The sequence below is a fragment of the Peromyscus californicus genome, unplaced genomic scaffold, assembly GCF_007827085.1.
Source record: "Peromyscus californicus insignis strain IS unplaced genomic scaffold, ASM782708v3 Scaffold_17__1_contigs__length_78620276, whole genome shotgun sequence".
Lineage (NCBI taxonomy): Eukaryota > Metazoa > Chordata > Mammalia > Rodentia > Cricetidae > Peromyscus > Peromyscus californicus.
This window is the reverse complement of record NW_026294469.1, coordinates 59,056,887-59,179,176: the sequence shown is the minus strand read 5'-3', so window position 1 is coordinate 59,179,176 and position 122,290 is coordinate 59,056,887. Positions and strand designations below refer to the sequence as shown.

At 39.1% G+C, this 122,290-nt stretch overlaps 3 protein-coding genes and 1 pseudogene across 18 annotated transcripts; 2 read left to right on the top strand and 2 right to left on the bottom strand.

Annotated features, from left to right (window-relative positions):
• The first annotated feature begins 1,003 nt into the window (after positions 1-1,003).
• Positions 1,004-20,611, top strand: Poli (DNA polymerase iota). 6 transcript variants are annotated; one of them, XM_052742463.1, is made up of 10 exons: positions 1,004-1,128; positions 2,471-2,596; positions 4,794-4,958; positions 6,643-6,795; positions 7,858-8,094; positions 10,318-10,496; positions 11,247-11,338; positions 17,443-17,570; positions 17,973-18,178; positions 19,524-20,611. In XM_052742463.1, exons 1-10 carry the CDS (start codon positions 1,029-1,031, stop codon positions 20,340-20,342), a joined length of 2,205 nt encoding a protein of 734 aa, XP_052598423.1. In that variant the 5' UTR covers positions 1,004-1,028; the 3' UTR covers positions 20,343-20,611. The 6 variants fall into 6 exon arrangements, with proteins under 6 accessions (XP_052598423.1, XP_052598424.1, XP_052598422.1 ...); XM_052742464.1 differs by having other exon boundaries at positions 1,014-1,128; positions 2,474-2,596; XM_052742462.1 differs by having other exon boundaries at positions 1,014-1,143.
• A 5,605-nt stretch (positions 20,612-26,216) lies between these two features.
• On the bottom strand, positions 26,217-53,222 carry Stard6 (StAR related lipid transfer domain containing 6). Of its 7 annotated transcripts, none has more exons than XM_052742474.1 (9): positions 52,244-52,970; positions 51,118-51,201; positions 49,256-49,349; positions 49,026-49,108; positions 42,435-42,561; positions 37,931-38,048; positions 36,126-36,219; positions 34,698-34,944; positions 26,217-27,099 (listed from the first exon to the last, which is right to left on the bottom strand). In XM_052742474.1, exons 3-8 carry the CDS (start codon positions 49,343-49,345, stop codon positions 34,746-34,748), a joined length of 711 nt encoding a protein of 236 aa, XP_052598434.1. In that variant the 5' UTR covers positions 49,346-49,349; positions 51,118-51,201; positions 52,244-52,970; the 3' UTR covers positions 26,217-27,099; positions 34,698-34,745. The 7 variants fall into 7 exon arrangements, with proteins under 7 accessions (XP_052598434.1, XP_052598438.1, XP_052598437.1 ...); XM_052742478.1 differs by lacking the exon at positions 26,217-27,099 and adding an exon at positions 53,119-53,222 and having other exon boundaries at positions 30,614-34,944; positions 52,244-52,400; XM_052742477.1 differs by lacking the exon at positions 26,217-27,099 and having other exon boundaries at positions 30,614-34,944; positions 52,244-52,400; positions 52,936-53,007.
• CUNH18orf54 (chromosome unknown C18orf54 homolog) lies at positions 53,080-75,646 on the top strand. 5 transcript variants are annotated; one of them, XM_052742468.1, is made up of 9 exons: positions 53,081-53,259; positions 54,025-54,351; positions 56,109-56,428; positions 57,389-58,174; positions 58,446-58,596; positions 61,819-61,921; positions 67,867-67,998; positions 70,189-70,259; positions 74,351-75,646. In XM_052742468.1, the coding sequence occupies exons 3-9, from the start codon at positions 56,146-56,148 to the stop codon at positions 74,421-74,423; spliced, it is 1,599 nt and encodes a 532-aa protein (XP_052598428.1). In that variant the 5' UTR covers positions 53,081-53,259; positions 54,025-54,351; positions 56,109-56,145; the 3' UTR covers positions 74,424-75,646. The 5 variants fall into 5 exon arrangements, with proteins under 5 accessions (XP_052598433.1, XP_052598430.1, XP_052598431.1 ...); XM_052742473.1 differs by lacking the exon at positions 57,389-58,174 and having other exon boundaries at positions 53,080-53,259; XM_052742470.1 differs by lacking the exons at positions 67,867-67,998; positions 70,189-70,259 and having other exon boundaries at positions 53,080-53,259.
• Positions 75,647-77,350: 1,704 nt separating this feature from the next.
• LOC128112378 (vacuolar protein-sorting-associated protein 25-like) lies at positions 77,351-78,656 on the bottom strand (annotated as a pseudogene).
• Positions 78,657-122,290: the final 43,634 nt, after the last annotated feature.

Sequence of the window (122,290 nt, the reverse complement as noted above, 5' to 3'; positions counted from 1 at the left end):
GTTCTACTGAACCAGGGCAGGGAGAAATGTATTGGAAGATGCACACACGCATCCCAGGAGAAGGCAAGGATACTTTGAGCTCCTAATGTGCCATGTGATTTACAGACATCAGAATATCAAACTATGTTGTTTTATCTCTGTTTATGTAATCGAAAGTGTGTTTGCCTGTTTTGTTTGTTTTTACAGTGCAGGTTCAGATCAGTTACACACCATACTTAATTATACTGTCAGCAAAATCAGAGTCTGGAATGGTGACTTTATGACCGAAAGCAAGTGTGTCAAAACCTTATTTATTGATTTATTTTAACATAAACCATTCAGGGGTTCAATGCATTAGAGCCTCTTTAAATAAAACAAACAAAACTCAACAAACCTTCACATCCTTGTTAATCATGTCCTTTACCTGGTTACCTCGATCTAAATATAATTTATACTCTTTCCCCAATCCCGTTAACACATATCACTCATGTTTAGGGGTTAGAGGTTTTGCTAACCAATCATCAGACAGAGAATACACTTAAAAAATTACAAATTTTGGTATGAGCTGAAAACACTGAAGCCTTCAGGGAAAACCGAATCAATACAAGAAAAGAATGGAGCTGAAGAGATGTCTCAGAGGTGAGGTACTTGGTGCTCTTTCACAGAACCCAAGATCAGTTCCCAGAAACAAGGGGCTCACAACCACCGGTTAACTCCAGTTCTAGGGGTCCAAGGCTCTTTTCCGGCTTTGGCGGGCACTAGCACTCACATAGCATTCATTCTCACACACACGTTAACAAGACTCTTTTTAAAAGATTAAAGAAGAGAGATGGGAAAAAGAAAAAAAGAAAAGGCCATTTGGTTTCCTCCTCCTCCCTCCTCCTCCTCCACTTAACGACCTCCATCAGTTTGCAGAGGTCCTGCCCGTTCTCCCGCCCTCTGCCACTCAGGCCGCTCCGCTCGGAGTGCGCAGGCGTGAGGCCGGAGGCTGGGCCGTGGTTTCCTAGGAGACCGTGCAGCAGCTGCTCTGCGGTTGGCCCCCGGTGAAGATGGGGGTGGAGCCCGAGGAGGAAGGCGGCCCCGCGGAGGAAGAAGACGCCGCTCGCGCCATGGAGCCCTTGGACGTGGGGGCGGCGGGCAGCTCGCGGGGTGTGCCCCGCCCCGGTGATGGCGGGAAAGGAAGGGAAGGATGGGAAGGGCGGGCGCCCGGGGCGGTCGTTGAGGCGCGGCCTCTCGGTCCCGCTAGGGCCTGGGGAGTGCGGGTACTCTGCGCCGGCTCCTGCACGCTTGGGCGACCCTGCATATTCCTGCACACATGGGTAGGGCGCACCTGTCTCCGGGGTGGGGGGGCGGGCAGGCTTTCCTGACCTCCCGAGGGGACCCCTGATGCTTCCGGCGGCTTCGAGTCGGAGAATAGGAGGACCTTGGCGTCCGTTTAGGCGTAGAGACCTGGCCTCAGTCCAGGTAGGAAAGGATGGCCCTGGATCTAGCAAGCTGGCTGGAGTCCCAAGGTGACCCACTTCCACCCCAGCCTTGTGGCTCCAGGCCCGGCGTTGGATTTCCATTCCCTGACACCCCCACCCCCCAGTGAACAGAAAAGTTGTGGCATACATGTTATTTCCCTAATATCAATATCTTTAATATCTCCTTGATACATATATCAAATGTCAAAGTTAAAGTCAGTACACAACTAATCCCCTGAAGGTCACACTAAATTCAGAATTTGTCACTTTTCCTACAAATGTGCTTTTCCTAGCCCAGGGTTGCATTTAGGCTGCTTTGTTCGTAACTAGAGAAGGGAACTGTTCCTATTGCCTCGTTTACCACCCATAACATGAACTATTTACTCACTGGCCCCAAGGCATCAGGTACATCCTTGACCCTAGTTTTTGAAATCAGATAACTCTGTTTTTCAACTCAGTGATTAATTATTTGTTGTCTGTTGCGCCCCAGGCACTGTTCTGGGCACTGGGGACTTCAGAACAGGAAATCTTATTCTCATGGGAGCTAAGTTTAGTGTCCTGGAACCCACAGGTTGTGTTGTGCCGTTTGATTATTTTTTTAAATAAACAGGCCACGTTGAGTAATTCTCAAGTTGGTTGAAAATAACATTGTTACAACTTACTGTTTAAAAGTTTATAAAAAAAAAACCAACTTACAATAATATTAGCTTTTGTGCCAGTTCATTATTGATCGAGAGTTTCTCCCTTAAATTAACTACTCCGAGGAGGGAAAACATGAAGTACCTGAAGAAGTGCTGGTTAGTTAAACAGGCCTGAAGACATTTTTTATTGAGCTTCATGCCTTTATGATTTATAGATACTTTGGGGTATCCAAAAAGTTGGCATTTGACACATCATAAAATTCAAGTGGAAAAAACTCTTCCAGTCACTGTACATTCTTTTCCAGATGAAATATTTTAAGGATCTGTTAGTTGCTCACTGATGATAAGCAGCCTGAATATATTTGTTTCCGTTTGTGTATTGTGCAGCAGTTTTTGATCGAGGGGTGCCAACACGAATCTCTTCATCCAGAGTCATAGTCCATGTGGATCTGGATTGTTTTTATGCCCAAGTAGAAATGATCTCCAATCCAGAATTAAAGGACAAACCTTTAGGTAATCCACACTGATGGTGTCTTTGTTGGGTGGTAATAAAATTAGCTTCAAGTATGATTTGTTTTTTTCCGATTTATTAACCATATTAAGACAGTTCTTGGAGTCCATTTTATAGGGACTTGGTCAGCAGTCGTATTTGCTCTGGTAACAAGAGTGAGTGTACCAAGTCTTGCCCCTTTAATAAACGTGACCACACCAGCACCAGCGTGGGTGGCACATGCACAGAAACCAGAATGAGCTCTGAATAGATGTCATAGCTCCCCTCTGAAGGCACTTACCTTCAGTAAGGAAAACAGCTTTTCCTTCACGCCTGTTGGGGAGGATCTTTTAGTGTAAGCATAGAGGGCAGTGCTTGCTTCCTGCTTTCATCTTGTGCCTGGCTCGGTTTTCCAAGTCACAGTCCGCCCCATTGATTCCCTGAAGAACAAAGGGATGACTAGGTTTTAGTTCTCTGAGGTGAGGCTAAATCTTTAAACTTTCCAAAGAGGTCAAGGATTTAAATTAGGAGATCAGGTTATTTTGGTTTGTTTTTTGTTTTTCCTTCTGAAATCATTTCTAGTTAGCACAAGATGCCCAGTAGTTACTTTGTACTAAAAGGTATTGAATGATTAAGATGTAGCAATAGTGGTTATCCTGAACTGAGGAGTGTGAGTGCTCAGTCAGCTTTTATTTATAAGTGTGCAACCAACTCAGGCCAAGACATGCTCTGGGGAGTCCTTTTAGCTAAGGAGTTTACCAGTCTGACCTTTTTATATACTTACTGAGACTTTTAGGCGTTATCAGATATATGAAAGATGTACCTGCAAAACTAATTTTGATTTGTCTTTGTATAGATTTTTTCTTTTCCATACATTCATTCTACATACACAGACGAATGTGACTTACAGTGTCATGAAGCAATCAACTTGTGTAAAAAGAGAAAAGCAAATAATTTTAGCAATCTTAAATGCCTGGTGATTTTTTTTAATGTAATCTGTAGGTAGTCATAATGGTGTCAGTTTTTAAAGGAAGCCCAAAATAACTCCTCATGGTAAAACTACAAATTATTATGAGCTATAGTTAGTTCATTGCTAAGGTTCTTAGTGGGACAAGATCTCTCATGATTGCTGCAATTTGGCTCTTAGAATATTGCTTATATTCATTGGCAGTTTGCTCAGAAGATAAATGAGTTTTTCTACCAGCAACCTGTATTTAATTGTTCTTTGTTATTTTCATTGGGCTTATTGTTTGGTAAACATACCCGAGTGTATTACATGACAATATAAATTAATTGGGCTTTGAGTTGTCTAAAAAAAAAAAAAAAAAATCCTTGAAGGATTTAATTTGTTTTATCACTGAAAATTCCTTAGAGTATATTGACTTAATGATAATTTAAATTTGAGAAACATAGCTTCTCTTTTGTGTATGAGTAACTGCCCATATTCTTCTATGCAATTTCTGCTACAATTATTCTGTGTTTTCTTATTTAATATAATTTTTTCTTCTCCAATTGGAAAAATCTAAAGATAAAAGTTAAGATATGGGAGAATAAAATTGGTATTTTATAATTTGTAAGTGAGAGATAGCTCAATAACCTGATGTTTCGCCGGGCGGTGGTGGCGCATGCCTTTAATCCCGGCACTTAAGAGGTAGAGGAACTCTGTGAGTTCTAGGCCAGCCTGGTCTACAAAGCAAGTTCCAGAACAGCCAAAGCTACACAGAGAAACTCTGTCTTGATAAAAAAAGCAAAAAAAAAAAAAAAGGAAAGAAAATGAAAAAAACAAAAACCCTGATTGATGTTTCTTCGTAGAATTTTGATAGAGGTTGTTGTTCTTAACTCAGATATCTTTTCATTCTTGTCAAAGCCCATTGTGAGCTGGGCAGGGTGGTACAATTCTGTGATCCCAGCACTTGCAAAAGGGAGGCAGAGGTGGGAAGAATACAAGTTAGAGGGCAGCTTGGGCTACATGGTGAGTTCAGGGCCAGTGTGGAGGGTGGGAAAGTAGCAAAGCCCCGAAAACTCTGATCGGAGCAGTGGTGGCGTGCTTGACCAGCATGCACAAGGCTGTGGGTGTGAACCTCATTGCTGCAAACAACCACAGCAGCAGACAGTGGGTTACCACCTACGCTGTTACAGCACCAAACTAGGAAACTGTATTTTAAAGTGCTCAATTCCACTTCATTTCCTCAGGTGATACTTATTTTTTTTTTTTTATAGGCGTTCAGCAGAAGTACTTGGTGGTTACTTGCAACTATGAAGCCAGGAAACTTGGAGTTAAGAAACTTATGACTGTCAGAGATGCAAAAGAAAAGTGTCCTCAGTTGGTCCTCGTGAATGGAGAAGACCTGAGCCGCTATAGGGAGATGTCATATAAGGTTACAGGTACAAGTTAGTTGCCGCGTATTTTAGCATGTGGGATGATTATTCACTATACAAATATTGCTAGTAAAGTGCCATATATCTAGTATCTTTTTTCCTAACACTTAAAAAAAAACATCAGGCCTTGCTCACTTCAAAAATTATTAAGGAGTTGGCAAGATGGCTCAGTGGATATGTGCTCTTGATGTTAGGCCCCACAATAGGAGTTCCATCCCTGGCACCCACATGATAGAAGGAGGGAACTGATTTGGACAAGTTGTCCTCTGACCTCCACACATACTGTAGCATATACCCCTCTGCCCCCACCAGATAAATAAATGTAATAAATTTTAAGTTATATAAGAAGGTAGCTTTATGTGTTCCAAAATAATTAAATTTAATACAAATACTTAATTTTGTAAGAAGGTATCTTTCAGTATTATAGCTGTGGTGAGAAAATGAATAGTTGAATGTAATTTAAATTCGGTCATGAATACTATTTTATGTAAGTAACAGAAAAATGTAAAGTTTTAAAATATAAAATGAAAATAAATATTATGAAGAAAGACATTTTTTGTGCATATGAAGTTTATGTGTTTGTGTGTGTGCACGCACACTAGTGTGTGTGTGTACGTGTGTGTGCACCAAAGGTCAACATTAGTGTCTTCTGTTACCGTCCAGTTTTTTAAAAATATACTTGGTATATGCGAATGCCATGGAACTATTGTACTTTTCATCATCTAGTTAAAAGAAGATCCAGGGGTAAGTAAAAATGACTCTAAAGTTGTAATTAGTGACTAGTTTTCAATTTAATTTCAGAATTGATAGTCCTTTTGAATTCATTCTGAGTTTTGGTTCAGGTCTGTTTTTGTTCAGAACATTTTAATGGCTAAATCTTGCCTTGATGCTAGCGATTTGAATTCTTGAAGGTGGTGCCACTTCAGCTACTTTATCCTTAGGGAATGTACTGAAGGAAGGATTCATCAAAATACTTCATTGTAGTGTATTTTCAAAACTAGTTTTAAATGTCATTTTGTTTAGTCTATTGCAAGTGCTTGTGGGAATATAACTAAAATATATTATCACTTGGTTATACTTTTCTAAGATTATAATTTATTCCTTGACATCCACTTCAAGATTTTAACTACCTCTAAGCATGGATTTTTTTTTAAAGTATACTACAGATAAAAAAAAAAAGTTATAGATGTGGAAGATTGAATTAGATGTATTATTGTGATTAATTATCCTGGGAATATTATTTCTGAATTTTTTCCTTTAATATTGCCTCTACTCAAGTCTGTTAACTGAGGATGTTATCAAAGGTTGTGGGACTGGGCTGGAGATATGGCTCAGTGGTTAAGAGCACTGGCTGCTTGTTCCAGAGAATCTGGGTTCAATTCCCGGCACCCATATGGGTGCTCACAACCATCTGTAACTTTAGTCCTAGGGGATCCAGTGCCCTCTTCTGGCCCCTGCAGGTACCAGGTACAAGCATGGTACACAGATGTACATGCATATAAAACATGCAAACATATAAAGCAAAAATTTAAGTTAAAAATTAAAAAGGTGTGAAGCTGTGTTACATATGTATCATACATAAGAAGTACACATTTTTATATGCTGCATTTGATATTTTAATCATTAAACAGTGAATTCTGTTCTAGTTATAACTTAATTATATCTGTGCTCCAATATTATTTCAATTTAGAATTGTTGGAGGAATTTAGTCCAGTTGTTGAGAGACTTGGATTTGATGAAAATTTTGTGGATCTAACAGAAATGGTTGAGAAAAGACTCCAGCAGCTTCCAAGAGATGAGATTTCGTCAGTGACTGTGTCGGGCCATGTTTACAATAACCAGTGTGAGTGCTTCCTCCCTGTTCCCATCGTGACCATAACTGTGTACATCCCATAGTCAGTGAGGTCACTGACAGATGCGTGGCCTTTTTGGAGGTATAGTTCTGTTTAGTATCTAAGACAACCCAAATGTTGGTCAGCAGGGTGGAAAGCCAGTAAGATTCCAGATACAGCTTTTAAAGCTGATGTAGACCTTGCTGTATAGAACAAATGCATCAGTGTATAGAGAGCTGGATTTTATATTTCAAGTAAAAATTGCCTCATTCCTCACTACTTTTTCTTCTATATAAGTGACTTATTGAAATGGGTCTTTCTATGTAGCCTGGCTGGCCTGGAACTTCGTTGTTGACCAGGATAGCTTTGAACTCAGAGATCAGCTTGCCTCTGCCTCCCAAGTGCCTGGCTCCACACAGATTTAAAAGCAGTTTCTTTCCAATGAGTTTAGACATTGGCAGAATCATGGTGTGAGCAGTCTTGTCTGTTATAGACAAACCAGTTATTATTTTGGCACATTTATTTTGTCTTTTCTGCTGACTGTGTGCTCGCTCTGGGCTAGGCCGATCAATGAGCTATGAGGGAGTAAATTGCAGGCTCTGTGACAGTCATCCCGGATTCTTTGAGCATGAGTCCTAAGGATAAAAATGGGTCCATATAACAACCATTCCACACCAAAGAAAATGTGTTTATAATTTCCCTATAATGTCATAAACAGATCTTCCAACTTGTGAGCCAGTCAGACATGGGTTTCATTAGGGTGTTCAGGTAGTGCATGAATACATATTTATTTCTAGTTATTTATTGGTAAATGTGAATAACAGTTTATGCACGTCAGCAGAACTTCTTTTGAGCTGTGTTTTCATAGTCTGTTAATGATTAAGCACTTCCAGCATGTGTTCATTATCACAGACCCTAGGTATCTGATCACTTTATAGAAACTTATGGAGAACTAAAGAAACAGGTAGAAGAGTGGTGGGGGATGGGCTGGATACAAACAAAATCCTGGGCTTGTTAAAGCTTTTCGTGGAAAAGAAAATAAGTGTTTTGTGGTAATAACATTGTCATTATAGCGGTAAACCTGCACAACATCACCCACGTGAGACTTGTGGTTGGATCGCAGATTGCGGCGGAGATGCGGGAAGCCATGTATCATCAGCTTGAGCTCACTGGCTGTGCTGGAGTGGCTCCCAACAAACTATTGGCCAAGTTAGTTTCTGGTGTTTTTAAACCAAATCAGCAAACAGTCTTGTTACCTGAAAGTTGTCAAGATCTCATTCACAGTTTGAACCACATAAAGGAAATGCCTGGTAAGACAAGTACATTTGAAGACTGTATATTGGCTTTGCTGTAATTTCTTTAATTTAAATATGCATTTAAGTCCTAGAGGTACACACTTGGCTTTTGGAGAAAAACCGAAAAACCTGAAATGTTTTCTGGAACAATTCTGTATGAAGCTATATGTTAAAGTACTTTTCCACGTAAGGTTCTGAGTGGTGCCCTGGAGCCATATGGTCCCATACTTACAGTCTCCGTATGTTTCACAGAGAGGGGAGTTCATTGTTTGCAATGTTTCTTTGTAGAAGGTCTTTCTCATCAGACTTCCTTTGGACTGCCAGCCCCTGAATAATGACATAGAGACTTGTTAATTATGGAAGTTTGGCCTTTAGCTTAGTCTTGTTCCCAACTAGCTCTTATAACTTAAGTTCCCGTTTCTATTGGCCTGTGTTCTGCCACGTGGCCCTTTACCTCTCCTCCATTCTGTGTGTCTGACTCCCTGGCATCTCTGTGAACCTAGATTCATCCCCCTGAGCTCCTCTTTTTGCCCGCCTAACCTCTCCTGCCTATCTCTTGGCCATTCAGCTTTTTATTAAACCAATCATAGTGACACATCTTCACACAGTGTAAACAGTATCCCACAACATCTCTTTGTGGACCTTGTATGTATAGTGGCACAGTGAACTTCCAGAAGCTTCTAGGCCAACCCTTTCATTTAAAAAAATGTTTTTGTGTCTCCTGTATTTTTGTGTGTATGTGTTTGTGGGTGTACAAGTGTGTACCGAGAGGTCATCCTCAAGTATCTTTGTCAATCACTTCATATTTTTTGGGACAGTGTTTCTCACTGAACCTGAGCTCATGGATTGGTGGGATCCTCCTGTTTCTGCTTTCCCACTTATGGGGTTATGGTTATGCACCAGAGCTCATGGCTTTTTATGTGGATGTTGAGGGTGTGAACTGAGGTCCTAGTGTTAGTGCAACAAGCGCTTTACCAACTGAATGGTCTTCCAGTCACTGAGTTCCTCATTTTAAGGACAAGTGACCTACTCAGTAGTCATGGACAGATAGGCTATTAATATTAACGAGTATGTTAAAGTTCATTTTTGTAGGGATTTGGGAAAATGGATTTCTGAGACAACAGAAACTTCACCATAAATGACACAACTTCCCTTTTTAGACAAATGTTGGTATGATTTAATTTGTTTTATATCCTGACTTACTTTCTTGAATACAGTATAATGGAAATCTTGAGTTTGTTCTGAAGAAGCATGTTAGGTGTTAGTTTGTAATCAGCTGAGATCTCTATACTCATACAAAACATTCTTGCTTGAATTAATTTTTTAGTTAAGGTATCTGTGTTTTGTTTTGAGACAGGGTCTCATGTAGCCCAGGCTGGCCTGGAACTTGCTGTAGCTGAGGATGGCCTTGAATTACCGGTCCTCTACGACCACATCCTGAGTTCTGCAACCACACCTGGTTTCATGCAGTGCTGGGGATAAAACCCAGGCCTTCGCAAAAGCTAGCCACGTACTCAGCCAGCTGAGCCTGCATCCCCAGCCCTCATCTGTGGTTTTTATACACTTTTACCTTTTCTTTTATTCTAATTGTCAGCCTTTAATTCTGCTGTAAAGTGATCTGTCACTCCAATTTAATAATTCCCCCTACATGCCTGTTTTCTGCACTTTACGGCTTTTACTGGGAAAGGAAACCAGATTATTATTTTTAAATGAAATTAAAAAAAACATTTCACAGCTTATTTCTCCTGTGCATAAAATATAGGACTAGTTTAATGGAGCTTGGTTAGCAGGACAATTTTTGCGGTCTTTTTTTCTTTCTCTTAGTTTGTCCTGGATGGCAAGTATTACTCAGCGTGACTGCGGATTCCTGGGTAGTGTGCCATTTATGAATTTTTCTGGCAGTTCTAATGGTTGTAGTGCAGTCTTTTTTGAATACATGAATTATAACTTATTTTTGAGTTTTTCCACAGTATCACATCCCAGGCTATAAAAAGTATGTTTTATTCAGACAGAACACATTGGCTGTCTCTTAGACGATGCTACATGTTAGGAGGGCTTCAAAGAAGTTCGTATAACTCACAAGCCCTGAGTGGAAGAAAATCAATGTATTTTGAAATGAAGTTTGATCTTAGTAAAGTATTAAGGAACTTACCATATGGTGGAAACATTTTTAATATTTAGAGTAGTTTTATTTTCAGAAGCAAAGCCTCGGTAACACAATGCATTTCTGTTGTTCAGGTATTGGCTATAAAACTGCCAAACGTCTTGAAGTACTGGGAATCAACAGTGTCCATGATCTCCAGACCTTTTCAATCAAAACATTAGAAAAGGAATTAGGAATTTCAGTTGCTCAGCGCATCCAGAAGCTCAGTTTTGGAGAGGATAACTCTCCTGTCACACCCTCAGGACCCCCTCAGGTATGTACTTGAGCATGGTGTTTATTTTATGAGGTGCTGGTTATGATGCCACTTAAGCTAAAGATGTGTGGCTTCAGTATTCACTACCCTAGTTGCTTTGCTGCTTGTACGTGATCCCTTCCCCATGAGAGGTGATTTATGTGAGATCTGAAATTGAAACCTCCCTGTCGGTAGTTTTAAATCATTACCTATTTTCTTTTTACTACTGCCTTAAAATCCTGACACACACACATACAAACATGTGAAGAAAATATTTTTATCTTTTAAAACATCTTTGTTTTCAGAATAATCCAGCGGCTTGGCGAATGGGGAAGGTATAATTATCCAGTTAGTGTGGGTTTTTTCTTATATGCCAGGCACTTTAGAAAGTGCTCCACATATTTGGTGCATTAATTTTCACCATAAACCTTGGAGATAGACAGTGCTATGGATTCATACCTTCCTTCTTGCCTCCCTTGCTTCCTCTTTCCTCCCTTAAGAGCAAGGCACTGTACCTTCAAAAGGTTAAATAACTTACCCAAGTAGAGACTCAGAGTTTTAGGGCCATAGGAGCCTTGCTGTGGTCCTATAGAGAAACTGGAGTCGGTCCTAATGCTTTCAGATTTCATGACTTGTGCACAGCAACTGCACACACCGAGAGTTAAGGAAAAAGAGAACCACGTGTTAAGTTAGGCCCTAGCATAAGGTGGTAAAGATGATTTGGCACAAGCACTGTGTTTGAGTTTCTATTAATTGATACTTCCGTGGTAGTCCTTTAGTGAAGAAGATACATTTAAAAAGTGTTCGTCGGAAGCGGAAGCTAAAGCTAAGATTGAAGAACTACTTTCCAGCCTTCTGAACAGGTATTTTTCATCTTACCTTGTCATCCTTTACATTCATCCTGTGTACACCACATGGGAAAAACGACCTCATATTCTGTGTTGGGTTTTACAGATTAACTGTATGCAAGATAGATCATTTGCTATCAGATTTCTCTCATCACGTGTGTTAATTAAAATTACCTACTTCTGTTAGCCTTCATTCACATAACATGGTGGTTATGTTGATCTCAAGCCACAGTAGTTACCTGAATGGTTTCTTAGGTATTTCTAATATTCCTAGATTTATAGTCTTTAGGTGAGAAGGACATTTTAAAACTTCTGTAACTATTGCATAGCTTCTGCTCCTGACATCATAATAACTTGCTGTTCAGTTAAAAGGGGAAGATGCAGAAAAGAGGAATTCTGCCACAGTTCTAACACTCCTTATGTAGGCATGGGTATTCGGGTTCGTGATGGTTCAGAACAGGAAGATGCCGAGGTGGCAGTGCTAGAGAAAGCAGTGGAAACCTCCTCCTTTTCCCCTAGCCTCAGACTGTTGGAAAGATAGTGGAGTCAAAGGAAGGGATGGCTAACTGGGGCAGTGCGTGGGTAGATAGATCCGAGTGTGCTCAGGGACTCTGGCCTGAGAGTTAACAATGATGTGTCAACTGGGGTCTAAATATACAAAAATACAACATAAACTGAACAAGAAATGTTTCCTGGTGCTCCTTGTTATCTTTGAAATGTTTACTTCTCATTTCTCACAAGAAAATGTTACTTTTCCATCACTTCATCTCCTTAGAAGTATCTCACATTGGTTTAGAACATGTGTAGTTCTGGAACGATCCAAGGAAGACTAGCCATATAAAGATGAAACAGCTTGATGCTTGTCTCAGAAAACAGATGATCCGAAGTTGCCTTCCGTATTGCTGTCACGAGCAGCTTGCCTCATGTCTGGAGCAGAGCCATGCAGCTCACTGTTGGCTGCATGCTCAAGGCTGTGCATGACTCAGCTCCAGTGATGTGGCTCATTCTGTTCTGGGGAGTCTGCTGCTGAAACTGGGTCACCACTCCACCTCAGCTCACGAGTACTCGGAAATGTGTGGCTGTGGAGAAGGGCCTTGCATAGAAAAGCCACAGGAAGTGTGTGTTGTATATAAGTGCTTGGCCTTGAAGACTCAATCCTGAAGAGAGTCGTTGCTTTAAATCTCTGAGACACCAGCTTTTTGCATCTGTCCATGTCTTGGCTTACCAGTGCCCCCAGCACCACACCACAGCACCTTGTTTGTATGAAGGAGGGATAATAGAATTTAAGTGACTGGTGTAAACATCATTTCATGTATCTTGGGTCTGTGTGTGAAATACATTTTTCTTCTAGAGAATCTATTGATTAATTCTACAGGTAGGAAAGGAAGGTAAGCTGTATTTTAAAAAAAGCCATCCTCTGGGCACTAGTTTAAAATTGCTTTCAGCTTTTTCCTAGTGTCCTGTTGAGTGGACCTTAAGTCCAGTTAGGCAGCTGTTTATCACCAAAATATAAGGACCACCATTACACCACTTCTAAAACATGGCCAGTCTAGTCATAGTTTAGATTCAACCAGGCGACAGCTGGTTAGCACGACTAGATGCTCCCTTCCCTTGCCAGTTTGCGTTGTACTTTCTGATACGGGGAGAGCCACTCCTTGGGGATGAGGCTTCTGGATCAGTTCCAGCTCTGTTACTCCCAAGACCCGTGTCCAAAGCACACGGTGTCTTCAGAAATAGGCCCTTACCATAAAATTCTGGGAGGCTGTCTAGGGAAACAGCAATAGCCTGTATGGTTTTGAAAATTTTGGACTGTCCTGACCAGTAACTTGGGAGGAGGTTTCTCATGCATGCTACTGGAGTTTTTGTTAGACTATGGCTCTTGGGGGCCATCATTGTTCCAAGTGGTATAATTTCTTTAAACCATATGTATATGTGCATATATGCATATATACTTTATATAGTTTATGTGTGTTGCATATATATATACATATGTATAAAATTTTAGGTGAATATAAGATATTTTCCTGTATGTCTTTTTTTTATTATATCCATTCTCCCCCCACCAACTCTTCCGACACCCTCCTGCCATATCCCTTTAAGTTCGTGTCCTCCACTTCTGCTTACTCCCTCAGGAGCCATCTATTGCCTGCAGCTCCCTGTCTTAGGTAGGGTTTCTATCACTGGGAAGAGATACCATGACCATGACAATGCTTAAAAAAGAAGACATTTAATTCAGGCGGCAGCTTACAGTTTCAGAGGTTTAGTCCATTATCATGGCCGGGAGCATGGCAGCATTCAGGCAGACATGTTACATCTTGGTCAGAAGGCAACAGGAAATGGACTGAGACACTGGCTTGGGCATATATGAGATTTCAAAGCCCTCCTCCACAGTGACACACTTCCTCCAACAAAGCCACACCACACTTCCTAGTAGTGCCACTCCCTATGAGAATATGGGGGCCATCAAACTACCACACTCCCCAACTGGGAGAGGGGCTGTGTAACCCCTTGCGCTGTCCAGCCAGGACCACTGCTGTGGTCTTGTGTCGGCAGTCATAACTCTTAACAGCTCATGGCTGCATAGCCCTGCATGGCCAGAAGGCATGATTTTGTAGCCGTCCTCCCAGGCCTCTGGCTCTCACTGTCTTCTCCCTCTTCTGCACTGCTCCCTTTGCCCTGGCATAGGGATTTTATTGTCGATGCCATATTTGGGGTGGGGCACACCACAGGTGCTTTTAGTCTCTGCACTTTGTCCATTTGTGATTCTCTGAAGTGACCTCCATCTGCTACAGAAGGAAGCTGCTTTGCTGTGGGGTGAGAGCTGCGTTCATCTATGGGTACACAGATAAGTATTTAGAAGACAATTAGATGTTATACCAGTTTTTGTTGTTGTTGTCTTGTTTTGTTTTGTGTTGTTTTTTTTTTTAAGACAGCGTTTCTCTGTATAGTCCTGGCTGTCCTGGAACTTGCTTTGTAGACCAGGCTGGCCTGGAACTCACAGAGATCTACCTGGCTCTGCTTCCTCAGTGCCGGGATTAAAGGCACGTGCCACTGCCTGGCAACGTTATAGCAGTTAAATGAGATGGTAGGTCTTCCTCTAGGGTCTGTGGCCTCTCCAGCCAAAGGTTTTTTGGCTGGTCTTACAGCACCAGGCATGAAGTTCCTCTGTTCAGCAGACTTTAAGTCCAACTTCATATCTAATGCCAGTGAAGGAATGGACTTGCCCATGAGAGTGAGAGCACGCAGGCAAAGAGACAGCCAGCTGCGAGCAGGGGTGACCCAGTTGAATTCAGTCCTTCCTCGTCCCCCTATGTCTAAACTTTCTTGTCCTCTCTTCTTCATGTTATACTGTACCCACGTGTACATTTGGCTAGATTCTGCATATGAGGGAGAACGTGTGCTTTATTTCTTTCTGAGATGATATGACCTTGCTTAATATTGTATGTCATAAGTTCATCCATTTTCTTCACACATGCCCCAAATTTTCCTTATCAAGGCCTTTGGTTATATGCCCAGGAGTGGAATGGCTGGATCATATGGTAGATTTGCTTTTAGCTTTCTGAGGAATCTCCACACGGATTTGTGTGTACAGCCACGGATAGTGGCTGTACCAGTTTGTACTCTCATCAACAGTGGATGAGGTTTCTCCTTCCTACACATCCTTATCAGCGTTTGTTATCATTTATCCTAATTTAGCCATTCTGAGTGAGGGAAGATGAAATGGCAAAGTAGTTTTAATTTACTTTTCCCTGATTGCCAAGGCTGTTGAAATCTTTTCTTTTCTTTCTTTCTTTCTTTCTTTCTTTCTTTCTTTCTTTCTTTCTTTCTTTCTTTCTTTCTTTCTTTCTTTCTTTTTCTTTCTTTCTCTTTCTTCCTTCCTTCCTTCCTTCCTTCCTTCCTTCCTTCCTTCCTTCCTTTCTTTCTTTCTTCCTTCCTTCCTTCCTTTCTTTCTTTTTTGTGGAAACAGTTTATTTTACTTCTTTGCTTAAGGGAGGGAAACAGTCCCTCCAAATGGGGAAGACATGGAGGTAGGAGCGTGAGGTGGCCCGAGGCAGGAAGGAGCATGAGGTGGTCGATCCCATCAGTCTGCAGTTAGGGAGCAGAGACGAACTTTTTTTTTTTTAAAGTGGGGTTGTTTTCTTGATGCTTTGGTTTTTGAGTTCTTTGTATATTCTGGCTATTAGTCCTCTGTTGGATCTGTAGCTGGCCAACATTCTTGCTGATTTAATAGGCTGTTTTCTAACTATGTTTTGGACTATAGAATAGATCGCTCCATTTCTGACAGCACTTAATTCTGAGGGACTCTCCCATTTTAAATGTCAGAACTTTGCTATGTTGACTTTGAGATATTTATTTGCATGTTCTTGAACATGCATTGCTTATTATGTGCCATTTTCTGTGGTACTTGTAGATACCATAGTTACCCCATCTGACACTTCAATAAATAAGTGTTCTATTGGGGACTCTGGGGGTCCAGCCCCTCGATAGTCCCCTCCCAGGGTCCGGGAAGAATCTACAACCAGCTGATAATTAATCTTTGATGAGAAGAAATGAATCTATGTACACGAAACTCCTTAGTCCATATACTTTATTATTCTGTGTCAGTTACAAGCTTATATTCTGCTCTCATATTTAGCTCATTTCTAGCCTAATTTCTCTCTACACTTATCTGCTGCTCATTCTAAGTTCTATCTTAATTCTCTCATCTTAATTCTGCCTTATCTAGGTCCTTTTTAGCTTGTTCTTACCCAGCTAGTACTTCCCCATCTGACTCTTCCTATTCTTCCATCTCGTTCCTCTAGTACTCTCTTCTAGCCCTTCAATCTAGTTCTTCCTCATCTCAGTTTGTTCCTCTCAAGTTCTTACCCATCTAGTTCTTCCATTCTCTTTTCTCTTCTCTCCCTCTCCGTGCCCTGGAAGTCCTGGTATATAAAGCCAGGCTTCCAGGGTCAAACAGAGGGGTGATAAGAATCACATTGAGAGGCAATAACCATTAACTATCATTTGCAACCCCAAAGGGAAGTGACCAATGGGGTAATGAATTAACTAAAGGCTAAATTCGGGTAATATCTAAGAAGAGGGATCTTATGTGCCTAACTATTAAACTCTTAAATGTGATTAGTAGAAAATGTTAAGAATCTATAAGTTGCTAGGTCAATGGGAGAAAATAAAACTGTCTTCTTTTTTCCTGTGGCTCCTATCTGTCCAAGCTATCTGCCATTTTTTCTGCAGGGTGGGGGAAAGTGTGCTCAGTCGCTAAGCAACCTGTGTACAGCTAGATGCCTTTGGTGATAGTTAAAGGGAGATCTGGAACCAGAGGTAAGGTTTGGGAAAGGAGAAAGTAAAGCTTAATTGGCACATCCGCCAGGCCTTCTCAAACAGGTAACCTGGATGCTTAAGTCTATTCTTAGAAAGTATGGAGGTATCTCTGATAAGGTACTTTCCTCCATCTGGGGATGGACCTGGCCGGATGCTGCCAATGATGATAATTACAGGGAGGCTTGAACTGGTTTTCTGGCTGAGCATAGCTGTCAGCGCAGAAGGTTATCTAAATATTCCTAGAAGTGGTTAGGTAAGGAGTTAGAGGTCTATAAAGTTAGTAAGGCTATAAGAAAGGAGGGTCCGAGCTAAATTGTGTAAAGCTATTACTGAACATCCACCTGACCTAGGCGGTGTCTCCTTGTGGAATTTGTCTTAAATCAGGAGACTTGCATGTGAACTGTTATTACTGCTAGTCCTTGAAAGTGGCCAAGGGAGATATCTGATTCCAGAGAAAGCCTTTCCTGAGGCTGTTCTCCAAATTCCTGGAATGTGTATGTCCAGAGAGTGATCAGTCCACACTGTTAGCCCTTCTTAGGGAAAAGTCAATTGGGAAAACTATGAAGGCACACATGATTTTCATAACAGAATACAGCTGATATATAACAAGCCAAGTAACACCAAAAACTCCTTGGAATTTGGCTTCCTCTGGAGGAATTCCCTGATTCCTCCAGGTAGTGACTTTGCCATAACCAGCTGAGTTCTTAGGATATATTCCTGCGGCCTGCAGCAGTGTGTTCTATCATCTTAAAGACATGTTAACATATTTTATAATTCTGTTTTTCCATTTATAATTTCAGAGTATGCCGTGATGGAAGGAAGCCCCATACAATAAGATTAGTTATCCGTCGATATTCTGAGAAACACTGTAATCGTGAGAGTCGACAGTGCCCTGTTCCATCCCATGTCATTCAGAAGTTAGGGACAGGTATGAGCTGGTTTTCTAAGAATGTAATTGGCATATTGAACTCTTCAAAAAGTAAACTTTAAATTAGAAACATGCTACATAGAAGTATTTTCCTATGGCATTCAAAAATTACTTGAATTTTACCAGGAATTAACATTAGGAAAACTTTTTAATAGATAATAAAAGTAAATACTCAGTTATTTACTCAGTAAATACTTAGTTAAAAATATATCCCAGTTTCAAAGGGTACAAAACTATTGTGTAGAATAATAATTATGTAGAATACATTTAGTAAATAATGTCAAATGCCCAATGATCCCAATTTAGATTTTAATTTCTTAATATAAGTCATGTAAATAATATTGTGCTTTGAATATTAACTAAGATGCAGGTGCTTATTATATCCTTCAACATTTGACTTAGGAAATTATGATGCAATGACTCCCCTGGTTGATATCCTTATGAAACTTTTCCGAAATATGGTAAATGTGAAGATGCCATTTCACCTTACTCTTCTAAGTGTGTGCTTCTGCAACCTGAAGGCTCTGAACACTGCGAAGAAGGGGCCCATGGATTTCTACCTGACGTCCTCCCTGTCAACCACATCCCACTCCGGCAAGCGTAGTTTTGTGAGTACACCCTTACTGCACCGCTGTGGCTAAGCATGTAGTACACACTTGTATCTAGTGCCATTTGGAGATTCTTTGAGGTGTTACTGTTTGGATGGTTTACTTGTTTGTAGTTCCTATCATAGGATGGCCACTGGCCTTAAATATATTGTAATCCAGGAGGAAAGTGTAAACATCACAATAAAAGGGATAAGGAGTATGGTGCTTCTGTTCAGGAAGTGTTAACACATTTTTTAGAGGAATATAAAAATATTGTGGATTGGCTTATAAATATAAACATATCTAGAAATTTATTACCATTGCATTAAGATTGGCATAATATTATAATAATTGTTGAGCTGTAGTTCAGTGTGTGGACATTTTATGGTACATAAAACTGGAAGGGGGCCGGGCGGTGGTGGCGCACGCCTTTAATCCCAGCACTCGGGAGGCAGAGCCAGGTGGATCTCTGTGAGTTCGAGGCCAGCCTGGGCTACCAAGTGAGTCCCAGGAAAGGCGCAAAGCTACACAGAGAAACCCTGTCTCGAAAAACCAAAAAAAAAACTGGAAGGGAAATTCAAATGCAAAAATTTTAAGAAAAATTGTGCAAACTTGGGTTGTGAATGTTCAAGTTTTATATAAAAATAGTGTTATGCTTAAAAAAATAATATATTTGGGAGCTGGAGAAATGGCTCAGAGATTAAGAGCAGGGGCTGCTCTTCCAGAGGTCCTGAGTTCAATTCCCAGCAACCACATGGTGGCTCACAACTGTAAAGAGATTTGGTGCCCTCTTCTGGTGTACAGGGACACATGCAGACAGAAAACTGTATACATAATGAGCAAAACCATCTGCACAATGTGTGTGTGTATATATATGTATGTATATAATATATACAATGTGTGTGTATATATATGTATGTATATAATATATACAATGTGTGTGTATATATATACACTTTTATTTATTTATTTTTGTTTCTGTCTGTTAAATTTTACCTTTCAGACAAGAAATTTTTGGAAAATCAGCCCTTGGTGGTCTCTGCATATATTTTTAATAACATTGTATCACTTTAAGTTTTAGAATTGGATGTTGAAACACATGATTGTTGAGGTCCTTTCCTTTATTTTGTCTCCTACTCAGTGCGAGCTAGCAAGCAAAGTATGAATATCATGATAAGCTGCACAGTAGTGTAACTCACCGGGGTAGATTAATCATTTGTAGCTACCTGGCACTGACAACCAAAGACTGAAAGTGTTGAGCAGGTTGGAAATCATTTGGGAGACACTAGCCATAGGAGTACTTCAGCGGCAGTGACATTTAAGGCATGTCGGCCTTCTAAGTTCTGCTGTTCTCCTTGTGTTCTAGAAAGTGAAAGACACTCACAATGAAGATGTTTCCAAGGAGAAAGAAGCAACCTTGGATTGTCTACCAAGTAGAAGAATTGAAAGTATGAGACCTGGGGAGTCACCTTCGGAAGCCAAATGTCTTTCTAAAGAAAAAGACACAAGTGGCTTTTCACTCCAGGCACTTCCCGAGGGTGTTGACCAAGAAGTCTTTAAACAACTTCCAGCAGACATTCAAGAAGAAATCCTTTCTGGAAAACCTAGAGAAAATCTTCAAGGGAAAGGAAGCTTAAGTTGCCCACTACATGCCTCTAGAGGTGTATTGTCTTTCTTTTCTACAAAGCAAATGCAAGCTGGGTCCTTAAGCTCCAGAGATGCTACGTTTCCTGGCAAGCAGGGGTCAGCTGTGTCTCCCAGTGAGCCAGGAACATCAGGCTTGAGTACCAGCAGTTCCTCCCATCCATCCTGTGGAAAGGATTGTTCCTATTATAAAGATAATCGGTTAAAAGATGAACGCATGAGCCAAGGACCTAAAGAGTGTCAAGGATTCCACTTTGCCAATACAAATCCTGCTGTTTCAGTTTTTCATTCATTTCCAAATTTGCAGAGTGAACAACTTTTCTCCAAACACCGCACTGCAGACAGTCACAAGCAGACGGTAGCCACCACCTCTCGTCAAGGACTAGTAGAAAATAAAGAACAAGATTGTGTTGATGAAAAAATTACTTTCCCATCTGACATTGATCCTCAGGTTTTCTATGAGCTACCAGAAGAGGTCCAAAAAGAACTGATGGCCGAGTGGAAGTCAGCTGGAGCAGAGTTCCACTCTGGACATAAATAAGTGTGCCCAGGAAAAGGCCCAGAAGGCAAGGGAGTCATCATTCTCAGATTAGCTTTCCATAAGCTCTTCTTAACTCAAAACTACCATTCTGTGATGTAGAAATCCCAACATAAGATGTTCCAGATAAAGCAAAAATGGATGCAGGAAGTAAATTCTAGTACAAAGGGAAAAATATCCATAATGTGATAATGTAAAAAAAAAATGTTATCTTCCTGTTATTTCTACAGCTGTTTTATATCATTTTGCAATAAAAGGAATATCATGGTCAACAGTAGGCTATTTACCATAAGTTGTGGGACAGATGTTTATGTCTGCATGCAAAATACAGGTTCATCACAGCATCTCTATGCTATAGGTAAGAACAGAATTCTTGGTTTTTGTTGTTGTTGTTTGTTTTGTTTCATTTTTTGTGAACTGTGCCATGTCTCAAAGTAAGTTTCTAACATCCAAATAGGAAATAATCTTGTCAACTTCAAAAAGGTAAATATCTCTGGTCAAATTACATATAATTTAACAAGTTGGTTTGGTTTTTGTTTTTGAAATAATATTCTACTATGTAACCCAGACCAGCCTCGATTTTGTGATCTTTCTGCTTCAGACCCCTTATTTTTGAGACCACATCAGTATGCACTAATCAGCTTTTGAAGAATTTATTTTGTGTGTTCAAGTGTGTGTGTGTGTGTGTGTGTGTGTGTGTGTGTGTGTGTGTGTGTGAGTCCATAGAAGCCAGAAATGGGCATGTAATCCCTTGAAGTTGGAGTTGCATATCTTTGTGAACTACCAAGTATTGGAGCTGGGATCTGAACTCCAGTCCTCTGATAGAGCTGTAAATACTCTTAACCACTAAGCCATCTCTCCATCCCCATCATTTGCTTTTAAAATTGCAATTGATTTTTCACACAGTTAGAACATACCACAATGCATTTTGTAAACATTGAATGAATAAATGAACATTGTGGCCTGTTGCCTTAGGGATTGTAGGTGAGAGAGATTTATATGTTGTAGAGCAGTGGCTGTCAACCTTCCTAAGGCTTCCATCCTTTAAAATGGTTCCTAATGTTGTGGTGACTGCCAACCATAAGCTTATTTTTGTTGCTACTTCATAACTGTAATTTTGCTACTGTTATGAATCATAATGTAAATATCTGTGTTTTCCAATGATCTTAGGTGACCCCTATGAAATTCGCTTGACATCCAAAGGGGTTACGATCTACATGTTGAGAAGAACCATTGTTGTAGAGGATAGTGGTTGAAGGAACATTTTTTACATTATTAAGGTCAACGTAGACATCAGGAATGCAAGGTGGTGGGTCTATTAACACTCTTAACAAAGTCCCTTTCCTTATAGGCAATTTATAGGGTCTAGAAACAACTGATGATGATGTTTTATTGTTTTCTTCTCTTGTATATTTGGACATGATACTAAGATATGTCAAAAACAAAGAGATCATTACTAAATGGTGGGTGTTCTCTTTCTCCCAAAGTTATTTTACTTTTCTCTTCCCTGGCCAATTTAAATACAAGATTTATGATTGAGGATATCTTAAATTTTAAGGATATTTCTAGAATATCAAAGTATCCGTCAACACTGATTTAGAGGAATCATCTCAAGGTTGTAATTTTTACAAATACTGTCTAGAGCAGTGGTTCTCAACCCGTGGGTCTCAACCTTTACCTAATCTGGTTTCATCTCCTAAATTCAGGCATATAATAATTTGCACAGTAGTTTGAGATTAGCTAAAACTATTTACCTATTTGTGCTCAAATCCAAGGTTGTTCGCCAAACTACTATTTAGAACTAATACAGTAAGTATTAACTCACAAAAGGAGTAGTATTTCACTTTTTGCCATTTTATTTTTTATGTGTTGTTTTTTTTAATTCCATTTTTAAATAGCATGTGTATGTTTTTCAGCATGTATGCATGTGTGTCATACACATACCTGGTGCCTGTGGGAGCTGGAGTTGAAGGTGGTAAGCTACAAGAACAACAGGAGCTGTTAACTGCTGAGGCATCAGTCACTCCAGCCCACCATTTTATTTTTGATTTGGTATGCTGGGGTAGGTACTTGACTATTGTGCAAGGTCTGGAAGGATAAGATTCCATAGGATGGGGAGGCGTGGAGATGGGGGGCAGCAAGCTGAGAGACCACACCTTCAAATGCAAACAGAGTCACTACAAGTGAGGTGAGGCTGTGAACTCTAGAAGCCTGCTCCCAGTGACATAATTCCTGCAGCGAGGCCATGCTTCCTTAACATCCTCAAACAGTGACACCAATTGGTGACTAAGTCTTCAAATGCCTGAGCCCACAGGGGGACATTTCTAATCAAACCATCATAGCTGGTATCCCTGTGCATACCTTAACCCCAACTTCTAAGAGTGCAGACAGGATGTTTGTTGGGGCTTGCTGCTGCCTTCCTGCCTAGCTGAGAAGTATGAGCTCCGGGTTCAAGGAGAGACCCTGCCTCAAAGGAACAGGCAGGGAGTGTCAGAGGACACCTGATGCCCCCTTGTGGCCTCCTTGCACAGGTGCACACACCTTGAACACACCCACCTGTATAATCACACAGACATACACACAAAATCTTTTTTAAAAAAAATGTATTGTGAATGAAGTATGAATAACTCTGGCCCTGGAACAGATTCAAGTCACTGTGAATGAATGGCATGTTCCACTGTGGAAGTAGTTGTGTGAACTCTTATAGTCACAGAACAAAAGAAAGTCACAAATCAGTGTATTTAGTAATTACTTGATGTTATCTGTCTTGTAGGGACTGTCGCTGCTTCCATCAGATGATGATAGGTATTTGGTGTTCTGAGTGAAGTGGTCCCCACTGGGGGCATCACCACCTTGGCATCACTGTAGTTTAAACACCCCGATTAAGCTGCCGTTTTGAAGTTTTGTGTAGAAGTCAGTTATCAGCTACTGTCAACCTTGGCTGGCTGGTGCCTGTAGATCTTTTCCAACTGGTTTCAGTTCAGTGACTGCACCCCCATGTGACTGTACAGGGATTAGGCCTAAGAGGTGTCCCTATTTGGTACATCAATGAATTATTAATAAGATGTCTGCTTTTCCCAGAACCTACTGCTTGGAGTTAGAGAAACTCTTCATGGATGATCTGGTACCACACAAAATGCAAGTCCACTTAGAGCTTCTCTAGAGACAGGGTCTCATTATGCCTGGAACTCACTATGTAGACCAGATTGGCCTCCAAGTAACAGAGGTCTGCTTTCCTCTGCCTCCTGCCTAGTGCTGTGATGAAGGGTGTGTGCCACCACTACTTTCTGTTGTATTTTTTGGTACCATTTTTCCTTTTCTTTTTCTTTTTTTTTTTTTTTTTTGGTTTTTCGAGACAGGGTTTCTCTGTGTAGCTTTGTGCCTTTCCTGGAACTCGCTTGTAGACTAGGCTGGCCTCGAACTCACAGAGATCCACCTGCCTCTGCCTCCCGAGTGCTGGGATTAAAGGTGTAAAGGTGTGTGCCACCATTGCTTGGCAAGGTGGACCAGTTAGAAAGAAAGGGTTCATAGGGACTCAAGAGGCCACTGAGACAGATTGTTCCAGTTAAAAAGTTCATTAGAAAGAACTGAGCTAAAAAAAAAAAAAAAAAAAAAAAAAAAAAAGTTCATTAGAAAATTACTAATGCTACAGACAAACAACAGCACAAACAGAATTCAGGCCCCAGCATCAGAGCCAGACAAAGTGGAGGCACTGTGAAGAACAGTCAGGGCCCGAGCATCACAGAGAGACAGCATGGCATGGGAGTGGGGTGACTCTGAAGGAAGGAATCAGGCTCAGGCAAGATCAGGGTCTCTTCTAAGAGCTCTCTGAGGAAGGGGTGTGTTTGATAGCACAAGCCTGCAGTCAATTTCCTGGATTCCCCAGTAGGAGGCAGGAAAGAGGGTGGGGTGGAGGATGGGTGGCCTCCTAATACCCACTTTGCTATAAATTCCCTTCTGCTGGTGAATAATTGGGGCAGTTGGAAGTTAGGTAGCTAGAGATTAAGGAGAATGCTCTCAGCAGTGTGCCTGTGAGGGTGAGTGTGTGTGTGGGAAGGGGGGTAGTGGTGGGTGGTGGAGTGGGAGGGTGGAGGGCTGCTACAGGGCTTGTGGCCTGAGCAGCAGCCTGGTCCAGATTCTATGATTGGTTTCCTTTGCTATGCAGTCATTTTAAAAAAAATATATATTTTTAAAGTTCAGGTCATTCTGTCAATATTGGGATTCTTTGCTTTTCAGCAAAAAATGATCCAATTAGTAAGTTGGGTAATGAGCTATAGTTTTCAAATAACAAAATACAAGTGGCCAATCAATACTTGAAAAAAGCTTTCGACATCCTCTTCATCAGGGAAATGCAAGGATCCTCTGCTTTGCCTATGCCTATACCCGGAAGTGTCTCCTCCTGTGTCCTACAGCAGCTTCAGGCCTACCATGGTCCTTGACCCATTTTGAACTGATTTTTGTTCAGGGTGTGAAATGAATTTCCTCTAATTCTACATTTGGAAATCCAGTTTTCCCAGCACCCTTTGAAGAGATGAACTTTTCTCCAGTGTGAATTTTGGCATCTTTGTCAACAGTGGCTGTACTTGCTGTGTGTATTCTAGATATTCTCTTCCCCTTTCACTGACCTACACATCTGGTTTTGTGCCTGAATCATGCGGCCTTTTTTTTTTTTTTGGTCACTATGGCTCTGTAATGTAATTTGAGATCACACATGTGTCATGGTACCTCCAGCTTTGCTCTTTCTGCTGAGGATTCCTTTGGCTATTTGGGATCTTTTGTGTTTCAGTATCAATTTTAGGACTGTTTCTCTAGTGTGAAGAATGTTATTGGCATTCTGATGTGATACTTTTGAACTGTAAATCAATTCCAGAAATAACAGCAATGTAGCCATGTTTACAACATTAATTCTGAAAATCCATGAACATGGGAGGTCTTTCTATCTTCTGGTGCCTGCCATAAGTAGTTAAAGTTATTGGGCCATGTGTGTGGATTGAATTTGAATAGGTAAGCGGTCTATAGCAAACTATGTTGATAAGCAATCAATTTTACAATACCATTCAACCTTCCTGGGATTGACCATTTGGGATCAAGATCCAGGGGCACTTAGGAAGAGTTGTGCAGGCTGGCAAGTCACTGAGTCAATCTCCAGTCAGCCAAGATCTGATTGTTAAGAGTGGAGGATTTTGCTTTTATTTTTAACCCATCTCCACAGTGTCTCCTTCAGTTTTCATTAAACTTTATATAGTGTATAGCTCCTTGCATCCTTGCTTAGGTTGATTCTTAGGTATTTTTTTTGAAGCTATTGTGAATGTGAAAAATATTGTGATATTTCTTTCATGCCTAGTTCACTATTGGTGAACAGAAAATAAACTGTGTGTTGGTTTTTGTATCATGCTGCTTTGCTGAAAAAGTTATCAAGTTTCTGATTTTTGGGGAGTGTCTTTTAAATATAGTGTCATGTCCCTTACAAACAGAGATCTTGATGTGTTCCTTCCCATTTGTATCCCTTTTATTTCCTTCTTTTCTTATTGTTCTACATAAAAGTTCAGTCACAATCTTGAGCAAGAATGGTACTGATTCCCCTGTTTTGGTCTAGATTTTAGAAATGTTTTTCTTCGTTTAGGAAATGTTAGCTACAAGTTCATCATATAGCCTTAATAATGCTTAGGTATAGTCTTTCTATTCCTTCTGGGATTTTTTTTTTTTTTTAAGTGAAGGCTTGTTAACTTTGTCAACTGCCTTTTTTAAAAAAAAAAATCGAGATATGCATGTGGTTTCTACCCTTAACTCTATTTGTGTGCTGAATTCAATCTATGAATTTGTATATACTAAAGCAACCTTGCATCCCTAGAACAAAACCATGATCTATCTCATTACTGTGTTTTTGAATTCAGGTGGTGATAATTTTATTAAAAAAATCTTGTATTAATTTCACAGTAGAAATTCAGAGGTCTATAGTTTTTTTTTTGTGTGTGTGTGTCTCTATCCTATTTAGGTATCAGGATAAAACTGGCTTCATATTGAATTGCTGGTATTCCTTCCTTTTCCATTCTGAATCCAGTTCCTCTGCAAGAGCAATGTGCACTCCTAACTGCGAGCCATCTCTCTGGCCCCTAGAATCTGTCATACTCGCTAATGATTCTGTGTCTGGCATCTGTGGTAGTTTCTCCTTTTTCATCACACATTTGACTTAGTCAGATCTCCTTCTTTTGTTGGTTTGTCAATCTTGACTGTATCATAGACCCAGATACGCTATGATGCTACTTATACTAAGGATACTGTAATACAGCTCTACTATGTGTAGTCACCTCAGTCTCCATTTGATTACTTCCTCTACAGATCTTTACTTCTTGCCATCTGCTCCTTTGTGGTTTGGGGTATTTTTGTTTTTCGAGGACACTAAGGTGCATCATTATTTATTTGAGATCTTTGTTTTTTGTATGTAAGCACAAATAGCTGTAAACTTTCTTCTTATACCATGTTCAAGTAAGTTGTGGTTTCATTGTTATTTAGTTTTAGGAACTCTTAAATTTATTCCATGATTTTTCTTCAATGACCATACTATTCATTCAAGAAAGTATTTTGCCTTCTCAAGTTTCTTGAGTTTCTATGGTGAGAGTGCACATTTGTTGGTTTGGCTATTTCTTCTGTTTCTTATGGTGATGGTGGTGGTGGTGGGGGGTCTTCTCACTGAAGAGTGTACTCTGGAAGGCTCCATCCCTAGAAATGCTCCATGAGGAGAAGACTGCTTTGGCAGCAGCTATGTCCAACCATGCAAGAGATAGAAATGCACTTAACATCAGTTATAGCCCACTACTAATACATGACTAGCGATCAAAAACTGAAACAGTATTGCAGAATATGATAATGTTAAAAACTGCTTGGAGTTAGTTTGGAAAGAGTAAATGAAATAAAGGAAGAAGACAGGTAGGAGGAGAAATGGGTAAATGAAAGTGAAAGAGCAGCAGAGAATAATGTTATGGAGGGCAAGAGATTAGAAAAACAGGGCTGGAGGGATAGCTCAGCCGTTAAAGGCTAGGCTCACAACCAAAAATATAAGAGATTAGAAAAACAACAAAACATATTTACTAATAATGAGTAAGTGTTGAAAGTTCTGATGAATATAACAAAGTAAATAACAAACTTAAGCATAAAAAAATTGATTGTGTGCTAGTGCAGTTCACCCTGTGACCACCGGACATCATCTGTTCCCAAATACATCCAACTACCAGGCCCAGTCCTGCCCAGGACAACTTGCACAGTGGCCCAGCCTGGTGACTCTTTCTAATCCCAACTTCCCACACCCTTCCCAATTCCACCCTGAAGATTAGCTTTCATAATACAAGTAGGTGCTCTGCCAGCTGCCAAGGGAGGGAGCAATGAGTAATCCTACCCAGTGTGATGCCTCTGAACTACAGCAATGACCGGCATGGCAAAATAGCCCAAAGGTGCAGTAGTGGTGCTGACATTGGGTGGGAAAGAGCGGCTCTCTAATTGGACTGAAGGCCCACACAACAGGATATCATGATTGGTAATGGAAACTGAGCCAGCTGCCCAGAGCTAGTGAAATCATGATCTTAGTGGAGAGCGACTCCTGCCACGTTACTGAACCAATATAATCTAAACGGTGTGTGTCTGCCCTCTGGCTAGGACCACCTGACTTTCGTCAGGCTTACTTTTTGGAAGTGGATTCTGCTCCTCCATCTCCACCAGTGAACTGTGGCTGAGGCTGTGTCTAGTTACTTCTCTGCATTGCCTGTCCACGCCTCACCCCCACACACTTCCTGGTTTACAAAGCACTTCCTCTAGTTTTCCTTATTCTGTCTTCCTTCACATACACATTATGGAAGTCACATCTGCCACCTTAACCTGAACATCCTACAATTAATATCTGATATGACTGATAAGTTTAAGTTTGCTCAAATGTTTATCTTGTGGGAGAGGGTCTTTTTTTTTCTTGCATCTCAGAAATACAATTTACTTTTGAAATATTAGAACTATGGGTTTAGAAACGGTCTCTCTTGGCTCTGCGTTTTTTATTATAAGTCTAGTTATTGGTCTCCCTCCCTCCCTCTCCTTTTCCCTCCTTCTCTCCCTCCTTCCACTTTTACTTTTAGACAAAATCTCCAGCCCAGGATGGCCTTGACTATTGAAGAAGACCTTGACTTTCTGATTCTCCTGCCTGTACTTCTTGAAAGCTTGGACACAGGCTACCAGCCTGCAACCCTGCACCACACACAGCTCCCAGTTTATGTGGTACTAAGGATGGAGCCTAGGGTCTTCTGCATGTTGGGAAAACACTACTGACAGCTACCCTCTAACGCCTAGATTTCTTTTTTATTGTCAAATTTGGAATTTAGAACTTTCTTGAATTTTCACATTTATTCAGATTTAAGTTTTTAATCATCTGGTGTAGGTGGAATTTTCTGTCCCACCAGTCAGCTCTCAAATAATCATTCAGGCTTATTATTAATTATAAATGCTTGGCTGATAGTTTAGGCTTGTTACTAACTAGCTCTTACAACTTAAATTTGAATATGATAAGATAAAAAGGTCAATTTTTGAATCTACTTTTAAAAAGGAACTACTTGTTTTAAATAGGATAAGTTGTCTGAGTTTATCAAATGTTACTGGACTGGACATTGTTAATACATATAATGAAGTTTTTTGTCTGAATCTGTCAAATGTTAATGGACTATGCATTGTTAATGTAACTCTTGACTGTATATATTGTATATACTTACTGGATAGTTTTTCTTGTATTAGTTATAAGCTTTTTTAAATTTTAGACAAAAAGAGAGGAAATGTGGTATTGTGTTCCCCAAAATATTGTGTACCCTAATAAATTTATCTGGGGTCAGAGAACAGAAAAGCCACTAGATACTTAGGATAGGCAGTGGTAGCACACACCTTTAATCCTAGCATTCCAGAAGCAGAAATCCATGTGTTCAAGGATACAGCCAAGCATGGTGACTCACGCCTTTAATCCCAGAAAGTGAGCCTTTAATCCCAGGGAGTGATGGTAGAAAGCAGAAAGGTATATAAGGTGTGAGGACCAGAAACTAGAAGCTTTTAGGTTTTGAGCAGCACAGTTCAACTGAGAGCCATTCGGATATAAGGACACAGAGGCTTCCGGTCTGAGGAAACAAGATCAGCTGAGAAGTTGGCCAGGTGAGGTTAGCTGTGGCTTGTTCTGTCTCTCTGATCTTCCAGTGTTCACCCCAATACCTGGCTCAGGTTTGATTTTATTAATAAGAACTTTTAAGATTCCTGCTATATAAATTAACCCATATTTATCAATCTACATGCTGCCACATGACTTTTTGGGAGAGAGGGGATGGTAGTGCTGGTGACTGAGCCTAGGGCCTCATGCATGGCAAATAAGTACTCTACCACTGAACTATATAGAGCCCTGGCCCTTAGGTCATTTGATTTGATGATTATATTACATTCTTACTACCCTAGTAATGAAAAGAATTTTAAGGCACATACTTGAAACATCTCTGTTTACTGAGATACCTACTTAAGCATTGGTGTTCAGCTACATTCAGTATTTAGTTTTGGGTAGATGGGTAAGCATATGCCTACTTCAGCATCATTAGTTGTATCCTATGAAACTATGCATGCAATTGTCATGTAATCATTGAAGCTTTCCATTATATCTGGTCATTGATTCTAGTCTCATTAACAAATAATGATGTCCATTTGGATATTTTAACTCCCAGATATTCATTTCTAAGTACAGATAAACATCTTAACTACTATATGGTAAAATTTGATGATTATTCACTTTTCATTATATTCCATCAAACTATAAACTTAATTTTTATTGCAGAAATATTGATATATGAATGTAAAATAATTTTATGTAAAAATAAGAGCTTGAAAAGGATTAGAATTGACAATATCAAAATATTCAGAGAATACATTATATGGTTCATTTTATAATGGAACAAAATTTTTTTTGTGTGTATTTGGAAGTAATTGCTACAAAAGTTGGTATCTAGAAATGCTGGGCTGTCCCACAAAAATACATAATATATGATATTTAGGCTTCTGAGTAACAAGAGTTTGAAGAAATTGTTAGTAAAAGTTGCAATAATGTTGAGAAGGTTGCTGTAAGAAACTAGTATGTTTTCCTTGGAAAACAGATCAAATGTTTGCTTTGGGCCTAAGGTATCTACAAGCAAAATGTGGAGCGCGCCACCTGGTGGTGTTTAACTGCATAGGATTAAGGTATTAAACTTTCCGTTTTTTTTTTTTTTTTTTTTTTTTTTTTTTTTTTTTAAGAGTTCTCGTTTCTCCAACTTTAGTTAAAATGTCAGTTGCCACTTTGTTGTTCTCATCGTTGTCTTCTTCTCCGTCTCCTCTTCCTCCTTCTTTCACTTTTTCTTGTAAAAAAATTTCTTTTATATGCTATATTCTGGTCATAATTTCCCTTCCTTTATCTCCTCCCAGATCCTCCCCACCCTCCTTAAACTGTGGGCTTGATTCCATGTGGAGTCACATGACTGACATTGTGTGGGAGTCACTAATTCAGTAATAGGAAAAGGTTTCTGAATGTGCACTCACCAAAACTTTGAACTCAAACATGAAAAGCATTTGAGGTGTTTCTGTGATGGCCTGTGTTGAATGTAAGACTTCTTTCACTCCAGCCTTGGTTCTCAAGATGACACAGCATACTGTAATGCTGATCTTGATTTCCTCACTCAGCGCTGTGTTGTTTAATCATGAGTTTCTGAATGTTCTATGTTCTTGTGGTTTTATTCCACTGTGCTCAAACAGAATACAAGGAATTATGTACTTTTCCTGTATGTTAAGATTTGCTCTATGTAGGGGTGTGTGTGTGTGTGTGCGCGCGCGCACGCGTTTTAGAGAGTTTCATGAGCTGTTCATTCTTAAGTATTTGTATGAAATGCTTTGCCAATACCTTTAAGTTCATTTGGTCTATTATGCCATTTAATTCAGGTACTCTTCCCGCCCCCTACCTTTTTTGCCTGGATGGGAGTGGGGTACTGAAGTCACACATTACTGTCATGTCAGGGTTAATCATCTCTAGTAGTATTTGTCTCATAAAATTAGGTATGCCCATGTTCTATGCCGACTGTTTGGAACTGCCACGTGCTCTTGATGGATTCTTTACTAAGTCATTATGAAATGATTATTTCTGGCTTAGTATCAATTTTTTTAGATATTAGAACAAGTGACTTACTTGTTTTCTAGTTCTAATGTGCTTGGATTACATTTTCCACCATCCTTTAACTCTAAGAATGATAGTTTGAATGCGATATCCACCGCCCTCCCATATATTCTCGGGCTCGGGCATTCTGAATATTTGGTCCCCAGTTGGTGACACTGTTTGGCTAGGTTTAGGAGTTGTGGCCTTGCTGGAAGAACTATATCCCTGTGGGTGGGATTTAGGTTTCAAAGTCTTGTGCCTTTCCCTGTGAGCTCCCTGCTTCTTGTTGGTGGTTCAGGATGCGAGCTCTCTGTTGCTGCTCCAGCTAGCAGGTTCTTCCTGGTGCCACACTTCTCTGCTGTATGGTGATGGATTCTCATAAGTCCAAATAACCCCTTCTATCTATAAGTTGATTCAGTCATGGTGTTTTCAAAAGGATAGAAAAGTAGCTAATAGGGTAGCATTTCTCTTTTATGGTGAGGTGGTTTCTCAGAATAACAAAAAGATCCGGCATTTAATCCAATATACTAGTATGTGCCTCTTGAAAGCAAAATCAAGACCACTGATATTTAGAGTTATTATTGAAAAATGTATATCATTTCCTCTCATTTTGTGGATTTTGTAGTATTTGGTGTTTTCTTACTCCTCTCTTGTTTAACTATTATTGAAGAGTGGTTCATTCATCCCTATTGATGTCTGTCTTTCTTTTCATTCTGAAGATTCAGTATGATGTACCTAGTTGGAGGCTGAGAGGTCCCAGTGGTCACTCCTTCAGTGAACCAGCCTTGAGCTGCTGAAGGGTGAGGGTGGCTATGAGAACGTGGGTCCGTGGAGTAGTGCAGACTCTTTTCTTCTAACCATCTGAAGGTAGAAATGAAGACTGTATGCTCAGGAAGATCCAACTCCATCACTGCCCAGGCAAGCATCACAGCACACCCAGGAAAAATCAGTAAAGAAAGCACTCCAGGGAGACTCTAGTCCTGTCAGTCACTCTAGTGAGCTCAGCATCCCACTGATGCTGCATATCCCCTATCCCATGGGGTGTTAGCAATAATCTGGTACCCCTTGAACAGTGCAAGTTTCTCTGGAAGACCAAGGGTGAGCAAAAATACCAAATAATTAATTCAACCAATCAATGACCTAACACCAAATGTGCGAATCCCAACACCAAAGCACCAGTAACAGGAAAAACCAAGACAATCTTTGTCCTCTAAAAAGTATTAATCCTATAGTAATGTCCTCCATGACAGTGGAGATTTTTATCTCAGAAAAATGAATTTAAAAGAATAAAAAGAACTCTTGGAAGAGTGCTGAGTATATAGACAGCTGAATGAAATAAGGAGGTGGACATTCTCTGAATGTATGCCAACACTTGATCCTATCATTATTTTTAAAACTTTCTGCCATTCTGGTAAGTGTGCCAGCATCTCAGTTTGAATTTTACTTGAATTTACCTAGCGGCTAATATTGTGGAACATGTTTTTCTTTTGAGTTTGTTTTTCAATCACGTATCTTTCTCAGGGCCATTGCCTTTGGCTACTTTTCAACTGGATTGCTTTTATACTACACATTTTGAAAGCTCCCTGTTTATTTTAGGTGAGAGTTCTTTGTTAGAATGGTCCTTAAAGAACGCAGATTCACCGCTAGGTGTTATTAGCACAGGAGCTGGGTAGTGTTTATTTCTACCCTGGAGAAAGAAGAGCATTGACTGAATCTCATGGCAGAGGCATGTCACAGTTCGATGCCATTTCCGCCCCTGCTGATACCTTCTTGGTGGAAGTGGACAATGATTTACATATGTATGTTGCTTTTGCAGTGGGGGCATGAGCTCGTCTCTCCAGGTGCCACTGATGACACCATAGATGAAGGAAATGGAAACAGAATGAGACCAGCTTTGTGACTCTCAACCTTGTTGATCCCCAAGTGGAAATAGAGTGTTACTGGTTTCTTGTTGCACGAATCTTAAAAGGTCTTATTAATAAAAACAAACCCGGAGCCAGGTATTGGGGTGAAAGTTGAAAGATCAGAGAGACAGAACAAGCCACATCCAACCTCACCTCGACAGTTCCTCAGCTGATCCTGTTTCCTCAGACTGAAAGCCTCTGACTCCTCCCTGGAATGGATCTCAGCTGAACTGCTGCTAAAAGCCTAAAACCTTAAAAGAGCCCTAGTTCCTGGTCTTCAAACCTTATATACCTTCCTGCTTCCTGCAGTCACTTCCTGGGATTAAAGGTGTGTGTCACCATGCCTGGCTGTTTCCAGTGTGGCTTTGAACTCACAGAGATCCAGATGGATCTCTGCCTCCAGAATGCTAGGATTAAAGGTGTGTGTGCCACCATTTTCTGGCCTCTATGTCTATTTAGTGGCTGTTCTGTTCTCTGACCCCAGAAAAGTTTATTAGGGTGCACAATATATTGGGGTTCACAATATCACCACAGTTTCTGGTGTGAAAGATGGAATCCAAGGTCGTTATATGGTAGGCTATTATTCTATCCTTAGATGCACTCTGAGTTCCCTAGTGTTCAGTTCTTATGTTCAAGTTTCCGTAACTCTCAATTCAAGTAGTAAATGAGGGAAAGGTAATTTTTTTTTTTTTTTTTTTGGTTTTTTTTTTTTGGTTTTTTTCGAGACAGGGTTTCTCTGTGTAGCTTTGCGCCTTTCCTGGAACTCGCTTTGGAGACCAGGCTGGCCTCGAACTCACAGAGATCCGCCTGGCTCTGCCTCCCGAGTGCTGGGATTAAAGGCGTGCGCCACCACCGCCCGGCAGGAAAGGTAATTTAAAATACACTTTTTATTTATTTTTGAGATAGGGTCTTTCTGTGTAGCTCAGGCTGCTCTCATGTGCTGGTCCCATCTCAGTCCCTCCAGTGTCGGGATTACAGGTGCTTGCCACCATCCCTAGATGAATACTTAATGAACTTCTAATTACTGTCAACTGCTGACTATATCTGCTTGTTTATAATCTGAATGTGAAGCATATTCAGGTAGGCAAAGTGTATTAATAGCACATTATTTCATGTCATGTGAGATTAAAAGCTATATCTAATGGAGTTTTGTAAAATGAAGTTCTTATTTTGACAAAACATTCAAGTCCTCGGTACAAGGATAATGTCTACAGACATATAATAGATTTACACATATTGACTTAGAAGTAATCAGCAGGGACAAACTACACTTACTAGCAGTTTGTACGGTCTGCAATCTCTATGTTTAATGGCAGAATTGCTTTATTTCTTTTTGTGTACTGATGGGTGCCTACTGTGACGTCTCCGTGCTGATGGAGTTTCATACGCCTTTATGCCATCTTTTGCATTGAGGAAGAAGCTCACTAAGTTGGATGGCATAATTTTCTCAATTATCGATGTAAGCCATTTCCCTCTCATGTCTATCTGGACAAATACCACGAGCTTGGAATATGCTGGGTTTCTGTAAGCAAATAAAGAGTTACAAAAGATAAAGCATTCTTAACTCGACCTTAGCAAGTGACAAGTTTATAGAGAGCAGAAGTCTTCAATTAATTTTCTTTGATTCTTTCTATCGTGCATATGACAAGACAATTAACTAAAAGGGGAAGGGACAGTGACCTTATAAAATAAAAATTCTACATAGAATATTAAGTAGTCAGAAGGTATCTTAAAATCTCAGCTTTAGTTACCCTTTCCTCTTGATATTTCTTTTATCCTTTGAGTAGATACGTAGTCCTCAGAATGCATACCTTTTCTTTTCTCTGAACATTTGTTCTACTCCTGTTTATGTAGCATTTATCAACTTTATAGAGCCCTTATATATACCTTCTTTAGTTAATAAGAAAAAACAATATCTGCCTCTATTAAAAATGAAAAAATAAGGAAATGAAAATTATATACCTATGTTCCTGCATATATGTGCAGTTTTTTTCAATGAGATATATTTATATTTCCCCTTTTGTTAAACATAGATTCTTTTCTCATACAATATAATCTGAATACAGTTTCCCCGCCTCTGCTCCTCCCAGTTCCTCCCCATCTTCCCTCCCATTCAGATCCACTCCCTTTCTGTCTCTTATTAGGAAAGAACAGGCTTCTAGAAGAGAACAACAAACCATAACAAAACAAAATCTAACAAGATAAAATGAAAATCATCATACAGAAGTTGGCCAAGCCAACATCATGCTTATAGTTATATAATTACTTTTATTAATTTGCCCTTCTCTGAGACAGAGTTTGGCTATGCATCTCAACTGGGCCTTAAATTCACTGTAGTACAACCAGCCTGGCCTTGAACTCATCATGGCAGTCCTCCTGCTTTCACTGTCTGAGTCCTAGGATTACAGGCTTAAATGACCACACCCGGCTACAGACATCATGGAAGGTTTAGTTGTGGGAAAATATTTGTGTGTTTCATTATGCCCAGAGCCCTAGAATATACTTCATAGTAAGTTATCTGTTCTTATATTTAAGACAAAAATATAAAAAGTTATTTTTAAAATTGCTTATGGGGCAGTTTTTTTTTTTCTCCCAATAAAGTATGTTGGTACATATTTCTATTAGTAAGCTAGGGATCCTAAAGTAAATCCTAAGTGGAAGTGAAAAACCCTGTTAAAATAGACACCTATAAATAGCACTTACTCTTTGAGAGGTGAACATACATAGCCAGAAGGGTAGTTATAGCCACGGACATAATATGAAGTCGGAGGATATCCTGGGAAGTCCACACTGTGAGCTGTGATTACAAAAGGTGAAATGAGACAATTTCACAAGGACAAACATTATTTCTAGAAGCATAATTTTAAAATAAATGATGGCATTGGACTTCAATGTTAACACTAGTTTCACAGTGTACATATATTTATTTATACTAGTATCCCTAAAGATGCTTGTATATTTTTACACAAGAAAAGTTCTTTAAAAGTATCATTTAGTTACTTTCTGAGGTTTGAAACAAAAGAACAAAGCATAAAAGATAGTTTTATTTACTTACTATTTTTTGAGACAGGATCTCAATATGTAGTCCTGGTTGGCTTGGAACTCACTATGTACACAAGGGTAGCCTCAAATTCATATAGATTCACCTGCCTCTGCCTCCCAAGCGCTGAGATGAAGGAATGCTCCATCATGCGTTTGTTTAATTATTTTCTAATTTTGCTCTGGTGGGATGGAGCCTAGGGCCTCCTGTGGCTGTGACAGTACTGTGACATTGAGCTAAAACCTCAGCTGTTGTTTTTCCCTCCCTCTGACTCTTAATAGAGGCTAGAAACAGCTTGTTTTTAAAATGGAAAATTACAGACCTTACAATTCAGACAAGGCAAAATTTCATATAGTAGGTAGTGAAAACATTTTATGTGATGAAACTTTGAAAATAATGATTAAAATATGTATACATATTTTATGAGAACATTCATCTTTTTTTTTTGTTTTCTTTTAGTTTTTTTTTTTTTTTTGTTTTTTTGAGACAGGGTTTCTCTGTGTAGTTTTGGTGCCTGTCTTGGATCTTGCTCTGTAGACCAGTCTGGCCTCGAACTCACAGAGATCTGCCTGGCTCTGCCTCCCGAGTGCTGGGATTAAAGGTGTGTGCCACCACTGCCCGGCGAGAACATTCATCTTTAATGATCTGCTATAAGGCCCAGAAAACTGGCTTTGAGTCAGAGGGCTGAAAAGTTTTGTCAGTGAAACAGAATACTGGAGTCATCCCATTGTAAGTACTGGGAAGTAATAACACAGCTTCACTGTCTATCCCTGAGTAGCTTACAGGAGAGAAAATATTCTTATAGAAATTATAGGATTAGATCAAATTCAAGAAGAAAATTGGGATCTTCACTGGTATTCTGTCAAAGTACTTTCATCAAACATGATCTTAAGCTTTCAGAGTCCAAACTCTTGTGTTGTGAAAAGGTTTTTGTGTCCGTAACACAATTTAGCAAATAATGATATATTTGTGTTCCACAGAGTCACATTATTGCAGAGTAGGCTAGGGTTATATCCAAAATTGCATCCCCTAGAAGAGATATAGGCACATTTAAGGAAAGACCCACCCAGAAGTACTCAGTATTATCATACTTTATACTCAGTACTGTAACAATTATTATATATGCCCATTTTAAATGAGCCAAGTATAAAATTATATATAAAAGGCTAGTTTTATTTCAGAGGATTAAAAATGTATACATTGAAATTTTAGTTTACAGTCTCTATCTGTATTGATTCCACAGTTCATACTGCAAAAGTCCAGGAGCAATTTATCTACACAGCACCTCTTGGATTAGGTGAAATACCTGGCCTGTGTACATGACACAAGCTTTTTGGTAGCACTGAATAAACAAACAAAAGAACTGAAACTATAGTTTCTTCTAAACTATTAATACTAACTATTAAAGGCAAAACATTTTTGATGACACATAGTAATTCTAAAACATGGGCAAAATGTTTCAACTCACCACAGATAATGTCAACATTCCCTTCATAGTGTTTGATGTATATTACGTCGATAAAGTCTCTAGGGGAAATGGAGCCCATGGCAAAACTATTCGTAATGGTATGACATATAAATGTGTCCTGCAACAAATCAAACCAAAAAGGTTGCAAAAATTACTGAATGTCAATGATTTATTGTTCCCCAAGAACTCCATCATGTATGTTTAGACCGTCTTTAGACGGTCCCACCAAATCAGCCTGCACTGAGTGTTAAGGAACATCAGAGTCACAGTTAGGTGTGCACAACATTCGGCAAGAAATCTGAAGATCATGTATTCCATTTGTAGACAGAGAGGACAAGGCCATCAGATGAAATCCTAGGCGCAGCTAGAAAGCAGTTCAGAATTAGAGCTGGGGTCTTCTGATTTCTGTACAGCACTATTTTGGCCCTCTGTGGGGTTGGTAAAATATTCTGAAAAATATATGGATTTGGCACTTTATGGCATAAGGCCTAAAATTAATGACCAGTGTTTGAAACCATCTGGTGAAACTGAATTTCAAATGGCTTAGCTGCAAATTTTTCCAAGTCTGTCCTGCGTGTGAGATCCCACAGTCACTATCCCTTTCAGTGATTTCAGTTCTCTGTTGGCCTGGGTAGCATGACAGACTTTTTCTGGGGAGACATAAAACACAGGTCTACTCATCCCAGAAAGGGTGCCCACGAGAGAGCAACATAAGGATACACCAAAGTCTGACTTGATGAACAAAAGGGTTACTATGGAATATAGGTGGGAGGTTACTTATTGACAGGAGCAGAAATGACTCAAAGATATCTGCACTACCAAAGCCCACCCAGCACAGTTAATCAGCTCATAAAAGCCGGAAACCTGGAGTTCACTGCACTGCTGGCAAGAAGCTCAGAGTCTGAGAGTGTCTGTTCCAGGTGGCTCTGTTTGTCTGGGCCTCTTCCCGGCAGTTCAGCTGGTCTTTGTCTCTTCCAGGCAGTTGGGCAGTTCTCTGCTTCTTTCTGGCTGCTTGGTTTGTCTGACTCTCAGCAGTCTTTACTATTCACCTACTCGTGAAGAGGGAGGAACCTACTGAATCTTGTTAGTTTCAGGGACTTCCTGAAGCTATTTGAGTTGCTTACTTCCTCTCTTAATGGAGCTTCCCTTAAGGATGGAATGTTTCACTTCCCTCTAGAACATCCAGTTGTTTCACTTCCTTATAAACATCTTGTCATAAAGTAGCCTGTTCACTTTCCCTTTATATCCCATGTCTCAAGAAATTTCTCTCCAAGACGTAAGGCTTTAAATTGGAGAAAACGCTACAAAATATTTTGGCACCACAAGCCTGCCTCCCACAGCCTCTGGTTATTAAATCTATTTTCATGTTACCCTGTGTGGTACTATGCCCTCTTCTCCTGGTACAGGATTCATGATTATATACCACTGTTTATCTCATTTGCCCATTGTATTGTATATTTGTTTTCAAGAGTGACAATTCTTCATCCATGGGCTGCATAACAGGCAGTTAACACTCCTGGAGGTGAAAGTAGTATTATAAATATGAACAGGAAGGTGAAATGACATTATTCAGAGATAAATGGAGCATAGACTGGAAGGGGCAGGAATGGTGTACAAAGCCTTGTTCTGTCACATATTTGCAGCAGCACATATTTGCCGTAGGAGTCTTAGGCAAGTCACACGACCTCAGTCTGCTTTTTAAGCTTTTTAGTGCCCATGAAGCATTCTTTGCTACTAACTTGCAACAACAACAGACATTTTTGAAGTGCTAGTGGACCCTTTAAACCAGTTAACTCTCATATCTGGGTTTTCATTAGTGAGGCACACTGTTTCTCAAACTGACTGCTCAAATCAGTTTGAAAAGATCATGGACATAATTTGCTTTTATTTTTAGAGGATAGGAAAATAAGGTCTCTCTACAGATACAAGGATCTATCTTTCAGGGCTTCCCAACAATTTGTCTTTCTAGGCTTTAAGGTAAGTTTAATAAAGCAGGTAAAATTACAGAAGCATAAATACATGATAATCTGAGGAGCATGCACCTAAGGTATTTGCTCCTTTGTTCTGCAGGATGAAGACTCAAAGAGCCAAGGACCCAGTAATCTAGATGTTTACAAATATTCAGCTATAAATATCACGAAAAGTTAGTCTTATCATTGCCACATACTAGTTCTTTTTATGTTAATATTAACTAAAACCCTAGCAACAGTTTTTTCCCTCATTCTGGATTTTAATGTTTCCATAGAAATGTCAGCTGTTTTTCTTATAGAACTACCTTTACATGTAACTCAACCTTTCTCACTGCTTTGAATACACTTTCTTTCTTTCTTTTTTTCTGTGTATTTTGTGCTTTAACTACAATACTACAGGGAGTGTTTCTTTTCTGGTTCTATTTGGTGTTCCATATGCCTCTTGTATCTGGATAGCTATCTCTTTCCTTAGATTTGGAAATTGTTTCTTCTAGGATTTTAATTGAAAATATTTTCTAGGCTTTTGGCATGGAATTCTCCTACTATGCCCATAATTTGAAGGAGATCTCAAATATTCCATTTACACTTAAATGTTATTTAACTGAGTGATTCATTTTTTTTTCTACCTTATCCTCAAGCTTTGCTATTCTATTGTCTGTATGATACATTTGATTGGTTAGGTTTTTTTTAATTGAGTTTTAAATTTGACTTGAGTTTTCATTTTCAGCTTCACAGCTTCATGGATTTTCTTTAATGTTTCTATATCTTTATTGAGTTTTGTTTTCATATCCTGAATCGACTTTGTTATTTTATTAACCTGTTTGTTTTGTTTTCTTGGAATTCATTGGAGAGTAATTTCTTGTCTTTAAATTCTTTCTGGTGTTTGTGCCCTTATTCAGTTCTTTGAATTTTTTATAATTGTTTTAAATTTTGTCTATGTTGTTCTCATTCAGGACCATTACTATAGGATTGGTGATCTTCAAACAAGATATTTTATTTTGTTTTTCACATTGCTTGACTAATTACATTGGGATTTCCCATATTTTAAAATATGGAACACTTCACTAGTTTGCATGTCATGCTTACATAGAAGTCATAAAATTTTCTCTGTATGGTTTTTAGTATATGTGCTGCCATAAAATGTTCTTTCATTAGTTCATACTTTGTCTTGAGTCTGTCAAAACGTTTTGATTTGCTTTTTTAGTGTGTGTGTGTGTGTGTGTGTGTGTGTCTGTGTGTGTATGCACCTGTTTACAACAGTGCATGTGTGGAGGTTAGAGGACAACCTTGGCTGTAGATTCTTGCGGTCCACTTCGGTTGAAGCAAGACATCTCTGTTGTTTGTTACCGTATACAACAGGCTAGCTGGCCCATGAGTTCTGACTCATCTCTAGGCTGTGTCTTCCATCCTCTGATTCTCCTTGCTCCATACTGTTATCACCCCAGCGTAAACTACCATAAGATTCCATATAGATTGTTTTGATAGCTTCCTAACTGTTCTAATTTCATCTTTTCCCCTTTCAGTTGTCACGGGAAGTTTTATTGGGCATCTTAATCTGACTTAGCATCTGTGATCTTTCAGCACCTACTCTTTAGGCTAACTCACCAGTCCTGGCCTTTAATTTTTAACAGTACCTACTCTTTCTTCTTAAGTCTTTATGGTGCATATCAATATTGTACCTGTTCTCTATTGTCATATTCATACACTGAACTCCGCCAGGAAACTTGTAGTCATATTACTGATGAGCCAGGAGAATCTCCAGTTCCAGGCCAGTATGGGCAGTGTAGGAAGGAAGCACTGGGGCCATGTGGGTTTCTTAAAAACCAAAAACAGCTGCAACAAAATCCCAAAAGTCATGGCTGGAAAGATGGCTCAGAGGATAACTGCACATACTTTTCTTTCAGAGGACCAGAGTTTGGTGTCCAGTATCCACATGAGACAGCTCACAACCATTAGTAAGGACAGCTCCACAGGGATTCTCTGCCTCTGTCCCCCTTGAGCACCTGCACTCGTGTGGATATACCATGTTCTCCCCCAATACAATTTTGACTCCTCATCAACAAGGCATGTTTAAATTTGTTTTCAGTAATAGAGGTGAATAGCTAAGTTTAATTCCCTCATAACAAAATGTACATATCAACAAGAGACTGGCAGATAATGAATGTGATATTTACAAACAAAACTAAGCTAATTGGAATTAAACTCTTGACTAATAAAAATGGATATTTTAAGGCTTTAATAACATTCCAGCTAGGTGTAGTCCATGCTTATAATTCTATAACTCAGAAAACAGAGGTTGAGACTATAAAAGTAGTGGTATATGTGTATGTTGTTTGTGTGTGTGTGTGTGTTTAGTGATACAGTGTTTGCTTGGCATGAAAATGGCCCTTGGCTCAATCCCAAACCCTGTAATGAAAAACAGCTAATTTGAATCTATAAGACACTATTGAATACTATGTAGATTTAATAACTCACATTAGTTAAAAAATATAGTAATACAGTAAATAATTCTTTACTATTCAATAGTAAATTACCGAATCAATCTTGTGTAATACATTGTATGCTTTCAATAATTTATCCCACTTAATTCTGCTTTCAGGTTGGTAGAGGAAATTGGAGAGCTTAGCTGTTGATACTGGAATGATTCCTTCAATGCGATATCTATGGTTTCAAAGTAAAGAAAATTAAAAAATTTACTTTAAGCTGAGGATACAGTGCTACTGAAATAAAAGATAGCAAACAATAGTTAAGAAATTGTGAAATTGGTATCTGATATCAAAACACCTGGGACCAAAAGTGCTTTTTATTTTCACTTTTTAATTTATTATATTTTATATGTAATATATAAACATACTTTATTATCTACAATTTATTAATATTTATATTCTTTTTTATTATTTGCATATATAAAAAATGAGATATCTTGGGGATGAGAGCTCAGTATAAGCACAAAATTCATTTGTACTTTAGATTCTTCATCTTACATATTCTAAAAGGAATTTTATATAATATTTTAAATAATTTTATTTAATACAGTGTATTGAATTGGATCTAGCATAGCTTATTTAAATAAACATTGCAGCAATTATTTCAAAGTTTACGTTCCTATCCAGGCCCGAGGGCACAGGCCTGTAATCTCAGCTACTTAAGAGGCTGAGCAGGCAGGAGAATCATTATGGATGATTTCTGCCTAGGCCACAAGGTGAGTTCATACCAGACTGGGTCATTTAGTGAAACCCTGTTTTCTTTTTTTAATACAATGACTTTTAAATTCTGCATGATGTTGTTATCCATCAAGAAATTAATGTGGTGGGAGAAAACTGGATTCAAATCCACTATTGCAGAAGGTTGCCAGCTGAAAGTGAAATCAGAATGGTGGCCACGCCCTTACTTTTTTTTTTTTCAAAGAAGGAGAACAGATGTTTTGAGGTAAAACTTTTAAGTCTCTGAAAAATTAAAATTTCTTCAGCGAGTGTGAAAAGAACAAAAATGTCGTTACTAGAGAGAAGAGTAGTCACATGTGTGGGAAATTATTACTCTCTACTTTTTGTTTACTGAGGCAGGGCCAAGCTGTGTAGCCCGAACTGTGCAACGTTTTATGAAGCTCAGGATGGTCTCAAAGTTATGCACACCCCACCTCAGCCTCCTGAATGCCAAAGCTAGAATTACAGCATGTGCCCGTGTATCTGGCTGGCTTCCATGATCTGGTCAGACAAGGAATTCTTTAGACAACTTCCTGTACACTTGACTTTTTCTTTAGAAGCTTAGCGGGTTCCCAATTTCCTCTATGAGATATTCTGAAATTCCTTAATGTAAGGTTTATTTCCTTCATGTCAAAAGTATGTTTTATTTTTTTGGTTTCTCGAGACAGGGTTTCTTTGTGTAGCCCTGGCTGTCCTGAAATTCGCTTTGTAGACTAGGCTGACCTCGAACTCACAGGGATCTGCCTGTGTCTGCCTCCCAAGTGCTGAGATTAAAGGTGTGGGAGACCACTGCCTGGCCTTTCAAAAAAGTTTTTTTAAAAGATTTATTGATTTAAGTGCTATATGTATATGGGTGTTTTGTCTGCATGTACATTTGCACATCAGAAGAGGGCATCGGAACCCATGTAACTAGTTATAGATGGTGGTTGCTGGGAATTGAACTCGGGACCTCTGGAAGAGCAGCCAGTGCTCTTAACTGGTGAGCCATTCCTCTAGCCCCCAAAAAATGTTTTTAAGAGGTTACTATTTGAGAGAGAGAGAGAGAGAGAGAGAGAGAGAGAGAGAGAGAGAGAGAGAAAGAGAGAGGGAGGGAGAGAGGGAGAGAGGGAGAGAGGGAGGAGAGAGAGAGAGAGAGAGAGAGAGCGCAAGCACGAGCCAGCGAGAGAGCTCAGTTTTAAGCCTGGGGAGAAATAAACCCAAATAATCACCATGTAATGCAACAATGTCAGACATGAAACCGTTAAAATTTACATACAAATTTTTGTTCAGACGTTTGCACACACTGCCACAGATTGTCCTTTACTTATCTAATGTCTCTCTGTAGTAAGACTGTAAACTCTAATGATAGTGATAACCTTTTTGCATTTCTAACCTATACCTAACAACACCTAATCACCCTTTCATAAAGCAGTTATTTCTGAAATGTAATTACTGATGATGACTAACACTGTCTTTTAATAGCTGTTCACCAAGTGAGACCAAATGTAAACTATTTAATGTACTTCTGAGGATCTAGTTTCTACCCTTATGGACTTCATCCTGCTGGATAGCCAAATATATAACCCAAGGCCTCACTGGAGAGAATGAGAAGTGCAGACAAACTAGAAAGCATAGGAATATGGAGGGCAAAGAGGGAACACTGTGTCGAGGTTCTTTTTGGGAGACTTGGAAGTCTGTTTTTTGATTATTTATGACAATATTATGAGACAATGGAAAATAGTAAATAAGCATTAAATGTTAAAGCAGAAGGTAGACTCTGGTAGATGCCTTCTCTGGATAATGTGCCTCAATTATTCCATACATCCATGGGATAGACGTAGGGTTCCGAAGAAATGATGATTAAGGTAACCCCGGGCAGCCTTTGAAGCCAAGTCCTGCTTGCTTCTGAAAGTTTTCCCTTCACTATTACAATGTAGGTTCCTTGGGGACAGTCACCTATGTAGGCAGTTACTCACCTGAAAGGAGGAGGAGGAGGAGGAGGAGGAGGAGGAATGATATTTATATTGTGGAATATACGGGAGTAAATTAAAATTGTATTTGGTGTAATGCCTCACAACATTAGAGGAATGGATAGTTGAGAGCAGAAGGGGAAAGATGTGCCTTTCTTCTGATGCATAAAACCAAGTGTTCAAAACTAATCACTGAAGGTCCTTCTGGGGGCAGTAAATTACTGACAAAAAGCACAAATGTTAATAAAACATATAGATTACCTTTTTCTTTGGTTTTTCGAGCCCCAACTGTCCTGGAACTTGTTTTGTAGACCAGGTTGGCCTCAAACTCACAGAGATCTGTCTGCCTCTGCCTCCCAAGTGCTAGGACTAAAGGCATGCACCACCACCAATTTTTTCTCTAGCCTGTTTTAAAAATACATTCTTATTAAAAAGAAAAACGAGTGAGCCAGCTTTGTGCTTGTGACCGCAGACAGAAGTGCTGTAAGGATCCAGATTCAGCAGTGCTGCACCTGGCTGGGAATCCAAATCAGGTGGACCTGTCTCCAGCAGAGCTCAGGGAATTGACAAAGGAGGGTATGCGAACCGGAGATTGAGAGATTACCAATGCTCATAATCCTCCTCTCCTGCTACAGTCCATGGCAGACAGTGATCTAACCCAGGCACCATGGCAACACCAACTCTAAGAGGAGACTAGAAAGTCGCCAGCAAATGTGAATGGCTCAACAATCCAGGGCCACTGCTCCAAAGAAAAAGACAGAGAATTCGTCAGATGAGTTGGTTGTTTGAAAAGAATAAAATTGACCAACTCTTAACCAAACTGACGAAAAGAGTAATGCAATCTAAATGAAAAAGATTAATCAAAATATACACTTGAGAAAAGACAGCCTTTTAAATAAATGGTGCTGGAAAAGCAGAGTATTAGCCTGCAGATGAATGAAATTGGGTTTGTATCTTTCACCTTGCACAAAAATCAATTCAAACTAGATCAAAAACCTTAATGTAAGACATGAAACTCTGAAACTGGTAAGGGAAAACACTTCAGGATGCAGGTCTAGGAAATAAACTTGTGACTAGAAGCCTGCCAGCATAGTAAGTAGCCACAGCATTGTCACACAGTTAAAAAGCTACTACAGAGTGAAGGAAACCAGCCGAGAAAACGGCAGCCCACAGAGCGAGAGAATCTTGGCCAGCTATACTTCCAACTGTTAATGCCTACACTGTATTAAAAAAAAAAAAAAAAAAAAAAAAAAAAAAAAAAAACACCTGCAATGATTAAACACCAAAACCTTCCCTGCCTGTCAGTGAATGGGCCAATAAACTGAGCAGATATCTTTCATGAGAAGATACACAAATGTGCAATAAGAAGGCGAGTTATGGAACTAGGCAATGTTCTGGGCACCAGCTGCTCCTAACCCTGTGAGAACAGAGCTCTTCTTCCACCAGCCCTTTCACAGCCTCCAACACCATGGAGCCCTGCTTCCCTACTACAGATATGTCTTAGCTGCAGTTCAGCAGGCCTTGTAGCAGGACAATACTGCCACCTACTGTTTGAACCTTTTACTGTCCTCTTCTCGTCCCCTTTTTGATTCCTTGCTCTTCATTCTGTACTTATTCTTCTCATTGTTACTTCTCCAGAGTCCAGAGGCTGGCCTGGTTTATATCTGGGTATGTATTCTCCACATACCTATGCCATTTCTCCTTTATGCAATCATTCCCACTCCTGTGTATGGCCCTCTCCTCAACTTCCCACCTAACAACCTAGTACCTATCACTGGTCTCACTGTGATTGATTGCCCCCTTTTCTTTCCCTTTCCATCAACACTAACAGATTAGTATATACAGTACTATCGGGGTTATCTCGGCTTCTCAAATTAATCAGTATTTAACAAGGGTTGCTTTGCTAGTCTATTTTCAGAATGGGTTAACTACTGGACAGTGACATGCTGCAGATAATACTTAACCCACGAGACAGACAGACTACAGACAGAGTCCTGTGCTGGAACAGCAGCCTAACAAATAAAAATATCAAACAGCTGTACTACAGTCTAGTCTCCCCCAAACACTGCATATAGGTCCATGAACAGAAGAAAGGCAGATTGAATTAGGAGAACAACAACAGAAATCTTAACCAATGTTCTACTTCGAGATAGGTTGATCCCATTGAGAAAACACAAGGAGCATGGAGCCAAGACAACCTGACACCTCCAAACATTACCAATTCCACAGTAATGATCCCCAATTAAAATGACTTTAGATGAAATTCCAGATACAGAATTTAAAAGAATGATTATAAATATGGTAAAACAACTCAAAGAGGACTCCCATATTTACCAAGAAAATATTGACAGCTGAATGAAATTATGAAGTCAATTCATAATATGAAAATAGGATTTAATAAAGATGGAAATTCTGAGAAAAGCTCAAATCAAAATGAGGATGGAAATGAAAAAATACAATAGATAAATAAAAGTACAGTTGAAAGCTTTGGCAATACAGTGGATCATGTGGAAGAGAAAACAGCAGGATATGGAGATAAACTATAGGATTGGATCAATCAGTCAAGGTCAATGATAAAAGTTTAAAAAAGTATGAATGGATTATGCAAGTTTATGAAAAGGCAAGCCTATGAATTATAGCCATACAAGAAAGAGAAGAATTTCATGCAAAAGGCATATAAGATATTTTTAATAAAACCATAGCAGAAAATTCTGGAAATAGGGAAAGAGAAGCCCCTACCCCCAATACAAAAGACACAAAGAACACCAAATAGAACCAGGCGAAGGAACTCCCTAAATCATTATAGTTAAAATACTAAATTTATAGAATAAAGGAAGTCTATCAAAAGCTGTGAAAGAGAAGGACCAAGTCACATATAAAGGCAAGCCATCAGAACAACTGCTGGCTTTTCAATACAAACCAAGAAGGGATGGGACTGATGTCTTTCAGACTCTAAAAGGTCACAATTGCCAACCTTGACTTCCCAGGTATGCCTGGACTTGAGTATACCTACACCTCTCCCACCCTTGGTTCACTTTGGAAAGTGCCACTGTTAAGGTCATTTATTGCTTAGACAACAGAAAAAAGAATTACTTTCTTGGTACTTATTAAAATGACTAAGAGAAATTCATGTCATCCTTATCTATTAATAAAAAAAATGGCATGCAGGAGTCTAAAGCAGGAGAAGCTGAGTTAGTGAGAGCTATCTCCAAAACAACAACAAACTAACAAAAACTGGTGTACAAATACAGGTACACTTTAGTAAGATGAAAAACCAACAAAAAAACAACCACAAAAATCGCACTGACAGTCAGAGGTACAAGTATAGGTTTTCAAAGAAGTGTTTTCTAAAAATTTGGTCATGGTTGTCTCAATAACACAGTGATCTGAGGGAACAGATGTGATACCAAGAACTGTATGTGAACACCTAAAAAAAAAAGTCAGCACATTCACCTTTAGTGTACTTGTGTTTGAAATAGTCCAAGCTCAAAAACATGCTTCTAAAGCACTTTATAGGAAAAATATCTGCACTTAAGAGCAAGAGAAAAAGACTGATGGGGAAATTACTTTTTAGTGGTTTGAGAGAAAAGTGAAGCATTCTAAACATCTTAAAAATGCTACTGTTGGCAAGAAATGTCAATGCACTTTTGCAGAACTTTCCCATCCTCCTGAATTAGGAGTATTTTGTGCACATATTGTAGTTTTCTGGTGTTAGGGATGGATCTCAGGGCCTTGTGCATATGAACAAGTTGCTCTACACTGTCCAGAAGCAATTTACTTTGTGACTGTATTCATGTCTGAAAATTGTTGCACAATACACGATTGCTCTAGCTTATGAAAAGCACATGACTTCAGGCATCATTTCCCGGTGACTATTAAATAGTTTGTTCTAGTTATGAAGTGGTATTGACTTCCAGATTTGGTAATGCCATTGAACTTAAAACAATGCCTGTAAATGGGAAAATGTACTTACAGATTTCCGAGGAATAATTTAGAAGTCTTCTTGGAAACAATTATGCTTTTCTCAAAGGGGAATAAAATCCAGAAATAAATTAACTGTCAGATACAGAAAACAAAACAAACAAAAACAAAACAAAAGTAAAACTATGTTTTTCTGGCTTACAGAAGAACATATTATTTTAAAATATCTTTATAGTAAAAAACAATTTAAAAATAAACTCTTGAAAAATACTTTTTTCTTACTGAAGATTTAACAACTTTCCAGCCAGATATATCTTGACTGTAAGCTAAAATTTCTTCAGCAGTTTGTTGGGCAATTGCCTTAAACTCCATCTACCTGTGAAAATTTAAAAACAAATGGTTGGTAAAATAGAATCATATAAATAAGAAAGTGCCATGTTGCAGAAAATTTTGAATTCATAAACTGAAGCCACTCTTCTGTCCCAGTCTCTCAACTAGTTGGTGCTATAGGTGTGCTCTATTACATTTTAATACTATTTTTTAACCACATCTGTCATTTAGCAATTCAAAATAATTACTTGATCACTTGCATTCAAAGATTTTTCTTCAAATGAGAAAATGTGCTATTGTGTCTAAAGCCAGATTTTGGAATCAGGGACCTGGGTGAAATCTGATCTTTGCCCTATGTAAAGTATGATATGTAATATTTCTACTTTCTTATTTTCTTCTTGATGTAAAATTAGCATATACCTAACATCCTGAAGAATCAATGTGTTAAATAGAGTCCTAAGTGGGTTAAACAAATGCCCAGAGCATGGCATGTTATAGTCATTCAATAAACCTTTATTTCTAAAAAGCTTCTTTTTTTCCTTATGATGTGTCCAGAGCATGGCATGTTATAGTCATTCAATAAACCTTTATTTCTAAAAATCTTCTTTTTTTCCTTATGATGTGTCATTCTCTCCTCATCATGTGCTCGTGGTATTAACACTATTAAAGTGATTGGCAGAGACCATATATGATTTCCTCTCCAAGCCTACACCTACTGGCTATCTTCCTGTCCACTTAGCCACAAACTCCTGGATATTCCTCAAATGCAACCCAGAAACTTCTTATCTCAAGGTCCTTATATTTACTGTTCTTTTTCCGTGGAAAAATTCATGAGAGATTATGCTTCATTGAATCCTTTACTGAAATGTCAACTATTCAGACAAGATCTATTCAAAGCAATTCAGTTTAAACACATTTACTAAATCTCTCCTTGCTGGCAAGTACTGCAAATGACTGTTTTTATTCCACCACATTCATAGACTGAAATTGGGTGGTGATTAGGTCATGAGAGCAGAGACTTCATGGATATAAGATTAGTGTCTTTCTAAGAGACTTCAGACAGCTTATTTGCCCCCTCTGCCCTGAGGACACAGCCATAACATAGCAATCTGCATTCCAGAAGAGTTCCCTGACCAGAAACCAAACATTATGGCACTCTGGTGCCACATAGTATATCAACTTGTGCTATTTATAACCCATCTAGTCTATGGTAATATATATTGGGTCCCTAACTAAGTACAACAGTAATTATAGCAAGAACAATGAAGATACTGAGTCTCCTGTGAATGTCTTCAGGCAGCTGAGGGATCATTGGTCCTTCAGCCCACCAACCAGTGTTCAGCTGGGGAGGCCAGAGAGATGTTACAAAGAACACGGTAACGCATCTGGATTGGAAGCCCAACTCTGACACAAAAGCTGGCAAACCGCTTAGGCTTTGAATTTCAACTTTCTACGTTTATAGAAAGGAGATACTACTACTCACGGAGATCCATAAAGGCTAAGAGAGTTATACGCAAATGTGCTTGAAGCAGTGAGGAGTTGTGTTCAAGGTGCTCAAATAAGGTTAGTTTCTTATAATGAATAGTTATAACCATCACTAAAATGTTTTTCAAATAACTGGCTCTTAAGTGCATTAATACATCTTAACACATAAGTATCACAACATTTAGAAGATCCTTAGCTCTCACTTAAAATTCTCTGGGTTGGATCATAAATTTGTATTCTCTTGCTTAGTGTCCTAGAAAGGCAGAATAACTAGGTGATATTTTTTTTTTTCTATTAGAAAAACCATTTTAGACTCCTGGTTTCTTTACCTTTGTTAACAAATCTAGTCCAGATTTTTAGTGCCCACTGAAACTATTCTCCAAATCCTGGTGGAGATGTCCATATCTGTTAACCTGTAAGGGGATAAAGCAGAGGTAGAGTTATTTTGATCCACGACTTAGGTCAACATATTTTATAAATTATTTTGCATCTCCATAATGTCCTTCATTAACACTTTATATCTTGATTAAAAACACATTCCTAAAGTGGAAGTAAAAGGCCTTACTTCTCTACTGCTGTGATAAAATTATTGCTGTGATAAAACACCATGACCAAAGCCACTTACAAAAGAAAATGTTTAATTTGGGGTTTATGGTTTCCAAGGATTAGAGTCCATCATGACAGAGCAAAGGCATGAGTGGCAGGAACAGGTGAGAGCTTACATCTTGATTTGCAAGTTGGAGGCAGAGAGAGAGGCACACACTGAAAATGGCACAAGCCTTTTGAAGCCTCAAAACCGACTCCCTAGTGGCACACCTCCTCCATCAAGGCCACACCTCCTAATCCTGCCCAAACAGTTCCACCAATTGGAGACCAAGTATTCAAACATCTGAGCCTATGGGGCCATTCTTATTCAAACCACCACCAAGTAGTTTGAAAAGTACTCTTTTTTTTTTTTTCAGTGTGAAGATTGAATTTATCACCTTAAGCAAGTGTTCTACCACCAAGCTACATCCCAAAGCCAAGAAACTGTAAAGCTATTGCTTATAAAGAACCTTTAAAAGGACAGGTTAAAAAGATACCAAGATGAAATTTAGGCTTTTAAAGAACCTAGTTTTATTAAGGCCACGCATAAACGTCGTTTGGCTGGTCTCCAATATGGGCTTGTCCTAGTGAATAAAAACACAGGTTTTTATTTCTCAGTGACTTACCTAATATTGGTATAGAAATTTCACCATTGTTGGCATTTATCACTAGTTTTAAGTTTCTGCATGGGTTGTATAATTATTTTAAAACCATTTCACATTTCCACAATAGATGTGTGTTAAATGAACCACTGAACTATATTCTATGGCATCTGCCAACTTCATGTGCTAAGAGAAACAGGAAGGTGAAGTTTAGAAGGCCAGAGATGCTACAAAGGTGCAGGACACAGCTAAATTATAGTTCTATTACCTGATGATGTAACATTGGATGAACTAGATGGAAGTCAAGGATGTCTTCAGTCATAGGGTCAGTGGAAAACCAACACAGACCAATGCTGAGATAGCATCTTTTTTGATAGAGCACTCGGTGGCCACTTGATTCCCTCCACCTCATATCCTGTCCCAGCCTGATAAGACAGGTTCACACAAGTCAGTGATCTTTATGTTGGTATAATTTCCCTCCTTCTGTGCTGCCCGACCAGGTCCCTCATCCGTGTTGGGTCACTGTCATTTCTTCCTGAGAATCAAGGTCCCCGAAGAGTTTGTTAAATCCCATCACAAGTCCATCCGACTTCCTTCCTTCCCCAGTCCTGAATCTGCAGCCTGTCTGATATGGGTGGAAGCCCAGGAGGGTCAGAGCTCTGGGGCGGGATGGGGATGGCTCCGAGGAAGGACTTAGTGGGCAGAGTGCTCCTTGGCTGACTTGGTACCTATCTTGGGAGGGGATGCTCTGAAGCCGCGTGAAGCTCACTGGAAAGGCGTGGGCTGAGGATCTGACTCTCAGAAAAGGGACCCCCGCTCCTGAGGGCGCCTCCAAGTCTCCTCCAGCACAGTTCCCTCCCGCAGCCCAGGAAGCCCGGCCTCACTGCACTGGGAAGAGCGGAGGCCGGGGTGGGGATGGCATGGGACCTGGGTGGAGAGAAGACCAGGGAGAAACCCCACCTCCCCGGAGGGACGGCGATCTAACGCCCCTCAACGCCCTTTGACCTCTGAACTCTCCGCCGGGCTCTCGAGCCTCCCCCTCCTCCCCCTCCCCTCCCCTCCCCGAGCCTAGCGCGACGCATGCGCCCCGCGGGCCGGCGCCATGTTGGGTCGGTTTGAAAGCCGGCGCGGGCGTCTGTCTACCTGGCCTGGGGCCGCCGAGGAACCAGCGGTCCCGAGCAAGGCGGTGTCGGGTTCGGGGATGCTTTGTCGCGTCGTCCCGTTTGCGAAGGGCCAGGGCTTTCGACCGAGGGTCTGGAAGTGTGCGCTTTAAAAAGTGTCCTGGTGAGTATCGCGCATCCTTCCCCAGCAGGACGGAGGAGGGGGACCCGCCCAAGGGAGGGGACTCTATGGAAGGAGAGTCGGGGTGACCGGGGTGCAGTGATCCAGGGGACCCGCCCAAGGGAACGGACTCTATGGAAGGAGAGTTGGGGTGACCCGGGGTGCGGTGATCCAGGGGACCCGGGGACCCGCCCAAGGGAGGGGACTCTATGGAAGGAGAGTCGGGGTGACCGGGATGCGGTGATCCAGGGGACCCGGGAACCCGCCCAAGGGAGGGGACTCTATGGAAGGAGAGTCGGGGTGACCCGGGGTGCGGTGATCTAGGGACCCGGGGACCCGCCCAAGGGAGCGGACTCTATGGAAGGAGAGTCGGGGTGACGGGGTGCAGTGATCCAGGGGACCCGCCCAAGGGAGGGGACTCTATGGAAGGAGAGTCGGGGTGACGGGGTGCCCCCGGGGACCCGCCCAAGGGAGGGGACTCTATGGAAGGAGAGTCGGGGTGACCGGGGTGCAGTGATCCAGGGGACCCGGGGACCCACCCAAGGGAGGGGCAGAGTCGGGGTGACCCGGGGTGCAGTGATCCAGGGGACCCGGGGACCCACCCAAGGGAGCGGACTCTATGGAAGCAGAGTCGGGGTGACCGGGGTGCGGTGATCCAGGGGCACCCGCAAGGCTCAGGGCTGCGGGTTCGGGGCGGGGGCCTTGACCGCTGTCACGCAGCGTCCCTGGGGTCTCCCTGAAGGCCGTGTCTGTGCCCGCCACCCACAGGGACGCCGCCACCCCGCAGACACCGATGGGCCAACGCTGTGCAGCCTAAGGTTGGCGAAAGTCACCGTGTTCCCGCTCCATCGACGTCCCTCTGCAGACTGAGCCGGCCTTGCTTGGCTTCCATGGTTTAGAACTCTGAGAGCTACGGTTTCCAAGAGTTGTTCTTAACTTCCAGAAGCGATCTCGGTCCCCCTTGCACTCTTGACACGATCGATAAGTCTGTGTTTTGAATCAAGAGTCGTTGACATTTCTTGCCCTAAGTTTATCGTTCAGCACGATGAGTTTCATTTTGGAGATTTCACACCGAAGCGCTCGCGAAGGGAAATGGTAAGATATATGGGGTTTACATAAAATAGATGTTAAGTGGAAACAGTCCCGTGGCTGAAATGGGAGGAAGGGTATCATAAACTGTTAAAGTAGGTTGGTAATTGTTGGAAGCAGGGCTATAGGTGCTCAGGGGTTTCTTAAATTACCTACTTTTGCGCAGGCTTGAAAACTTTCCATAAGAATTTCGGGTTTTCTTTTTGTCATGTAAATAGAACTAACCCTTAGCCACTCACTGAGAACTAAATCCAACTGCTTCCCCTTTGAAGATTTTGCTGGTTCTTAAGGTTTTGTGTAGAATCGGCAGCCTAATTTGTATTCTGATAAGACATAAATGGTACTCAAACGGATTTAGTTGAGCTAATTTAAAGATTCGTAAGAAGGATAAAGAAAGCATAAAATTGACTTTGTTCAGTTCCTTTTTAACGAAAAACCAATAGCAGGGCATTGAGCAACCAAGAATCAGACTGTTATATTTTGCTGTTGCTAACCAACGCTACCCTCCTCCCTCAGCCCCTGAGTGCTAGGAATACGGGCAGGAGCTACTACAGCCTTTTGACTTTTATTCAATTACGAAATTTGCTATAAAGTCAATTTTGACATTACTAATATTACATTAAACAAAAAACTTCCCAGATTATCGCCAGAATTAAGCATGTGGTACATCCTATTCGTGACCTTTTAGTTGAGAGAATACTTCAGTTCTCAGTGACTGTTATGTTCTGAGTTAATACCTGTCTGTTCTGTCATTTCTTGTTTACAAATATACTCTTATTGTTATGCTAAGAGTTCTCTCAATTTAACTGAAAAACAGAAAGTTGAATACATTAAATGACTTTCCAAATCATTTAAGCTTGCTCAAGAAAGGTGAACTGAATCTATTTAAGAATTGAAAATACAGGAGCTGGAGAAATGCAGTCATTAAGAGCATTCCCTGCTCTTCCAGAGGACCCAGGTTCAATTCCTGGCACCCACAAATACCTGTGATTACAGTTCCAGGGGATCTGTAGCCCTTTTTGGCCTTCCTGGACAACAGGCATACCTGTCGGCACAAAGTCCATACACATAAAATATTTTAAAAAATTAAAAAAGAATTAAAAGTACCAAGACTGTGAAGGTCAAGAGGAGATTCTTATTTTTTAAAAAGGCTTATAGCTAGCCCATTTGGAAATAAAATTTGTAGTTTAATGTTTTTTATAGATAAATATTTTGTTCTCTGTAGTTATTTTTTTGGAGAGGGAAACAGTTGGCTAAAGTTTCATATTGGTGCTTGCAGAATTAAAAGAAGGTGTCATTCCTTGTTCTTGTTTCTAATGCTTTATTTGATGGCATGAAAACGGACTACCTGCTATCTGTAATGGCAGTAGGCTTGTAAGTCTTAAAAATTACCATCCGTTGGAGAATGATAGGTATTGTGATGTCATAGAATATATCACTATAATAAAAAAGGACTGTCCATTAGTAGATTTTTGGACTTTTAAAACAGTGAGTACCTTTTCTTTGGTATATTCCATGTATATGTGTATGTATATTTTTGTATGTGTATTTCTAAGCACATAGCAGGTGTTCAAATTTTTTTCCAAATCATTCATGAAGTGACTAACAGTATAGATAATAGGAAACATTCAGTGCTTAAGTAGGAATATCTATTATTGATAACAAATTTTATTACTGAAAAAAATATGTTTACATATTTCATAGTTTTTATTGCTTATAGTCATTATCCATTGGCACTGTAACATTTTGTGTTTCTATTGCAGTATTTAATGGAAATGAATAACTTATTTTGAGAAAACCATGTCAAAATCAAGCACAAAACACAGAGTATGTTCTCGGGAATCTTCAGTATCTTCTCTCCTGGCAAGCTGCAGCCTAAGTGCAAGTAGTTCCTCCAACTCGGATGGCTCTTTTCAGTACAAGGACAAATTGTACAATTCTGCGTCCGAGGCTTTGCAGGCTTACATTGATGATTTTGATCGAAGCAGAGAATATCCTGGAGCAAACCCGGGCAGAGTGAATGTTGATGAGGAGTCCGATACTGTGCTGCCGTTTTCCAGCTGTGTGCACAAACCTAACAATGGTATGCTCTGTTCTCTAGGCTTTCTTGTATTCTTTTATGCCCAGTGATTTAACACATTTGAGAGATGTGCCTTAAAGTTGGATTTTTATTTTGTTATTTTGGAATAAAAATAACTTATATTACTGAAGTCCAGATATTTTCTAAAACAGATTGTATACTTGTCATGATCCTAGGGCTAAGATCTTTTTGACCTTGGAGAGCACACCAAGGACACCAGTAAATATAGTTGACAATAGTAAGTGGCTGATCTGAGCTCTTAATCCATTTTTCTGTAGCATGATGGAAAGAATATTGTTATTGTCTTTATAAGCTAATGCCTAAATAATCCCAGTCATTCTGAGTTTATACTTGCTCAGTTTCAGCTGGTGAGATAGGAATGTTATTTTTTATCATTTGTATTCTATGGATCAATAGTCACAATATGCTGAGTTTGCCCTTAATAAAGCTTTCATGAAGACAAGTCTGGAAAAATGAGTTGTTGATAAACATTCTACTAAACACTTGCAGAAGAGTATAGAGTGAGAAGGATATGGGTGACATGTTCTAGGATAGACCTAGAACGGCATTCTCGGTGTGGTCATGCCATTTCAAGGTGACTAGGAGAGAAAGCAGACTGTTTCCACTGGTTTAGTAGCACACTTCTTCCTAGGTTGTAGCCAGTTTTCAGTCATCAACCTTACTGTGAGTGTATTAATGTAAAAGGAATGTCTGTGCAGAGAAAGTTGGAGAAACAGTAAGTTAGAGAACACACACAAATTCAGCTGACTGGAGATACATACAGAAATTAAACACTGAAGAGGTATGAAAAAGCACGTTTACCAGTTTATATGTTTAATATTTTTATTCAAAACTAATGATAAAGGGAAAGCACCAAAATGATTCTTAAATTTTTAATTCTTATTTACTGTTGATTATTACATATGATAAAGCAAATAAACAGAATTACGCTTTGTTTTTCAGCTTTTGAAAATCTTGGTCACAAACAGCACTTAAACTCTGTACACTATAGAAGAGAGACTATTAATGACATGGACTCCATTAGTCTAACCACTGACGATTTGTTAAGACTTCCAGCAGATGGATCTTTTTCCTTCACTTATGTGAAACCTGGTTACCGACCAAGCAAGAAAAACAAAAACATTGGAAGACGGGCTTCATCGGACATTAAGAAGAATCCAAATTTTCGTGTAGACTCTACTCCCAAGAGCAAGGATAATGTAGTTACTCCTGATGTATATACCAATGTAAATGGAAAGAAATATAGTAGCTCCAGAGCCCCAAAACCTATGACTAGAAATAATAAATATGTTTTGGAATCATCTTTATTTTTTCCTAAAGAATCGTCTTTCAAGGACAGTTCGAAGTCTGGTCCTGAAAAGAATTATCCAAGATGGCTCACTAGCCAGAAATCTGATCTTAATGTCTCAGGGGTAACTAGTATACCTGATGTTAAGTATCCAGTTTGGCTCCACAATCAAGACTTGCTACCTGATGCAAATAGTCAAAGGGTTTCTGAATTTCTTAATGAAGATGAATATTCCCTTATGCATAGTTACCAAACACAAAGGACTACTCAGCTTACAAATAAAGTAAATTGTTTCGAATATTCTTTTCAACCTTCAAACTTTACAAATTCCTTCAGTGAGAATAAAGGATTAGTTAATGACTATAAATGTGATTTTGAAAATAGCCAATGTCAGTGTGAGAATCCACTTCTCCCAGGACAATTCCAAAAGCCATTCTGTGGTAATACTTTGTTTTTCGTCTTTTATTTTAAAACGAAGGTTATGTTAAAATTTAACATACTTTGTAGAAGTTTTATGATGGAATAACATTTTTGTAATGTGTATGATTAACACTAAAGCTATGAAGTTCTCTCTTTTCTTTGCTTCAAGTATCACACTTTGTCGTGGTTTGCTGTCATAGAGTGCACATTCCAAATAGTCTACTTCCTGTTGACTGTGAGATGTTTTGAGACTTGTATTTTTTTTTTCTTAAAGAGTCTTTTTAAAATTAGGTGACAAACTCGAATTGCTTATCCTGAAGGCTAAGAAGAATCTCAAGCAGTCTACTGAAAACTTAGCAAAGCCTGTGGAGAAGGATGACAGCCCTTGCTCCTTAGATAAGCTTGAAGCAGAGCGATCATGGGAAAATGTCCCTGTTACTTTGTAAGTAAGTGACGTTGTTTAGTGTGCCAAGTGAAAAAGTGCTATGTCAACATCAGATTTGCTTTCCACATAACTTAATAATTAACAGTGTTATGATCTAGCTTTCATTTGTTTAAGTTGCACTTTTCATTTGTTAATACAAGATGGTATAATGTTTCATATACTTTCATAAAATACGTGCTACATGTTCATTTTGTTTTAGTGTTGAATTATATAATATATATAAATATACATATATATTATATATAATGGAACTTGACAAAATTTATTTTGTAATTGAAGCAGCATTGTTGAGTTCTCATTACTTTTTAAATTTTGTCTTCCTGACACCTGTTATTCATTTCTTATATATATTTTGATTTTCTCTTTTACTCATTACTTTCCTGAGATGACGGTCCATTTTTAGATATGGTCTGTTGTAGTTTGTAGAGTTCTTTTCATTTATATGCTCAATCTTCTGTGACACTGGTTTTTGGAATAATTCGAAAGTGCCTACACACCTAAGATGACCATGGTATTGATCAGCACTTGTATAAGGAAGTTTTTCATTAGTGTATTTACTACGTCTAGACTCACCAGAAACACAGTTTTGGGAAGCTGTAGCTATCCTGTATCTTAGGCTCTAATAGTCGAGTGTCTTCTGGAATTCCTGGATCCTTTTTCCTTTCTGAGACAGTGTCCTGCTCTGTAGCCTTCATTCCTCCCCTGGCAGCCTGCCAAGTGTGTGGGTTCTTTCCCGACGGTTCTCAGTTGAATACTTCACTTTGGAATGCCAGCTCTGACTGTCATCCCATCTCATCTCTTACTCTTTTGCTTTGATACTAGTGTAAATTCCTTAAATTTTGAGGATGGAGAAATTATAGTTACTTAGGGTTGTTAAGAGGATTCAGTTGATTTGAAAATGGAAATACTGAGGCTAGTTTTTGACCAAGGGTTAACTGTCTTATGAATCACGTAGGGTTGGTGATTGCTCGTAAACTATTTTCTCCTTTTAGTTTTATTTCTCAACCAATTTCAATAATATCTTTTAAAAAAGGAATTTATAACTAGCTTATTTAATGTTAGCTTCCTTCATTTTTCTTATTTGCTAATCAGTTAGTCTTTGTGTTAGTAAAAAATACAGTGCTTTGTTTTCACTTGAGACCAAAATGCGGAATAAATATCAGAGCTCCTTAAGAATAGAATTTTTTACTGCATTTACTGTATATATGTTTTTCATTTAGGCTATAAAACTTGTGTTTTTGTACAAGTTATATTCAGTAACTTGCACCCAGCATTTCATTTTTAGAGAGTCAACTCACAACTATGCTTATAGAAAAAGAAAAGATAGATTGCTGAGAAGAATAAATAGCTCTCAGTTGAAGACTGGCAAAGTATTCCAGGATGAAGCAGAATGGAATAGGAAGCAATTTAGTGTTCTAAAAGGTAGAACGTAGATGCTGGGGAGATGGGTCAGTTGGTAAAGTGCTTGCATAGGACTTGAGTGTGGATCTGTAGCACCCATGTAAGAAGCTGAGTATGGTGGTGTGTACCTGTAATCCCAGGGCTTGCGGAGACAGACGAGGATCTCTGGGTTTTGGGGCAAACTAGTCTTGCTGAATTGGAAAGCCATGGTTCAGTGAGAGACCTTTAAAAATAAGATAGATAATAGTAGAGGAAGGCACATGAAGTTGATCTTGGCTCAAACATGTCCATACATCCACACACCATACACATAGAGTAAAATGTAGAACATAATCAAAATCAACTAATTATACCTTAAGCAAATTTATTTTATTTTATGTTTGAGACAGGGTTTCTCTGTGTAGCTTTGACGCCTTCCCTGAAACTCACTCTGTAGCCCAGGCTGGCCTCGAACTCACAGAAATCCACCAGCCTCTACCTCCCGCGTGCTGGAATTAAAGGCGTGCACCACCACCGCCCAGCTCCTTAAACAAATTTTGTTGTGAGAATTTTAAATATAAAAAAAGGATAGTGTAGTGAACTGCTCTGTGGTCTATATCTTGAATGGATATATAAAACTATACTCTTGAGTGGTGAGTGAAAAGACTACCTGGGCTGAGAAAAAGCTTATAGCAAAGTATAAGTAAGATATGTCAACAAAGAAGTGCTTACTTAGAAAATGATTAGCATGTAGTGTTCAAATTTTATATGCAGGTTACTGGATATTGTGTATTTAAGTTAGAAATATAATTTTATAATGATATATAAAGAAATAGGATAATTTCATTCATTTCTGTGATAAATAGAATGTCAATTTGGGAAAATTCCTATTTTTGCCTTAATACTCCTTTCCTATATCTATGACCATAAAGAATTAGTTATTTCACAGTACTTCTGTGAAATAAGGACAATAAATGTAGATACTCAGGATTAAACAGACAAATTATCTAAAGTCATATGGAAGTGGGACTGGGATTAGAATTTTCAATTTGGGATTTAGATTTTCAAATTGAGTTTCTCTCAGTTTTCCCTGTGTCGTTAGCAGTTCTTCAGGTGGGCTTGTCTTGTCTGGACGTCGGCCGACATAAAACTGAAGTGAAGACTCTGCTGCAGAGTTTTTGTGTTTTCTGATTATCTTTAGACAAATAACTTGTTTGGAGTGTATGCATGGCATGGGGGCTGGAACCCGGAGTCTCCTGATGCCAGGCTAGGACTCTGCCATTGAGCCACACTCCCAGCTTTCCCATATTTGCTTGGGAGAAGGTACTTGTCAGACATGAGCTTCTGAAGCTTTTTCATAGCTGGGAGAGTCAGTTGAGAAGTAGTGGTTTACTTGGTGTATGTATTGTCTGTAAAGCCGGAAAGGAGAAGCAAGGGGGTACAGGAGGCTGAGTATTGGTTTAGGGACAAGATGGGGGAATTCGTGCATACCTTTAATGTGAGTCATATTCATGACATTCAGTTTTTTGCTCACAACTTCAGATTGTCAACTGTGTGTATGTGTGCCTGCATGTGTGAGATTACAGTGTCTTGGGAGCCAGAAGAGGGTGTGATATATATATCAATCTCCTGGCGCTGGAGTTCCAAGTGGTTGTGAACCACAAGATGTGGGTGCTGGGAGAAGAGTGTGGTCCTTTGTAATCATAACAAGTGCTCTTAACTGCTGAGCTGTCTCTATAGTCTCACTTGTTTTTAACTGAAAAAATTTCGTATTATGTAATGCCTGCTTTTTAAACTTTGGGAACTTAATTACTGCTGTATCCTTTAAACCCTGTTTAGCAAATCTCCTGTCCCTGTTAAAGCTGATGACCATCTTCAACAAAGTTCTGGGACACAGTGTATTAATGAGATTCTTGAAGACTTTTTAAGTGATGAGAATCAGGTGAGTAAAGCTAATTTTTATAGTAAAGGAAAGTCTGTAGTTAATTTGTGGATACTGACTTCTGTTACTTAGTATTTTAAAATAATAGTAAAACTTCCCAAATCCATTTTTCTCCAACATACCCATAAAACCATGACTATTTTCGTTATTTTTAGTATTCTAAAGTACAAGAAACTAGAGTTGAATTATACATGCAGCTTAAATTGTCATCATATTATTATTTTTCCCCCTGGAAAACATAAAGGAGACCATTGTAGGGGAAATGATATTTCTTTGTAGGCTAGTTCTCCAATAGTATACATACCATAATAATTTAAATTCTTACCTTATTTTACAAAGTCACTTTGTATATCTTACAAATACAAATGTACATACATGCATTTAAAAAATGATACATGATTTGAATTAAACGCATGAGTATGACTGACATATTCGAGGATTTTCAGGGAGTCAGTGTAGTTCCGTCAGAAGAGGCAAACAAAAGAATGGCAAGAAGGTGGCTGCTTGACCAGGAGATTTGTGAAGTAGAAAATGCAGTGAGGCCCTAGGAAGGAGTAGAGAACCCATGCCGGAGACCATTGCAGTCTCCGGAATAGTAGAGTAGTGATTTGGGTGGAGTGGGCACATTGGAGGTGGCCAGCAATTGCTGGGTTTGAGATGTGTCTTGAAGGAATCCAAGGAATTTTAGCCAAGCAGCCAGGGTGATGACATCACTTAGTAAAGGAGCGTTGGTGGAGAAACAAGTGTTAGGAGAATTTTTTTTTTTTTTTTTTTTTTTTTTTTTTTGGTTTTTCAAGACAGGATTTCTCTGTGTAGCTTTGCGCCTTTCCTGGATCTCACTCTGTAGACCAGGCTGGCCTTGAACTCACAAAGATCCGCCTGCCTCTGCCTCCCGAGTGCTGGGATTAAAGGCGTGCGCCACCACCGCCCAGCAGGCCAGATCCTAGATAGTGTTTTCCTCCCCATACTCTGTCTCTTTGCTTGGTGTCTGTTTCCTTCACTGGGGAGATGCTCATGTCATCCCATTTGTCTTGAACTTGCTTCCAAGGTTCTGTTTTTCCACCTGTGAGACTTTTTTTTTCCTTTTTTATTCTCTTGAGTCTCCCTCTCCCTCCTGGAGGAAACACTTCAGTTTCAAGGGAATTCCCATCGCCCATCAATAGCACTAAGTAGTGAGGACAGACCATTGTAGCATCAACAGTATTAATCCATCAGAGAGAGAAATACAGGTGAAATTGATGAAAGCCCATTATTATGTCCCTGGTAACCCACCTCCATAGAGTGTGCTGTTAGGCCAGATAGTACTTAGAGTAGGTGTAGAGGCAGCAAATGAGGGAGGGGAAGGAGAGAAGCAAGGCGAAATAAAAGACAGGAAAAGTAAGAGGGGTAGAGAAGAGTACTTTGGAAGGAGAAAGAAGAGATCAGGAATTTAAAAGAAATAAACGAAATGAAAGAAAAAAATGAAAATGATTTCCTAGTAATAAAGAACTTCATAACTAAAATTAGACTAATGTAATGGTAGACCAATAGCAATAAAAATATTGAGGCTTTTCTTAAAAAAAAAAAAGGTAAAGTCAAAATAGTACTAAAATACAAAGGGGAAACATGAGGCAAAAAAATTGTCTCTGAAAAAATATATAAATAAAATTGGATAAGTACATTGAGGAGAGTAAAAATAGAATCAAAGTAAAAGTAATAGTACAAAGAGAAAGGGAAACATGGAGCAAAGAAGGAGAGAAGAAAAGAGAAAATAAGGTTGGCTTAGAATGGCTTTCTGGTGGTCCGATTGGAGAGTGTCAGCTCTGGATGTGGGTAGAGGGTCAGCTGGCCTTCCTGGGACTGGTGCTGGTGCTGAGCTTGTGCTGAACAAGGTTAGGATGTCTCCCAGAGCTGTCTGTGTTAACTTCCTTGTGTTGTGCACCAGGGGGCCTCTGCTGCCTGTGCTTAGATTTGCAGTCAATGTCTTAGATAGATTTGCCCACCCTCCAGCAAAGTGGCGAATACTCTAGCTGGGAGGAATCTATCAAATATTTTTGGAGTACAGAGAGAAGGCAACTTTGGCACTGAGATTGTGTAGGCTGATACCTTTCAAAACGCTTAAACATCAACCATTCTGTTAGAGGGATATGACTGGATAGTATCAGTTTGCTGGATCTTCAGAGCTCTTGGACTCAGCTGCAGTAAATCTCTTTGCTTCAGGGTTTCACACACTTGCTGACCTCGGACTATCAGACTCCAGTGTTTTTTTCAGTTGATGAAACTACCAAGAGTGGGTTTCCTTCTCCCTGTACCATTTACTACCTGAACGAAACTATCTGATGTCTCCATTTTATTTATTAATTTACTTGTTTATTTATTTATTTGATTTATCAGTGCCTGCACCTCTTATTCTCCATAAAATTCTCCCAGCATCTATTTCAGCAGCAAGTTGAATTTAGGTTCCTGGTTCTCAGGCCCCAGGGTATCTTAATTTAAACAAATAGGTACTGTGGTAGCTTGAATGATAGTGACCCCCATATTTTCATGTGTTTGAATACTTGGTCCTCAGTTGGTGGAACTGTTCAGGAAGGATTAGGAGGTGTAGACTTGTTTATAAAGTGTGTCATCTCCACTCTTGGGGCTTGGGCTTTGAGTTCAAAAGACTTGTGCCATTCCCAATGTGTTTCCTCCCTGCCTCCTACTTGTAGACCAAGATGTGAGTTCTCAGCTGTTCCTGCTACTGTCATGGGCTCTAACCTTCTGAAACTGTAAGCCCAGACAAATGCTTTCTTCTGTAAGTTGTGTTAGTTGTGGTGTTTTATCACAACAACGGAAGAATAACTAAGACTAGTGCCTGTCAAGATGCCACTGTAGCATTAGTGCTCACCTGAGGTAGATCAGTGAAAAACGATATAGAAATAATAGGATCAAAGGGTAAATTATTGAATCTACTCAAAAAGAAAAAGAGAAGATTTAGAAATGATAAGATAAAAGATAGATTTTTAGATCTACTCAAAGAAAGAGAGAATATGGATATGATAAGATAAAAAGGGAGATTATTGAATCTACATTTAAAAAGGAATTACTTGTTTTAAATAGGATAAGTAATGAAAATTTTTTGTCTGAATATGTCAAATGTTAATGGACTAAACATTGTTAATGTCTTGACTGTATATATTGTATATACTTATTGGATATAGTTTTTCTTGTATTAGTTATAAGCTTTTTTAAATTTTAGACAAAAAAAGGAAATGTGATATTGTGTTCCCCAATATATTGTGCACCCTAATAAACTTATCTGGGGTCAGAGAACAGAGTAGCCACTAGATATAGAGGCCAGAAAATGGTGGCACACACACCTTTAATCCTAGCATTCTGGAGGCAGAGATCCATCTGGATCTCTGTGAGTTCAAAGCTACACTGGAAACAGCCAGGCACGGTGACACACTCCTTTAATCCCAGGAAGTGATGGCAGGAAGCAGAAAGGTTTATAAGGTGTGAAGACCAGAAACTAGAGCCTGGTTAAGCTTTTAGGCTTTTAACAGCAGAATGAGGTTCATTCTGGATAAGGACTCAGAGGCTTCCAATCTGAGGAAACAGGATCAGCTGAGGAATTGGCGAGGTGAGGTGGCTGTGGCTTTTTCTGCTTCTCTGATCTTCCAGCATTCACCCCAGTACCAGGTCTCAGGTTTGTTTTTATTAATAAGACCTTTTAAGATTCATGCTACACTTTCCATTGCTCACCCATCCTGCTGGACAAGTCACAAAAGAAGTTAACAAAACTTTGAACCATTTATGAAGTGGTCTTATCTGTGGGTAAGACTGCTTGTCCATGTTCACTAGGACTCCCTCACTTACCTTTTGATGAAGCTGTGTTTCCCCTTGTTTACCAGAGAGCTGTTGGTTTGGCGTACTTCTTCCCACTGAGTTACCTTCTGCTTCTCTGCACTGCTTAGCTGTCCTGTCTGTTCTCAGTTTCCATAGGCCAGTCTTGGTTCTATTTGAGTAGGGTCTGGTTTTGTTTTGTTTTCTTGTTCTGATACTTCTCTGTAACCAGCTCACATGGATGTGCAAGTACCTCTGTGGCATGTTGATGTAGTTCTTCGGGTGTAGAACCAAGAGGAGTAGCTGGTGTGAATACACACACACACACACACACACACACACACACACACACACACACGCGCGCGCGCGCATATATATATATATATATATATTATTCTTTCAGCTTTTGAGGACTAATCAGTCCATTTTCATAGTGACTGCAAACATTTTAAATTTTCACAAGCCAGTGAAGAAGGCTTCCTCTTTCCCTTATTCTGACCAATGAAAATATACTTGAAAGTGTGTTGAAAAAGATGTATTTGAAATCTAGTCCTCACTCAGTTAATAACTAATTTTTTTTTAGACATTTGAAAAGAACATTTTGGTTTACATAGATTCTGAAGACATTTTTGTCCAAAAGCTGTGGTTTTAAGCTGCTAAGTGTAATATTCATTTTAAAATATCAAGGATTAGGAGGAATATGCTAAACTGTTTGTTATTAATTCTAAATAATTTCACCTGGAGACTGGGTATGGTGAGGTGGTGAGTTAGTAGTTTTGATTTTTAAAAACACTTTCTTTGATCAGTCTTCTTTAGTGGGGTGACACTGGGTGTGTATCAAGGACCCTCCAAGTCAGACCCCATGCCTAGGAGTAATTGCTAACACACACACACACACACACACACACACACACACACACACACACACACACACACACAGTTTTTCTTTGAGAATTTTATATGCACAATGAAATACACTCTTACCTGCCCCCTTTTTCACCCTCCAAGTTCCCCATATGCCCCCAACCTGCCCCTCTTTCAGCTTCATCTTGTTTTCTTTTTTTGTTTGTTTTTTTTTGTTAATCACTAAATCCTGTTAGTGCAGCCCATATGTGATGGGTGTGGCATCATCCACAGGAACAGAGAAACCTACAATGGCCACATCCTCAAAGCAGAATGGTTCTTCCTCTCCCAGTAGCTATCAGCTTCTAGTCACTCCTCAGTAAAGGATGGGGCTGGAGATCGTTTATGTCATCTGTGCTGGGATGATGGCTTGTTCCTCTTCTGTAGGTCTTGTACACGGAACCAGAGCTGTTGTGAGTTCCAGAGGACAGCACAGCACTCCTCTCTCTCCTTCAGCTTCTTTCTTCTTTCCTCTTCCATGGTGTTCCTGTAGCCATGTGGTAATAATATAGGTGTGTGAATTATGGCTGAGAACTCAGTCTTGTATTCTCATCATTTTAACTAGTTTTGCATCTCTCCATTGACTACAGTCCACTACAAAAAGAAACTGCCCTGACCAAGGCCAAGAGCAGCTCAGGTCTGTGGTTATAAATATAAATGTGTAGAAAGCAATTAGACAGCTTGACCACTTAGCAGAATAACAATAGTAAAGTTCTGCCTTAGTGACTTTCCCTAGCTGTGGGTTGCTGACAGACATCATAAAATTCCCTTCTGTGGAACATTCCTCAAATCCAATCCGAAAGACTACCCTGTAGTAGTCATGGCACTATTTTACGAGTAGGCACATGTTTTCTGGCAGGTTGGTATTGCAGCTTGCAGGGTCCGGTGCTAGGTAAGACCACAAATACAACCACAAATACAACAGATTTGATTTTTTAAAACACCAATTTTAATACATTGTCTGGATTTTTGCATTAATTCTTTGCTGGGGAATAATACATAATAACCATTGTACTTGTTTCCTTTTGTATTTGAATAGTTTAATTTTTTTTTGGATTTTTCGAGACAGGGTTTCTCTGTGTAGCTTTGCGCCTCTCCTGGAACTCACTTGGTAGCCCAGGCTGGCCTCGAACTCACAGAGATCCGCCTGGCTCTGCCTCCCGAGTGCTGGGATTAAAGGCGTGCGCCACCACCGCCCGGCCTGAATAGTTTAATTTTATCATCTCATTTAATTTTAGAGCTCTACCCTATCTGGAGGCAAACATCATGGTCCTGTTGAAGCCTTGAAACAAATGTTATTTAATCTTCAAGCAGTACAAGAAAGTTTTAATCAGAATAAAAATCGAGAGCCAAAAGAAGAAATTAAACAAGTAAGCATTGACTTATGAACTGAGAAGTGTGATTTTATCTAAAATTGTATTAATTTCTTCACAGTGGCAGGAGCCGTGACGTAAACATACTTATTTTGTCTCATGGTTTCAGAGCTTCCAGTTCATAGTCTTTGGCTCCACTGACTCTGGGCCCACGATGGGGCAGGCCATGGAGGCAGCAGGAGGAGTGGTTAGGTGGTAGGTAGGGGAGAAGCTGTGCATCTCACGATCCTGCTGAGGAAGAAAAGTGAGGAAGGCCCCAGTGAGCAACTTTCTCCAGTTAAATCCCGTCTGAGTTTCTACCACCTCCCAAAATAGTGTTAGTGGTTGAGGATCAACCTTGAGCTGTAGGGTCACTTCAGATTCCAACTTACAACAGATTTCACCAGATTGTTTTAGACCTGCCTCCAGTTCCATGTGAATAAGCATGCCAACACAGTACATGCTGGAGAATTGTATTATAATTATGCATGTTTTAGAAATTTTTACTCATACCTAGTATTAGTAGACTTCTAAAGGGGTTCTCCCTTTTTTCTGCTTCTGAGCTATTTTTTTTTTTTTGCTTATTTTATGTTTACAAGTCCAATCTTATTTATAGATGCGGCTGCTACAGTTATCCTGTGAAAGAGACATCAGTGTCATCTTTAAGCATCCTGCAGAATTAATCTGTCTGGCTTCTTACAAACACAAAAACTTCCTACAGGTTTTGTGAAGCCTAGAAAATGTTCTCAATGTTAGACTTCTCCACCTTTATACTTCAGAAAAGCAAATTTATTTTTGTTACTATGTGTTTTTGGAACTTCTGAATACAACACTTTTTCAATTTGTGTATTTCCTAGAAAGTTTGAAAAATTTGTTTCTGCTTCATGCTATTCTGTAGAGGATGAGTTTTCAAACTACAGGACCATAGGATTGCTGTTCTCCCATACCTACTGGCAATGAATTCTAACTGCCACTCACCAGCAAGTGGAACATGAATATAGACCAATTAGCCTCTTTACTTTCAGTTTTATTTTCTTTCCGTGACAAACAAAATTTTGATATTTTTGATGTAATATGATATATTAAATAGGTATGGATTATGGAATAGCTAAATCAAGCTAATTGGTGTATATCACCTGTCCCCCACTTTTTCCCCCACGGTACTCTTGAGGAGGGAGAAGTGAGAAATACTTAGCTAGAAATAGGGGAGAGAGACAGAAACACAGGAGAGCCTCAGGACTGCCTGGGTCTAAACGAACCAGCCTTTCCGTTTAATAAAGAGCTTTTAAAGGAAAGCCAAGGGGTGGAGCAAAAGACCTTCCCCAGCACAGTCAAGTGCAGACCATCCCAAACACCTGATAACCATGCACATGGTCAAACCATTCCCTAATGCAACCCTGCTGTGTAAAGCAAGCTCAGATCTCACTAGAAAACCTTTGTGAGCTCTCACAATCTCCTTCTGTAGGTATTATTTTTATGGTGAGAACATTTAAAAATCTCTACTCCTTGAAAATTTCAAGTCTGTAATAGATTGTTATTAACTGTGACCACCATAGTTATATAGTAGCTATCTTGGACTTACCCCTCCTAAGTGTAATTTTATATACTTAATTAACATCTCATTTTTCATTGCTCAGCCAGCCTTTAATTTACTGTGTGATCCAGTGGCTGGAAAAATAGCTCAATGACTAAGAAGGCTTGCTCTTACAGAAGACTCAGGTCTGGTTCCTAGCGCCCATGTTGGGTGGCAGCCCCAGGGCTTTAACAATTGTACTTTTCAGATTCCATGTGTAAGTGAGATTATGTATTGCTTGATTTTCTGTGCCTAGCTTATTTTCCTGATCAGTTTTATTACCATTCTGTAGAGCTTTATTATAGTCAGCATGACAAGTGAATCAACTTTAGTGTCTCAACCTGGTCGTTTAAATTACAGTATTCATTGTTTCTCCTGACACTCTAATCATAGCATTAAGACACAGTGTAACCTGTCCTTCACTTACTCTCTTAAACATCATTGACACCTAACCTCTGTGAAGATGCAAGTTAAAGTAAGATTCTTTAATGGGCATGTGTTCAGAAACATATTTTAGAAGAACTGAATGGTGAGTCTAAGTGTAGTTTTAGAATGAAAGTATAATTGCTCTCCAAAAATAATTTGGTATAACTAATTATTTCAGATATTTTTATTTTTTTGGTTTTTAATAATAGGTGTCAGAGGATGATTTCTCTAAATTACAATTGAAGGAAAATATGATTCCTATTACTGTGTCTCTTCAAAAGTAAGTATTCTTTACTAATATGGACACAAATCCATTTTAGTCATTCCTTTGACAAAAAATCAGGGTGGAATTCGGTAGTTCCAAGAGTAATCGATGGTAGGCATATTTAAGCTTCTTATAGCACACTATGTTTTTTTTTAATTTATTTTAAAATGTGTGTGTGCTTATATGTTGTATTTGTGTGTGTGTGTGTGTGTGTGTGTGTGTGTGTGCGCGCGCGCGCGCGCGCGCCCGCACATGTACTTGTGGAGACCAGAGGTCAACACTGAGTGTCTTCCTTATTCATGGAATGCATTATTATTTTTTTTCGAGACAGGGTTTCTCTGTGTAGCTTTGCGCCTCTCCTGGAACTCACTTGGTAGCCCAGGCTGGCCTCGAACTCACCGAGATCCGCCTGGCTCTGCCTCCCGAGTGCTGGGACTAAAGGTGTGCGCCACCACCGCCCTGCAGGAATGCATTATTTTTTAAGAACATTTCTTTCTCTTTATCCTGTGCAGCTTCCTATTTAAATAGTCCTAAGGACTAAAAAGATACTCATTTAAAATGCCTGGCTCAGATTCTCTTTTCATCTCAGAATAAAAGCAGCAATTTGAGATATATAGTACTGTTGTGGATAGACTATAACAATAGTTTGTTAGGAAATGAGTTCATCTAGCCATTAATGCATCATTTAACATATGTGAAGCTGACTAGATGGTTCAATGGGTAAGAGCACTTACTGCCAAGCTTGATGATCTGATTTCAGTTCCTGGAACCCATGTAGTGAAGGGCATAACTGATTCCTACAGATTGTTTTCTGAGTTCTACACAAGTGCCAAGAGCATGCACACATACACCATACACACACACACACACACACACACATACACACCCACCCACACACACTAAATGTGTAAAAGATACTTTACACATCTGAAGTAGAATAATAAGTTTTATATAACAGTACATTTAGCTTTCTTAGTCATATTGTGCTAAATAATCATTGAATACTAGAAGTTGTTTCTATTGTCAGGTAATAAAGTTCTTTACATTTGCATTTAGTTATAGAAATATGAAATGGGATGATCTCTGAGCATTTGAAGGAATGGGTGTCATACAGATGCCCCATTTAGCTTTGAACACTCCCTTATTTTCTTATTTTCTGCATGTTGGCCAGATGTGGGCCTCTGTGTTAATCACTGTCTTCTACAAAAAGAATTTTCTCAGCCGGATGGTGGTGGCGCATGCCTTTAATCCCAGCACTCGGGAGGCAGAGCCAGGCAGATCTCTGTGAGTTTGAGGCCAGCCTGGGCTACCAAGTGAGTTCCAGGAAAAGGCGCAAAGCTACACAGAGAAACCCTGTCTCGAAAAACCAAAAAAAAAAAAAAAAAAAGAATTTTCTCTGATGAAGATTATGTGATAGGTTATTAGGAGTCAGTGCAATACAGTGTGCATTTAGAAGAATATTATTAGCAGGTTCTCCCCTAGGGCCTATGGCCACCTAGCTATGAGTTCTTGGCTGTATTATTGGAATCAGAATATGAACTATGTCTTGTTCAGTGGACCTTAAATCCAATAGAAGGTGTTTGGTTACTCCTATAACATTCATGCCACTATTACAACAGTGGCATATCTTGCCTGGCTGATAGTTATTGTAGCTTATAGAGTTCACAACTAGGATTTATTATTAATTTTCTCCTTAACGTGCATAGTATCTTTCAGTACTGTGAAAATTAAACAATATGGATGAAGCTTTCACATTGTTACTAGTTTGATTTCTTCATACCCTATGACTCAAGTATGTGGTGTTTTCAGCAATAGGGTTTTACCATCAAGTTCTGGAGGGTAGCCAAGAACAGTGGCCATAGCCTAATATTTCAGGGAGATTGTAGGACTTCACTGACAAACCCTTTGGGGAGAGAGAACTCATATCTGGCATTGGGTTTTCTATTTGATAGTCTGTGGTACTAGGAGAGGCATTGTCCCACTATAATAGGGTAATTCTATTTCAACTCTTTCTATGTGCCTGCGTATATTTTAGGAAGCTTCTATAGTATTAGATTTCTACACAGATTTTCAAGGTTTTTTAGTGTTACTCCTCCTCATACCTTGCTCGTCCATCCACTATCCCACTTCTTGCTCTGTTATTTTCCATTCCTGCTTCATCCCCACCTGTGTTCTAGCTCCTTTCCTTTGAAAATCCCTCCCATGCATGACTCCTTACAAGTTTCTCAACTTCCGTGGGCACTCCAGTTGAAACACATCTAAAGATTCATAGCTACTATCTACATGAAAGAACATGTGACGTTTTCTTTCTGGGTCTGAATGACTTCACTCAATGATTATTTCCAGCTTCATCCATTTATCTGAGAATTTCATTTTTCTTAAGAGCTGAATATTTCATTGTCTAATGTACTACATTTTCATTATCTGTTTAATCAGCTAATGGACATCTAGGCTAATTTCATTTCCTGGCTTTTATGAAAAGAGCAGCAATGAACATGGGTGAGCAAATATCTCTGTAGTAGGTTATAGAGTCTTGAGTATATGTCTAGTAGTGGTATACCTAGATCATATGGTACATCTGTTTCTCGGTTTTTGAGGAATCTCCATATTGTTTTCCATAGTGGCTGCACTAATTTGCTCTTCCACCAACAATGCATATGTATTTTTTTCCACATCCATTCTATCATTTGTTTTATTTGAAAATTTTTAAACATTCTTAAGTAATATGAAATCTGAAGGTACTTTTAATTCTTATTTCCCTGATGGCTAAGGATGTTAGGAAAGTTATATGTATCAGCTGCTTGTATTTCTTCTTTTGAGAACTGTTTAATTATGTGCTTTAATTAAAACTATTTTTTTGGATTTACTTTTATTTTTATGTTATATGCATGAACGTTTTGCCTGCATGTGTGTGTATGTGTATCACATGTGTACCTGGTCCCATGTGGAAGTCAGGAGAAGGTATTGGGTTCCCTGGAACTGCAGTTAGGGGTGGTTGTGAGCCACTGTATGGGTGCCGGGAACTGGAACCCACAGGTCTTCTGCAAGAGTGCAGGTGTTCTTAATCCACTGCACTGCTGCTCCCCGGTGTGAACTGGGTTATTTGGGTTTTTGGTTTGGCTTTTTTTTTTTTTTTTTTTGGTCTTTAGTTTTTTTGAGATCTTTTTGTAATCTAAACACTAACCTGTGTTAGCTGTATAGCTGGTACAGATTTTTTTCTTCCTCTGTAAGCTGCCTCTTTACCTAAAAGATGGTGTCCTTTGCCATCAAGAAGTGATGTAGGTTCCTGAGGTGTTCATTTTATCAATTATTGTCTGAATGCTTGTGCTCCTGGGTTTCCTGTTCAGAAAGTTCCTTCTAGTGCCTATAAGTTTAAGCATATTTCCTAATTATCCTCTATCAGATTCAAGTTATTGGGTCTAATTTTGAGGTCCTTGATGTATTTGGAATTGTTTTGTGAAGGGTGAAAGAGAAAGATTGAGTTCCATTCTTCTACATGTAGTTATCGAGTTTGACCAACAGTATTTGCTGAAGATGTGGTCTTTTCTCTAATGTGTATTTTCAAAAACAAAAACAAAAACAACCCTAGATTTTTAGTGTATGCATTATTCAGCCTATTGGAGAACTTACTTGTTTTTCTTCTCGACAAAAATAAGTTTTACTAAGAATTTTTACTGATATTTTTAAGATTTAAGCTATCTTTACTGTAGATATTAAATGAATTATGTGCCTTCTCTCCTAGATGATACATATAGCATGACAAAAGAAAAAATTAGTTTTGCAGAGCTGTTAGGAAAATTATATGAAAAACCTTTTATTAAATGTGATAATTGTGATGCTATTTTTTTTATTAGGCTCTGGCAGATTAACTAAAAATTGAGTTAAAAACAAGCAAATGTTTAGAGAACATTAAAGTATTTTAGTTGTTACTTGTTCAGATGTTAAAGTTTATAAGAAATAGTTCTCAAAATTTTATGTTTTTCTATAACTTCATTTCTTACAGTAATTTTGAAGTCAATAAATAATGTAATCACCATTTCTTTCTTTCTACATTGGCTAGTCACTTCTGAATATTGGTTTAATGTATTTTTGTTTTTTTATTGAAGGGCCTTACAACATTTATCACGCCTGAGAGACCTAGTGGATGATACCAGTGGGAAACAGTCATCAAAAATATGAAGAGGAAAATAAAACTTTAACCACAATAAACAGTCACCATACAACTCATTATGCACTTTCGCTATTACTTACATTAACAAAGTAAATATAAGTCATACGTTATTCTATGACTACATCAAGTATATTTCTAAAAATCTAAACTTGGAAATATTCATAGGCCTGATTTTATACAAAAACACAATTGGAAGACCCCAATATATGTCCTGAAGTAGTCCTTGGATCTTCAGATCAGAAAATGTTTAATATTCAGAAGTGGATAATTTCCTTTCTTGCCATTTATCTGGACCCAGCTGTTACTGACATCATTTGTCATTTAGTTCTTTGATGTTAAGGAACTTTTTATATTTGTGTGTGTTTGTGTGTGTGTGTGTGTGTGTGTGTACTAAATATATTTAAGCAGCTTAAGGAATACCTTAAATTTTTGTATCATAAAGGATTTTGTTACTTCTAAGATGTCATAAATTGAATATTTAAGATGTTATATTTGTAAGTGACATTGATTTACATAGTTGGTGACTCAGTGCTAATGGAATGTCCTTTCATTGTGATATCATGGAACCTTGTTATTTAATTAGCGCTTTGATTCTTTGTAATAATCTTGATAATACTTGACAGTTTACAAATCATTTTAGAGAGTATATTTGAGAATTTAATATTTGATATATTGTTGTTGCCCAGATTTTAGCTTTGGATTAATCCCAATCTACTAAAAACCATGATCTTTTGACAAATCTGAAACTAAACAAAAAAGGAGTGTGGAAAATCCAGAAATGATTGTAATTTAAAGATATTTTCTATAGTTTTCTGAATTTATCTCTAGATAGAACTGAGCAGAGCTGTGTTTTGCAGTTTCTACTGAGTGTTAATATTTATAATAAGTAGGAAACATCTTCATCAGTGAGACTAAAATTATGTAATAAAGCATAACTAATGCATTTAAAAGTGATGAAATTAAAGAATGTATGTGTATATGGTCAAATACCACAAATTAACATACTACCCAAATGGCTGTAGCTTTAATAAGTAAATTTATTGTTATGTGGAGTTTCTAAGCACATTTGGCCAAAGAATTTTTTTTCTCAAGTTATTAAGACATCATTTAACATCAGATGGTGTAGAGTAGAGACCCTGTCTTTTTGTGTTCCCTAGCTAGTGAAGTTTCCCACCTATTTGTCTGGCTAGTTCAAGAAGCTCTTACCAATAAATAAATTTGTTAACACTGAGATGTTGTCTTTGCTGCTGACATTCTATTTTGTGACATGTTCTACTGCACAGTAAATGGCTTATGCAACCAAATAAAGAATTACCATGCACATTAAGTTATACCTGGCTTTGAAAAGGAAGATTGTGACCGTTACATCAGTTAGGTCTGGGAGAGTCATTTCACCTAGCAAAATGCACTATAGACAGTTTCTAAAGAGAGATCCAGGTTGTAAGTTCCAATTACATATTAATTATGTGTTTGTCCCACATAATCTATACCATTGCTGGAAAGCATCAGCAAAGACATGGTGCTTTAATGACTAACATTCATTTGGTTAATGTTCCCTTTTGCAAGAATACATCCCTTACACTAAATATAACCAGTTCATTCTAAAATTATGTTATAACTTATATTTTAAAGCAGTTTTATATTACCAAAGGAGCATTACTTTTTTATTTCATAAGAAACATGAAGAAAGGTAGCCTTTACCTAAATAAAAGGAATTGACTGAACCAGTTATTAATCCCAACTTAAAATATACATAGGAGAGACAACTGAAAAATAAATCTAAATGTTCATGAAATTCTGCAAAAAGTCATTAGTTACATGTATAATTAATATTCACATTTTTCTTTAGAGTTTTGGAGGATATGTCAATAATGAGATTGGTGAATTGAGACTTTAGATAATGAGAAAAGTTAGATATTAAAGCTGTATTATAGATGTAAAATTGATCAATTCATTGCTCTTACTTTTTAAGGTATATTGGGAAAATGTTAAATAGGAAAAAAGGGGCTTCAATTTTTTGAGCATAAAATATTTAAAAATCAAAGGGTATGGTGGAGTGTGGTGGTGCATGCCTTTATCCCCAGCCCTTGAGAGGCAGAGGCAGGCTGACCTCTGAGTTCGAGGCCAGCCTGGTCTATATAGTGAATTCCAGCATAGTCAGAGCTACATAGTGAGATGCTGTTTCTCAAATCTAAAAAGGAAAAAAAAAATGAAAGGGAATGGAGAGATGATTCTATTGATAACATGCTTGCTACTCATGCTTAACTCATGTTAAAAAAAAAAAAAAACTAAGAATGATAAAGCACATGTAATTCTGGCCTTGGAGGGGCAAAGAGAAGAGGATTCCTACTGCTTTCTGGCCAGCTTTGTAGGCTAATGAGTGAGCTCCATGTCAAAGATACTTTTTTTTTTTTTTTTGTGGGAGTAGAGATTTTAATATCATAAATCCGAGTGGGCCCGCCTTTCACTACCAAGCCTCCTCTGGGGCTTCCTGTCTCTATTGCCTGGAAGGCTGCCTGCAGCCAGGGCTTCCCCCACCCCTAGGAAGATCCAGCACCAGCCTGAGAAGGGAGGCAACAGCAGCTAAGGAGTGGGAGAGGGAAGAAGAAAAAGCGTGTGCAGGCGCATATGGGTGTGTATTTATGTGTGAGAACAAAAGTAAAGTGTCAGGTTTATAGATGCTGGCCCAGGGACAGTCTAGGATGGGAAAGGAGGGAGGGCAAGAAACATCCTTTTTCCCTGGCACCGTGGGCTGACTCTGTCCCGGGGCCAGATAGATGGACTAAGCGGGAAAGATCCCTCAGTCTGAGCTTTCAGGACTTGAACCCTTGGAGTCTGGTGGAGTGACGGGTCCAGTCTGTGGGACACTTGGTCTGTCTCCTTTTGAAAGCCCTGGAAAAGTGGGAGGTAAGAAGCAGAGGGAGACAGGTTTCTGCTAGAAGAACTTGACTCCTCGGCCGTCACTGACAGTGATGATCTCAGCCTTGTGTTCCTGCTGTAGGGCCTGTAGAGCACGAAGAAGGGTCGCCTCATCCAGCCCATGGAACTCTTCATCTTCTGTGTCTTCCCCACTGGTCGGTTCATAAAGGGTAAACAGAGTTGTTCTGGCAGCTCCCGGAATCCCACTGATAAATGAGTTTCCCCCATTCTTCTGGCCTCCGCCACACGATCAGGGAAGTTAGACTTATTCTTATCTGACCACTCGAGGTTCCCTTTCTTCCGTAGTTCCTCTAATACAACCGGGATTGACTCTACAGGAAGTTTCCGCTGTAGTTTGATGTTGTTGAAGAGCGGGCTCTCCTGGGCTTCCATCACCGTCATGCTGGATTGTTTGTGCAGGTGACAGAAAGACAGAACCGGAGAGCATCAGGCGGGCAACTGCTTCCGCCGAGTGTCCACGTTCAGCTGTAACGTAAAGATGGGCGGGAAGCGGTACTGCCAAGCCACTCTTTTTTAAAATTTAATTTAATTTAATTTTACAATATAATTTAATTCTACATATCAGCCACGGATTCCTTTGTCTCCCCCCTCCTGCCCCCCTCCCCTTCCCCCCAGCCCACCCCCCATTCCCCTCTCCTCCATGGCAAAGCCTCCCCCGAGGACTGAGATCAACCTGGTAGACTCAGTCCAGCCAGGTCCAGTCCCCTCCTCCCAGGCTGAGCCAAGCGTCCCTGCATAAGCCCCAGGTTTCAAACAGATACTTTCTTAATAAATAAGGGAGACAGACATTCCTGAGGCATGACACCCAAGGTTGTCCTCCTGGCCTCCACATCTGCATGCACATATACTCAAGATACTTTCATAGTATTTGAGATCAGGAATTAAAGATATGAAAAAATTAAGACTGAAATACTGGCCTTACTATCAGTGTGAATTCATCATTCAGCTTCATAGAGATTTCTGACCGAATTGAGGAACTGTCTCCTTGAATTAGCCTTCGTTTATGTTTCTCTAGTCACGCTATTTTTTTGGCAAAATTTATGTTAGGAGGTTTTCTTGTACTTTTTTGTTATTTTATACTTAATATTTTATTATTTTGTACTTAATAGATTAGGCTAATATCTTATTACATGCAATTATAAAATAAAATTCTCAATTATTGAAGAGATGACAGAAGACCTACATTTGCTTCCAAGCACCCAAATTGGGCAGCTCACAACCATGTGTAATTCCAGTGCCAAGGAACCCAGTTCCCTCTTCTCATCTCCAAAGGCACCTGCACATATCCGGCATTCACTCATACTGTCAAACACACTTGAATAGAAACACTCATCTTTGTCCTGACAGTTATTTTCCTGTGTTTTGGATACATGGATTTTCTATTAATGGATTTTTTTTCTGTTTCACCCTTCACAATATATTTCAAAGCTATTTGGTGGAAGAGGTGCTGCCAAGCACAGGGTGGGCCCTTGGTGTTTAAACTCTGAGTTTGGACAGTCACATGATATGGAGCCACCATTATCCTAAGTATCATGGGATTTTCTTTTCCTTAAAGTCCTCTGTATCTCCTATTCATCACCTCCACCCATGCAAAGCCACCTTAAGATGAGATAAATCATACCTACTTCAGACTTATTTCCTTTTTAATATTTCTGCTGTTCTTCAAATAGGATCAAAAGTTTTCTAACTATTATAGCTGGGCATAGCTATGTCTTTTGATTACTTGAGCTCTAAACAGTTGGGGGTGTAAAGGTTTTGATATTTTGCATTTTACTAGCTAGATAGGCAACCTATCTTACAAATGTAGAACTAAATGAAGGGCCATTTTCCATATCTGGCTGTGGGTAGAACAACAAGGTAAACTCAGAGGTTTTGTGATCTCCCAAGATCAAATACTTGGTGAGGGATGTTTTGCTGACAGGAATGTACAAGCCACTTATGATGAGCATACAATATCCCTATGCCGTACAGCAGCTCGAAATGCTTGGGAAAAAATTCCAGAACCTGGAAAACCAACTGAGGTATACACAAAGATATTTCAGGGACCGCACAAACCCTTCACCGATTTTTTTTACAAAGGCTGAACACAGCTATAACAAAAGCTATATCAGATAAAGAATTAAGAAAAGTATTAACCGAGTCCTTGGCGTTTGACAATGCTAATGCAGAATGCAGAAGAATACTTACACCATTAAAGATCAGATCAGCTCCTTTGGAAGAAGGGATTCAGTATACTAATGGTGTTGAGTCTTGTAACTACAGTAATGAGGCTTGGATAGGAGAGACAAATCCCAGAGGTGAAAGAAGGCCCCATGTTACCAAATGTTTTAAATGTGGTACACCAGGTCATATAAGTAAAAACTGTACGTGGGGTATTCCTAGAAGTAATACTCCTTTTAGGAATAGTCTAAACAGGAGACCCCAACCACCTCCTGGATTATGTAGAAGGTGTGGCAAAGGCCGACATTGGACCAGTGAGTGCAGATCAAAAATAGATATACGAGGCAACCCTTTACTGGTGGGAAATGCCTCAGGGGGCCTCTTGCAGGCCCCCAAATCAAATGTAGTATGAACATTCCCAGCCACTGTGGAAGAAATTCCTCTCCAGGACAACTGAATAAACCAATGCCTAATGTAAAAACCGATACTGCAATGGATGATAAAACAGCTCTGATAGGTGGATCACAGTTTACAAAGAACACTATAAAACAAATATTTTGGCAGACTTCCATAAATGAACAAAGACCAAAGCTTAGAATTCAAATTAATGGCCTGGTTCTGGAAGGCCTGGTAGACACAGGTGCAGATGTGACTATAATTACACCAAAATCATGGCATCCAAATTGGCCTCTTCAAGAGGTAGATGTCCAACTTTTAGGGATTGGCACCCTATCTCAGATAAAACAGAGTTCGAGATGGGTTGAAATCATAGGGCCAGAAGGACAGAGAGGAAGGCTGAAGCCATATGTAGCAAATGTAGCAGTAAATCTTTGGGGCTGAGATCTGTTACAACAGTGGAATACCCAGATTAAAATTCCTACACTTTCAGAAAAGGAATACAGACCAATGGATGTTTCTAGGAATAATATGACATGCTATAAAATCAGTCACCAACCATTCAGGCTGTTCACAAACAGAACACGATTGCTGTTGAACTCTCAGAAGTACCAACTGCCTTACCTTTAAAATGGCTAACTAATAAACCTGTCTGGGTTGGACAATGGCCTTTGACAAAAGAGAAGCTACAAGCTTTAGAACAGCTGGTTCAAGAGCAGTTAAATGCTCAACACATTGAAGAATCTACTAGCCCTTGGAATTCTCCTGTGTTTGTTATTAAAAAAAAGTCTGGTAATTGGAGAATGCTGACAGATCTGAGAGCTATTAATAAAGTAATTCAGCCAATGGGCTCCCAACAGACTGGGATGTCCTTGCCCTCTCTGCTACCTAAAGAATGGCCTATAATAGTTATTGACTTAAAAGACTGTTTCTTTACCATACCCTTACAAGAAAATGATAGAGAAAAATTTGCCTTCACAGTACCTAATTATAACAATTCTCAGCCAGTCAAGAGATATCAATGGAAGGTCCTCCCACAGGGAATGTTAAACAGCCCTACTTTGTTCCAATACTTTGTGCAGAAACCTTTGGAGATAATTTGTGTAAAGTTTCCACAATCCATAATTTATCACTATATGGATGATATCCTATTAGCTGATCAAAAGTTAGATACATTAGAAAGCATGTTTGAAGAAGTAAAAAAAGTTTTGCCTCACTGGGAACTGCAAATTGCTCCTGAAAAAATACAAAGAGGAGATTCTATTAATTACTTAGGATATAAGATAGAACTACAAAAAATTAGACCCCAAAAGGTATAACTAAGGAGAGATCGATTGAAGACTCTTAATGATTTTCAAAAGTTATTTGGAAGCATTTCCAACTTACTGGGTATCATGTGAATACCCAAAGATGGACTACAAAATTTGGCTAATACTCTAGAAGGGGACAAAGAATTAAATAGTCCAAGGAATTATCAGCCGAAGCTGAGAAGGAATTGGCTCTAGTAGAAAAGACAATTTGAGAATCACATGTGGATCGTGTGGATCCAGAACTTAAATGCATTCTTGTCATATTCCCCTCCAGACATTCCCCAACAGGTATTTTGATGCAGAGGGAAGATATTACATTGGAATGGATATTCCTACCATGTAAACCAAATAAGAAATTAAAGACTTATATAGAAAAGATCTCTGATTTGATTCAAAAAGGTAAACTAAGACTTCACCAGTTGACAGGAATGGACCCAGCAGAAATTGTAGTACCTTTAACTAATGAGGAAATTTCATCACTATGGAAAGATAATGAAAACTGGCAGAGAGCCTGCAGTAACTTTTTAGGAGAGATTAACAACCACTATCCCAAAAGCAAGAGAATAGAATTCATAAAGAAGACCGAATGGGTCCTTCCTCACATTGTATGACAAAAGCCAATTTCTGGAGTCCTCACATTCTATACTGATGCAAATAAATCAGGGAAAGCAGGATATAAATCAGGAGACTTAAGTAAAGTGGTACAAAGTCCATATAGCTCTGTACAAAAGGCAGAACTGTATGACATTCTTATGGACTTCACAGAACCCCTCAATATAGTCACTGACTCTCAATATGCAGAGAGAGTTGTTTTACATATTGAAACTGCTGAATTTATTCCTGATAATACAGAATTAACTTCATTATTCATACAATTGCAGGAAATCATCAGAAAAAGGGAACATCCTATATATATATAACACATATCAGATCCCATACAGGTCTGCCAGGACCTCTAGCACAAGGTAATGATGAGATTGATCAGTTACTAATAGGTAATGTGCTAGAAGCTTCAGAATTTCATAAGAAATACCATGTAAATAGCAAAGGTTTGAAGAAGGATTTCTCCATCACTTGGCAACAGGCTAAGGATATTGTGAAAAAATGTCCTACTTGTTCCATCTATAACCAACTTCCATTACCTGCAGGGAGCAATCCAAAAGTTATACAAAGAAATGAAATTTGGCAGATGGATGTGTTTCATTTTGCAGAATTTGGAAGATTAAAGTATGTACATCATACCATTGACACCTATTCAGGATTTCAATGGGCAATTCCTATGAGTTCTGAAAAGGCTGATTCTGTGATTACACACCTATTAGAAGTTATGACCATCATGGGAATACCTGTACAAATTAAGACAGACAATGCCCCAGCATATGTCTCCAATAAAATGAGACAGTTCTTTGCTTATTACAATATAAAGCATGTTACAGGTATACCACACAATCCCACAGGCCAAGCAGTCATAGAAAGATCCAATCAAACTTTAAAGGATATGCTAAATAAACAGCACAGGTAGCAATGACTCCTAGAAATAGATTGCATAGTGCTTTATTAACCTTGAATTTTCTCAATGCTGATGAGAAAGGAACAACAGCTGCGGAGAGATATTGGACGACAGACAAAACTCCTGAGCTAAACCAACCGGTTTATTTCAAGGACGTGCTGACCTCAGAATGGAAACCTGGATATGTTCTACGTTGGGGAAGCGGTTTTGTTTTTGTTTCTGCAGGAGAAGAAAAGCTATGCATACCAACAAAATTAATAAAAATTTGATTTGAACAGGAAAAACCCCTTGATGAGGAGAAGTAAAAGATCATCCACCAATGTGACATCTCTAAAAGTTGTAAGAAAAATTTAACAATCAAAGGTTGCGGTAGGGTTCTGTTTTTGTCTTTCCAGGATAAGGGAAATACCCATCTTCCAAAAATCATAAGGCCTTGGATATCCGGATGTTTATGGCAGAAAGATAGAATCTATTGGTACTAATCTACACACGGTAAAATCTCACTGTCTAACATCTATCTCTCTATCAATCTAGAATAGTTGTGGTTCCAATTCAATCATAAGCCAAGCTGGCTTTGGAGATGGAATTGGCTCACTCCTTCTCTAAACCCAAGCATATTGCTAAAAGAAAAGTTTGAGAGATTCTTCAGTCCCATATCAGAAGAGCCCTCTGGTGTGGGACAGAAGGAAACCAATAAAAAAGGACCATTGTCTTCTAGAGTCTAATTCTCTCCATGCTTACTCTTGATTTCTCAGAATCCTTTCTTACATGCTATGTCCTCTTTAAATCCAAACCTTCTATTTTGATAACAAATAAGTTTTTCCAATAGCAATCTCAGAAGTCTCCAGAAGGAAGATGGGGCCCCAACAACAACAACTCTACCCAATCCAGAATGATGCCATGGTAATCATCATCATACTACACTTCTTGCCAGAATTTCAGATAATCTTACCCATTACTCTAAGACTTGCTGCAGAACCTACAGTTCGTCTAACTGAGATTTAACTATCTGAGCTCTCTCACAGTACCCAACAGAGATAACATCACCCCCTAAACAGCAGGAAGCAATTCTAAGAAAACGACGCCCCCTTCTCCTTTAGGTTTCATAATTCTCAGGGTTATGGATGATGGTTATAGGGTTGGGGGTGGAAGAAAATATTAGACTCAGTATTCTAAAAAAAAAGAGAGAGAGAAAAAAGGGAAAAGAAGAAATGGAATGGATAGGTATAAGATATTATGGTAGATTATTGTATATACTAGTAAACAAATTTAGTAAAATAGCAGGCTTAGATAATTTGCACTGTAATTTGCACTGTCATGGATTCTTATATGTTGATACAAATGTAAACTATTTTTATATTCCTGTTTAAGATAATTTGTATATTGATACAAATACAGAACTATATTTGTTATAATGTACATATATTTCTACTCTTATTTGAAATGTTTGTATATTGATACAAATGTAAATTTATATCTGTCATACTTTATGTATGTTCTACTTCTGTTTAGGATTTTTGGTATATTGGTATATATTTAAGATTATTGTCATATTGCATATCACACTATATACTCCTACCTCTGTTATAAATATCTTGTGTATTGTCACAATTTTGAAGTCATCGTTCTTTACCATACATTTGCTTATAGACTGTTTACCTTGTTTACGAGAAGCCTTAGTTCTTAGGTTATTTCGGTAGATAAGACTTATAGATTTATAGTCACCTATGCTTGTCATCTCTATAGTTACGTTAGTTAGGTTATCCAGATTTACAGATACATAGGTCAAATGGACAGGTAATCTTCAAACACTTCATAGACCTAGAGAATATGGCATTTAAATAACTTAGAATTCTGTTGACGTGAGACACAATTGCTCCTGGCTGCACCAATTTGATCCCGAGAGAATGTTGGGCTTCTAAGACATTTCCATTTGGAAGTTTGTCTGCTTGGCACAAAATGGCCTACTGGGCAAAGAACTGCCCTTGCTTCAATGGCTGACAGTACAAATGCAATGCTGTCCTTTCTGGACAAGCGGGACACAAGGAAAGTGACCACTGTACTCTGCCAAGACAGGGTTAGATGGTCTTTCAGAATTCCTGCTTCTCAAAATGGTCTGTCAGATACTTTAGGCCTGTAGCCAATTTGAATGCACCAACAATGCTGAGAAACATTAGGTGACTGTCCAGGCTGCCAGCTGTCTCGGTTTACTCTTGCAAGATTCCCAAAAGTTGCTTACATCCGTCTACCATTTCTCAGGTACCATTATATTCCTTCTCAGGTCTTTGATGGGATTGAAGACTAGCAGTTATAGTTACAACTTAGTAGATAGAGCATATTAAGTATCAGATTCAGGTTCTTTAGGATAGGACACCTTTTGGAATGATCTTGTAACATGCCATTTACCTATGTTCTATACTTCTCTGGATTTTAGTATGTGTTTCTTGCTTGATATTGTTTGCATTGGTTGTAGTTCCATCTTATCTAGGTCACTATCCCTCATTATTCCTGGACAATATTTGATAACCACTCCTTTGTACATAGTTGTGTATTAGGTTAGAACCTTCTTATTTAGACCAAAAGGGGGAGATGTAGTGGGTAGCCATTCCAGCTTTGATCTGGAAGTTCCAACCCCCACTGAGACTTCAGCAACTGTCACGCCTACAAGGTGGGGCCAAGGGAGGTGCCTGGAGACCTGAGATCTGGATGGGCCTGCACACTCACTCGGTTCTGGGACCTTGGACGGTGAAGGTGGGCCAAGCAGAGCTCCAGAGAACACCACTGGACTGTGATACACCTTCCTCAGACCCTGTGATCTACCTATCCCTTAATTTGTAAGTTATGCCATTAAATAAATCTCCTTTTAACTACGTGGAGTGGCCTTAATAATTTAACCAATAGGCTGTCTTAGTTGCTTTGTCCTGCTGCAATAGGATATCTGAGACTGGGTCATAAAGTTCTTTTTCTAGTTCTGGAGAATGAGAGAGGCCATATCAAAATGCCACCATCCCTAGCTAGCTGTCTGTTGAGGGCTGTTCTGCTTCTGAGATGGTGCCTGGCCACATTCCCCAAAGGAGAGGAATGCTGTTTCTGCATGTAGCAAAATGATAGAAGGCAAAAGGGAATAAGTTTCTTATGTCAAGCAAACAAGTTCTTTTATGAGGACATTCATCCATCCATCCATGAAGGCAAGTCCTTCTGACAAATACTTTTCGTAAAGTCCTGTCTCCTAATGCTGATGAGTTGGGAGTTTGCAGTACATGGATGTGGAGGGACTCAGAACAAAACACTGCTTTTGCGTCATATTGCTTTGAGCCTGGCTTGGTGACAACTATCAGGTTGGGTCAAATAGAGAATTAAAGTTTTATAGTGATTGAAAACATGGGGGATTTTAGTAATTTTTAAAGTTACAAACAAAAGATGTGAGAGAACTCTTACTTGGTAAGCTAGAGCTGAAGAAAGACAAACTTGGAAAAGATGAGAGCAAATTGGAATTAAGACCTGACTGAGGTACCTGGAGTCCACTAGATGGCAGATGGAGGTTACTCTTGGCTCCATCAGATATCATTATTAGTCACTAGGTGAACTGCCATTCTCCACGGCACAGAAAAGTTGTTGATGTATGTAGTTTCTTTTCCTGTTCCTGTCATAAAACAGTCTGGCGGAGGTAGGTTTCTATTAGTTCAGAGTTCAGGGTAGCATTCCACCATGGACGGAAGTCAAGGCAGCAGGAAGCTGAAGCAGCCATTCACACGGCATCCCACGGTCGGAAGTCTAAGAGCCCTGAATGTATGCTGCTGCTGCTGCTGAGCTGTCTTCTTTCATTCAGTCTGTCCTCCTCTGTTTAAAAAATGAAGATCATCTCCCACAGGCATGCTCAGAAGTCCATTTCTCAGGTTCTAGATACCGTTGAGCTGACCATACTTACCATCACAGTGAGTGAGTGGGCATGCAGAGAATCATGGAGAGTGAATTGTCCAGCCTGACATTGGAAATCATTAAGGACAGCATATTCTGGGATAGAGATTGGGACAGAGTGCTATCACATGTCTTAATACTACACTCCCTTTACTGATAGCGCAGTTGCCGGAAATCAATAGGAAAAGGCCCTTCAGGATAAATTTGCACTGAAGGGCCTTTAGAATGTTAACTAGTACAGTTGTTGATCAGGTTCTAGACGGGCATTGCTGGGAGGAAACACAAAACACCTTAGCTTTCTACTCTTGCCTTCCTTGTTTTGCAGCATAATATTCAAGAATAAGTAATAATAAAAATGTCAGGTTACTTATTAAAACCAAAGAACAATGAAAATGTTTGAGCTAGTGTTTCCAAACACTAACGAATCTGATAACTTCATAAAAGAGAGTAATTCATGAGATAGAAATCTGGACCTATGGCAAGAATTCTGGAGTTGTTTTTGGTGATTGGGGCCTGGAGTGTGTGTTTCTATGTTCTTGTCCTCTTATTCAAATAATTGAAAATATGGGTTTATTGCAAAGGGAGCTAGGTAATTTTCTTGGAGATAAGTGATAGTACAGATTAAAGAAGGACATACTGTAAAGACTGATAGCAAGCCACATGAGTGAATACTCAAGAGCCCCAATTACTATTTAAAGCTTTTATGGAGCTCAAGAGGAAAAGTTGGTTAATAGGGGACATAGTTTGGGTGGTTCTCTGTTTTGATCTGGTTATATAATCATTTCTGTACTGTGTATGTACACATAATGCATCTGATTTTAATCATATGCATGCCCAGTTATGCATAGGCATATGATAAATAGAGGATTCTTCCTAATAGGTTACTAAAGGAAACAGTTTTTCTTTTTACTGCTCTTGCACCCCCAACAGTAGAGGTTGAATTGGCCCTTCTAGTCTACATACCTGGATACTTTAGGAATACATTTGAATGCTCTAAATTTGATTATTTCCAGGGGTGGCAAAACTACCACTGTTCAAAGATAGTAGTGTGTGTAACTTGATACAGGTCAGGGGTTGAGGGGGTTCCAAGTTTGCTAAGTGCATGCCTGGAAAGGAATGTGTGTGCATATACATATAAGTGAAGGAACTAGTGTGTATAAGAGTAGGGTTGTGCATAACCCAAAATCAAATGGGGTTCTCAGAGTACCAAACTGTCTCCCCTGCTTGCCTACCTCGGAGTTACATGAGTGTTTTCCTTAAACAAAACACCACGTACAATATAAAGCATTCCTTTTATTAAGGTGACCATTTAACTTTTCCGTAACTATTTCTAGAAATAGAAAATTCTCTATAATTGAAATTCTTTGTTTCTTATTCTTGCTTCAGTTAAGCTGTGATTTGCTTGTCTATGCCACCTACAGATCATTTATAATTTTACCTTTCAAGATGAACCTCATATATATTTCAGTCTTCCTAATATTAACATGTAATGTTGAGGTTAAATATTTAGTTTCTAAATTATTTCATGGGGTGAAGTTTTGTCATATCACTTTTTTTTCTGGTTGCTTTCTATCTTTCAGTGTTGTGGGTTTTGTTTGAAATGCGACACCAAATGTCTAAGATGTAGTAGAATGAAGTAGACTCTGAAATTGATTCTTAAATAGTTTGTTACTGTGCCAGATGGGGGATGTCTGAGGAGCGAGGGAAGTATAGGGTAAGAGGTGCCAACAAATAAGGTATGTGACTTCCAGACTAGCTTGACTATGTAGCTAGACCCTGAATTTAAAAGGTAGTAAAGATACAAGTTTAAACAGCTAAATCACCTGGGAATTCATCCAGAGTGAGATGTATGAGCTAATCTAGGTGATGAAACTTGGGTTTTCCATAAAGGAATTGGGCAAAAGTGCATTTATTCTTGATAAAGGTCATATTTGCAAAGATCTGAACAAAGGCCAGTACAAATACAGTGGTAAAAAGGATATGTTCTGAATTATATGGGATGGAATTTGTACTTCTCAATCAGGTAGATTCTGTTATGATTCCATTGTTTACAAGCCCTTAGTTGTATACAAGTGAGCTTGGTCTTCCTTGAGCTTACTCTTGCTGGTGATGGGGGATGAACCCAGGATCTTATTTGTGCTAAGCAGGCTCTGTACTACTGGATTTTTCCATGGCTCCTTTACTCCTTGTAGTTTTAAGGGTAAATGAGAAAAGGTACAGCTGAGTACTTGTGTTCTCAGCAAATACTAGCTGCTATGGTGTTGATAATTTACTTAAGGGAGGCACTAGGAATAAGACAAGACTACTTCTACCCTTGTGCCTTCCTGCTCTATTCTCCACCAAGAACACATTCATTACAAACATTAGTTGATAGTGCACCTCTTCTCAAGTTGATACTTTCCTATCATAGTAAAATGTAAGTTCCTAACTTAGCGTAAAACCCCTTTGTAACCTGCAACAACTCTTGTCTCATCTCCTCAAACCAGAACATTTTCTTACACTCCATTTGCTTTGAGATTCGACCGCTTAGCCTTAACCTTCATAACTACATCTGTGCTCTCTCCTCCAGGTCTTTGCCCCGTTCTCTCCATCTGGATAAACTTGTCTCCATTACTCCATGTTTGCTGTCATCAGATGTCTGCTCGGGGTCCACCCTGACCAAACAGCCTTTTGTATTTGTCATTTGTCCTCCTCTTCTTCACTTGATGTTGATGGCAGGGGCTTTATCTCATCCATTGACTAGCTCTTAGCGGTAAATGCCCCATGAGTATGTGTTTACTGAAGAGCAGAAGCAGAAAGGATGGCTTGAACGACCAGTTGAGATACACATGTATTCTGCCAATTTTGTATTGTGTAGGCAAAGGGAGATTGGAATTTTTGGTGCATCTTACTATGTTTTCTTTCTCTCTAGGAGCTAGTGTCTTGTAAATGATAACCATGCTGTGTACTATGTTCATTTCTTTAGATAGTAATACAAGTTGGACTTTTGTAATCTTTTTATTTTTGTTTAGAGACAAAACAGACCTGTTGTTGGGTTTTATACAACACATCAGAAAAGAATAGTTTATATTATTTATATGATTTATTTTTGATTTTTCAAGGCAGGGTTTCTCTGTGTAACCCTTGCTGTTCTGGACCTTTCTCTGTAGACCAGCTAGCCTTGAATTCAGAGATCTGCCTGCCTCTGCCTCCCAAATGCTAGGATTAAAAGTGTGTGCCACCATGCCCAGCTAAACAATGTTTTTTTAAATGGTTGAATAAAAAGTTAAAGTAGGAAATGGAAACGATTTGAATGCCCTTCAATGAATGACTGGATAATGAAAATGTGGTACATATATACAATGGAATAGTATTCTGCTGTGAAGAAAAGAAGATATCATGAAATTTGCAGGTACATGGATGGACCTAGAAAAGGTTATGTGTGGGGTGGCTACCAACCAACTCCACAGTTCCCCAGAGATTTTTTTTTGAGTGAGAGTAGCAGGAGACATTAGATAGAAGGATTTAGAGTGTGGAGATAAACAGATAGAAAATTACAGGATAGCCTTGAGAGGGCCTAGAACCTATTCCAATGGGCCCTGACTGTCTCTGCCCTAGGGTATTTATAGAAACACCAAGGGGTGGAGCAAAAGACCTTCCCCCAGCACAGCCAAGTGCAGACCATCTCAGATACCTGCACTCAGGACTGTGGTCCAATCATCCTCTCTATGCAGACTTGTTGGGTAAATCCACTAGGAACCTGAAAATGACCTCCCACAGTTATGTTGAGTGAGATAACCCAGACCCAGAAAGGTAAATGCTGAATATTCTCATCTCAGCTCCAAGTCTTCAGATGTGAGTTTATTACATGAAGTAACTGCAGAAACCAGGAAAGTATAAAGAGATTGGGGGCTTGAGAGGATACAGAACTTAGGAGGAGCTGGAGGGAGAAAAGGGAAGGAGGAAAGTGATATGATTATATTTTAACTAAGTAGGATAACAAAGGCTAATGGGGTCCAGTCTTTTTATAGTCTTTTCCCAGAGTTCCAGAAGAGACACTACCAGTGGTGGATCAATTAATCTGAGGGATTCTCGAATAAATCTACTTACATGAAACTCTTTAGTCCACACACTTTATTCTTCTGAGTCAGTTCTCTCTCTTCATAGCTTCTATTCTGCTCTCTTACTTAGCTCCTTTCTTGCCTGATTTCTCTCTACATTTTCCTGCTTTTCTGCTGTTCTTTCTAAGTTCTATCTCAATTCTCTCATCTAGTTCTTCCCCATCTAGTTTTTTCCCATCTAGTTCTTCCTCATCTTGTTCTTCCCCATCTTCCATCTCATTCTTCTAGTTCTCTCTTCAGTTTCTGTCCTCTGGTTTTCCCTAGTTCTCTGAGGTATTCAGTTATATAGCCATACAAAGCAGCAATTCTCTCACCAAGGCAAGGTCACACAGGCTTGAATTCTTACAGGGTCAAACAGAGAGGAGATAAGATCTTCCCAAAGAGCAGTAATTGTCAGCTATCCTTTACAGTCCAAAGGGGAAGCGACTAGTGGGGAATAGAGTCAACTGAGGGCTAAATCCAGTTAATAGATGGAAAAAAGGGAATTTATGTGCTCAAACTATATTCTTAGAAGTGATTAGAGTTAGTGACTATGAACCTACAAGTCACTAAATCATGAGTGAAAATAAAACTGCCTTTTCTTTCCTTTGGAGCCATATCTGTCTTGGCTGTGCTATTTTCTGGCAGGGTGGAGGAAGTGTACACAGTAGCTAGGCAACCTGAGTCACAGCTTGATGTACCTGGTAAGTAAAAACCCTTTAGTTCTGAGTTAAGAGATCTAGAGTTAGAGATAACCCTTGGAGGAGAGGAGGGTTGAGCTTAATGAGCACATCTGCCAGTCCTGGGCAGTAGTCTCAGTGGATGCTTATCTAAATTTCAGTCTGTTCTTTGAAAGTCTGGGAAATATCTCAGATAAGATATTTTTGTCTGGAGAAGGTCCTGGTCAGATGTTGCTAATGACAATAATTACAGAAAGGCCTGAAATTAGGGGTCTGGCTGTGTGACTGCTTTTAGTACAGTTGGGAGATGTATCCAAATACTTTAATTGTATAGGGGAAATTGTGCCCAATGAATGATCAAACACACTGTTCTAGGAATGGAAAAGCTAAAATAGCACACGAGAAATTCATAGCAGGAAATGGCTAATATTCAAAAGCCAGTATCACCAAGACTCCTTAAACTTTGGCTTTGTGCTCTGGAAAGGCCCTTGGCTTCTTCCAGGTTTAGCTTTGTCATAGTCAGCTGAATTCCTACTTCATATTTCTGCAGCTGGCAGTAGCAGGAAATAACTCCACCTGGGGTGTTGGGGAATGAGGTCAGTACAAAAGGAGAAGGAGGGAGGGGGACAGATAACATCAAAGTCATTAGATAAAGCCTCAGGAAATCATTTATCTACCAAAAATTATATACAGTACACATAAGTTTCTCTATCTATCTATCTATCTATCTATCTATCTATCTATCTATCTATCTATCAAACTGTTTGCCTCAGGCTGACAATGTTCCCACAAGAGCCCTAATTAATCTAACAAAAACTCCAGTACCAGATAGGGGGAACTTCTATTTGAGTTAGTGGTCAGGTGACTCCAAGAGACTCCCAAAACAATATAGGATCTTGCTGTTGCCCTTGGTTGCCTCCCAAAGGTTGAAGGCAAGTCCCTATTGCTCAAGATACTGCACACTTAGGACACAGGACTCGGATGGTTCAAGCTGGATCTAACTGGGAAGCCTCCTTCTTGTAGCCTAATTCCATAGTACCAGAAAGTACTGTGCAAGCTACCAAGGAGGGAAGCAATCTGTAATCCTATTCAGTCATGATGCTTATAAACCTCAATACTGACCAGTGAGACAAGACATCCCTAATGATACAATAGTGATACTCATATGTTGGCAGTAACCAACAGCTGATCAATTAGACTTAAGGCCCACTCAATAAGAGGGAAATCATGCCTTGTGCTAGAAACCAACATCCCAGGGCTAGTGAGGTCATGGATTTTAGAAGAGAACATACTACTGCCACTTTATTAAATCAATGCAATTTCTAACTACCATCTAAACATTTTTATCCTTATACCACAGATAAGTTTAGCTCTTACCCCTCATCAAAGAAACCTCTTTACAGCAGGCAGAGACCATGACAAAAACCACAACTGGACATAATGCTGAGATCTATGGATCATGGGTAGTCCAGCCCAAACTAATACACCTACAACACAGCTCCAACACCTATGGTTCAGGAAACTTTGTGGAAGAAGGAACAGATTGTGAGAGCCAGAGGACTAGAAGTGTGCTGCAAGACTGTGTATCCCAGAAATGGTTGCCAAAAAATACCTGAACAGTGGCAGTATCAATAGACATGCTAATGTGGAAGGGGAAATCCTCATGGGATAGGTCTCCTTAGGCAACAAATGATAGTTGAGAGATGGAAAGTTAGTCTCTCCCAGGAATGATCCCCTTAATTGACTACATAAAACAAAGTGGTCAGCTCTGAAACAATATGCACACAAACAACAAAAATAGACTCAGCTGTTATATTTACACACACACACACACACACACACACACACACACACACATACACCACATATGTGCACAATGGCCATCAATTTCGTATCTATCTCCTGTGGATGATTTAGCATGACCTCTCCAATCCCACATAGTTCCAACAGAAACCATGTATTGTGCTGTTGTCTCACATTGCTGCTGAACACTGCAAATGACAGGGCTTTGGCTAACTTCAGTGTTGATAAATTTTGAGTTCTCTTTCTTCCCTTTTGTATGTGAACGCTCAGATAATTCATCCTTCTTCTGTGGGTAGAGCATCTGTCCTCATTAGGGCAACTCATCTCACCCACTGTTCTCTTCCTCGTGTTGATTGTACACAAAAATATGTAATTTAGGCTTGTCATTAATATTAACTTCTCTCCTATTTGTGTGCACGTGGCATGCATTCTACTTGTGCTTTCACGTTACTGCTGCAGGTATTGAAGCTTTGTATATTTTTTTCTTATCTTTAGAGTATCATTTTGAATTTATGATCTTTTTTTTTTTTTTTTTTTTGGTTTTTCGAGACAGGGTTTCTCTGTGTAGCTTTGCGCCTTTCCTGGGACTCACTTGGTAGTCCAGGCTGGCCTCGAACTCACAGAGATCCGCCTGGCTCTGCCTCCCGAGTGCTGGGATTAAAGGCATGTGCCACCACCGCCCGGCGAATTTATGATCTTTTTATGGGTTCAATTTATTCCATTTAACTGCAAGGTAAGTGTAATATCCAGAGACCAGATTGTCAAAATCTGGCTCATGGGAGCTCCCTGGAAGGATGAGTGGAGAATGATGCAGGCTATCTGTGTTAGTACTGAATTGTAAAGATTATGTAAGAGCCAATATTTGTTCTCTTAAGCCTGCTGAGTGCCATTGCCATGGTGTCTGCTCTGTGTAATCAGACCTGACAATGGAGACCTTATGCAAGAAAAAAAATTTGCAAGTCGTCAACTGAAATGAACACTTTAGGTGAAACAGGCAGAGAGGTCTAAGAATGGACTGCCAGAACACTTAGTCTAGCCCAGTGTAATGCAACATGAATGCAGGTGTTTTGAAAGATGGAAGCAGGAAAACGGCATTTGTAACATCTGACAGTTGGGTGGTAAAGAAAAGGAAACTTCCTTGAGAAAGGCCATGCAATATTGGAGGCAACAAGGGGGCCCCAGAAGAAATTTAACTACTGTCACTAAAGACTTGTTCTTTAAAAAGTAATTTATTGGGCTGAGGATGCAACTCAGTTGGTAGAGTGCTTGCCTAGCGTACACAGAGCTCTGGGTTTCATCGATTATAAAACCTGACCTAGTGGTGCATGCTTGTAATCTTAGCACCTGGGAGGCTGAAACAGTGGTATCAGAACTTTTAACATCATCCTTGACAACATAGCAGGAAGTTTGAGGTAAGTTTGGGCTACATATGGCCCTTCCCTTTCTCCCCCCCCCCCCCCCCCAGTTAACACATACAAGCATACAAAAGAAAAGAAATAGAAAAACGAAGCAAAAATCCAAGATGAGGCGCAAAGCTACACAGAGAAACCCTGTCTCGAAAAACCAAAAAAAAAAAAAAAAATCCAAGATGAAACATTTTTTCCCCTAAAAGTTTTTATAGAACATATGTGAGAAGGTCTACCTAAAATCTCCAACTTACAGCTGGAAGGGATTGATTCCAGGAGAGAGCTTAACGCTTCTTGAATGGATCCAATGTAGGTAAGGTAGGTGAAAATTTGAACAAAGTGTGATGTCGTATCATTATCAGAAGTGTGAGAACTCTACGTGGGTTGTTTTTCTGCTGAAGGGAAGGAGACAGGATTAATTAATTTTACATAATCCAATGGAATCTTGAAAGAATGAGAAAGCTGGGAAGTCAACAGTTTGATGTTTTTCGAAGTATTATCACTAACTCAAGTTGTAGAACTGTGTCTATTATATTCTGTGCTGTTCTGCTATAACAAAATAACTGAGGCTGGGAAATTTATAAAGGAAGCAAGCTTACACGGATTATGACTCTGATGCCTGGAAAGGCCAAACAGCATAGGAGAAAAGTGGAAAGGGAGTCAATTGCAGAAGGCTCAATGTAAAATATAGAACCAAAATGGCTGAACTTGGTTTTTGACAATTCATTCTCAATGGAATAAATTTAGTCACGAGAGAGGTGACACAGTGCTCTATACAACACTAATCCATTCTTAAGGCTAGAGACCCTGTGACCTAATTACTTTTCATTAAGTACCACATCTTATGGTTTCTGCCACCTCAGAACCCTCTCACTGGAAAACACATATCTGCTGCATGAATGTTTGCTTGGTAATCCGTATTCACACCAGTAAGGCCATTTATTCTAGCTTTAATAATTCATGCACATAAGGAAACTGACTTAGCAAGGATATGGAATACAGCTAAATCAGTAAACTATTTTTATATTACTTCAAAAGTTCTAGGATGCTCTGATTTTCTTCCATTTATTTCATGAGTTGATTCCCATCCAATGCTTGCTAGTTTTTCATAAGAGCAAGGGCATTTCTCAAAGGAGTATTGGTGGGTGTGGAAGCACTGGGGATATGTATTGATCTTTTCCCCACAATCAGGTAAATCCAATGTATGTTACTGATTTGCTTTGGGGCCAGTAAAGTGCCTTTTCTGTCTTGATATCAGGGTACTATAAAACATACTTTAAAATGTTTGCTTTTCCTTGTGCATTTGTTAGCTGGAGTGAATCATTGTATTGCAATAAATATAGTTGAGGTACAGGTCTGTGTCCCTTCTTGACCTCATAACTTTTAACATTGTCTGGTACATGAGGTCCACTCTGACGGCCACTCATCCTCTTAGAGCTAAGCAGCCGATAAGATATATTTGCATAATGAGAACATTAATGAATCTTGTTAGTGTAGACATTTCATGCCCAACATTTCCTTGTCAGCCTCTCCACAATCATCCGGCTGATATCACTAATTGCTCCAGAGTTCATGTGTTCAACCACTTCAGTATAAACTTGGCAGGCTAAGGCGGTACAATGAGCTACTTACGATTGGTCGGTGCCTGTGCCCTTTAGGTTGTTAAATATTTGGGGGGAAAGTCAGGCTACTAGTAAATAAAGTATTTCCTGTTGGGTTTAGCAAGGCTGATAACAGAAGTGGGTACAACTTGCTAATAGACTTAAGAACCACAGCCCTTTCTTCTCTCTCAGGATGGCATAGAGAAGGATCTATGTGGCCCAGTTTTTTTTTTTAAAGGATATTCAAACAATATTCTCTTGTGCCTTGATATGTTCTTGGAAAATAAACAGAAGTCTTCTAAACCCATCCCACCCAGCCCATGATCGCTTCCTCTCCTTCAAGATCCCTCTTCTGGTATCATGACCTGCATGTGCACACTCAAAACTCACGTAATGAGTTATCGCGATATCTATCTAGATTACCCTTTGCTGGATAAGCAGTTACCAGCTCTTGCACTTGCGATATTTATTATTAGTATTGCCTACTCCTCGAGATGGAGATAAGCATTCCAAAGAAGGAAGTCTGCAGCAAATCCCAATGGGAACTAAAAGGGAGGAGGGTTGTAAATACGTTTTTGATTGGTGGTAAAATAGACTGACCAAGCATGTAACAGTGAGTCAAGTGTGTAACAGTGAGGTCCACTGTCAACTGCAGAGAGTCCCTGCCCAGATTTCATGGGTTTTTCTTGTTATATAACATTTGTCCCTTACAGGATCCATCTCACCTAAAGGTCATGTTTCCCCTAGTCACTTCCATTTGTAACAGTTACAGTTAAGACTTAGCCACTTTTGAAATGGATTTATTTCTTTTTGAAGTAAAAATATGATTTTAAAGTTATTATCCAGAGTAATGAGTTTCATTATGGTATTTTCATGCTTTATTCTGATTTCCCCCTGTCAGCCACTGTCTGTAGTCACCATTCTGCTCTCAGGTCATGTACATTTCATTATCTTTCCTTCCCTTTCTCCTTTAGAGTCTTCTTTTATAGTCCCCCCTCTGTACATTTCTATTCTCTGTGTCTTTCAGTCTCTCTGTCTTTCTCTCTGACTCTCATTCTCACACACAGACACACATAAACACACAGACATTAGCACACATACACATGCATACACAGAGATGCAAATATCAAATTCATTTTTTTATGGCTGAATAGAATTTCATCACGCAGACATACCACATCATTCTTTTTCTTTTCTTCTTTGTTTGTTTTGCCTTTAAGACAGGGTCTTGTTAAGTTTTTCAGGCTGACCTTGATCTCACTCTGAGTTTGAGGTGGGCCTTGAACTTGTGGTCCTCCTGCCCCTTTCAGCCCAATAGCTGGAATTACAGGCTTGTACCACCATTCCGGACAATTTTAAAAGATAGCTACAATGGATATATAGCTTCTTTGGGAGTGAAATATCTGGGCTTGAATATGTTGTTCCATGACTTCTTGATTTTAATGTTACTAATGAGAGATTTTGGAATAGTAATCTGTATTTGCCTTTGTAGTTAGGTAGGTGTTTGCCCTTACTGCTTTTAATATTATGGTTCTAGCTTGTTTTGAATTTTTTTGCTTCATATTTCTCACATCATGGAGAGGTTCTTCTCTGATCATGTCTTGTTTTAAAAAGATTTATATATATTTATTATATATAAATAACATGTTTATATTATATATACATTATATATATAATTTTTTTCCACATAACATTTTGATTGATTCTCTGGGAGTTTCACATTATATGGCCTGATCACAATCCCTTCCCAGTCCTTTCATGTCTGCCCCCTCTTGTGACTCCCCACCACAAATAAGCAAAAGGCAAAAAGAAAAAAAAAAGGAAAAAATTCATTTTGTGTTTTCTATGTACTCACTGCAGCATGGTCAAATTCTTAGCAACCTGTCCCTTGAGATAGAGCTGAGTCCTTCCCTTCCCACACCTCTGTCAGAAGCCTTCAGTAGTGGAGAGCTACTGCTGAACATCTCCATCACACTTTTTAAGGGTTTTCTTCGATGGCTTCCTGTCTAGGCTGTTACTTTTTTTGCGATAGGTTGGGATGGGGGTAGGAGTTATCACAGGGGCCTTCCATGTCTCTCCTCAACTGTGTATCTGCAGTCATCGATGTCATGGCAAAAGTAGTCTCCTTGCTCTTTGAAGTCCACCAGAACACAGATCATGGGCCTCCACTTGGTTTCTGGTGACAGCGCAGAACACAATCATGGCCTCCTGCTGCAGCAGGACCATGGACTCAGACAGCCTTCAGAGGCTGCTCAGAAAATGGACATCAACATGGCCTTAGGTGGCAGTGCAGATCACCCACATCAATATGATTTTCAGTGGCAGCACAGCCTATGGGTATCAAAGTGGTTTCAGGCTGCAGCGCAGGCCACAGACATCTGCATGGCCTTTGCTGGTAAGACAGGCACAGGCTCCTGCTGCAGCAGGACCATGAACCCAGACATGGAACTTGATGGTAGATATATATTAAAAATATATATTATATATAATGATTTTTATCTTTGCAGATATCCCGTTACTGACTTTATGAGTTTCTTGGGCTCTTCCTCTCTTGCTTTCTGTGGAATAGCAACTTTTCTTATCCCCACACTTCTCCTTTAGTGAGTCACACGGTAATATTGTGTAGTCCATCATCTGACTTAAAAATCCCATTTTTGTCTTTTCAATTGACATAGGACAATTTGACACGTTTATGAAAGATGGTGTTTGCATTTTGTTCCATGTAGACAATGTATAATGACTGATTAAGATAATTGGCATATGTAATCACCCTGTGACATCATTTCCTTGTTCTGAGAAAAATAAAATACGTCCTATGATTGAATTTGGAGTATTCAGTTGTTTGTTGTCAGTCATGGATATCTTGTGCTATAGAACATTATCAGTTATCTTCTTAGCTAGCCACACCCCTCTTCCCATCAAGGGCTTTCTCCCTGCCTTCTGAGGCTCTAGTAACCACTACTAATATGTATATTCTTACATGATCAGCTTCTAGCCTCTACATATAGTGTGGATATGCAGCATTTTCTAATTATGCTTGAATTATATTTGACAGTGTAAGTGAATTCAGCAAATATGTTTGGTGCTTGTATTTATAGTTGGAGACACAATTACTTCAACAACTAAGTGCAAATAGAAATATTTATCAATTATTTTCCCTCAGTTTGAGTTTGTGTTTGTCTTTGGCTATAGCATGTAAGCATGACTGTTACACCTGACATTAGGTGTCTTACAAAGAAATAAAAATGGATTTACAAGTTTTTTATTCTTTATATTGCTTGGTGATATGGCTTTATGAGAGAGTCTGCTTAATTTATAGTGCTGCCTTGTTTCTCCCCAGCCTGCTAGCCATTTCTAGTTTAACAAAAGCAGCTCCGCCTCTGGGGGTAATGTGAATGGCTGGTACATGCACTTCTGTAGTGGGGTCTCTGGTCCGCACCATAGAATTACGTTCACATGCCTCACAGTGATATTGACAGTATTTCTGTTTTCCAAGCCTCTACTTAAATTTATCTTCCATTGTTGTTACTGTTTTGTTCTGAGATGAGGTGTCCCTGTGTATCACTGCTGGGCCTGGAACTTGCTATGTGTAGGAGGCTAGTCGTTAACTGGCAATGATTCTCCTGCTTCTGTGTGACCCGTGTGTCTCTTTTATAGCCTCAGGTTATTCTCAACTATTTAATGTATGCAAAAGAATGAAGTCTCCCTGCAAACACAAGTTCTTGGAAGCAATGGGAAGAAGGCTGTTTAGCAGGGGCTAGCTGAACTTTTGTTTTTGCTTTACCAGTGATCTACTCTGTTAACTTGGAAAAAATAACTTGGCCTCTTTGAACCTTCATTTTTTTTTTTATTTGTAAAGATCAAAGGGACCTTATCTAGCTATGGTGGTTGTTTGATTGAGTTTATCAGTAAATTCTAGTATAGTTTGGTTGATGATTTGCTTGTCCAGCTGTTTAAATAAATGCAAAAAAAACCCCACAGAGTCTAAATAATGCTGGTGCTAGTGGGCAGTGTTTTCACATATTCAAGAGAGAAGAGGAACACAATCATGTAAAATCACGTAGAATTTGCTCTGATTATCTGAATATTACCATTGTCAAACAAATAGTAATAAGATTGTATAAACCATTTTTCAGTGAGTCTAAAGATTACTTATCTTAAACATCTTCCCTTTACAGAGATGTCAGATTGGTAAACCACGCTCCTTGGATTTGATATATATGGGAAGAAAGTTTCGAGGTCAGTTCTTCATCAGCTAAGTATGGATTTATAAGCAGCCTGGTTGGGGCCTAGGCTGGTTGGTCTAGGTAGGGTTTGCATTCTTACCATTCTGGTCTGTGGTAGAGCTGCTTGTGGACAAGCCAGGACTGTAGGATCTCCTGTAATTGAATCAGTGTGTCTCAGTGACTCTATGTTGGGACTTGAGAGCTCAGCTCTAAATGATATTTCACTGAACACATGCCTCAGACAGCCGTTCTTCCTTATATCTCCAAGGGCCATGCACAGACTTCTAGCACTCAGAGCACAAAGCTTAGCACATTTTGTTGTAAACAGTTTCTTTTCCTTTGGTATATTTAAAGCTACTAAGGATTCCCTCTGCCCTCAGCTTCTTAATGTTATACAGCCTGGAATGAAACATTTGGTCATGTTTATAGAAAGACTAAAGATGGGCAGAGAACAGGAACTGGTGATGCTTTTTTGGATTATTATCAGTTGCTGATGTTAGAGCAGTCATGTGTCACTCATAACCAAGGAAAGTGATTCAAAGTGAATTTTATAAAATTTAGCTTCAGTATTGTATATTGTATATATGCAATGTCACAGTGACATCTATTATTTATATAATTAATATGTGCTAATAAAAACAGAAAAAATGTTTTTTCATAAGCATTAGAAGAACAACTCCCATGATTTAGACACACAGCTGACTTGCATAAGAAAATATTTTCCTATATTACGTGTCTATCATCAAATCCCAAGAGAAGTGATATCATGGGAGAATCTTAGGTACTTAGCACCAACACTGAAATTGGATCTGACTTCAGGTAGTTTCTTCATCTCTCTGTGGCTCAATCTCCCATTTTGAAAAATGAAGTTAGAAAATCTGACAATATTACTGTAAGAATGAAGTCATACACTGTTAAATACCCAACGTCTGTTGCATAGTGCTAGGAGGAAGTAAAGGTTGTCTATGATTAGCACTATCAGCATGTGTCATCAGTTGTCAAGGAACTGGGGACTATTACGGTAATTTTTGCATCTCTTCCATGAGTAATTTTTTTTAAAGCAACATTATAATTTGGGAGACAGCTTCCTTATTTCCCTTAGCTATAAGCTCTATATAAACACTTCCTCTCTTAAGAATTCTCATTCTTCTTTCTTTGGTAGCTCCACTTACTAAAGCTCCCTTTTCTTCCTTTCTTTTTCAGTGAATTGTTTGGTCCTTTTTGCCAATGGACAATTTGGCATTTGAAATGCAAGAAGATGGAACACAGAATGCTTCGTCTATGGGAAAGATCAGTACCTTGTCCAAAGTGGTAGGTGGGGATGTGCATGTTGGGGTTATGTGCCCTGCCTTGTCTGGAGCTCAGAAAAGAGTCTCTCTTTAGATCAGTGCTCTCAATGACTCTCTTCTCACTGCTGCTGTCTTTTCTTATAAATCCTTAACTACAGCTTCTTTAACGGCCAATTCTTTCCGAATCATTGCTCATAATATCAACGAATGCTCTTGACTTGTTGGGTTTTATCACTAGGTTAAAATAAATTTGCTCTTAATTGGGGCCTCCCACAGGCAATGTTTTCATACATTCTGATTAGTTAACTTCAGACAAGTTGAAGGGAAGATTTTTTTTTAGTTTTTACTCTTTTTGTTTGGTGGATTATTCATTGGTGGTTATACTGTTCCTTTTCTCTACCAATCTGAGCAGGCAGTATCAAAACTCGTTCTATTTTTTATTGAAAGGGACCTAGCCAAACTCCAGGTTGCATCCACTAGTCATAGTGTGTAGGAATAGTATTTTAAAACTAGTAGAACAACAAATATTATTTACTAAAATTTTGTTTGAATGATGATGATGATGATGATGATGATGATGATGATGATGATGTGTGTGTGTGTTTGCGTGTGTGTATTTTGTAAGACATACGTGTAAGTAAGTATAGGAATATATTTCTTAATTTGGATGTGGTTTACAAAAAGGTCAAGAAGCACTAAGTGTTTTATGTTATGATCATTTTCTGATTCAACATCAACAAGACGTAAACTTTAGGGTGTACCGATTGAAGTTAGCAAAAAGAAGAAGAATACAAAAAAATCCAGAAAGGAGACAATGTTTCTAGTTTGCAGCAAGTGGGGAATAATGACTTCCAAATTTCCCCTAGGAAAAGAAGAGGCAGTGGTCACTGCTGAGCACTTTCCTGCTGTGCCTGCTGGCCTGCTTCATCACTACAGCAATAGGAGTACTTATTCTCTCCCTGGTTTACATCAATGCCGAGCCTCACTTTGAACAGGAAGCCTCAGCTCCGCACACAGCTGTTCCCCAAATACAAAAGGCTATTGATCCAAAATTTCAGTTTCTTAATCATTTACCCAAGTCCAAGGTAAGAATAATGCATATTAGAAAACTATTCTCTAAATGATGATTTTAAAACTATGTTTACATTTCATGTTATTAAACTGTTCTCCATGGGTAGGGCCAGTGGGATGAAAGGAGGTGGGGAATGGAGGAGTGGAAAGTTGGGTTGATGTTGGCATCAGGCAGAAAATTTCATTAGATCATTCTGGGTTTTCGCTTGAGAAGAAAAATGCCAGGTTGTAAATGGAAAGGTAGGCTGTGTGTGTGTGTGTGTGTGTGTGTGTGTGGTGTGTTTGTGGTGTGTGTGTGTGTGTGTGTGTGTGTGTGTGTGTGTGTGTGTGTGTGTGTGGTGTGTATGTGGGGGGTGCGGTGTATGACAGAATTAGTCTGATGGCATGGCATACGCAATTGTTATATTTCCTAGATTCATACAGGAGTGTTCTTTTGGGAACCCCTAAAATTCATTCCACCTCACTTTCTCATTTTGCCTCCTATTTACTCTGTCAAAAATAGTGGGCTCACATTCTTTCTGGACAAAAAACGTGGAGGATAGCCTCGATGCTAATGATTGCTTGCTCATGGTTTTTTAGGTGTTTGAATTCCCTGGTGGTGCGATCCAGTGGGCAAGGTACAGGAACAACATCAAAGACTATCTCAGTGATGAAGAGGAGGCATTTGGCACCAGCTTGAACAGTCTGAGATCACAGATGACTCTGGGGACACTGAGAATAAAAAGCAAGGGCCTCCGGGCTCCTCACTGGCACTTCAATGCCAACGAGCATGGCTATCTTGTGCAGGTAGATGCAGTTTGCCCTCTTTCTGCTCTTAAGCTCCTACGCTATATGTTTTCTGAGTGTTCTTCTAGTTGTCACAAAAACTCCAAAATGAGCTATAGACAGGCATCCAGGCTTTCAGTTAGATTAGCTGTCTTAGAGAATTTGCCATCACTTTGAACTAATTATTGTTCCAACCAAATCACTGTTGACTTTTTTTTATAAATTTTGAGACCCCTCTAAGATTTTTCTTTAATATTTTAAGTGAGCAATTTTATATGACTATTATTCAAATATGTATTCTTATTTAGTACTATTTACACAATTATGAATTTTTTAATTCAGCAAGGGATGAAAGTATTGAATGACTAGCTGAATGTGCAACACACCTATTTCTCAAAATAAATGTTAGCTGTATACATAGGGCTTGATGACACATTTTAATTTCTATTTTATATTATACTGTAATATAAACAGCAAATTTTGCTAAAGTTATCAAATCAAATCACTGTTTAGTCCTTTTGGCCAAAGCTAAAACAGTAACTTTGATCTAAAGATCAAAGTAGCTTCTCTTAGGAAAACGCCCCAGTTGGAGTAATGAACTGATATGATGATGCTCTGCATAGACTCCGAGATCAGGCCATTGAATGAGCTTTGGTTGTTTGGACCTTCCAGAGGATTCTCAATTCAAGTGAAATAAATGAATTGATGTGAAATGGGTATAGTTACTTGAGTTTTAGTTTATTCAGTTCCAAAAGTGGCTTATCAGTTACCTCTTGTATTCCCAACCTGAGAATGCAATAGTGACTAAGTTCTTCCAGAACTTTCATAGTTTTGTCTGATCCTATAATCTAGTTAGTAGATGGATAGCCAGTTGTATATTTTCTGTTGTTCAGACTTCCCTTGGTCCAAGCCTTTAGTCCCAGCACTAGGGAGGCAGAAGCAGGTGGATCTCTGAGTTTCAGGCCAGCCTGGTCTATAGAGCTAGTTCCAGATCAGCCAGGGCCACACAGAGAAACCTGTCTCAAAAAGAAAAAAACAGAAGGACTTCACTTTTTCAATTACTTTGTCTTTACTAGAGGGAGGATATCTTTGTTAGCATTACTATTGCTTTGATAAGACACTGTAATTAAAGCAAGTTGGGGAGGAAAGGTTTATTTGGCTTACACTTCCACATTGTAGTCCATCATTGAAGGGAGCCAGGACAGGAACTCAAACAAGGCAGGAACCTGGAGGCAGGAGTTGATACAGAGATAATTGATTCAATCAAATAAAGTACTTTGATAGGTACCTGACATAAAAAAGATATTAAGTGTATGCTTTTATATTTTCTCCATTATTAAAGTTATATACAGACTTTTTCTTATTTGCAATACACATGTATCTGTGTGTACCTTCCCCCCACACAAAATGCATATACAAACATATGTGCTTGTGCAATCACCTGTGACCACTACAAATCCATCATGTATGGCTTCAGTCTTTTAAAACATGTTCTGAACATGTTTAAACAGTTCTAAAATATAAACTCTTAGTGGGAGCCATATTTCCTCCAAAGAGGAAAAATGGATTCTTAGTGGGGGCAAAAAATGCTACACACACACACACACACACACACACACACACACACACACACACACGCACGCACACATGCACGCAAATTTTATAAGGCAATGGAAGGGAAAGAGTTTGAAAACTATGTTTACAAAATGGGTGATAAAAGAATAAAAGAAGATTAAGAAACATTGATCTAAATGAAACTAAGGTTTTTATGTCCTAGGGGACGGCATGGATCGGGGTGGTTGATGATGGTGGTGAGGTCGCTACCACATACAATGTTACAGCTGGCCAAGTGATCTTCTTTCCTAAAAATACACTACACTGGATAAAGAATGTGGGCCATGAAGACTGCTTCTTCTTGCTCTTCTTTTCCACACATGATGAACTACAGACTCTAGATGTGGATGATGTGTTTTTTTCTACACCTGAAGACATTGCTTCCAGGTCTCTTAAGGTATGTAATATTTGTAAAATCACAAAGATATGTACTACACAGCCATGGAGTATGAATGTCAGTGTTTTTAAAATCTAGCAATCATCATAGATCTACAAGTTCACAAACAGTGATAGTAGTGATTGAATAACACACTCAAAAGTGTATCTTGTATTCCTTCTAATGGCCAAAGTTGAAATTGCATTTATTTTCTTTTATGAAGGTCTTTCACATGAAATTGTAATGTATTGATAGAAAGATTATGATATAATTAATGGAAAATTGCTGCACTTATAGTCCTGAAGAGTCAAAAGACCACTCATCCTTTCAGTGGGGAGAAGTTTGCTACATATGATAGAATTATATGTTCTTTTCTTTCTTTCCTTCCTTCTTTCTTTCTTTCTTTCTTTCTTTCTTTCTTTCTTTCTTTCTTTCTTTCTTCCTGTCTTTTGAGACAGGGTTTCTCTGTGTAGCCTAGGCTGTCCTGGCCCTCATTCTATAGACCAGGTTGGCCTTGAACCCACAAATTTGTCTGCTTCTGCCTCCCAAGTGCTAGGATCAAAGGCGTGCACCACCACTGCCCATCTGGAGTTGTATTTTCTTAATTTTCAGCAAAGAATCCTATGTTTCCTGAATAACTGACACTTTAAAACAGATCTTTAAAAATTTTAACTGCTAACGAGGTACCAAGGTGTTGCAATACATGTGTACATGACATGATATTAACCAGGCTAAACATATCCCTGTCCTTAAATATGTATCCTTTACAGTGAAAACTCTTTTCTTCTAACCTCTGAAAGCACACAGTATATGGTTATTCCCTACTGTCACCTTACTGTACAATAGCGTGACATAACTTTTTACTCCTGTAAATTAGTATTACGATCACTACTTATGACCTAGCCAGACATGTATTTATGTTACCACAGGAGAATAACTGACATTTGTGGTTACAGAAGGTCAGGCATAGATGCTCACAGTGCTAATGGGGAGAACTAGTGATGGTATGTAGCTGGCGGCTGGAGAAGGTTCAGTAGCAAGCATAGGAATCTGCATAGTAAACCTGTGAGATTGCCTTTCAACGGAGTCCAGTATTCTAGTGCTCTCAAGAAGAGGTAGAAGAGATGGCTCCGTAGGGAGAACGCTGGTAAGCATGGGGACAACGTATGCTTTGTTTTTTGCAGAAATTTATACTGACCATTCCAAACCAACCATTAAAACCAAAATATATTGAAAACTTTCATAAATATCAGAAATTGTTCTGCCTGGGTCAAGGGTCAATGACAACCATCTGTGCTGACTCTACTGTGTCTTTTGCCACTTACTTTTCTGTTACTAAAATTTGTTGAGTGTTCCATAGCCGTACATGTGATTTGTGATTGTGTTTCAGCCTGAAGGTGGAATTAATTTCATTAGAAAATTCCAGAAGCAAACAGAGGATCAGGGGGTCAATCTTCCTCCCAACTTGGCAGAGCTAGTTATGAATGCTAGTTATGTACAGTCTCCTGACAGCATTGTGTGGAGATATTTTTTTGACCTTAAAGGTATGGTATGTTTCATGAAGGTTTTTAATTAAGTTTTGTATATATAGTTGTATATTTTTGACTTGGAATGTCTTTTTTTATGGTGGGCTATTGAGAAATTTGAAAGCTAAACAAAATACTATAGGTTTCAGTAGATGAGGTAATGTAGGGAAAGTCCTATAGTCGAAAGTGAATGTGACAAATGGTCTCAAAGTGGCATGGTTATGTTTTAGATCCAGGAAATGCTGCAGGGTCAGAGACTGATGGCAAAGGACATTCCCAGCCATGTGGGCTTTAGACACCACACTAAGGAGTTTGTATGGTATCTTAACTGAGAAGTAGAGTGACTGAGGATTTTAAATACGCGTGAAGCAGTGAATTTTGCTGTTAGAAATGAAGGTGCATTTGACTGTCTTGTTAAATGAGTAGAATGGGCCAGTTGGGAGGAAAAGAGATGAGTGGAGAGGTTGTCACAGTCCTTCAAATAGGGGATGATAGAGACATGCACCGTGGCTGTTGTGAGAAGGAGTAAAGAATTTAAAGAGGTAGGATAGAAAGGACTTGAGAGTTGACAGACTTCAAGGGTGATGATGTACAGAGATTTGTTTGGAGCAACTCCCAAGTTTTCTAGCTAGGTCCCCCAAATTGAATGAAGAATACTAGGATTCTCTGTGTTAGAAATTTCAAGATAGTTTGGGAGATAGAATAGAATATAACTGTTTCTAGCGGGGGCCCATAGGACCTGAGGTCAGCAGTTCACATTATGTAAGTTGTCTGTGAGTAGAAGGGCTTTGTGTTTTACTGGGCATCTATTGAGGCACAATTTTAAGGTATTTGTTATTCTGTTTTAAACTTCATCTGATTCAGGTTCAAAAGAATATAAGTTTCCGGGGGGAGTCATCCAGCGAGCACAGTATTGGAAGGATGGAAATGAACTAAGCAACAATGAACAAATTTTCAATGAATTTCTACATCAGGTAACTGAGGAAAAAGTTTTTGTTTTTTTCATTATCATTAAACAACAATTAAAAATTTATCACTTATGCTAATTTATTTCCTTTTTCTTTTTTATGTTTTGAAATTAAAATACAATTATATTGTTTTCTCTTTTCCCTTTCCTCCTTCCCACCCTTCCCATTCATACCCACCTTGCTTTCTCTCAAATTCATGGCCTCCATTTTAAAATTATTGTTATACAAACATTTTATATATATGTACATATATAATCCTAAATATATAAATAAAAACTATATCAGAATTGATCACTCGCTATTAGTTAACCAGTTTGGGAGCTGTTCTCTGAGGAGGACTATTTCTCCACCTCTCAGCATTCCTTAGCTGCCTATAACTCTTTGCTAAGGGTTGAGGCCCCGCCTCCCCCTTCCTTGTTATCACGTGTTCAGGTCTTGTTCAGGCAGCCATGTTGGTGAGACTCTATGGTGTGACTTCCTTGACATTTCTAGAAGAGGCACTGTCACAGCAAATGTCCCTTCCCTTTGGCTCTTACACTCTTTGTAGAGGGAAAACCTTTGGATGAATATCCAGGCAGATGAAATATAAGATTTGGAGCTGGTTCATGTTTCTTCTTACTGGAAGAAGAAGGGAAGCCTGATTTAAGCCACCATGGGCTGATTCCATTCATGTGAGCCAGTAACTGGGGCTTCCAGGGGCCTTGGAACTTCTTTGACACAAGCAGTCACATCAACAAAGAGCCTGGGGCATTGGGAGGGTTCCACTTTTGTTTTTAAGAAAAGCTGGTACTGTAGCATAGTACCTTGTGTTCACTGTCTAGTTCTGTCTTTGCTGTGCGACCCTAGGCAACTGACTTAAATTTTTCACTCATCACCTGTGAAGTAGGGAGAACGATGCAACTTTGTAAGATTGTTGTAAGCAGTAAGTGATGTAATACCTATAAGGAACATGGAAGACATTTACAGAGATGCATAAATATTAGGTATTTTATGGTTTTATCAATTGTTGAGTTGCTGAGCAGTATGTTGGTTAAATAACTGTCTTTTCTCCTTTTCTTTTGAAAGCACCAAAATGTCCTCGCATTGAGTACACTCAGGATTTACAATAATGGATTAAGACAGCCACATTTTCATTTCAATGCAAATGAAATGGGATATGTAGTGAGTGGATGTGGAAAGGTAATTCCTCAGTAAACATTTCTTTAAAAATTTCCTTGATGCAGAAAGGAGCAAATAGGAGGCATTTCTTGTGTTGATCTAATCATGAAGAACAAAAGGAATCTATCCCTAACTTTCTACAGAGGCTAGCACACAGACCTCATTAGATGCTTGGCGTATTTGACGACACAGAAAGATTCAAGAGGTTCTGTATTTCTGAAGTGGGCAAGAGTATTTTTGAAGTGACAAAGGTTTATGTCTTGTGATAGAGGCCTGAAGAACAAGCTGAGGCTTTCAGTTTTGCATCATCACCTGATGCAAACTGCTCTGCCATGGGAAAGTAGAAATAACCTTTGTCTTTCAGCATAAGGTGAAAGAAGGAACCCAGGAAGGCTTGGGGCATCAGCGTGATGGCCATATGCCCCAGATTATCTGAGATACTCCTCAGTATACTTGTCTGGCTGAAACTATTGACAACCCCTTTTACTCCTCAGAGAGTAATTGGCTTGGTTGGTCACTTCTGTGGTCAAGCTGCTATACACCAAGCTATGCAGTATGTTACTATAGTGATCCAACATTAGTTACTATAGAGTGTCATGAATTCCAGATAGGCAAGGCTTTGTTTGGAAAGGAGTCTACAGAGGGTGAAAGGGCACGAGGGGATGGGGAGGATAATAAGGGAAAAGAGAGAGGGGCAAGTGAATCAACAAAAATAAATTATATTTGAAAATGCCATAATAACTTTCTAAACTAATTTTAATAAAATGCTTTGATGGTCTGTATGTCTCTCAATCTCGGAGGAAAGAACAAAAACCATATGAAATTCACTTATACCAATGTCTTCTATGTTTTCAAGAGTTAAAGTTTTAGTAAATTGAAAAAGGGCATTGCAGTCCTCCATGAATTGCATTTCAATTTTCTGATTATTTCTTGTGTGCTAGAGTGCTTTTGTGTATGCATTTAGTCTCTAACTCTAAAAAGGAAGACTCTTCAGATGGTATGATGAAAGATGGCATAAATAAAGGCATGTAGGTGGAAAATACTGAAAGTAAATTGTCTCTGATATATATGGGGCATCATTTGGAACCTTAGCTAGAACAATACTGCTGATGCCTTTTATGCATGATGTTATGGACATTTATGTAAGTGTTGTATTTTTTGGCTTCTGTGAGGCTCTGTCGTATTCTTAATAAGAAGCCTGTCTATAACCACAAGCTATGTTATATGTCTGTTCTTCACATTTGATACTTATCTGAATGAGTGTGTGACTTTGAATTCTAAAGCATCACTTCCCCTCAGGTCGGCATCATTAATACTCAGAGAACCATAGAATTTAATATCCACATTGGAGATGTGGTGTTTTTTCCTATTGGAACCCAGCATTACATCAAGAACACATGTGATGAGGATTTGCTCTTTGTCCTTGCCTTCAGCACTGGAGATCAGGTAAGACTTAAGAGTCATCAGTAATCTGCTAAGCCAGTGTTTGGACAAAGGATGCCTTAGTAAATATGTGTTCACTGAAGGGGTGGATGAGTAAGCTAGATGAAAAGAAGTGTATGAAGAGAAGGAGAATCAAGACATTTTCTATTACATTGCTTCTTAAGTCTCTGAACTTTGAACCATAGGCTCAATACGTAGAGATCCATAAAATCATTGCATCACAGTACAGCAGATATTAGAAGATATGATCAATATCTGTTGAAAAATATGTTCCCTAATACTGATTCCCAGGAATGGATAGGCATCCTCATGTTGGAGCAGAGCTTATCATCCTGTTGGGAAAAGCCAGTGTGGCCATGAAGTACCAGGAGCATTTACCTGGCTGTAAGGCTTGCCTCATCATATGGCTGTAGATGTGGAACCATGGGAAGTCTTCTCACTAGTTCTTGCTCATAGGAAAATAGATGCATTTCTTAGTATAGGACTGATTCCTTCTAAGGAAGGCTTGAGGTATCTTAGTATATTTTTCCATCAGACTTTCCTTCTCAGAACTGAAGAGATGATTTCCCCATGGCCAGGGGAGACTGGCACTTATAGTCACCTGTATAAGTTAGATAGATAACCACCAGACCATATTGCCAATGACTTGGCAGCTCCTAGGCCTGTGCGGTATGTTGAACAGTGTGGCGCTGACACTGCTTTTGTTTTATATCATCAGGTACAAACTCTTGACATGGACGATTATTTCCAGGCTACCTCAGACCATATTTTGGCCCAGCTTTTCTTCAGGAAGCAAAGCGAGTTTAAGAAGATCCCCAGATTCACAGAGGACCAGGCCATCAACCTGCCTTAAATTACTAATGAGTTCATATCTACTGTTCTTTGTCAGGTGTTGATAAAGAAAGGCCACTGGCTAAGAAACTGGGACTTGGTACAAAATGAAGTAAGACAACCGAGGCAAAGCAACCCTAGGGTTGTCCATGTGGGCATCTGAGTATGGAAAGCCTTGCTGATCAAACATTTCACATTTGGGTGTCTGGGGTATCTGATAATCTGACATTATTAATGCATTTTGGTATATATGTGCATACACACACATATATACTTATACAGGTCTTATCACTTCAAATGTATTGTGTAAGCATTTGTTACATATAAACATATAAACAACATTTAACTATGCAAGTATTATTCATTATTCATCACTGTGGGAGTTAGAAAAAGACTGGTTTATATATGTTCATTGAGAGGCACTGTAATCCATGTGTACCAGACCATGTCTGAGGAGTTTAGTACCATGCCTTAAGTTGGAGATTCTCGATCCTTTTTGGCATGAGATATTTTTTAAATAATATCAACATTTTAAAGAATTCAGTCATACCAGTAATTGTGTACTTATTTTATATTACCATAGAAGGTATTTAATGAGAAAATGAATATGAACTAAGTGCTATCTTTGAATGTATATTTGGATTTTGTGGGTAACCTCACCGTCTGTCTACATTTGAGAAAGTTCTTCCCATGTTTGAAAAGCATCTGATAGTCTGTTGCTAGTATTGGCTGTGTCTGAAGATTCATGGGCACCTTATCATTTTTCTGAAGCTGGTTGTGGCCAGTGCTCTCTTAAGTTATTTGTGTAAAAAGAATGAGTTTATATTTGGTCTGTACTTTAATTTTGATTGCAATTTATTTGAACAGGCATCTGGTATACTGACAGTGTGCTAATCACCACCATCAGTTCTGAGCTACCCGATATAAAATTCTTAAGGTGATAGAGCTGGCTTTAATAACCTCTTTCAGTCATCGCCCTAATACCTAATCTGATTTCTTTTAAAGGATCAGACTGTTCATTTTTCGAGGCTACAAAAGAATCTGTCCTTTCTCTTCCTCCCCGAACTCTGTCCATCTCTTCATTAGAATATCTAGCTCTATTGATTTCTAGTAGAGGGCTATAGTGAGAACTTCTATCAGAGTAGGTAGCCACCTACACAAAGGGCTTTAGGAACATGATGACAGCTTGCCTCTGCTCTCGGTAATTTGTTAGTTCATTCATCCAGATAAGCTAAGCACTGTGTTAGATGTTAGTGAGACACAGCAGTACTGAGGTGGATGTAAAAGCAGACAGTACAAGACATGGCAACACTGGTATGGCAGCAATTCACTGTGGTAAGTGATAAATGTGTGCACACAAACTATATATGGATACACACATTCATGCATAAGCAAAATACCAAACCCAGCTCTGGGAGCCATACAGAGGGTGTTAAGATTTCTGGAGTAGATCTGAGTGAAGATGAAGAGTTAGACACAACATTGAGAGAAAGATGGACCCTATGAGCAGGAAAGCTCTTCTAGATGGAAGACTGGAGGAGTCAGTAGCACCAAACATGGAAGTGTAAGAAAACAGTTCACTGTGGGTGGAGGAAAGGGCCAATACCAAGGGATGAGGCAAGAGTAGGGAGGGTAGTGAAGATGCCAGCATCCTTTAGAGCCATGTTACTATGCTTTTCCTTATTGTCTTTCCCCAGTAGAGCTACCTGAGATCAGAGCTTGGCAGCAAGCAGAAGCTTAATGGTGTTTGGGAGGGGAAGTAATGTTGAAAGGACTTGGGGAACAGCGCAGAGGAAATGGCACATGGAAGAGGAGATCCAAATAGATGTATTGTTTTAGTCATCAGTAATGACTAAATTATCCTGTGAGGTTGTTTCTCTCCCATAAAAATCTCAACTGTTAACAGTGGCTCTCACTGATGAACTCTGAGGTCCATAAAGGTAGAAAACAATGTCTGTACATAGCTTTTATCTGTAAATTTTACCCTTGAATTTTAAAAAATTATATACTGTAAGCTTGTTTATTATCCCTTTTTTATGTACTGGGAAGGATTGTATCAGATTACTATGTGGTCATTAAATAAAATTTTGTCTTTTTTATATCATTTTTCTTTTAATTTTGAATATAACCTGTTCTTATGGTTTTATGTATTTGAAGTATTATCTTCTCTTTAGGTATCTTTGAAATATGATTTATTATCTCCTAAAATGTATGTCATTGTGTTGAAACATTTTAGGTTTCCTGATAACAATATACTTGACATTTGCCTTAGGAATCCACTCAACTACCAATTTTTAAAAGAAAAATCATAAAGTACAAATTATGTAATGAAAAATTCCATTGATGTATTATTGCCATGTGTCTTATTATGCAATGTGTTCTCAAAAATTTAAGATTCTTCTAATATTTACTTGTTTTTTCTTAACTTTGAGGTATTTTGTTGTTTTTATGTTGGATCTTGAACCCAGAGCCTTGCACATACTAGGCAAGCACTGTACTACTGAGATATAACCCCAACCTGGGGAAGTTAGTATTGGTTGTTTATTCTCCAAGACACTTTATTCTCCAAGGTTATTTTACTCTTTAATGCTAAAGTGCTGGGGCTAGTATGATAGCTCCATCAGTAAAGTGTTTGTCGTGCAAGCTTGAGGACACAACTTTGATTCATAATACCCACCTAAGGAAAGGTAGGCATGGTGTTGTATGCTTGTAATTCCTTTAGAGTGCTAGAGAGGTTGAAAAAGGTATATCTCCGGGTCTTCTCGAAAGTCTAGATAGACTTCTGGAGAGTTCTAAGCAAGTGAGAGACCCTGTTCCCCAAGAAACAAAAGAAAACATATACAAAAGAAGTGGATGACCTCTGAGGAATGACATTGTCCTCTGGCCTTCACAAACATACAGGAGTACACATTCACACATGCACAAACACACAGACAGACAGACAGACAGACACACACACACACACACACACACACACACACACACACACACTGAAGTTTTAGCCTTTTGGGGGAGTAGATGTTATTTCTCATTAGACTGATGTCTTGATTGACCAGTGAGTTACTCAGACTGATTAATGACAGCATACAGGCAAAATCCAAGACTTCTACTGAAAACCTGCCTTAAAACTGAACTCCTCCTAGCCATTTTATCAAAAACATATTTAAGATCTGGCTATATTTTACTTCTTTGAAGTGATATAAGTTGTATACATGAAATCCCTTAAATGCCAAAAAATTTTAAAGAATTTTCTTCACAGCAGCCTTGAATGGCTGAGTAGAATGCACTTAGTTTCCATAGCTCTTCAGGGGTGGGAGGGAGCGCCAACACTGCTCTGTGTTGCTTCTAATAGAAGATAGTCACAAAAAGTTGTGTGTCCATGCTTTTATCTTTTCCTATCCTGGAGTAATCAGGTTGCTTTTAATAACCAAACTAACCCAAGACAGGGAAATAGGTACTATTACCTTATGACTTGTTTCTGAACAGCCGTACTATGCCAATGATTAAAAAAATGAGCCATTAGTGTAGGATTTTTGCTTTAAAACAAAATAAAATAACACAACAACAAGAAAAATGCACCCCTTTCTTTTTCTTTTTGAGACAGGGTCTTACTATGCAGTCCAGGGTTACCTGGGACTTTAAATCCTGCCTTAGCCTCCTGAGTGCTAGGATTATATGCATGAGCTACCATGCCCCTTTGAAAGTTAGTTACTAAAAGTTCAAAGTGATGTCTTCTCCAAACTTTCTGTTAACTGTCACTTTTAGGAAGCTGGCCTGATCCTCTGCGGGAAAATAGGGCAAACCTGAAGAATCCAAAAGAGAACATAGATAGTTAAAGAAATTGTGTGTGTGTGTGTGTGTGTGTGTGTGTGTGTGTGTGTGTGTGCATTTTTTTCTTCCTTGTACTTAAATTGGAACAATTCAGAGAAAAGTATTCCTTAGAATCATGAAACTACAGAGCTGGTAGAGCCACAAATCATACAGTCCCATCGCTTTAATTTGTAGAAATGGAAACTGATAACCTAACCTCACTGGGTTATTTGAGACCAAAGGGTGTTTGGGGCTTGGATCTTCAAGGGTATGGGATAGTCTTTCACATAAAGCAGAACTCTGTACTAGGAAATGTACCATCTCAGGTGGGGAAAGGGCTTCTGTCACCGGAAAAATCAGCCAGCCAACAACAGCACCACCTCCTTTCTGGGCCACCCACATTCTGAGATGCTAGAGCAGCTAACTGTTAAATAAAGATAGCCATAGCCTCTTTGGACTACAGTTCACTGTTCCTGTCTAGTCAAACCCTCAAGGCTTATTTTAATTTAAAAGTTATCATTGGCTTTTAAAACTGTAATAAAATACAACAAAAATTTGCCATTTTAGCCATACAATTTAGTGGCACTGAAAATGTTCACAATTTGGTGCAACTATCATCAAATCCATTCTCAAAACCTTCCCCTCTCCCACTAGACAGAAACTCTATACCATTAAACAACTTTTTGTTCTCCCCTCCTGCTAGCGCCCTGGTATAGTCTACTTTATGTTCATTCTGTCTCTATGAATGGACACATTCTGAGTACCTCCTGTAAATGGAATCACACAATACAAGCAATTGCTTAATTTCATTATTTGCTCATTTTAAAAACTTTGCCTCATTAGCATTGTTCTAGGATTACATAAACCACATAGATGTGGCACCAGAGGACTTATACTTTAAATGACTTGTGTACAGAAATAGCCTCTATTTCTCTTCTTTCTCCACCCTGTACTTCATGGATTTAGCTCTTGTTATATCATGAACATTCAAAAATGTTTGTCCATTCAGATTTTATTAGATCAAAAACAAATATTTAAAAAAAATGACACCAGAAAGCCCACATTATGCTTTAATATTTCAGTGATGTCCATGCCAGTGTCTCTCTAGTTATTTCGTGCTCAAGCTTTTCATAAAACTTGGAGCATTGCTTTGCCCTCACATGCTTTAGTGGGGAACTTTGTTCCAGTACCTGAAATTTGAACAGGAAGTCTAGATTGTTTGCTATCTGCTCTTTTTTTTTTTCTCCCTGACACTAGCAAGAAATCCCCAAGAGCCTAAGCAGGTGTCTTTCATATCTCTTATCTTGATGGTTTACTGCTCCACTTGATCCTGATTGGCAATAAGTCTAACGTTTTTGTATTATAGCCTTGTATGTTCTGTTTATTACCGGGCTTGGGATGTAGAGTTACTCATGCTGATAGGAGGAAGTTGCCATGTCCAGGAGACGGGATTAGTGCTCTGTATGCTTCTTTGAGACATTGCTTTACCAACTGACTGTCAGCCTGATGACTTGGCACACATTCAAAGGGCCCACTTTTCATATCATGCCAGTGGAGAAACTTAATATTTTTAAAACATTCACTCAATGTTCAAGGCTATTCTCTACTTTCTCTTCTATCAGGTCCAGTGTATCTGGCTTTATGTTGAGAGCTTTGATCCACTTGGACTTGAGTTTTGTTCAGGGTGATAGATACAGATCTATTTGCATTATTCTGCTTACTGACATCCAGTTAGATTCGCACCATTTGTTGAAAATGCTTTCTTTATTTCTTTGTGTATTTCTAGCTTCTTTATAAAAAATCAAGTGTCCATAGGTATGTGGATTTATGCCTGGGTCTTTGATCCAATTCCACTGATCAGCCTGTCTGTTTTTATGCAAGTATTATGTGGTTTTTATTAATATAGCTCTGTAGTATAGCTTGATATAGGTGATTATCTCCGGATATTATTTTATTGTACAGGATTGTTTTAGTTATCCTGGGTTTTTTGTTTGTTTTTCATATGAAGTTGAGTATTATTCTTTCAAAATCTGTAAAAAAATGTGTGGGAACATGTGATCAAAGCATTGTATATAGTATAGACTCATGCCACTGAAGAAACAGATTTTTCTATTCATTAAAATCCATCTACTCACTAATGAGCATGTAGTTGAATCCACAGGTCTCCAGGAAGATTTTATAACTGTTTCATTTTTATTGTATTTCTACTGTCTGTACTTGTAATAAACCCAGATTCTCATTTTAAAAACAAAACAAGACAAAAATGCTCACTTGAAATATAAAGCAATTAGTAATCGTTTATTTCAGTTTTCAGGAAAAATGGGGACATATAGGGAGGGAGTTTTGTTTTTACCTTGGTGTTGAGCACTCATTGTGCTGTGGGTGTTAGGAGTGTTGGGTGTAAATTAAAAGAAAAAATAGAAAAGCCGAGGTAACGGTGGACTCAAATGATACATGCAGTGCTTTCACATGCCTCTTGTCTTCTAGAGAGCATTTTCCCTGAATCAGTGCATCACAAATGACTGTTGTTCTTTGAGACCGTCTCGTCTCTGTTGATTAGGTATGAAAGTGTGAATTCTGAGAAGAAAAACAAGCCCTTCTTGCCTGTTAGGCTGGATTGCTTTTTAAGTGTATCTTATCTTGTAAAATAATCTGTTGGAGACAGTTTTACAGGTGTATGGTATTATACTTCCAACCAGCCTGGGTGTGAGGAGTTCAGAAATATGAAGTATTTGTTTAAATAGTCACCATCTGACCAAAGATTGGGGCAGGATTCTTGAATTTCCACCCCCCAAGATTTAGATTTGAATGTTTTCTTTGTGAAGCATTTGAATTCATAAAGTGATGGCTGTCTCTAATCAGGTAGAATCTACTTCAGCCCATATGGGAGCTGCTGACCTTAGGCTTTTGCCTTCCAAATCTTAAGTATAAATGTTCATGGACAGAAGTGCACATGCCACGAGAGTGTAACTTGATGGGTCTAGGCACACGGAACATGCCTGTCTGAAGAGCATCTTGGCCGCATCCTATTTAAGTCTCTGGTGTCTGCTTGTGCTTGTCTGTGTAACTACATAGGCTACTAGGTTTTTCTCAGCACCCAATTTTTGTTGTTGATGGTCATGTTTTTGAAACTCATTGTTTTCTCCATTTTACCCTCCTATCTTAATTGTTGCTTCTTATTTTACCCCCTCAGATAAACTAAGTCTGCCATCATCTTCATTCAATGGGGATGATATGCAGGACATATACATAGACAGTCTCTAAGTCAGGATCCTCGTGGTGGCCTGGACACCTGAGGCTGTGGTCCTTGCTCTTTCTCTTCCACACACTTGTCTGATATATATATCCAAGAGAAGAGGGGGTGGAAAGATGAGGCCAGATCTCCCCAGCTTTGTAACATACTTCTCTCTAACACTGTTCTCATCACCTCAGGTTGGAGGAACTTAGCAGACCAAGCTGTACCAACTCATTAAACCCAGGACAACATTATCCCTAGCAAGAGTCATTTACTTCTCGAGAGAAGTAATGGTGGGATTGTGCAACAGGTTACCAGCCCTCATAGCGAGGACATTCATTTTTTTATGTGTGTGTGTATGTCTGTATGCATGCTTGTGTGCATGTACAGGTTCATGTGCACATGCATGTACACACACACACACACACACACACACACACACACACACACACACACAGAGTTCAGAGGACAGCCTGATAATACATTTTTTGTTTTTTGAGACAGAGTCTTTCATTGGCCTAGAATTCACTCAGTAGACTAGACTAGCCAGACAGCAAGGCCGGGAGTCTACCAGGTTGATCTCAGTTCTGGGGCGGGGGAGGCTTTGCCCTGGAAGAGGTGGGAATGGGGGGTGGGATGGGAGGAAGGGGAGGGGGGGTGGGAGGGGGAGAACAAGGGAATCCATGACTGATATGTAGAACTGAATGGTATTGTAAATTAAAATAAAAAAAAGAATTTATATCCTTGGGGAAAAAGAAGAGGATGAAGCAGAAGAACTTTAAAGGCAAAAAGAGGAATTTGTATAAGCTGCTTAGATACCAAGTTCATTGATCTTAGATGCCTGGGGCAGGAGCTGATGTAAAGATGTTGTTGCTGAGCAACTGTTTGTCATGAACATCTTGTGGGAATTGTTGCATGCTTAAAGAAAATTAGACATAAACTTTAAAGTTACAGACATTAAAAAAAGCATGGAGCTTGTGTAGAATGATGTCATTTCCTATAGGACTCTATAACATCCTTGAGAAAGCATTTATCTCAGGCAGACAAGCGTTATTTCTTTATTACTACTCCATTATTTCTCAGCTCCAGTTTTGTGTTGGTCTGAAAAAAGTGATTTCATCTCCATATTTGCTTCTAGATGAAACCAGGACCTAAATAAGGCTGGGAAATTTCTATCAATGTAATACACCATATAAACAAACTCAAAGGAAAAAAACCACATGATCATCTGACTAGATGCAGAAGAGGCATTTGACAAAATCCAACACCCCTTCATGATAAAGGTCTTGGAGTGATTAGGAATACAGGGAACATACCTAAACATAATAAAGGCAATTTACAGCAAGCCAACAGCCAACATCAAATTAAATGGAGAGAAACTCAAAGCAATTCCACTAAAATCAGAAACAAGGCAAGGCTGTCCGCTCTCCCTATACTTATTCAATATAGTACTTGAAGTTCTAGCCAGAGCAATAAGACAACATAAGGAGATTAAGGGGATATAAATTGGAAAGGAAGAGGTCAAACTTTCCCTATTTGCACATGATATGATAGTATACATGAGTGACCCCAAAATTTCAACCAAGGAACTAATACAGCTTATAAACACTTTCAACAACATAGCATACAAGACAACTCAAAAACATACAAGATCAACTCAAAAAAAAATCAGTAGCCCTGCTATATACAATGGACAAACAGGCTGAGAAGGAAATCAGAGATACATCACCCTTTACAATAGCCACAAATGATATAAAATACCTTGGGGTAACTCTAAGCAAGTGAAGGACCTATATCACATTTCTAAATCTCAATTTTATCTTAGAATATCTGAAAAATAGTAGCAATCCTTTCATAAGATTTTTTGAAGACTGGATAATATAAGTAAAAAGCACATTGAAGGAATTCTGAATTTATGAACATAAATTTATGAACATAAATAGGAAAAACAGGAGGAGCAGGTGTGAAGGTGGGCAGGTAATGAGCATTCCTAACATCTTCTGTGCGCTCTTTAAGTAGGGCATGCCCAAGGCAATAGGAGCCACCAGGAGAAGGAAACAGCATTTTAGTAGGACACACACACACACACACACACACACACACACACACACACACACACACGAGAGAGAGAGAGAGAGAGAGAGACAGAGAGAGAGAGAGAGAGAGACAGAGACAGAGACAGAGACGGAGACAGAGACAGAGAGGTCTGGTATGAAATTATTTGATAATGGATTTTTTATTTCATATACAACTTTATATGTAAGGTCTCTAGTATTCTGACTCATTTAAGTCGTGTTCAGCAGGTACTTGCTGGGCATTGGTGGTGGATACCACAGACGTGGGTGGATAAATTAGCCTAGTATGGATACAATAAATTATGGATTGTAAGTCTCTAGGAAGGAGGGTAGAACATTGAGAATGACCTACGTTTTTGGCCACAAATCCTTCTAAAGGAAATCTGTCATCATCTGTAGTGGTCTATGAAGGGTAGCTTGGAGCCCGTATATTATAAAAGGGGAAACAGTGGAGGTTGAGATGTGAGTATTTGATTTTTAAAAGAATGACATTAAGCAAAAGGAAAGTCAAGGATATAAGCAATCGATCAGGAAGAAAATATTTATGAATGAACAGAAAAGTTGGGTAAGGCTATAAAAGTCCAGAGTCCCGAGGGTGGCTGTTGTACTGGAGCTTCAATCTGACCCAGGTGTAAGGCCTGTTAAGACTGACAGCTAGAACCTGGCTTGGGTAACTTCCACTTTAATGCTACAGTACTGTCTTTGCCTCTCTGGTTTCAGCCTGTATTACCCTCAGGTAATTTGAAAGATTGTATGTTTTCCTCCTGCCTTCATATTTGTCATCTAAAAATTTTAAATCACAAGTTTAAGTAATTGCAAACGACAGAGTAACCAGATTGTTGCGTAGTGTATCTACAGTGTATTCGTACTTCAAACACCATTTTGAAGCTTTAGAGTTATTGCTTTGCAGACTACACCACCACGTGATTCATCAACAAAAAACGCTCTTCATTGTCAACCCAATCAGTTAAATCAGATTCTATTTTAGGTTGTTGAAAAGAATTTGACATTCTTTATTTTGGTCAGTTCCATTCAAATGTATTTCTGAGGTGGTCATCTCACTTGTAAGTTCTCACCAGGAGAGTGGCACCAGAAACAGAGAGGTCGCGGTTGCTCACACATCTGTGGATGAGCAAGGAATTCCGTCCTCACTGTTTCCACATCACTTTCCTTGGCCTTCTTAGGACTCCAACAGAGGGCAGCATATTCTTGTATTTCCCATGGCTTTGGTGACCTGGAGATTTTCTGGCCTGAGTTAGTGATCCATAGAAGGTTACGGGAAGGCTCTGCAAATATTGGCTGACTGCACCAGAGTGGAGGAGACATGAGAGACACAAAGTAAACCTAAAATAGGAGATGGTGCCTTGACCAAACTCAGGACATTAGTGTAAAATAAAATTCCTATAAGGAAAGATCTGGAAATAAAAGTTACATAAGGTTTTAAGAAATTGTGACAGATATTATGTATTACATTTTACTAAGATTTTCACAGAAGCCAAGGGACATCTGGGTATTTTGATGCCATTTTGTGGCATCATGAATTTTTTTGAAAGGTTAGCTAACATATGTATAAACGCACACTGAAGGTATTCTGCATAGATAGACATAAATAGGAAAACCCGGAAGAGCACGTGTGAAGGAAGGTGGGCAGTCCTCCCTCCCATCGCCCGTGTTTTCCTCAGAGG

Coding starts and splice junctions, on each gene's coding strand:
- Poli (XM_052742462.1), top strand. CDS start 1,029: ATGGGGGTGGAGCCCGAGGAGGAAGGCGGCCCCGCGGAGGAAGAAGAC. Junction 11,339..17,442: donor CTTTCCAGCCTTCTGAACAG/GTATTTTTCATC, acceptor TTATAATTTCAG/AGTATGCCGTGATGGAAGGA. Junction 17,571..17,972: donor CATTCAGAAGTTAGGGACAG/GTATGAGCTGGT, acceptor CATTTGACTTAG/GAAATTATGATGCAATGACT.
- Stard6 (XM_052742478.1), bottom strand. CDS start 49,345: ATGGAGTTTAAGGCAATTGCCCAACAAACTGCTGAAGAAATTTTAGCT. Junction 42,562..49,025: donor AAATTATTCCTCGGAAATCT/GTAAGTACATTT, acceptor TTGAAACCATAG/ATATCGCATTGAAGGAATCA. Junction 34,945..36,125: donor GTATGTTCACCTCTCAAAGA/GTAAGTGCTATT, acceptor ATTTGCTTACAG/AAACCCAGCATATTCCAAGC.
- CUNH18orf54 (XM_052742468.1), top strand. CDS start 56,146: ATGTCAAAATCAAGCACAAAACACAGAGTATGTTCTCGGGAATCTTCA. Junction 58,175..58,445: donor ATTCCAAAAGCCATTCTGTG/GTAATACTTTGT, acceptor TTTTAAAATTAG/GTGACAAACTCGAATTGCTT. Junction 61,922..67,866: donor TTTTAAGTGATGAGAATCAG/GTGAGTAAAGCT, acceptor ATTTAATTTTAG/AGCTCTACCCTATCTGGAGG.